The sequence below is a fragment of the Anastrepha ludens genome, chromosome X (genome assembly GCF_028408465.1).
Source record: "Anastrepha ludens isolate Willacy chromosome X, idAnaLude1.1, whole genome shotgun sequence".
NCBI classification, from domain to species: Eukaryota; Metazoa; Arthropoda; class Insecta; order Diptera; family Tephritidae; genus Anastrepha; species Anastrepha ludens.
In genome coordinates, this window is record NC_071503.1 from 61,174,873 (window position 1) to 61,319,051 (window position 144,179).

The window sequence follows — 144,179 nt, forward strand, 5'->3', positions numbered from 1 at the left end:
AGACTGCGCTTCCCGTTCAGTATCAGATGATGCAATTTGCGTGATTGCGGGAAAAGCTCCACTGGATATCCGAGCACGTGAACGAAACCGTATCTATCCAAGGCAAGGTGAAAAACCTATATGGAGTTTTTATTATATCCAATTAAATACACAAGTAAATGGAACTTAAATAAGTTGAATCAAATTATGGCAAAAGTTGTCACAGCGAATGGCGTCACTTGATGAATGGCAGCGAAGATGGGATCATTCTTCTAAAGGCCGCTGGACGCACGAACTTATCCCTAACCTTGGCATGTGGTTACGGCGAAGACACGGAGAAGTGGATTACTTCCTCTCACAGATGATGAGCGGACACGGCTGCTTTAAGTATCATCTGCATAGGTTTGGTCTTTCCGCATCGCCACTATGCTCTCCTGCCCAGAGAAGGTTGAAGACGCGCGACACGTACTCTTTAACTGTCCAAGATTTCCAAGAGAACGTAAGGAGTTAGCCACTATTCTTAGAAGACAGCCAAGTGAGACTAATTTAACTGGCAGTATGTGCATTTCAAAACATTGCTGCATGCAAGTTTGCTAAGCAATTATTGCGTACGCTACAAAAGCAGGATGAAGAAAGGCGAACAATAGAGCTGTTTCAATACCGGCAGCTAGAGCAAAATAATATTAATGCCCTGGTCGTTAATTACCATGAAACAGTGTTCCAGAGAAGGTCTACTCAGACATACCGACAACAGATACGAAAGCTTGAGTTAACTACTCTCGACCATATCATACGTAGACAAGGCAGTAATGCACATGACATTACCGCACATACGTCATAGGTAGAGAGCCTAAACGCAGGTTTCTTTTGTGGTTGTTATCCACAATCACGGCTCTACCCTCGATGTAGTGCAAATGCGGTCCCAAGGGTGGAAGTCAGCCGAAGAGGGGAGGTCTGTTTTAGTGGGAGCGTGCCCCGCATATTATTGACATTCTATTGAATGTTTCTGACATTTTTAACCTCCCCTCCAAAAAAAAAAACATATTAATATGACTTATTAGTATGAAAGTATTAGGACGCAATGCGGCTGAATGCCAATCGTGCCAATTTGAGTATTATTATTACTTACCATACATCATTCGAAAGCGAAATAAGGCGTCTAGGCTTGACAGAATTTTTTTTAAATAGTGAACCAGTGAGTTATTGAACCAGATTGTGGAAATTTACAATAAGTTATACGCAACTCGTACTTAAATTTGCTTACAAAAGCAAATGAACTGCAGTGCAAAATTCCTAATGCTTAATAGCCTTTACAATAAAAACTGCTCTTTGTGTAACTTGAATGAGAAGAAAACAGTCCAACATTTTCTTGGAGGAACCCAATATTAAAACAATAACGCTGTACTTTCTTTGGAAAGACCGTCCTTAGAAATATCGAAATAATATAGTTCATGTTCTAAATTATTATCAATGGACAAAATTAATCAATTTGATTACAGGTGCTTAAAAGTGAAGGCAATTTTTTATAGATTAACAAATGATTAAATGAAGTAAAAAATATTATAAATAGTATTGTAAGATTTTTGTGAAAAATAAATCAATACATCTATATGCTACTATTTTGTATCTACATATGTACAATATATAAATGCTATATGTATGTATGTATATCCAGTGAAAGCCATACAAATCTCTTTTCAAAATCAAATTGAACCAAGTTTTTAACAAAATATTTCCAAGTGGTTTTAAGTACGCTATGAAATTAGAAAAAATCAGCAACAGCAAACTATTTATTATAAAATTGAGTACCGCCGAATAGCAGTTTTTTAGTAGTTTTTGAAATGATTGTACAAAATATTCACCTACATACGAGGTTTGTTAAAAAAACAAGGCGAATTTTCAAATTTAAAGTAAAAGCAATCATAGAGTAATTCAAGGAAGCAATAAAACATCGCTGCCACAGGGGCGTTAGAAAAATTGCAACAAACTTACATATTAAACTCACACAGAAACTGACTTCTAAAACATGCTGTACTTGCACCACAGTATGCTAAATTTTTCAATATCCTGCTCATTCCACATGATACCGAATTATTGTCATATTGTCAACATTGCGCCCATTTTTCGGTAGACGAGGTGGCTCTTCCAATTTCTTATGGCCCATATTGAACCATATGGACCTAGACGACATGTGGTTCCAGCAGGACGGCGCTACGTGCCACACAGCAAACGCCATTTTATTCCATTTCAACATCTACCCGCCCTTATTGAAAAACCATTTATATAAATATTGCGAAATTTTCATGCGTGCGTTACACATATCGATGGTTTTCGAGAAAAGTGACATAATTCAAAAATACAAAATACTGAGTTGGGTCAGTTTTCTAGATAAGTGACGCGCCAATTCGATCACCTGACAAAACGACACTAACGCCATCTCTCAGAATTGCTTCAAGATTCGCTTTTGACGCTTTTCCAGATAAAAATATATAAACTCTGTAGTTGATTTTTGCTTTTAACGGCAAAGCTCCGAATTTGAGTTAATATTGAGTTGTGTCGCTTTTCTCGAAAACCATCGATATGTGTATCCAAATTATTTTTGCTGGTATGTTGGTACAAAGTTTGAGCGTAATCTGTCAATTAGCATGTTTTTGGCATTTAATTGTATCAGTCAACCGCAGGTGTGCTCTGAGATTTTCACTATGGATGAAAGTATCGAAGTAAGAATTTGTCTTAAATTTTGTGTTCTGAACGGGATTTCGTATGCCGAATTGTTGAAAATGTTGTAGGAAACCTATGGAGAGTGTACTTTATCAAAAGCACGGGCCTACCAGTGGCAAAAGGCTTTTGCAGAGGCCCGAGAAGTCGTGGAAGATTTGTCCCGATTTGGACGCCCATCAACGTCTTCAACGGATGAAAACGTCGACAAAGTCAAGAAAATGATGCGAGAAAACCATCATTTAAGTTTGAGAGAGGTAGCTCGTGACCTAAGCGTATCTCACGAATCAATTCGCAACAGTTTACACCATTACTTGTGCATGAGGCAAGAGAGTTGAATTTCTTTCAAAAAATTCATCGGAAGAAGGTGGCTGAAGACATGCTTGAAGAAGTGAATTTGGACCCAACGTTTATCCAGCGCATCATAACAGGTGATGGGACGAGGGTGTATGAGTTTGACATGAAAACCAGTCAACAGGCAGCTGAATAGCCCTATTCACATGAGCCGAAACCCAAAAAAACACGTCAAAGTCGGTCATAGTGAAAGTCATGATACTCGTTTTCTTTGATTATCCTGGTGTTGTGCACTCGGGAATCGTTCCAAATGGATATATGGAATATTATTTGCAAGTCATGTGTCGTTTGAGAGAGAATGTGCGTAGGAGACGGCCCAATTTGTTGAAAGAAAACTCATGGATCTTGCCCCATGAAAACGCACCGTTTCACAAGACTCATATTGTGAACACTTTTTTGACCAAAAACTCAACAAATATCATCGAACATCCACCGTATTCATCGGATTTATCCCCCTATAACTTTTTAGTTTTTTTAAAACTTAAATTGCCACTCCGCGTACGCCGGTTTGAGTCGATAGAGGTCATTAAGGAGAATTCGCTGAAGGAGCTGAAGAAGATCTCTTCAAACGTGTTTAAAAGGTGCTTTGATGACTAGACTAATCGTTGGCATATGTGTATGGCTTCGAATGGAGCCTATTTTGAAGGCGACAAAATATATGTTGATAATAAAACAATTATTTTGTGTTTTATTAAGCAATTCCCTTTACTTTTTTTACAGAATGTATAAGTCGGCGGGCATATGCATATATGCACCGGCACACACTCACCAAAGCAAAAATATCACCATTTGGCGAATTCGAAACAATTCTACATATATTGCGAAGTTCGCAATGTATATGTACATTAGACTGGCCGTAACTTTTGTTTTGTTTAAATCCATCAATTTTCGGGTCTTAAAACATGAGGTTAGGAGTAGTGAAAAACGGTGTAATTTTTTAACCCGATCCGATGATGCCTAACCGTGCCCATTTGGTCCCAAAGTATGGACAATTTCAAAAAATCACAATTTTTACAAACTTTTTTTTTGTTTCCAATTATAATTTAATTTAATTTAATATGAACATATATACTTAATATATATATAATTTAACTTTATTTATATAATTTATTTTAATTTAATAAAATGTTAATTAAAGAATTGATTGTCTATTTAATGAGAGATGTTTTGGTGTAAAACGGATACAATTGCCTGTAGTGCTCAACAACTTGCAGTAAGTACTGTTTATCTTCTTCATTATAAGTAAGCGATCTGTTGTAGTCTGTGATCAATTTCAATGCTCTCTCTACAGCGTCATTAACTACAGACAAATGCTAACAAATTCGTTTTCCCGCTATATAGTCTCCTTGTTTTTGCCATGTTGAAGGATCTGATTCCAAAAAACTTGTTTCAATTCCAAAGCGGGTAAAGAATGTTTTAGTTCTTGATGAAATAAAATCATTTATATTCTTGCTGCCGTAAAGCGTTATTTCTGGCATTGTTGCAACAACTCTCTTTGGAACAGCATCTTCCTTCTGGTTATCGCTAGTAATTGCTTCCACCATTTTTCGCTTAATATGTGAAGGAATTTGATCATCAAAAAATGAAAGGCCAACCGCCTTTTCCGACAAATACCATAAATGATTTTTAATTTTATGTAACAAGGCATTGGATACATTCTTATCGAAATATACAATCACATCTTGATTGAGCTTAAGGTCATTTTGTAGAGCAGCTATTGGATCCACACAACGAAACCAATATGGAACGCAGATGCAGGTTAAAAAAATACAAACGCTTCTTAGACTCTTTATCTCTGAAGTCGTTAACACGAATTGCTCGCGAAATAGGCACTTCGACATAAACCTTGCGTGTGATGTTGCACCAGGTGACCGTACTTGTGAAAAATTTGGTACGTCTTCCCCAACAAAGAGCAACGATAGTTGTAGTAATTCTTTATAATCGGCACGAGTATGGTGACTATTTAATGCAGTTAGACAAAAATTATTAAATATTTCCACTTCAGCTATTGTAAAGACTTTCCGAACTTCATTTTCCGATATTCCACTTTTGAATAACTTAGAATTAATGTTTTTCCAGCTGTTAGAGAAACTATTGAACAAGGGAATTTCCGGTGCTGATGATTTGCCAAAATTTAGTTCGAACACTGCTTTGACTAGCAACTCACTAGCATGGTGACGACAGGGAAAGAAAAGTAGATTTCGGCCCAACCTTTTTTCAAGCAAAGTAAAGCTTAACCTTAATAAACTTACTATGAACTAAATGCTTTTCAACGCGCTTTCTTTCTTCTTCCATTCGTTGCTCTTTGCGTTTTTCTTTTCTTGTGAGTACAGTATCGGCACCATACTATACATACTACCTGGACGTCCTCTATTTCTTTGGAGCAAAAGAAAGTCTTTATCTTCGTGCATTTTCATTATACCTAAGGCATCCATGGCTGCAATGTCAAATATGAAGTTTTCAATTTTATCCTTAAACTCTGCTTCATTTTTACGACACTTCTCGTTAGGAGTCTTGGAATGTTTTTGTAAATTTCTCCATTCCTCGTAAAGATTTTTAAGTTTTTTAATACAATTTTTTCCTTGCGCAGGGGGAATTTCAGCTTTTTTCCAAAATTCAATCGTGGCACCAATCGTGTATTTCATACTGCTTTCCAAAATGAAGTTTTCGTGCCTCATTTTGTAAAACAATAATTGGAGCACCTGTTTCATTGATGGCAACTTGCCCCCGAAATAACACTTTCACATTCACCCACAAGAAATATTTTTTGCTTAGAACGTAATCTTTTTTTCGGAATGCCAGATAATGGTTTTGAACTCATTTTTTCACTAACTAATTACTTTACGCATAAGACAACTGAAACTGAATAAAAATGCAATATCAAAGCCTACTAATTCAAATGTCGAGTAAAAATTCAAAACTTTTAGCGTATTCAGCGAACACAACAGTTGATGAATTGTTTAGTGATCACCAAAGTGTTGATTATGAATCAAATTTTTATTTTTATTATTATAGTGCATAAAATTTAAAAATAATTATTTCATTTAGCAGCTGGCTCAACACACCGTTCATAAAACACAATTTCTATTACTCAACTGACGGTGACATATTTTCCACGTATCACTAATCAGTTATGTGTGCTGAAAGCGCCTTTTGTCAGGTGGCTTTCGCGATATAAATTGGGTCATACCGCCATAAAGTAAACAAGATCATTAATTAAAATCGCATCACATCAATAAATATAAGATTCGAACAAAAAAATTAGAAACGAAAAAAAAATTATTAAAAATTGTGATTTTTTCAAATTTTCCATACTTTGGGATCAAATGGGCACGGTTAGACATCATCGGATCGGGCTGAAAAAATATACCGTTCTTTATTGCATCTAACCTCATGTTTTACGACCCGAAAACTTTTGGATTTTCAATTTTTATTTTTCTCCATACAAGCTGCGGCCAGTCTAATGTACATATATATGTATATGTAGGTGATCTACATAAATGCTATATTTTAATAAATAATTTAAAAGCATAATGAAAAGTAACGTTTATAATTTTTTTGAAGATGTTTGAAAAAATAATTGTCAAACAAGTAAAATTAAAACAATATTTGAATGTACGGGATGCCGGTCCCAGGATTTGAACCTGGTGCCAAGCATCTGCAATCATTAAGTAATTCAATGAAACAATAAAACATTTGTAGCCACACATATCGAACTCACATATCAACTGACCTCTAAAACATACATATGCATACCACAGCATGTCATATTTTTCAATTTTGTTCCCGCGCCTTCCATTTGATACTAAATTTTTGTCATACTTTGCAAAACGAATTATTGTCATACTCACGCAACGTGTTTGAGTGGGAATGGAGTACCAGTACTGAATCATGGAAGCGATAGACCCTGGAGCCAGACCATCTAATACTGAAATAACGAAGGAAAGTCCTGTGGTTATAGCGTATTGAGTACAGTGAAATAGTCTTAAAATAACTGATGGAGTTCTGCGTTGTGTATGAGAATGCGAAGTTGGAAATCACTCCCGCAATCTGATTATAGTTCTTAAATCAAAAATTACGTCCGCGTTAGAGGAATTCCATCTGGATATCACTAAAAAGCTTTTATTTTACTGGGTAAATTGCATATATATACGCGTAGTATTTGGCAGCGAAAGTCCAAAAGAGAGAAGTCGTAGAAGATTGCAGCAATAAAACGCATGTTCACCATTCGTTTCCTTCAAGTGACTTCGGCAACAAATATGTGCTCGTTGTTATGGGATACTTCAGTAAGTGGCCAAAAGTGTACGCTCTACCAAACGATTATACCAAAACCATTGCCGAGGTTTTTGTGCAGAATTGGGTAGCCAGATTTGGAGCATCTATTAAATTACATTCGGACCAAATAAGAGACTCCGACTTCGCAGTATCTAAAAATATGAGTTGCTTTTTAGAAATTAAAAAAAAAACACGTACAACTGCCTTGCACCCGAATTCGGATGGAATGGTCGAACGATTCAACCGCACTCTGGAAATTCGGACACAAATATCCGAATGTTCCTGTTGGCCTATCGCTCAGTTCTACATAAAACAACTGGATAATTGCTTGGAAGGACCATCTTTGAAAGCGATTTAAGGCTTCTGGGTTATTTAGCTTTCGGAAGAAGTGTAGCTCCTGCAATGGACGAAGCTAGTCATTGGGAAACACTAAGGGGTGACGTGGACAAATTACACCGTCATGTGATGCAACAAACTCAACTAATGAGTAACAAGATGAAGGATCAACTTGAAAGTGCTGTGCTGTCCGAAGGATTCACAGAAGGTATTTTTTGGTGGGATTACAAAGGAATTGTCTGCTTTGAACTCTTACCACCCAACCGAACGATCATTGAACAACTAACGAAGTTGAACAATGCAATTGAAGAAAAGCGACCCGAATTGACAAATCGGAAAAGCATTGTATTCCATCATGACAATGCAAGGCCACACACATCCTTGGCCCCTCGGCAAACATTATTAGGGCTTGGTTAGGATGTTTTCCCACATCCTCCATATAGTCCTGACCTTGCACCATCTGATTACTTTTTGTTTTATGGACTACAATCTGAACATAAAAATTAAAAGCTTATTACCAAAAAAATAGTACATTATGCTTGTTTTATTGTTTGAGAGTATCACGAGACGTAGCAGTACAATTCCATTAGCGGTCCGCTACCCAACAATACTTTAAAGGAGAATACTAATTTGCTGTTAGTTAAACCGTTTAACTTAGTTCCCCTACATATTTCTTTAAATCATGTGATTATTGATTTAACATTAACATTGTACAATAACTTACATCACCATCCCACTTGCTTTAATATTGCCATGGTTGTTTTATGTATGCACTTATACCAGAGAATGTTAATGGAATGACAAGGTGCAAATGTTACTGTAAACTTTTTTAGAACAATTGAGATTTGAAAGATTTGTAGTAAGGGATTTTAGAACACCGAGTTTATAGACACCACACTGAGTTTTGCCCACACAAAAATTGAAAACACCACACATCTTTCACCTCAACACACAGCACATCTCTCACCAAGCCATTAGACCCCTTAAATTTTTACTATAGTATTTTCTTATTTTTGAATAATAAGCGAATACGTAAAATTTATTACACAACATTTTTTTTCAATAACATTAAAAAAAAAAAATTATTAAAAAAAAAATCAATAAAAAACAAGTTTGCGCCGGGAATTGATATCGAGTCTAACATGTGGCGAGGAAAAATAGGCGGTGCGTTTATTTCTTCGACTGCTTATTTTTTTACCATTTTGTTACTTTTGAAATGATAAGCGGATATATTAAATTTATTACAAATTTTTTTACGATTACATTAAAAAAAAAATTTGCGCCGAGAATTGTTGGCGAGTCACGTGGGGAGGATAAATACGCAGAGCATTTATTTCTGCGCCTGCGTTGTGAACAAAAGGTTTGTGATGTCTACGTAGATATGTATGCGCACGACGCGAATAAGTTTTAATAAATTCTGAAAGTAATTCATGAAGTTTTTCATTACATACATCCATAAAGGAACGTATACTCTATAAATGATGGTATATGACAATATACCTAATATGTATGTACATGTCAATAGGAGGTATTTGCATCCAGAAAAAAAGAACGGTTTAAGATAAATTAACACTTATTTTATATTGTATGTCAATTTATATTTTACGTATTCGACAGCATTTACATACATTTGTATGTATGTACATTTGTATATGAAAAACAATAATGCACAAGCGCAAGAACATCATCTTCTTTTCATACATATATACATATGTATGTATGCCCAATAACCTTGACTTATGTATATACATACATATGTCACAGCAAATCATATTCCTACAAGAAATCAAATACACATACGCACTAGTGAACGAGTTTCTTCCTAACAAGTGCAAAAACAATTATGCTCTATGTATGTATATATACCCTGTGGCAACCAGACTGAACGGACGACCCGATGGCAACCCTGACAATAACAGGACAATATAAAAACGCATTTGAACACGAAGAGTTTTGATCGAATCGCCGGCGAGTACAGACGTGTTGTATTAATTCGCATTACAGACAATTAATTTAATCCTAATTTTAACCTAAGTACTATTGTAATTAAAAACTAAAAATAAAGATAAGTTTTACTGAACCGAAAACAATTAATTGCCACTATACCCACAAGAGGTGACCCCGTAAAAAAGGTGATAGTGAGCAATAAGTGACAAAAAATTCAGTTAAATCGGTGCACAGCGTAGCTGCACGTAAAACAAAAAAAGTGACGAAAAATTCGGCTAAAGCGCTGCAGCACATAACTGCACATAAAACGGAAAAAAGTGACGCTAGTTTTAGGTAACCTAAAAGTGCATGTGCGGTGTAAGAGTGACGCCAGTGAAAATTCCTCGACCGTTACAAAAGCCAACTACCATAGCGGCACACGAAGTAACGGTTCCTTTACAGCTACGTGACCTAACAACATGAACGTTAATACAGAAGAAAACGATGATAGCAAGGCAGCAGGTAACGAGGGTGCAGACGCCGACGCAGACATTGACAGCGGCAGACCGCAAATCAACGCAGTGTTTGGAAAATTACCGTTTCCAAAACTGAACTCGAAGTATAACATCGAATCATGGTTTATCAAGGTAGATGCATGGTTCGAACTACATGGCTTTGGCGTACGTAAGGAAAAGGATAAATATACCGCCATCATTGCGCATGCTGATGATTATATCCTCGACCAAGTTTTTGAGCTTGTACGCAAGCCACCAACAATGTCACCTTATTCCACGCTAAAAAAGGTCATCATCGAAAAATTTAGCGACTCAGCTATGGCCCGACTCGACAAACTAACCGGAATTCAGTTGGGTGACGGTAAACCCAGCCATTTGCTGAGCCAAATGCAGCGAACAAACGCGACGAACGATGAATCCGTCATACAACAATATTGGCTGAAACAATTGCCTGAAGCTGCACGCGCTGTTATTGCCGGGATGCTGCAGGCCCAGCCAAGCACACCGTTACACCAACTCGCCATTACCGCCGATGCAGTACTCGACGCACTAAGTCGTGACTCCAACTCAGCCCCACCGGTTCGAGCAGCAGCCGTCAACGCTATCGAAACTCCTACAACTCCTACAAATCAATTCAACGTACTCCGAAGGCAAACCGAAATGCAAGACATTTCCATCGCAAAATTAAGCAACAAATTAAGTATGCTTATGTCCCAAAACCGCAGCCGACAACGTGAACGTTCACGGAGCAAGGCCAAACGGCCGAATACACCACATCGCAGTACCAACGTTGAGCAATTACCGACCTGTTGGTACCATCGTGAGTATGGAACTCAGGCCCGTAAATGCCGAAATCCATGAGATTTCCCTACTAAAATCCAAACTTCAATAAAAAACTTAAATCTGCGGTAAGGATCAAGCTCGACAGTCCTGGCAGGGTAACATCGTCGAGCAACAAATCACAATGCGAACTAGAGGTAAAATTTTCCGAATTCACAAAATCTAAACGTTTTTTCATTCCTGACAGAAAATCAACTCAATTATTTTTGATCGATACCGGCGCAGAAGTATCGGTCATCCCAGCAACTCGTGCGTGTCGCTTGTCAAAATCTAACGGTTCCACGCTTTACGCAGCAAACGGTACAGCCATCAAAACGTATGGCATGATACGTCGCACACTTGACTTCGGCCTTCAGCACAAACTTACTTGGGATTTCGTCATTGCAGAAACGAAGTATGCAGTCATCGGTGCAGATTTCGTCCGCCATTTCAATTTAATCGTCGACATCAAAAATTCTACATTAACTGTCAGCACTACAGCACCAAGGCGCGCGAACATATGCGTCTTCGGAAAAACAACAAGCTTCGAAACACAAGGGTACAACACTGAAATCGCAAACCTACTTCTCGAGTTCAGTGATATCTGTAATCCAAACGCATTAGCTCCATCAGCATCACAGACCGGAGTAACGCATTGCATCGAAACGAAAGGCCCGCCTGTTTTCGCACGACCAAGACGCCTCCCTGCAGATAAACTAAACGCAGTTAAGGAAGAACTCGAGTTTTTAAGCAGACTCGATATTTGCCGCCCTTCGAAAAGCTCTTACGCCTCCCCATTGCACCTGGTCAAGAAAGCAAATGGTGAGTGGCGTCCTTGTGGCGACTATCGAGCCCTAAATGCGCAGACCATTCCAGATCGTTACCCTTTACCGCACATACAAGACTTCACACACTTTTTGTACCGAAAAAACGTCTTCAGTAAAATCGACCTGAATCGAGCCTACCATCAAATTCCGATCGAGCCCAATGACATTCCAAAGACGGCAATAGCAACGCCGTTCGGATTATTTGAATTCACGCATATGACATTCGGCTTGTGCAATGCTGCACAAACCTTCCAGCGGTTTATGCACGAAGTTTTCCGTGGACTCGAATATGTGTTCGTGTACATTGACGATGTGTGTGTCGCCTCAGAAGGTATCGAGCAACATAAAGCGCACTTAAGACAAGTTTTCGAACGACTACAACAATTTCATCTGACGATCAACCTTAATAAATGCAAATTCGCTCAAAAACAAATTTCATTTCTTGGTCATATCGTCACAGCAGAAGGTATTAAGCCATTGCCGGAAAAAGGTTAAGCAATTTCCAATTTCCCTCTGCCAAAGAATTGCGAAGATTTTTGGCGATGATTAATTTTTACCGCCGCTTCCTACCTAACGCAGTAGATCACCAAATACCACTGGTCAAATTAATCCCCGGAAATCGAAAGAACGACAAGACCATAATCAAGTGGACCGACGACTCAGTCATTCATTTCAACGAGTGTAAGAAACAACAAGTAAATGCTACACTCCTAGTTCATCCAGCACCAAACGCCCAAATATCGTTGAGCACCGACGCCAGCGATACCGCTATTGGCGCTGCACTTCACCAAATCGTCCACAACGAATTTCAACCGTTAGCATTTTTTAGCCAAAAACTCACTGAAGCACAAAAAAGGTACAGTACCTACGACAGAGAGTTACTCGCAGTATATCTGGCAATAAAACATTTTCGCTGCATGTTAGAAGGAAGACCGTTCGAGGTAAGAACTGACCATAAACCACTTACTTACGCATTTCATCAAAAGCTTGATAAAGCATCACCGCGACAGCTGCGCCAGCTGGACTTCATCGTTTAATTCACCACGGATATTGTACACGTTGCCGGCACTGCAAATACGGCAGCCGACACACTTTCACGCATAGAGGCAATTGAATCAAATTTTGTCGACTACAAGCACATCGCCGAAGATCAAAAACAATGCCCAGAGCTGAAAAAACTCATCGATGGCAATACATCCTTGCAACTGAAGTGGATAAGCATACCCAACTCCGATTTTAAAATATGCTGTGATGTAGCTACATCAGAAGTACGACCGTTCATTCCACAATCGCACCGTAGGAAGATCATCGAGAAAATGCATAGAATTTCGCATGGGGGTGTGCGCGCAACAACGAAACTTATCAAAACACGTTTCGTTTGGCCGAACATGGGAAAACAAATAGCTAATGTAGTCCAACGCTGTCTAAGCTGCCAACGTACCAAGATCAGTAGACACATGCGATCCCCACTACAACCAATTTCGTTACCATCGAGTAGATTCGAACACATTAATATCGACGTTATCGGACCGCTACCGCCATCAGACGAATACCAATACTGTCTTACGATCATAGACAGATACACGCGTTGGCTTGAAGCAATCCCAATTAGAAATATTACTGCAGAAACAATCGCTAAAAAACTAGTCAGCGTTTGGTTCTCACGATTTGGTATACCCGCACGTAACACTACCGATCAAGGTAGACAATTCGAATCACAGTTATTCAACGAGTTGTCACGAATGCTAGGCATATCACACTTACGCACAACGGCATACCATCCGCAAGCGAATGGAATCATCGAACGTTGGCACCGCTCGTTGAAAACAGCAATTACCTGTGATGAACGAGATGATTGGATTAATCGCCTACCTATAATCCTACTTGGTCTTCGTACAGCATTCAAGCCTGACATCGGAGCAACAGCTGCACAACTTGTATATGGTGCTAATCTCCGGTTGCCAGGACAATTTTTTCACGATCGCTATATAAATCAGCCACAATCAGATTTTGCCAAACAGCTCATTGACGTGATGATAAAAATACGACCAACCCAAACCGCAAATCACGACGCAACGAAAACCTTAGTATTCAGCAAACTGGCAGAAGCAACGCATGTATTCGTGCGCAACGACAAAGCACGACCTGCGTTCGTACCAACATACGACGGACCATATCTGGTTATCTCCAGACACCCGCAATATTTCACCATCCAACTCAACAACAACAACAGAAGTAACATTTCCATAGACCGACTGAAACCAGCCTTTATCGAAACACTGCAATCGGATATCCAACCACCAAAAATGTCAACTCAACAAAATCCAGACAAATCGCAAATAACACCATCACCATCAAATCAGATATCTACAAGCATTCCGTCAACAAACCGTATCGGACGAGAAATAAGACTTCCCGTACGTTTCAGAACGTGAAGTCTGGGGGGACCTATGTGGCAACCAGACTAAACGGACGACCCGATGGCAACCCTGACAATAACAGGACAATATAAAAACGCATTTGAACACGAAGAGTTTTGATCGAATCGCCGGCGAGTACAGACGTGTTGTATTAATTCGCATCACAGACAATTAATTTAATCCTAATTTTAACCTAAGTACTATTGTAATTAAAAACTAAAAATAAAGATAAGTTTTACTGAACCGAAAACAATTAATTGCCACTATACCCACATACCCACTTTATGTCCTAACATATATACATATAATACATATATACCTACTTGCCTTCTAAACTTTCTACAAAATAATTGTATTCATATGTTACTACATCCATTCACGTTCATAGATCCATGCACATATACCCGCGAGCACAGCGCTCCCTTCTTGCTTCCGTGTACTTTTGTCTTTCACCAGTCGATATTCCTTATATTGTACTTACAAAAACACAATACTTTGATAGACGCAAAAGCAACAGTAAGCGCAACACGATGGCCGCTTTGCCACCACATATTCTAAAATGTTCTGGAACACAACAAAAACACATACCTCACATGCGCATGTCGCCCAAAGCTAAAATCTAAGCCTAGCGACTACAAAAACAAAATACATTCGTAGACTGATTCTATTAGCGACGGCGCTGAACAATTTAGAACAAAATCAAAAAGTTCATTCATAAGTTCGAACTCATATTTCAATTTCATTCATAAAACGATCCGCCCATATGCCAATTTTCGCGACCATTCGAAAATAGTCAATATTGGAATATTTCGCGTGGAATTATTTGCCAATATTTGATAAATCTTGAATTTTTGTCATGTCGAGTGGCCGCGGCTCCGTATGTATATATGCACCCTTATATGTATGTAAATATGTCTTCTAACTGTTCGACAGTCGCGAGTAAATGCGACTTAGATTCCTTGAACAATTCGAGCGAATCACACATTTCTGTCCGCAAAGCCGCATATATGTACCCTATGATCAAAAAGTACCGGGAATGTTTATATATATTAAAACATAACAGAGTTAAATTTAAGGCAAATTTATATTATCTCCTTCAAAATATGACCCGTCTGAAGTAACACACATGTGCCAACGATTAGCCCAGTCCTCCAAACACCCCCGGCAGGCCGACATGGCCTTAAGCTCCTTTGTCGTATTCTCTTTGATCTCTTTGATCGGTGCGATGGCGCGTTATCATCATGCAAAATCTAAGAATTGTTTGCTCACATTTTCGACCGTTTGTAACATACAGCATCTCTCAAACGCTACAAAACGGATAAATAATATTCTTAATTGAGTGTCTGGCCCGATGGAAGGTACTCATGGTGCACTTCGCCTTGGCAATCGAAGAAAACAGTCAACATCATCTTCCCGGTACTTTTTGATCGTAGGGTATACATATCCCAACTTTTCACTGAAAAACCTGAATACACTATTTTAAATCAATTGTAATTAAACCAAATACAAAAAATTTAATTAAAATAACGAACAAATAAGAGTGTTGTACAGAACTTGAACCTGAGTGAAATCCGGAACGATGTAGCACGCGTATGACCTCTTTCATGCTTGCGCTAAGCTATATTTATTAAGGGGTTATATACCTTGTGGTCCGGTGAAATTAGCGAAAGTTGGGTTTTTTTTAAAGATATGTAGCAATAATTTTATTGTATAAAAGTTTTTATTAATGGATATTACAATGTTTAAAGAAAAAAAAAGGCTTTGTTTGTGTAAAAATATTTAAAAATGGCGGAGTTATGGCGTTTTCCCCCAAGACCCTTTTTTTGGAAGAGGCTTGCGGTGGACGCGATTCAAGTCCACCAAGTCAACTGAAATCAAAAAATCGAAAAGATTTCATTAGTATAGGGTTATATCTTCTTAGTGAACGATCAATATATTAAATATTTTGATTTTTGTGAAAATAGGAACATGTTTTTAAAAAACTCCACTTCTACAGTCCTAAAATTGGCATTAAAAAATTCATATCTGCAAAATAAAAATTTATTCATAAAAAGTTGATCGTTCACTAAGAGGCGACATCAATTACGAACAATTTAAAAAAAAAATTATAAAAATCGGTTGAATACTTTTTTTGCAATCGCGTCCACCGCAAAAGCATTTTTGGAAAAACACGTTTTTGAGATAATCGCGTTTAAAGTTTCAAGCGCCGCATGAGGCCGTACGCTCAGGACGTGACGACGCACAATTTAAAACGCTGTAACTTTCGATCTATTGCTCAGATCTCTATGAAATTTTTGGAAAATGTTCTCAAGGGATTGTACTTTACGATAAAGAAATAAAATTTATTTTGATTTTTTTGAAAAACGCAAGGTATATAACCCCTTAATTTGCTTTCCTAAATCGGTCATTTCTTCGATTCGCTGTTTTATATGCATACATTTTGCGTCCGTTGAAAACTTGTATGCATATTTATATACATCATTAATGTGTGTATGCGCGTTTGGCTTTCTGGACGGATATTAGAATGATATTTTCTCATCAATTAAGCTTAGATTTGATTAAAGAGATTAAATATCGTCCCCTTGGTATAACAATAGCGTATGTGCTCATAGGCTATTATTTTTTTATTGAATTTTTGGATTCTCCACCGTCGATTTTATATGTGGTCAAAATTTTGTCAAATTCTAGTTCCACAAAGTGGGTCAAAACGTCAGTCAAAAAATAATAAATATTTACAGACATAACGAGATTTGAGTGAGAGCTACTTTCGACAAAAAGTTTGAAATTCATTTTCTCAAAACATCAAAAAATTTATAGGCTATTTTATTACTAAGGGGACGATATATGCATATTTATATCTACATATTTCCTTTTTGATGTATATAAAATCAGTTCATATCCAGTATGAACTATTTTTTACAGAAAAGAAATTTTCTAAATATCAAATTCAAAAAAACCTGAAACAGTATTATAAAGCAATTATAATTAAATTAAACTCAACAATTTTACTAAACTGAATTGTAAAAAAGAAATTGTACAAAGGAAAAAATATGACTCTCCAGGATTTGAACCTGAATTAAATACCACAATAATGCCATAAAAACCAAACGAATAATTCCGTCGACTTTAGCTTCTGCGCAACAAATTAGTTGGCTGCGCGCGTTTCTCAATTGCAAATTGATTCGCTTCGCTGTGGGCATGAAATAAGTCGAATCCCTTACTAGTCTGGTGAAAAATCTAATGAAATCCCTTACTAGTGTGGTAAACGTAGAAAAAATTTGAATTCCTCTACTAGCGTGGTAAGTAAATATAGAAACCCTCCAATAGCGTGGTAAATATCTGCAATCACCCACTAGTGTGGTAAGTTGAATTTGAAAATCCCTTAGTATCAATCTACAAATTAGTACTCGAAAAAAGCTCATTTAACATTTGCTTCTTCTCATTCCATTAACATTCTCTGGTATAATAGCAGATGAGAAGATGCAAATGTTACTGTTAAGAATTTTTAGTACAATTGAGATTTGAAAGATTTGTAGTAGGGGAATTTAGCACACCGAGTTTATAGACACCTCACTAACTTTTCCCACACAAAAATTGGAAACACTACACATCTTTCACCTCAACACACAACACATTTCTCACCTCGACATTAAACCAATTAAATTTTTACTATTTAATATATTTAAATAATAAGCGAATACGTAAAACGACTTAAAAAAAAAAATTTATAAAAAAAAAGGTTGCGCCGGGAATTGAAATCGAGTCTAACATGTGGCGAGGAAAAATAGGCGGTGCGTTTATTGCTTCGACTGCTTATTTTTTTACCATTTTGTTACTTTTGAAATGATAAGCGGATACATAAAATTTATTACAAATTTTTTTACGATTACATTAAAAAAAAAAAATTAACAACGAAAAAAAAAAACTGCGGCGAGAATTGATAGCGAGTCACATGGGGAGGATAAATACGCAGAGCGTTTATTTCTGGGCCTACGTTGTGAACAAAAGGTTTGCGATGTCTACGTAGATATGTATGCGCGCGACGCGAATAAATTTTAATAAATTCTGAAAGTAATTCATGACGTTTTTCATTACATACATCCATAAAGGAACGTATACTCTATATGTATATTACATAAATGATGGTATATGACAATATACCTAATATGTATGTACATGTCAATAGGAGGTATTTGTATTCAGAAAAAAAGAACGGTTTAAGATAAATCAACACTTATTTTATATTGTATGCCAATTTATATTTTATGTATTCGACAGCATTTACATACATATGTATGTATGTACATTTGTATATGAAAAACAATAATGCACAAGCGCAAGAACATCATCTTCTTTTCATACATATGTACATATGTAAGTATGCCCAATAACCTTGACTTATGTATATACATATGTCACAGCAAATCACATTCTTACAAGAAATCAAATACACATACGCACTAGTGAACGAGTTTCTTCCTAACAAGTGCAAAAACAATTATGCTCTATGAATGTATATATACCACTTTATGTCCTAGCATATAAACATATATATATACCTACTTGCCTTCTAAACTTCCTACAAAATAATTTTATTTGTTGCAGCATCACTTATATTGTTGTTGGTTGACATTGTTTTAGCGCAGCGAGTTTCGTTTGCATACAGATCCCGAATACAACTGAACTGCCTGTGTTCATCTTATTATCTTGTGCTTACCGAACCACGCTCGGCGACAGCTAAAACGCCTCGCCTCGCTAAAACGGGACTTTACCAAGCTACAAAACAAGGCGACCAATCACGATGCATAAATTGGCTGATGCAATATCAGGCCATACTACAGTTGCGATTCTGATGAAATACCCAAAGACACACAAATACACATTTAATGCGTTTCTCTTACACGCATTTCTAGCACGCGCCGCCACGTCGCCAACACATTCAAACTACTTATGCTTCGACACGGCCATCCTGACCATAACACGACCTCGTGAAATTCCACAAAAATGTTTTACTGCATAAATGATTTTATTCATAAATCAAATCATTATCGAATAGAACTTAATATTACCATTTTAATTTTCCATACAACTTTATTAATTACAACTACCAGATTTTAGTTTCAACTTTTAATCTCTTACAAATTTAAAATTCAACTCTTTGTTTCATTCTTAAACAATTCATCTTTAAATTAATTTACTTTATTAATAATTCTTTTCATTATCATAAACCCAACTGGTTTCGATTTCCATCATGTTATGCGCCCCACGCCATGATCAAAACATTTGTTTTGTACTTGTGCTTGCATTATGACAAATTCTTTCAAGTTTTATAATCAGCCTTTCAGGCATCCATACTGCCTCTTTCAACAGTTTCAATTATATCAATACTGTCTCTTTCAACAGTTTCTCTTTCAACCATTTCATGACTGTCTCTTTCAACAGTTTCTTTCTCAATCTTTTCATTACTGTCTCTTTCAACAGTTTCTTTCTCAATCTTTTCATTACTGTCTCTTTCAACAGTTTCTTTCTCAATCATTTCATTACTGTCTCTTTCAACAGTTTCCTTTTCACTATCATTTAAAGCCTCTTCACTACTTTCTAGTTCAACTGGTACATACTCCTCTGGCAATATTCTTATATTCTCGTGAGCATACTTATATTTTCTATTATTTGTCAATGATCTAAGGATATATCTATCTCCGTCTAACAATTCAGCTATTTGTAAAGGACCTCTAAGCTTTGGACTTAATTTTGTTTGATGCCTTTCTTCATTTTTTAACAACACAAAATCTCCTACATTGTATCCAACAACCTTAGCCTTTGTTTTACCAAAGTGGTCTTTACTATATGCTGCAGCTACTGATATATTTTGCACCGCTCGCCATCTTTGGGCCCTGGGAGATAGTTCACGTTTGGTTCTTGATGCTTTAAGTGAATTACAATCGGTAAAAACAACAAAATCTCTACCGGTTAAATAATGTCGGAAATGCTTTATAGCCATGACAACCGCAAGAGTCTCCAATTCATAAGAATGGTATCGTGACTCAGCAAGTGAAGCAGCTTTGCTGGAAAACTCAACGACATGAGGCCTATTATTGATTTTATGTAATAAGATAGCACCGTATCCCCGAGAACTTGCATCAGTATGCAATTCGATTGGATATTGCGGGTCAAAAATAACTAAAACTGGCTTCCTTGTAAGGATAGAAATAACTTTCTGTCTTATTTGTTCATGTTCTGGCTTCCAAACAAAATCGTTCTTTCCCGATGTTAAAAGATACAAAGGCTTCATGAAACAGGAAAATCCTTTCATGAATTGCCGAAAATATGACGCCAATCCAATAAATTTTCTTAAAGCAGAGGCCGACTGAGGAGGCGGTAAAGCCGTTAACGCTGAAATTTTAAGTGAATTCGGACGAATTTGACCTGCGCTCACCTCATATCCCAAGTATTGAACTGTCGACTTTGCAAACGAACAGTTTTTAATATTAAACAAAAATCCAGCTTTCGTTAGAATGTCAAGAGTAACCTGTAATCTTTCTAAAGCCTCACTTTTTGTTGCAGCCACCACCAACACATCATCCATATAGACAACCACAAATGTATTTGCAAGTTCTCCAAGTGTATGCATCACTGTACGTGGGAATACTGAAGGTGCATTTTTGAGTCCAAACGGCATTGATAAAAACTCATACTGGCCATCGGGGGTGACAAAAGCCGCACACTCTATCGATTCTTCATGCATGGGGATTTGGTAATATCCACTTGCCATATCTAAACATGTGAAATATTTAGCTCCATGAAGTCTAGCTATTTGATCTACTATAAGAGGTAGAGGATATCTGTCTGAAACTGAATTAGCATTCAATTCACGGTAATCAACGCATAAACGGTGAGAACCATCCTTTTTGTTCACTAACATCATAGGGCTTGCATAGGGTGAACAACTTGCCCTTATGACATTGCATTCTAACAACTCTTTAATCTTGTCGCGCACCAACTCCCTTTCATTTGGGCCAAGTCTGTATGGTCTTCTCTGAACAATTTTTCTGGGGTCTGCTAATTTAATTTTCATTTCACCTGTACTGACTGTAGAAGAAGGAATTCCCTTTGTAAAATACTTCGAGTAGGTTTCCAATAAATTGTTTAATTTATCTTTATCTTCTCCGACGAGATCAGTATTCACTTTAGAAAATGTATCGTTATTTGAACAATAGTTTAGAATTTTTGATCTGACAATTTCAAATTTCCCGGGTGACATAATGACATGAAAACCCTGCGATAATATTTCTCGGACAATAACAATTTCGTTCTTCAAATATTCATCGCCCAACACATGGAATAACATTTCAATACAATGGTTGTTAATTTCTACATTGCTAAGTATTTGCAATGTACTACAAATGCTGTCATTGCCAATACCCTTTAGTAATACTACATTGTTAATTCTTTTACCAACTAACTTAGCACTTATCTTTTGTTTAATTAAAGAACATTCCGATCCAGAGTCAAATGTTGTCTTGAAAACGCCGTGATGAAGCATCTCTCCTTTGGGCTCGACAACTTCACAAATCTGCACTCTCTTCACCAGACACGTATCCTTGACCTTGTCCATTTTGGGCTTACTGCAATGAGTTGTAATGTGTCTAACTTCGCCACACTTGAAACAGGTTACATTTGATTGCTGTTGTCGACCAAACACGCTCTTGCCACTATGCTCTGCAACACGGGGAGAAAGACTACGTTGCTGTCTAGCTCTACATTCAGCCATCTTGTGACCCAATTTTCCACAAAAATGACAATTTATCGTTGAAAATTTCTGCCGTTTTATGTCGGTTGAAGCTGTTTCTCCTTGTAAAGATTTCTTCCGTTTGTTGAATGTGAAAGCTTTAAGCTCGGTCTGTAGTTCACTCCTGGTGCGCACGTTTGAAGTAAAGATTAGACGTTGTAATCTGGTATCAATATGAGCCAACTGAGCAAGCGTCACAGAAACAGCAGTCTCCTCCACATCCATATTATGCCATTTATTGATGAGTGCCCACCCTATGCGACTTGCATAATTGGAGAGACAATTTCCGCCGGTCGGGCTAGTTGATAACATAGTCCAAAACAGACCAGCTGGTGTTTCCACACCGGTAAAACGCTGAACGAAAAGTTCCTTGAACTCAGCCCAATTTATTTCGGGATAACATATTTGTGAAAGCCACTGCGACGCACTGCCTTCCAACGCTGCACTCAAAGCCATCACCAACGCACTGCCTTGTATGGTATTTTCAGCTAAAATTATATTTACTGTACGTTACGGACGCGTCGGCGCCAACAAGATCTGCGTTAAATTTCCGCAACACTACTGTCTTATTATTTGTTATTTCAGATGGCGCCGATTTTAATGCTTTAACAATGTTGCAGCATCACTTATATTGTTGTTGGTTGACATTGTTTTAGCGCGGCGAGTTTCGTTTGCATACAGATCTCGAATACAACTGAACTGCCTGTGTTCATCTAATTATATTGTGCTTACCGAACCACGCTCGGCGACAGCTGCCGACGCTGTCGCCTCGCTAAGATGGCTGATGCAATATCAGGCCATACTACAGTTGCGATTCTGATGAAATACCCAAAGAAACACAAATACACATTTAATGCGTTTCTCTTACACGCATTTCTAGCACGCGCCGTCACGTCGCCAACACATTCAAACTACTTATGCTTCGACATATTCATATGTTACTACATCCATGCACGTTCATACATTCATGCATATATGCGCGAGCACAGCGCTCCCTTCTTGCTTCCGTGTACTTTTGTCTTTCACCAGTCGATATTCCTTATATTGTACTTACAAAAACACAATACTTTGATAGACGCAAAAGCAACTGTAAGCGCAACACGATGGCCGCTTTGCCACTACATATTCTAAAATGCTCTAGAACACAACAAAAACACATACCTCACATGCGCATGTCGCCCAAAGCTAAAATCTAAGCCTAGCGACTACAAAAACAAAATACATTCGTAGACTGATTCTATTAGCGACGGCGCTGAACAATTTAGAACAAAATCAAAAAGTTCATTCATAAGTTCGAACTCATATTTCAATTTCATTCATAAAACGATCCGCCCATATGCCAATTTTCGCGACCATTCGAAAATAGTCAATATTGGAATATTTCGCGTGGAATTATTTGCCAATATTTGATAAATCTTGAATTTTTGTCATGTCGAGTGGCCGCGGCTCCGTATGTATATATGCACCCTTATATGTATGTAAATATGTCTTCTAACTGTTCGACAGTCGCGAGTAAATGCGACTTAGATTCCTTGAACAATTCGAGCGAATCACACATTTCTGTCCGCAAAGCCGCATATATGTACCCTATGATCAAAAAGTACCGGGAATGTTTATATATATTAAAACATAACAGAGTTAAATTTAAGGCAAATTTATATTATCTCCTTCAAAATATGACCCGTCTGAAGTAACACACATGTGCCAACGATTAGCCCAGTCCTCCAAACACCCCCGGCAGGCCGTCATGGCCCTAAGCTCCTTCGTCGTATTCTCTTTGATCTCTTTGATCGGTGCTATGGTGCGTTATCATCATGCAAAATCCAAGAATTGTTTGCTCACATTTTCGGCCGTTTGTAACATACAGCATCTCTCAAAGGCTTCAAAACGGATAAATAATATTCTTTATTGGCTGTCTGGCCCGATGGAAGGTACTCATGGTGCACTTCGCCTTGGCAATCGAAGAAAACAGTCAACATCACCTTCCCGGTACTTTTTGATCGTAGGGTATACATATCCCAACTCTTCACTGACGGACAAGTTTCGTTGTAAGTTTGTATGCATATTTATATACATCATATATATGTGTATGCGCGTTTGGCGTTCTGGATGGATATTAGAATATTTTTTCATCAATATGTATATGTAAGTAGTTCAGATTTAACTGAAGAGATTAAATATATGGATGCATATTCATATGCACTGCCTTTATGGATGTTTTACATATAAATCAGTTCAAAAGCAGTATGAATAATTTTATATAGAAAATAAATTTTTAAATAACAGGTATTAGAAAAACCTGAATACACTATTTTAAATCAATTGTAATTAAACCAAATACAAAAAATGTAATTAAAGTAACGAACAAATAAGAGTGTTGTACAGAACTTGAACCTGAGTGAAATCCGGAACGATGTAGCACGCGTATGATCTCTTTCATGCTTGCGCTAAGCTATATTTAGTAATTTGCTTTCCTAATCGGTCATTTATTCGATTCGCTGTTTTATATGCATACATTTTGCGTCCGTTGAAAACTTGTATGCATATTTATATACATCATTAATGTGTGTATGCGCGTTTGGCTTTCTGGACGGATATTAGAATGATATTTTCTCATCAATTAAGCTTAGATTTGATTAAAGAGATTAAATATATGCATATTTATATCTACATATTTCCTTTTTGATGTATATAAAATCAGTTCATATCCAGTATGAACTATTTTTTACAGAAAAGAAATTTTCTAAATATCAAATTCAAAAAAACCTGAAACAGTATTATAAAGCAATTATAATTAAATTAAACTCAACAATTTTACTAAACTGAATTGTAAAAAAGAAATTGTACAAAGGAAAAAATATGACTCTCCAGGATTTGAACCTGAATTAAATACCACAATAATGCCATAAAAACCAAACGAATAATTCCGTCGACTTTAGCTTCTGCGCAACAAATTAGTTGGCTGCGCGCGTTTCTCAATTGCAAATTGATTCGCTTCGCTGTGGGCATGAAATAAGTCGAATCCCTTACTAGTCTGGTGAAAAATCTAATGAAATCCCTTACTAGTGTGGTAAACGTAGAAAAAATTTGAATTCCTCTACTAGCGTGGTAAGTAAATATAGAAACCCTCCAATAGCGTGGTAAATATCTGCAATCCCCCACTAGTGTGGTAAGTTGAATTTGAAAATCCCTTAGTATCAATCTACAAATTAGTACTCGAAAAAAGCTCATTTAACATTTGCTTCTTCTCATTCCATTAACATTCTCTGGTATAATAGCAGATGAGAAGATGGAAATGTTACTGTTAAGAATTTTTAGTACAATTGAGATTTGAAAGATTTGTATTAGGGGAATTTAGCACACCGAGTTTATAGACACCTCACTAACTTTTCCCACACAAAAATTGGAAACACCACACATCTTTCACCTCAACACACAACACATTTCTCACCTCGACATTAAACCAATTAAATTTTTACTATTTTCGTATTTTTGAAATAATAAGCGAATACGTAAAACGAATTAAAAAAAAAAAATTATAAAAAAAAAGGTTGCGCCGGGAATTGAAATCGAGTCTAACATGTGGCGAGGAAAAATAGGCGGTGCGTTTATTGCTTCGACTGCTTATTTTTTTACCATTTTGTTACTTTTGAAATGATAAGCGGATACATAAAATTTATATTATTACACATTTTTTTACGATTACTTTAAAAAAAAAAAATTTAACAACGAAAAAAAAAAATTTAACAACGAAAAAAAAAAATTGCGGCGAGAATTGATGGCGAGTCACGTGGGGAGGATAAATACGCAGAGCGTTTTTTTCTTCGCCTGCGTTGTGAACAAAAGGTTTGCGATGTCTACGTAGATATGTATGCGCGCGACGCGAATAAATTTTAATAAATTCTGAAAGTAATTCATGACGTTTTTCATTACATACATCCATAAAGGAACGTATACTCTACATGTACATAAATGATGGTATATGACAATATACATAATATGTATGTACATGTCAATAGGAGGTATTTGCATTCAGAAAAAAAGAACGGTTTAAGATAAATCAACACTTATTTTATATTGTATGTCAATTTATATTTTATGTATTCGACAGCATTTACATACATATGTATGTATGTACATTTTTATATGAAAAACAATAATGCACAAGCGCAAGAACATCATCTTCCATTCATACATATGTACATGTATGCCCAATAACCTTGACTTATGTATGTGCACATGTCACAGCACATCACATTCTTACAAGAAATCAAATACACATACGCACTAGTGAACGAGTTTCTTCCTAACAAGTGCAAAAGCAATTATGCTCTATGTATGTATATATACCACTTTATGTCTTAGCATATATACATACATATGTATATACCTACTTGCCTTCTAAACTTCCTACAAAATAATTGTATTCATATGTTACTACATCCATGCACGTTCATAGATCCATGCATATATGCGCGAGCACAGCGCTCCCTTCTTGCTTCCGTGTACTTTTGTCTTTCACCAGTCGATATTCCTTATATTGTACTTACAAAAACACAATACTTTGATAGACGCAAAAGCAACAGTAAGCGCAACACGATGGCCGCTTTGCCACCACATATTCTAAAATGTTCTAGAACACAACAAAAACACATACCTCACAAGCGCATGTCGCCCAAAGCTAAAATCTAAGCCTAGCGAATACAAAAACAAAATACATTCGTAGACGCAGTCGCAGCGGCCATGATTCTATCAGCGACGGCGCTGAACAATTTAGAACAAAATCAAAAAGTTCATTCATAAGTTCGAACCCATATTTCAATTTCATTCATAAAACGAGCTGCCCATATGCCAATTTTCGCGACCATTCGAAAATAGTCAATATTGGAATATTTCGCGAGGAATTATTTGCCAATATTTGATAAATCTTGAACTTTTGTCATGTCGAGTGGCCGCGGCTCCGTATGTATGTATGCACCCTTATATGTATGTAAATATGTCTTCTAACTGTTCGACAGTCGCGAGTTAATGCGACTTAGATTCCTTGAACAATTCCAGCGAATCACACATTTCTGTCCGCAAAGCCGCTTATATGTACCCTATGATCAAAAAGTACCGGGAATGTTTAAATTAAACAAAACAGAGTTAAATTTAAGGCAAATTTATATTATCTCCTTCAAAATATGACCCGTCTGAAGCAACACACATGTGCCAACGGTTAACCCAGTCCTCCAAACAGCCCCTGTAGGCCGACATGGCCTTCAGCTCCTTCCTCGTATTCTCTTTGATCAGTGCGATGGCGCGTTACCATCATGCAAAATCCAAGAATTGTTTGCTCACATTTCCGGCGGTTTGCAACATACAGCATCTCTCAAAGGATTCAAAACGGATAAATAATATTCTTTATTGACTGTCTGGCCCGATGGAAGGTACTCATGGTGGACTACGCCTTGGCAATCGAAGAAAACAGTCAACATCACCTTCCCGGTTCTTTTTGCTCATAGGGTATACATATCCCATCTTTTCACTGACGGACAAGAAGACGGTCGCAGTTGTTGTTTTTTATATGCATATATTTTGCGTTCGTTGAAGGTTTGTATATATTTATATTATATATATTTATATACATATGCGTGTATGCGCGTTTGGCTTTCTGGATGCATCCATGGGTATTAGAATATTTTCTCATCAATATGCGTATGTAAGTAAATAGTTCAGATTTGACTGAAGAGATTTAATATAAGAATGCATATTCAAATGATTGCCTTTATGGCTGTTTTACATATAAATCAATTCAAAAGAAGTATGAATAATGTTATATAGAAAATAAATTTCTAAATAACAGGTATTAGAAAAACCTGAATACACTATTTTAAATCAATTCTAATTAAACCAAATACAAAAAATTAAATTAAAATATCGAACAAAGAAAAGTGTGTACAGGACTTGAACCTGAGTCAAATATGGGACGATGTACTGCATACACAACACGTCTTTCACGATTGCGCTAAGCTATAATTAATAATGAACTTTTCTAAATCAGTCATTTATTCGATTCGCAGTTTTTATGCACATATTCTGCGTTAGTTGAAAGTTTGTATGCGTAATTATAGGCATATGTATGTGTGTATGCGCGTTTGGCTTTCTGGACGGATATTAGAATGATACTCACATAGAGTTATACAAAAAACCAAATTTGTTTCCTTTTATTTTGTTTATTTATTAAACTCAGCCACTACTTCGACGAACGGGAGGAACAAGACTGACTTAAAACTATTTACATTTGTGTTTTTATACGGTAATTCCATATTGCATTTTCGTAATGGGAACGGAATTGCAAAAAATGCGAATTTGACAATATTTATCAAAATTTATTATTTTCTTTATTCTTCTTAAAGTTAATTATTGAAACGGTTGCAATTCTCAGAATTGCGACCGAAAAATAATAAATTAATTTTTTAATATTATTTAGTATTGCATTTACAGTATGGGAGCGGAAGTGCAATTTACACAGATTTTATTATTGCACTTAAGGTTCAATCAAAGCTTACCTATGTGTACATATTTGCTTACTCGGTATATAATATTTTGCAATTCTGTTTTTCTTACTTGCCAAATTACATTGGTTTAATAAAATTGATGATTCTGTTTTAATAAAAAATTAGTTTATTCTCTTGAAATTTTATGGATTGCGACATGTGCCGGAAATTGATATTTGGTTACTGCTATTGTAGATGGAAAGACCAAACGAAATGCAAAATCAGCAGAACGTTATGGCCCACCTACAACCTCAAGCAATCGTTGACATTAATAAACATGAAACGACGGGACACCTGCAGACTTACGGCAGTCATAACTGGCTTCTGGTCCATCGGAGAACAAGCCGCCAAAATGGGCATCCCTCACAACACATACTGTCATAGTTGTAAACAACCGCAGAAAAAGGAAACAATCTTCCATTTCCTCTGTGAATGCCCTGCCCTATGGAAGGACAGAATGTTAACCCTGGGCAAACCGCTGTTCGAGAGTCTCGAGCAACTGTCTGGCGTAGACGTCAACAACCTAATAAGGTTCCTAAACCGCACAGACTGGATATAGTCCTGCTGCAAATAACTGTTAAACAATTTGGTAACGAGGATGTGGCAACAAAATGGTGCGGAAGCGCTAGTTGGATTCTGGATGAATCACCACTCTAACCAACCAACCAACTGCTATTGTCAATTTCATTAAAAAATTCTTCGAATTTATTAACTGTAACTGTAACAATGTAACTGTTTGTATATGTAACTCGCGCATTCAAAGGCACAGCATTGTGCCGAAAATTATGAATTATGAAGCGTAAACAAAACTGCCACATAATATACTTTGATATCTTTTTAGACCTTTTGTATGAAGTGTACGCGAGAACGAAAAATAATGGTTTAGAAATTTTCCCCAGTATCGAAATGTCTGGGCCAGAACTTTTTCATATATTTTTTTTTTTTGTGCCTCTTACTGTAGCTTTTGCGAACTCTTGACTCACACAGGCTTGCGGCTGTCAAGCAGTTGGAAGACATGTTTACATGCATATAATGGTGCATATATATATACGGAGCCGCGGCCACTCAACATCACAAAAATTCAAGATTTACAAAATATTGGCAAATAATTTCAATTCGACGCGAAATATTCCAATATTGACTATTTTCGGATGGTCGAGAAAATTTGCATATGGCCGGCTCGTTTTATGAATGAAGGTACTTTGCTCTTAGAAAGTTATGAATGAATTTACATTTGTTGTGATATGCAATGTTTGAGACTGTTCAGCGCGTCGCGACTAAATGAATCATGGCCGCCGCGACTGCGTATACGAATTTATTTTGTTTTTGTAGTCGCTAGGCTTAGATTTTCTCTTTGCACAGTAACATTTGCTCCTTCTCATTCCATTAACATTCTTTGATGTAATTGTAGCTATGAAGCTGATATATAATATTTGTCCTATTTCAACCACGCAATGACCGCTGAAAGCATTATCGAACATGTACACAATCATACTACCAGAGAATGTTAATGGAATGAGAAGGAGCAAATCTTACTGTTCACTTTTTTTAGTACGATTGAGATTTGAAAGATTTGTAGTAAGGATTTTAAAACATCGACCTTATAGACACCACACTGAGTTTTGCCAACACAAAAATTGAAAACACCACACATCTTCACCTCAACACACAACACATTTCTCACCTCGACATTAAACCAATTAATTAAATTTTTACTATTTTCGTATTTTTGAAATAATCAGCGAATACGTAAAATTTACTACAGAAATTTTTTTTCGCTTACATAAAAAAAAAAATATTTAAAAAAAAAAATTTTAAGATTTGTAGTAAGGGATTTTAGAACATCGACTTTATAGACACGACACTGAGTTTTGCCCACACAAAAATTGAAAACACCACACATCTTTCACCTCAACACACAACACACTTCTCACCTCGGCATTAAACCAATTAAGTTTTTACTATTTTTTTTTATTTTTGAAATAATAAGCGAATACGTAAAATGTATTACATAAATTTTTTTCAATAAAAAAAAACTAATTAAAAAAAAGTTAAGATTAAAAAAAGTTGGCGCCGGGAACTGATATCGAGTCTAACATGTGGCGAGAAAAAATAGGCGGTGCGTTTATTTCTTCGACTGATTATTTTTATTTTTTTACTATTTTTTTACTATTTCGTTACTTTTGAAATTATTAAGAAAAAACAAATTTAAAAAAGAAAAAAACAAATTGGCGCCGAGAATTGATGCCGAGTCACTTGGGGAGGATAAATACACAGTGCGTTTATTTCTGCGCCTGCGTTGTGAATCAAGGATTTGTGATGTGTACGTACTGTGAGCGTCAAAATAAAGTGTACAAAGCATTTTGTTATAATATGGATTTTATTTCAGTCTTTTATAACAAAACAATATATTTTAATTTCATGTTTTTAAATTAGTATTTGATTCTCTACTAATTACTAGAACACAACAAAAAAATAAATTGCAACTAAGACAAAAACAAAATTTAGAGCATATTTTACGCGTCAAAATAAAGTCTAAAAATACTCCTAAAGCGTATTCCCTGTACCCTAGAGATTTCTTTATAACGAACATTAGTGAGTGTAACGCAGTGTAGATCTGGCTTTAGTATAAAATAATAAAATACTTGTTTATTTTATTTATTTTAAAAAGAGTGGACTATGTCCTCTATATCTTTTATTAATAAATTATTGAATTATTTGCCGGAAGACTACGTCTTCTTAATCGGACTTTTTCATTAATACTAATTTTTTATAATTTTGCCGGAAGACTATGTCTTCTTAGTCGGACTGTTAATTTATTAATAATTTGTTTTCTTACTAGCCACTTAATATTAACTATCGAACAGCAATCATCACGTTGAATGCAACGTGAGCTTATTTGAGGTCGTCAGCACTTTGAGTTAATAAAATAATTAAATTTGGAGCCAGCGGAACTGTGTCAGCAATTGTTGTGTCAGCAATTGAATTGCGACAAGAAGTATTGAACTTTATTAAAATGAAAAACTTGTGTCAGCAATTGAATTGCGACCAATCATTTAAAAAAAACGGAATATTGTTCAATCTTGGTGGTTTGATAGGAGCTTCTAATGCTATTGGTTTATGGGATTCAGCACAATGTTGCACACTCATTGTCACATGAGGCTCGTTATTAGTGTGTGGAATTTGAGATTGCCAAACAATTATTTTTTTAACACACTTTTATTAGGACGGGTTGTATGTATGTATGTAACGGAATCTTTGAGCTTAATTTTCACTGGCCTCTAAAAATCTGATCGACTTGAAATTTTGCACACCTATCAAGGACCGATGACAATGCAATAATTTGATAAAAGTTTTCCATTATCCTTACTAGGATTGCCAGGATTAATATTTTCTTTTTTTTACTGTGGGTAAAAAGTAAGGTGAATTTGGTTGTAAAATGAAAAATCTTTATTTATTCTTGTAAATCAGTTTCTCAGGCTCCCTCCACGAAATAAGTTCTTTATCCCGATTACTTCTTTATCACGGCCGATAACTGCATAGCTTTAGACTCACAGTCGATAAGAAAGGAATTAAATATAGCACGAATATATCGAATGATTTATTCACTGACTGCAATGATAACAATAATTTTCAATCATAATAAAAAAAAATTGTTTAAAGAAACTAAAAAACACGTTTTTTTCCTAATCGAACTAAAAAGTAGAAAATAAAAAATAGTTTAAAAAAACTAAAAAACACGCTTTTTTGCTAATCGAACTAAAAAGTAGAAAATAAATTTTAATGATAAAGAGACCTATAATGAAGTAATAGCAAATCGAACGATCAGTCATAGTCAATTACCTCAGAACAAAATTATAACAAAAATTAAGATACAAATAGAATAATTAACACACTTTTATTAGCTCGGGTTGTATGTATGTAACGCAATCTTTGAGCTTAATTTTCACTGGCTTCTAAAATGCTGATCGACTCGGAACACACAACATAGATGACTAGATGGGAAACTCTTTTTCTCGTGAGAGCGCTGAAAAATGTGCATTTTTTATAACATTTGGCAATATTCCCACACCGGTAGAAACATGAATTGGGTATTTTTTTAAACAAAAATTGGGAATTTTTAGTTTCCACACCACCATTGAGGTTAGTATCCTTAGTGTGCGGTTGTGTAATGGTATATTACTCGTAAACACCTACATATACTAAAAATTAAAAATAGTTAAAAAAAAAACTAAAAAACACGCTTTTTTGCTAATCGAACTAAAAAGTAGAAAATAAAAAATAGTTTAAAAAAACTAAAAAACACGCTTTTATTGCTAATCGAACTAAAAAGTAGAAAATAAATTTTAATGACAAAGGGACCTATAATGAAGTAATAGCAAATCGAACGATCAGTCATAGTCAACTACCTCAGAACAGAATTATAACAAAAATTAAGATACAAATAGAGCAATTCAAATTAGAGTTAAAAGCGTGGGATGCATTTTGCTTCACTTTCATAACCCTCTGTACACAGGTAGTTGCCAAGAGAATGATTGTAATATTTACTATATCAAGCATCCCACGCTGTTCTGAGGTAGTTGACTATGACTAATCGTTTGATTTGCTATTACTTCATTATAGGTCCCTTTGTCATTAAAATTTATTTTCTACTTTTTAGTTCGATTAGCAATAAAAGCGTGTTTTTTAGTTTTTTTAAACTATTTTTTATTTGTATTTTTAAAGACAAATCGTAAGCATGCTATGGAAATGATAATTAGACTGAAAATAACAGTGATTGACCATCCTCCAATTTTCAAATGTTTCCGAATAGTTGAAATTACTTCCGTATTATTAATCTGTGATTCATTAAGAGCTTCAAGTGATAGGGAATTAATATGGTCGCTTTCAAAAGGAGTGGGCTGCATTAATTCGGGGATGGTTTGTAAAGGTGAGGCTTCTATATTACTAAAAGTCCTATTGTTAATTTTAATAGTGCTATTATGAAATTTAATAAGAAGGGTTCCAGATATATTTCTCCGCGTTTTATCGACATAAATAGCCATGTTGCAATCATTTACTAGGATAACCCCTGACTCGATCTCTTCGATTAATGGAATACGATGATTGTTGCTCGTTACACATGTAGAATTTTGACTTCTTATAAGATTAGGAATACATTTAATATTTGAAATATTCGTTATTTGGTTCTCTTTACAAATTATTATTTTATATATTTTTCACAATCATTTATTATACCATATATAGTGTAATCATTTTTTAAAATCTGCTTAAATTCTAAATTAATTACAGAGTTTTTTCTTTTTACTGGTCTTAAGACTACGTTTTCATAGGTTTCCTTTTTTGTTAAGGGAATTTTAACCAAATAAAATATTTTTTTATAAGTACTGTATAAGACAGATATTTTGGCAAATTGAAGTGCCTCTTCGGGGCTCACAAAAACAATACTTTCTTCTCTAATTTTACTTGTAGCAATTTCAATTTCTTTTTTATCTAATATTAATGGGTTGACGATTCCAAGCTTCGCCCATTCGATTCCATTTTGCATATTTATTAACTCTTCCTTAACTAGTCTTACTCTATTTTGTAGATTTATAACTATTTCGTTTTCTAATAATACATCTTTTCTTATTACATTAGAAATTTGATTTACTATATCTGTTAGATTTTTTAATCTTTTAATAAAAACTTCATTTACGTACACTTGTTTATTATTATTTTTGTTAAGATCATTTATATTACTAGCTATTATTTCAAAGTCGTCGTGATCTGGAGATCCTGCGACATATTTCCAAATAGTACCTATGGCATTTATTGCTCTCTTATTTTTTATAGTGGGTGTTATATTTTCTAAAATATTTTCTTCTCTTCTTCTTAATTGGCGCGATAGCCACTTACGCGATTTTGGCCGAGCTTAACAAAGCGCGCCAGTCGTTTCTTTCTCGTGCTAACCGGCGGCTATTGGACACACCAAGTGAAGCCAAGTCCTTCTCCACCTGATCTTTCCAACGCAGAGGAGGCCTTCCTCTTCCTCTGCTACCACCAGCTGGTGCCGCATCGAATACTTTCAAAGCCGGAGCGTTTGTATCCATTCGGACGACATGACCCAGCCAACGAAGCCGCTGGATCTTTATTCGCTGCGCTATGTCTATGTCGTCGTAAAGCTCATACAGCTCATCGTTCCATCGTCTGCGATATTCGCCGTTGCCAACGTGCAAAGGTCCAAAAATCTTACGCAGAATCTTTCTCTCGAACACTCCAAGCGTCGCTTCATCGGATGTTGTCATCGTACAAGCTTCTGCGCCATACGTCAGGGCGGACATGATGAGAGTCTTGTAGAGTGTTAGTCTTGTTCGTCGAGAGAGGACTATACTGCTCAGTTGCCTACTTAGTCCTAAGTAGCACTTGTTGGCAAGAGAGATTCTACGTTGGATTTCAAGACTGACATTGTTATCGGTGTCAATGCTGGTTCCTAAATAAACAAAGTCTTTTACAACCTCGAAATTATAGCTGTCAACAGTGACGTGGGTGCCGATACGCGAGTGCGCCGACTGTTTGTTTGAAGACAGGAGGTACTTCGTTTTGTCCTCGTTCACCACCAGACCCATTCGCTTTGCCTCCTTATCCAGTTTGGAGAAGGCAGAACTAACAGCGCGGTTGTTAAGGCCGATGATTTCAATATCATCGGCATACGCCAGCAATTGTACGCTCTTATAAAATATTGTGCCTGAGCTATTAAGTTCTGCGGCTCCTACGATGCTCTCCAACATCAGGTTAAAGAATTCACACGACAGCGAGCCATCCTGTCTGAAACCTCGTTTGGTATCAAACGGCTCGGAGAGGTCCTTCCCAATTCTGATGGCGCTGCTGGTGTTGAGCAACGTCATCTTGCAAAGCCGTATTAGTTTTGTGGGGATACCAAATTCAGACATCGCGGCATGCAGATCACTCCTCTTGGTACTATCGAATGCAGCTTTGAAATCGATGAAAAGATGGTGTGTGCCGATTCTCCTTTCGTGGGTCTTTCCCAAGATTTGGCGTATTATAAATATTTGGTCGATGGTAGACTTTCCGGGTCTAAAACCGCACTGATAAGGTCCAATCAGTTGGTTGACGGTGGGCTTAGGCCTTTTAGGCGGTAATTGGCACAGATTTCAGGATCGCCCTTCTTATGGATTGGGCAGAGCACACTTAAATTCCAATCGGTAGGCATGCTTTCATCTGACCATATTTTGCATAGGAGCTAATGCTTGCACCTTACCACCTCCTCGACGCCATGTTTGAATAGCTCAGCCGGTAGTCCGCCGGCGCCCGCGGCTTTGTTGTTCTTTAGCCGTGATATTGCTATTCTCACCTCGTCATGGTCGGGTAACGGAATTACAATTCCGTCGTCATCGATTGGGGTATCGGGATCTTCACATTCTCTATGGCATGCGCAGCTGTCACTGTTTAACAGGTTCGAGAAGTGTTCCCTCCATAATTTAAGATTGCTGTGTACGTCAGTCACCAGATCGCCAGCATCTCAAGCTCCTCGCACTTACGTATTTCGGCCTCTCGTTTCTTCTGTCGGATAATACGTCTCTCTTCCTTTTTCAGCTCTCTGTAGCGCTCCCACATGGCTCGCGTTGCGCCCGATCGCAGCGTGGCTCTATAGGCGGCATCTTTTCTTTCTGCGGCAGCATGACATTCCTCGTCGTACCAATTGTTTTTTCGGGCTCGCCGGAATCCGATTTCTTCTTCGGCGGCGGTACGTAGGGAACGAGAAATGTTGCTCCATTGCTCGAGCATGCCGATTTGTTGGGCAGTGCTTTCGGAGAGCAGGAGTGAGAGTCGAGTGGCGAATCTTCTGGCTGTCTGTTGTGATTGCAGCTTTTCGATGTCGAACATTCTTTGCGTAGGTAGATGTACGATTTTTGCTTCGCAGAGGCGTGTGCGCAGTTTGGATGCAACTAGGTAATGATCCGTGTCGATGTCGGGCCCTCGGATCGTACGTACATCTAATACACTAGAAGCGTGTATTCCATCTATCACAACATGATCGATCTGGTTTCGCGTTTGTCGATCAGGAGACAGCCAGGTAGCTTGGTGTATCTTCTTATGCTGGAATCTGGTGCTGCAGACTACCATGTTTCGGGCCCCGGCGAACTCGATCAGCCTCTGTCCATTACCGGATGTTTCGTTGTGCAGGCTGAATTTTCCGACTGTGGGACCAGGGTGGGCAACCTGGCGTTGAAGTCGCCAAGCACGATTTTTATGTCGTGGCGGGGGCAGCGCTCATAGGAACGTTTCAAGAGCTCATAGAAGGAATCTTTGGTCGCATCGTCCTTCTCTTCCGTCGGGGCGTGGGCGCAAATTAGCGAGATGTTAAAAAATCGCGCTTTGATGCGGATTATTGCGAGACGCTCGTCCACCGGAGTGAACGACAGTACTTGGCGACGAAGTCTCTCTCCCACAAAAAATCCGACACCGAATTTGCGCTCCTTTACATGGCAGCTGTAGTAGACGTCGCAAGGTCCTATGTTTTTCTTACCTTGCCCCGTCCATCGCATCTCTTGGATGGCAGTGATGTCAGCCTTTACTCTCACGAGGAGCAGCGCACAACCAGCTATCCTGGGATGCTTCGCCTTCTCACGTTAGCTCACTCTCGAACGGGTGTTCGGAAGTTACCCAGAGGATACGTGGGCTAATCCCGGACGTTGTGAGCTGCTTCAACCATATGTAGAAGAATCGTCCTGGCCACTCCCAAGTGAATGGCGATCAGTAACTTCCCCCACTTGCGCGGACTTCTACACATGGAACCATCCATCCTAAAATATTTTCGGTAAGGCTTAATTCGTGGATAAGGATGGGATACAGGTTATGGTGATTCGGGATGTTTTGTTGGATACATTTGTGGGTATTGGATATGGATATTGCGTACTGTGCCATATCTATTGAATGTAAAATAGTAAAAGTTCCTTGCTGGATTTTCGCTGTACCTCTATTAATTGTCACGACATACGAAGAAATGTAATCCAAAATTTGAACTTCAGTTTTTACAAAGGTTAAATACAATACAGTAATTAGAACTGCCGATGGCATTATTGATGTGCTGCTGCTGGTTGTTGGTTGGAATTGTGGTTTATTAAGCACAGAGGGTCGGATAAGGTTGTTTGACATTATTAAAAACTTTGTTAATTCAATAATTATTTATTTTATCTATATATTGTTTTTTTATTCTCTGGAGGGTCCCTTGGGTGGTGAATCGCAGAGAATGTTCTTTTTTATAAGCTGGAGGGTCCACCGAAGGTGGTGAATCGCAGCTTCGAATTATATTATTTTATTGGCTGTACAAGCCAGATTTTATTATAATATTAATTAATATATTTTTTCTTTATAACTCTCTTTATATTTTTGGGTTTTTTTTAATTATTCAATGAATTTGTAGTTTGTATTTTTGTTTTAGTTAGACTTTTATAATAATATTCGACTTTGCATTTTCTCAATAATAGTAATATTCAACTTTGTATTTTTTCAATAATTTTTTTTTTAATAATTCTTATTTAACAGTAATATTCAACTTTGTACTTTCTCTATAATTTATTAATTAATTCTAATTTAATAGTAATATTCAACTTTGTATTCTCTTGTTACACTCAAAAGTTTTCGGAATTTTTTTTTTTAAATTCTTAATATTAATTAATATTAATATTCTTACTCTAACACTTCCCGGCGGTGGGGTGTGACTCCTCTTTGCTGATTTCCGCTACTGGGGCACCTCCAAGTTGCACTATTGGAAGCGAGCGTTCCTTTCCTATCGGATTCCAACGCTGCACCGGCTCACGATTCGCGTCCTTGTGATTGCACTCTTTTTTGCACAACACTTCACTCGCGAACTTTAAAACCGGTCCCTTCCTCGGGCGCCAATTAATAAAATACTTGTTTATTTTAAAAAGAGAGGACTATGTCCTCTATATCTTTATTTATTTAAAAAGAGTGGACTATGTCCTCTATATCTTTTATTAATAAATTATTGAATTATTTGCCGGAAGACTATGTACGTCTTCTTAATCGGACTTCTTCATTAATACTAATTTTTTATCATTTTGCCGGACGACTATGTCTTCTTAGTCGGACTATTGATTTACTAATAATTTGTTTTCTTACTAGCTACTTAATATTAACTATCGAACAGCAATCATCACGTTGAATGCAACGTGAGCTTCTTTGAGGTCGTCAGCACTTTGAGTTAATAAAATAATTAAATTTGGAGCCAGCGGAACTGTGTCAGCAATTGTTGTGTCAGCAATTGAATTGCGACAAGAAGTATTGAACTTTATTAAAATGAAAAACTTGTGTCAGCAATTGAATTGCGACCAGGGGACATATTTACATACATATAAGGGTGCATACATATATACGGAGCCGCGGCCACTCGACATCACAAAAATTCAAGATTTACAAAATATTGGCAAATAATTTCAATTCAACACGAAATATTCCAATATTGACTATTTTCGTATGGTCGAGAAAATTGGCATATGGGCGGCTCGTTTTATGAATGAAAGTACTTTGCTCTTAGAAATATGAGCTCGAACTATGAATGAATTTTTGGTTTTTATACCATATAATATTCTAAATTGTGCCGTCGCGACTAAAAGAATCATGACCGCTGCGACTGCGTATACGAATGTATTTTGTTTTTGTAATTGCAATATTCGGAATATCGACTGGTGGTAGACAAAAGTACAGGGAAGCAAAGAGGAAACGCTGTGCTCGCGCATATGTATATGCATGTATGTTTGAACGTGTATGGATGTAGTTACATTTATATGAATACAATTGTTTTGTAGGGAATTTAGAAGGGAAATAGGTATGTATATATGTAGTTATGCATGCTAGGACTTAAAGTGGGCATATATATATACACACCTACATAGACTTCAGAGCAGAATTGTTTTTGCACTTGTTAGGAAGAAACTCGTTCACTAGTGCGTATGTGTATTTGATTTCTTGTAGGGATGTGATGTGCTGTGACTTGTGAATAAATAAGTCAAGGTTATTTGGGCATGCATGCATATGTACATATGAAAGGAAGATGATGTTTTTGCGCTTGTGCATTATTGTTTCTCATATACACATGTACATGCATATGATATGTAATATGCCTTCGAATTCATAAACTATAAATAGAAATACAATATAAAATTAGTATTGGTTTATCTTTACCATTATTTTTTGTTTTGTGAATGCAAATACGCAGGCGCAGAAATAAACGCACTGCGTATTTATCCTCCCCACGTGACTCGCCATCAATTCTCGGCGCCATTTTTTTTTCTTTTTTAAATTTGTTTTTTTTTTTAAATCATTTCAAAAGTAACAAATTAGTAAAAAAATAAGCAGTCGAAGAAATAAACGCACCGCCTAGTTTTTCTCGCCACATGTTAGATTCGATATCAATTCCCGGCGCCAACTTTTTTTTTTATTAATTTTTTTTTAAATTAGTTTTTTCTTATTGAAAAAATTTATGTAATACATTTTACGTATTCACTTATTATTTCAAAAATAAAAAAATAGTAAACATTTAGTTGGTTTAATGTCGAGGTGAGAAGTATGTTGTGTGTTGAGGTGAAAGATGTGTGGTGTTTTCAATTTTTGTGTGGGCAAAACTCAGTGTAGTGTCTATAGAGTCGATGTTCTAAAATCCCTTACTACAAATCTTTCAAATCTCAATCTCTGCTTTAAGAATTCCCCTAAATTCTTGTACAACTCTCCTTTTTTAACATTTCGTGTTTTTTTTTTTTGTTGTTTTTAACATTTAGGTGTACATGACAGTCTTTAAGTTCTCTCAAGCTCGCAGACATATTAATATTAAGAATGTTGTTTTTTTTTTTTAGCAACAGTCTTCCTAATATTGTATAAACTTATATTTTGAGAAAATAAAATATTGTTTCTCTTTAACTCCAATTTTATGTTTATGCTGTTCATGAAAGTACATATATTTTGACTTTATATACATATATATTTTTTTTCGGCTTTCTTCTATTTCATTTCATTTATTTTATGTTTTGCTAATATCACTAGCTATTCCTATAATACTTAAGTTGTCATCAATATCCACATTCTCGTTGTTGTGTTTGTTATTCAAAATATTGATTTTATCTGCTAGCTTAAAAGGTCGTTTGATATTGGATAAATGAACTTTTAGTCCGGGAGCCAGGCGTCATTTTGACCTCACCATTTCATGCCGACTGATTTTAATACTGAAGGCAGACGCCATCCAATGGATGACGAAACCAACCGTCAGCTGGTTCAGAAGCGGTGGGTACGAGCGTGGTATGCTGCGAAACGTGTCGAAAAAATTTTTTAGCAACTCATTTAATACCGGCTGAAAATTTTTGTGTATTGTTGACATTTAGTAGAATAAAAAAAATAGTCAGCTGCGCCGTAGAGGGGGGAAAATACGTCAGGTGAACAGGAAAACTTGTAAAATAAATTAAAAAGTAAAACTTCTTTATGCCGATTGAAATTTTTTTACAAAACTTTGAACATATATCTATATATATAAAAATTAAGCCGAAAAAAAGTGTGCAGTTGTCCGGGGTAATCTCAGCAACGCGTGTAAGGAAAACAATGAAAGTTTCACACATTGTTGGTGTTTCTTTGGCAAAGGTTTCGGTGAAGTTAAGCGAGTGTCTTTTTGCTATTTGCCGCACGTATTTTTTGTACCGCACATAGCATTCATTAGAATGGAATACATTTTGGTCGTGTGTGTCTGGGCCGATTATTATGAAATTTGGTATATATATATATTTTTCCACGGTGAAGGTTAGTATAATATGCATATTGATTCCACTCGCCACCAGGTGGCGCTGCCGAAGGCCAAAACGAGGACCCGGGTAACCCTAGGATGTGTTTTTACATTGTGGGTATCAAATCAAAGCTACTGATGAGTGCTTTAATACAGAGTATTTTTGGATGTGTTTGTACAATATGGGTATCAGATGGAAGCTGTTGATGAAAGCTTTTAAGTGAAGTAATTTTTACTGCCCGTTTCCGGGATAAAGAAAGGAGATGGAGCTGGAAATGGAAGAGGAAAAGGAATAGCTACAGGAAGAGGAAGGGGAAGACCACTTATTATTAAAAATAAAAAAAAAAATTCTAAAAAATTTTAAAGTGTTACATATACGCTTATTATATAAACGTTAATCTGAAGTCAGTTATAGTGAAAAATTCATTGTATCATTGCCGGCGTGATTGGTGATCGTTTCCTTAATTTTTTGCAGAAAGGTTATGCTAATATGAGATATTACCTATATCATTCATATATTTACGTATTACCTGTGTACTCACAAATATACGGTTGAAGCAAATATATGTCAGTTTTTTTACTTCGCCTGGAAAAGTTTATATAAATTTAAGAAGAGTAAATATAACTTATTTTATATTAGACTTCACGCAAAAAAGTCATTTGCACGTGAACACATAGCTGGGGTAAAGCGGGGGGGAATAGAACAGTTCTCTTCTCCTTCTCCGCTTTTTCGTCACTGGAAGCGCTTGATAGGACATTACGAGATTTACGTAGTAAAAATGAAATGTTTGGTCGTGCCTTAGTGCTGCTGGCAGGTGATTTTAGACAAACACTGCCTGTTATTCCTCGAGTAACTGTAGCAGATGAATTGGTTGCATGTTTGAAATCATCATATTTGTGGAGACATGTTCAAACACTCAAACTAACTACAAATGTACGTGTTCTTATGCAAAATGATCCATCAGCTGCTGACTTTTCACAGCAATTATTGGATATTGGAAATGGCAAAGTTCCTGTCGATAATTTAACTGGCTTAATAACTTTACAACCAAACTTTTGTCAAATAAGTCAAACGAAAGAACAGTTAATTCAAAGTATTTTCCCAAATTTGCCTCAAAATTACAAAAATTATGATTGGCTTAGTGAACGAGCCATCATGGCTGGCAAAAATAAAGATGTGAATGAAATTAATTCGGCTATTTTGGCTAATATACCAAGTCCAGAACAAACATATCGATCCATTGACACTGTTACAAATCAAGATGATATTGTAAATTATCCCACTGAATTTTTGAATTCCTTTGATTTACCTGGATTACCGACACACATGCTAAACTTGAAAATAGGAGCACCGATTATTATGTTGAGAAACATAAATCAACCACGGCTATGTAATGGCACGCGATTAACAGTTAAGAGTTTGATGAATAACGTCATTGAAGCAACAATTTTGAATGGAAAATACTCTGGTGAAGACGTTTTAATACCGCGAATACCAATGATACCATTCGAACGTCTTCAATTTCCTGTTCGCCTTGCATTCGCGATTACTATTAATAAGTCACAAGGCCAAGCTTTATCAATTTGTGGTATTGATTTAGAATACCCATGTTTTTCTCATGGCAAACTTTATGTTTCATGCTCAAGAGTTGGTAAGCCATCGGTATTGTTCATTTATTCAACAACGCATGGAAAAACGAAGAATATTGTATACCAAAGAGCATTACAATAAAAAAAGTAATAAAGGAAATCACATCAAAATACACACTGTATTTTTCGGCTTAATTTAATTAATTAATCTAGATTTTTTTAAAGACGACCAGCGGAACGGGCGGGTTTTCGTTAGTGAAAATATAATAATGATGGTCAGCTGCGTTTATAGCGGTGGAAAGACCGTCAGCCGAAGCATTGAAAATTCCGCGAACCGCTACTATGCATGGACCCGTTATTATGATACAATGAAATTTGTTTAGAGATCCTCTTCTGTTTTTATCTCCATGGCTCTTTTAGTACATTTTAGAAATTTTGTTTTATTATCATGAGAAAACATTGAAATTATTGTATTTTATGATAATTAGTATCAGGTACTTCCGAAAATATTCCTCTATAACCCCTTTTGATATCGTCTTTTAAAATATTTTTTATGATACCTTCATCCTCTAATGGATTTATGTAAATTATATTTCTACTAGCAACCCGCCCAGCTTCGCACGGGTATAAAATATATACCCTATGTCACTCACTGAAAAAATGATTAAAATCGATCCAGTAGTTTTGGCTTATTCATTATTGCCCGTGGCCCGCACGCGTTAAATTTGGAGTAAAACAATTCTCCTTTCTTTATAGCATGAAGATTTCCTGCTATCTTTGGGATATCTAAATTCATACCCTACATTTTTGCATATTAACTTTTTGCATTTGTACATATGTATTTATTTTATTTTTACAACAATTACTATATGGGTAAGACTCCGTCAGAAAATATGAGATTTGCAAGTGGTCTTTCGATTTCTTTGAAACTTTGGGAAATATTAGTTCTAGGTAAGATACATTCGAGCCTAAAAGGATTTTGAAAAATTTTCAAAATTGAGTCATCTACGCCATGTTGAAAATCGGGACCGTTTTTTTTTTTCAAAAATCAATATTTCTTGAACCGTTGGATGGATTTCAATGCAATTTACAGACAATATAGAAACAAATAAGTAGTTCAAATTAGTATTATGTTAAAAAAAAATTTCGAAATTTTGACCAAAAAAAAGTCAAAAAAATTTTTTGAATCAATTTTTAGTTGATTTGCCCAGTTTTTTAGATTTTCTGTTATACACGTAACGATTCCTTATGATTTAACCTTTATTTTGAAAAAAAAAATTTTATGGTGTCTATAATAGTTCTCGAGATATTGCGATTTTAGTGGAAGCGCGCACGCACGGTTTAGGTAACAGGTGTGCAATGCGCGCTGCGTTATGTGTTCCTGTATGAAGTGACTGGAGCAGACTGCTGCAGGTCTGTGCGCGTTTTTCTACTCCCGCGCTGCGTAACCGCGAACTTCACGGTGCGCGCTTCCACTAAAATCGCAATATCTCGAGAACTATTATAGACACCATAAAATTTTTTTTTTTCAAAATTCATTACGCAATAGGCGCCGTATTATCCCAACAAGGTCATCCTGTTTGCTACATATCAAGAACACTAAATAATTACGAGCAAAATTATAATACAACGGATAAAGAGTTCTTAGCAATTATTTATGCTGTCACCTATCTTAGGCCGTATGTTTGATTAGGTATTTAAATTCTAAGTACAAAGGTTAAGAATGCTCGGCATCAAAGGTGGTTGCTGAAACTTTAGGGGTTCTACTATCAAATAGATTACCTTAGTGGAAAAGAAAGTAAAGTTGCAGATTTTTTAAGCCGTTTAGAAAACTCGTCAAAAATTATTGAAAAAAAAACGATAACCAGTAAAATTTAAAAATATCAGATACCATACATTCAGCGGAGGAGGAATTATTAGATCACATATTTATAAAGCAGGAAATAGTTATCACTACATATTATAAAACAAAGTCGCTTTTTCTGTCCCTATGTCCCCTTATACGCTTAAATCTTTAAAACTACGCAACGGATTTTGATGCGGTTTTTTTTTAAAGATAGATTGATTGAAGAGGAAGGTTTATATCTATATAATGTGAAGAAATATATAAAGGGGGCGTGGCAATCGGTCAAAATGTGGCAAAAAAACATAATTTTTTTGTTTTCACGGCCATAAATCATAAACGAATCAACCAATTAAAATGAAACTTTCTTGAAGTTTAACTTTGAAATATTTACTTTCGTTCTGCATCAAAAAAAAAATTGATTTATTTGTTATTTAACCAAAATTGTTTAAACAAAAGCAGCTCTTTTTCCAAAAAAAGCTGTTTGTGTGTGTGTTCGCTGTCAACCGAATGAAGCAACAGGCGTTAAGCGATAATCTCACCACACCTCATTAATGTTGAATTACATCGTATGGTGACGTATGTATGTATGTATTTACGAATCGCTCGCATTATTTCATTTCGGACATATGTACATATGTATTTATGTATGTACTGAATTCCATGTAATTATATGTACATACAATTTTACAGCGAAATAAAACGCTATTTTCAGGTTCTATATTAGTAAATCGCACATAATTAAAATACAGTTTTTGAATAGTTTTTATTGATTCGGAGCGCGTTTAGTTTTCTATCAATTCCATACAATAACATTTTTTGTCATTTACTTTTTACGACAACTAATAGCTTATTTTCGAAGCGATTTCAACAAATGGGTACAACATTAATCCTTATCCAATTAAATACCTTAAATACATTGTTGTTTTCATATAGATCTATGTATATGGCTCTTTACGGCATATAATTAAAAACAATATTTTTCAAGATATTACAACAGTAATTAGTAATTGAGATCTACCGGAAAAATTGCGTTAGCTGTTGCGTCATCCAGCATTGCCGCTACTCTTTTGGAAAGAGTATTTTGGAAAGAAGCCGAACCACACACTCTACAATGAAGCACCCGCTGAAAATCGCCACCGATGATGATAACAGCGTCTGTAGTGTTTCTAGACAGAGCAATACAGGAAAATTGATGCGTGACTGCTCATTAATAGTCTGGGACGAAGCTACCATGTCAAACAAGACGTCTGTGGAAGCACTGGATAGGACAATGCGCGATTTGCGCAACAAAAATGCACCTATGGGTGGATGTACAATTCTGTTCTCAGGAGATTTCCGTCAAATCCTACCAGTTGTGACTCGAGGAACACGTGCTGACGAAATAAATGCTTCGCTAAAAAGATCCCACCTTTAGTCGTATGTCAATAAATTAGAGCTTAAAACTAATATGAGGATTTCGTCATCTTCACGTGAGAACAGGCTATTTCCAGAGATGCTGCTAAAAGTTGGCAATGGAGAATTAACACAAAGTGAGGGAAGGATTAACCTAGAAAACCTTTGTGTTTTGATAGACAACATCCAAGAGTTAGTCAACAATGTCTATCCAGACATTGATAACATAAGTTATAAGACAATATCTTGGTTTAAAGAAAGAGCTATTCTGTCACCAACTAACGAACAAGTAGATAAAGTAAATAACTTGATTATTTCAAAGATTGATGCGCCGACGAAAATATACTACTCGGTCGATACTGTTCTCGATTTGGAAGAAGCTGTTCAATTTCCTACAGAATTTCTAAATTCTTTGAAACCGTCTGGACTCCCTCCTCACCAAATGGAGCTGAAAATAGGTTGTCCTGTTATTTTATTAAGAAACCTAAGTCCACCTAAACTTTGCAATGGCACGCGTTTGATGGTAAAATCACTGAAAACTTTCATAATAGAGTGCACAATACTCACAGGATGTGGTACCGGAGAAGATGTATTGATTCCCCGAATCCCTCTGATACCATCGGATCTACCATTCCAATTTAAACGCTTACAATTTCCGGTAAAGACATCTTTTGCAATGACCATTAATAAATCTCAGGGTCAAACCTTCAACGTTGCAGGCTTAGATTTGAGTGTTGACTGTTTTTCACATGGCCAACTGTATGTCGCTCTTTCAAGAGTAACCTCTAGAGAAAACATGTTTGTATTGTCTAATGACAAGAAGGCTATGAACGTTGTATATAAAGACATTCTGTAATATGGGTAAGACTCCGTCAGAAAATATGAGATTTGCAAGTGGTCTTTCGATTTCTTTGAAACTTTGGGAAATATTAGTTCTAGGTAAGATACATTCGAGCCTAAAAGGATTTTGAAAAATTTTCAAAATTGAGTCATCTACGCCATGTTGAAAATCGGGACCGTGTTTTTTTCGAAAATCAATATTTCTTGAACCGTTGGATGGATTTCAATGCAATTTACAGACAATATAGAAACAAATAAGTAGTTCAAATTAGTATTATGTTAAAAAAAAAATTTCGAAATTTTGACCAAAAAAAAGTCAAAAAAATTTTTTGAATCAATTTTTAGTTGATTTGCCCAGTTTTTTAGATTTTCTGTTATACACGTAACGATTCCTTATGATTTAACCTTTATTTTGAAAAAAAAAATTTTATGGTGTCTATAATAGTTCTCGAGATATTGCGATTTTAGTGGAAGCGCGCACGCACGGTTTAGGTAACAGGTGTGCAATGCGCGCTGCGTTATGTGTTCCTGTATGAAGTGACTGGAGCAGACTGCTGCAGGTCTGTGCGCGTTTTTCTACTCCCGCGCTGCGTAACCGCGAACTTCACGGTGCGCGCTTCCACTAAAATCGCAATATCTCGAGAACTATTATAGACACCATAAAATTTTTTCTTTTCAAAATAAAGGTTAAATCATAAGGAATCGTTACGTGTATAACAGAAAATCTAAAAAACTGGGCAAATCAACTAAAAATTGATTCAAAAAATTTTTTTGACTTTTTTTTGGTCAAAATTTCGAAATTTTTTTTTTAACATAATACTAATTTGAACTACTTATTTGTTTCTATATTGTCTGTAAATTGCATTGAAATCCATCCAACGGTTCAAGAAATATTGATTTTTGAAAAAAACACGGTCCCGATTTTCAACATGGCGTAGATGACTCAATTTTGAAAATTTTTCAAAATCCTTTTAGGCTCGAATGTATCTTACCTAGAACTAATATTTCCCAAAGTTTCAAAGAAATCGAAAGACCACTTGCAAATCTCATATTTTCTGACGGAGTCTTACCCATATTACAGAATGTCTTTATATACAACGTTCATAGCCTTCTTGTCATTAGACAATACAAACATGTTTTCTCTAGAGGTTACTCTTGAAAGAGCGACATACAGTTGGCCATGTGAAAAACAGTCAACACTCAAATCTAAGCCTGCAACGTTGAAGGTTTGACCCTGAGATTTATTAATGGTCATTGCAAAAGATGTCTTTACCGGAAATTGTAAGCGTTTAAATTGGAATGGTAGATCCGATGGTATCAGAGGGATTCGGGGAATCAATACATCTTCTCCGGTACCACATCCTGTGAGTATTGTGCACTCTATTATGAAAGTTTTCAGTGATTTTACCATCAAACGCGTGCCATTGCAAAGTTTAGGTGGACTTAGGTTTCTTAATAAAATAACAGGACAACCTATTTTCAGCTCCATTTGGTGAGGAGGGAGTCCAGACGGTTTCAAAGAATTTAGAAATTCTGTAGGAAATTGAACAGCTTCTTCCAAATCGAGAACAGTATCGACCGAGTAGTATATTTTCGTCGGCGCATCAATCTTTGAAATAATCAAGTTATTTACTTTATCTACTTGTTCGTTAGTTGGTGACAGAATAGCTCTTTCTTTAAACCAAGATATTGTCTTATAACTTATGTTATCAATGTCTGGATAGACATTGTTGACTAACTCTTGGATGTTGTCTATCAAAACACAAAGGTTTTCTAGGTTAATCCTTCCCTCACTTTGTGTTAATTCTCCATTGCCAACTTTTAGCAGCATCTCTGGAAATAGCCTGTTCTCACGTGAAGATGACGAAATCCTCATATTAGTTTTAAGCTCTAATTTATTGACATACGACTAAAGGTGGGATCTTTTTAGCGAAGCATTTATTTCGTCAGCACGTGTTCCTCGAGTCACAACTGGTAGGATTTGACGGAAATCTCCTGAGAACAGAATTGTACATCCACCCATAGGTGCATTTTTGTTGCGCAAATCGCGCATTGTCCTATCCAGTGCTTCCACAGACGTCTTGTTTGACATGGTAGCTTCGTCCCAGACTATTAATGAGCAGTCACGCATCAATTTTCCTGTATTGCTCTGTCTAGAAACACTACAGACGCTGTTATCATCATCGGTGGCGATTTTCAGCGGGTGCTTCATTGTAGAGTGTGTGGTTCGGCTTCTTTCCAAAATACTCTTTCCAAAAGAGTAGCGGCAATGCTGGATGACGCAACAGCTAACGCAATTTTTCCGGTAGATCTCAATTACTAATTACTGTTGTAATATCTTGAAAAATATTGTTTTTAATTATATGCCGTAAAGAGCCATATACATAGATCTATATGAAAACAACAATGTATTTAAGGTATTTAATTGGATAAGGATTAATGTTGTACCCATTTGTTGAAATCGCTTCGAAAATAAGCTATTAGTTGTCGTAAAAAGTAAATGACAAAAAATGTTATTGTATGGAATTGATAGAAAACTAAACGCGCTCCGAATCAATAAAAACTATTCAAAAACTGTATTTTAATTATGTGCGATTTACTAATATAGAACCTGAAAATAGCGTTTTATTTCGCTGTAAAATTGTATGTACATATAATTACATGGAATTCAGTACATACATAAATACATATGTACATATGTCCGAAATGAAATAATGCGAGCGATTCGTAAATACATACATACATACGTCACCATACGATGTAATTCAACATTAATGAGGTGTGGTGAGATTATCGCTTAACGCCTGTTGCTTCATTCGGTTGACAGCGAACACACACACAAACAGCTTTTTTTGGAAAAAGAGCTGCTTTTGTTTAAACAATTTTGGTTAAATAACAAATAAATCAATTTTTTTTTTTGATGCAGAACGAAAGTAAATATTTCAAAGTTAAACTTCAAGAAAGTTTCATTTTAATTGGTTGATTCGTTTATGATTTATGGCCGTGAAAACAAAAAAATTATGTTTTTTTGCCACATTTTGACCGATTGCCACGCCCCCTTTATATATTTCTTCACATTATATAGATATAAACCTTCCTCTTCAATCAATCTATCTTTAAAAAAAAACCGCATCAAAATCCGTTGCGTAGTTTTAAAGATTTAAGCGTATAAGGGGACATAGGGACAGAAAAAGCGACTTTGTTTTATAATATGTAGTGATAACTATTTCCTGCTTTATAAATATGTGATCTAATAATTCCTCCTCCGCTGAATGTATGGTATCTGATATTTTTAAATTTTACTGGTTATCGTTTTTTTTTCAATAATTTTTGACGAGTTTTCTAAACGGCTTAAAAAATCTGCAACTTTACTTTCTTTTCCACTAAGGTAATCTATTTGATAGTAGAACCCCTAAAGTTTCAGCAACCACCTTTGATGCCGAGCATTCTTAACCTTTGTACTTAGAATTTAAATACCTAATCAAACATACGGCCTAAGATAGGTGACAGCATAAATAATTGCTAAGAACTCTTTATCCGTTGTATTATAATTTTGCTCGAAATTATTTAGTGTTCTTGATATGTAGCAAACAGGATGACCTTGTTGGGATAATACGGCGCCTATTGCGTAATGACTTGCATCGGAGGTTACTGTAAACTCTTTGTCGTATTCTGGATATTTAAGAATTGGGTAGGAAGAAATTAAGGCTTTTAAATTTTCAAAACTCCCTATGTATTCTGGGTCATTGGTATTTATTTTATAATCCTTTTTCAGATAGTTAATCATAGGATAAGCTATTTTACAAAAGTTTTTAATAAATTTTCTGTAATATCCAGTTATACCGAGGAAACCTTTTATCCTTTTATCTCCTAGATCTCTAATTACATCAATATTGTGAGGATTTGGCTTGATACCATCCTTTGTCAAAATGAGACCTAAAAATGAGGTTTCTTCCAATGAATTTCTATGTTCTTCCAAGGATGTTGAAAATATGAGAATATCTTCAAAATATACCAAGCAAATTTTATTTATAAGTATATTCTCTTAATACGTCATTGATTAGCCTTTGGAAAGTGGCACGAGCATATTTAAGTCCAAAGGGCATTCGAACATACTCATATAAACCTGCCGGAGTTACGAATGTGGTCTCTTCAATGTATTTTTTGCCATCAAAATTTGGTGATAACCCCTTGTCAAATCTAATGAGCTAAAATATTGAGCTTTACTCAATTTGTCTAAAATTCCATCTATGTTGGGTAATGGATATTTATCATCAACGGTAAGTTGGTTAAGCCTTTTATAGTGTACAATAATCATGTATTTTTGAACGCCAGATTTATCCTTTTTTTAGGTACTACTATAATGGGTGAGCTATATTTACTTTTACTCTGTCTTATGATACCCTGTCCTTCCATTTCATTTACTTGCTTTCTAACTTCTTCCTCATGCTTCGGGGGTAACCTGTATATTCTAGAGTTAATTTGCTGGTCTGTTACGGTTTTGATTTTGTGAACAACTGAATTTGTATTTGTCAGTATATCACCCTCTTTACATATAAGTTTCTCAAATTCTTTTAAGAGCTTGCTTATTATTTCTTTTTCCTTTCTATTTAAATTATTTAATGATATATTTTGAACATCTCTTACTTTTAAGATATCTACTTGCTCCTGCGAAATTTTTGTAAAGAATGGAAGGATCAACGCATCATTTATATCTAATTTCAAGTTTTTAATATCTATTATTTTAACATTTTTGCTTATCCAATCCATAGCTAGTATCAAATCGAATGGTTTGTTGAAATCTAGCATTAGCCATTTCATTCTCGCATTTGGTGGAGCATTAAATTCATTTAAAACAAAAAAACTCGCTCGAATCAGATTTGAGGTCTTTGGCACTAATGTGTTAAGAAGCGACTTTGGCTCCTTGGCACCACAAGATCTACTCAGATTTCTTCGGAGATCGGGTAGATTTAAAGAAAATTAAAAGGGAACCCATGTGTCGTACAATGGACTTAATTAATGTCTGAGTGCTGCACTTGCTAGTTGTCCCGACAAAAAAACAAAAAATCATTCATAACGGTGCGGCCAGCATTAATGGAAAGCGAATGCACGGCGATGGCTTGAATCTGTTCCCTTAATATACTCCCCTATGTACACAATTTTGGTATACGCAACAAAGAATAATTAGATCATGTGCCCGTAGTTGTTACTCTAAAAGCTTTATTTTTTTACCTGAGAAATATCAGGAGTGAATCAGTAAGAAATATCATGGTGAATATGTGCACTCGACGATATCTGTCGATAAAAAAGTTTCCATTTTGTTTAACAAAATCAAACGAGCTGCAGATGTAAAACGAATATCTATCTAAAAAATGTTTGGTTTGATAGCCAATGTCAAAATCTACGCGAAAAAATATTGGGTTTCGTGGATTCTTTAAGAGAATCTAACATCCATGAGATGTTGTAACAGAAACAGATTTCTTGCGGGAAAAAAACACCTAAATCTTTTTTTTAGGTGGTAGATTGGTTTCAGAAAAAACCGTGCAAAAAACACAAACGTGTAAAAAAAGACATTGACCGTATGCAAAAATAGGTGAAAAACGAGGATTTTTTATTTAATTAAATCACATATACATTGTTTATTTTTACAAGCATAGTTAATAAAGAAAAAAAAATATGCACTCTAATCTTAAAAATAATATGAATTAAATGTATGGCCTGTTCAGGAACTAAAAATAATTATGTTAAACAGCTATGTTGTTAACGAAAAGAATAGGTTATTTAATTTTTAAGGTAAAAAATTAAAAAAAAAATAAGTGATAATCGTAAATACATGAACATACATTTAATTGCGGTCATCATAAGTTACTCGCATTCGATTGCTTCGAACGCGTATACAATCACTATCATCGCTGGAATAATTTTGAACTGGACTTTCTCTTGCTCATTCAGCAGGCAAAATTTAATATTTCCTCTTCGCTAAAAACTTTATCAATCATATTCGTCAATGTCATCGAATACCAAATCATCAAAACCCTCCCCACCACCTGCGTGTGCCAAATCAATTATATTGGGATATTCTTTTGTATTTGAATCCATAGGATTTTTACTTTTTACACATTCTGTCCAAATTACTCTCCAACATCCGCTTAAGGTTGATGGACCTAAATCTGATAATGCTAAGATAGCAAGTTTAACGCAATCTTTAATAGAAAACTTTTTCCAAACATCAATTACTGTAAGAGTGTTATCCTTATCCAAAGTGTCCAAAATGTACTGGAATGTTCTTTCGGATAGATTAGGGATGTGGTATTCGGTGGCAGGATGCCCGGGTGCATTGTCAACCAACAGAAGAACTTTAAATTCATATATATATTTTCTAGTTTCTGGTACAAAATATTTAATGAACCATTTTGTGAAAGCTGTAGTTCTCACCCATGCTTTTTTATTGGCCATCCAATTAATAGGCAATGTACCAAAATCGACACCTTTCATTGCTCAAGGCTTAAGTGTACGATTGATAAGCAGCCGCTTTAACATCTGATCTCCGGAAGCGTTACTGCAAAATAAAAATGTGACTCGATCTTTTTCAACTTTAAAGCTGGTGGTTGTTTGCGATTTGGCCACATATGTTCTTCTCGGCATTTTTTTCCAAAAAAGACCAGTTTCGTCGGCATTAAAAAGCTGATCTGGACTGTATGCACCATCGGGTATAATTTTTTTAAGTTTTAGTGGAAATTCTTTGGCGGCTTTCTGATCTCCAGAAACAATCTCGCCCTTGATTTTTATGTTATAAAGCGCATGCCTTTGGAGAAATCCCGTTAACCATCCTCTGCTTGCAGAAAATACGTAGCTTTTTAAAACTTTAATGCTTGCTAGTTGATATTGTTTCCGTCTACGGGAATTTGTTTTTGTGCATTGTCCTCAAGCCATATTATGAGTGCTTTTTCCATTTTTTCTTTCTCTATTGTATCATGAGGACTTAACAGATAGTTTCGTTCCAGAAATCACCGATTGCCTAATTGAAATTTCATTTTTTTCATAGTTCTTATTCTGGCTTCATTTAAACCGGACATTTTGCCAAGAAATTTTGAGCCTTCTCCATTTCGAAGGCGATTTAAAATTTCAATTTCGGTTTCCAAAGAAATTGCTTTACGCTTTAGCTTTGTATTTGACATTTTCTTTTAGAGATACATAAATAAAATATTTAACAAAATTAAAAAATATAAATAACTCAATAAATATAAAATATTTTTGGCTTACCTTTTATCTTAATGCGTTCAATTTAATGTAGCGTTGGGAAAGCAAGTTTGCCAATAAACAATTTATTTACCAAACACGTCTGATTGCATAGAAAATTCATAAAACATTAACACATTTCAATTGCTCTGACCAGTACATTTGCTTGTATGCACAAGGAAAGAATTCGCAAAAATTAAATTTGACAAAAAAAATGTTAGCACAAAAAATTGTAAACCGTGATAAATGGAATAAAATCGTGTAATAAGCACAAACATGAGAACGCAACATTTTTACAACTATTTCAAACTTTTTCTTTATCATTCAAGTTTGAAAAATACCATTCCTTTGATTTGTGCGAATTGCGCTTGCACTCAAAAACTCTAAAATTATAAATGCTCATGCGAAGGACAGGATCAGTTATGAGTTCTACAATTTTGCGCCCGAATGTTTTCTGTATGAAGTTGTTATTCCTCTCTCCAAAAAAGAAAATTCCGATTTAGTATCAAATTTCAGGGGCCTTTCTTTACTTGACATAGTGTACAAAATATTTACCTGTTTTATGCTACACCGAATAAATGCATGGATCGATTGTAAGTGTTGTACAAATTAAACAATTCAATTTATTTGATAATTTTATTTTTATGAACCGATCACTTTCAATTCGCTCTTACTACTTATCTGTCGCTTAGCGTGCCGTGTGCAAAACCTTTTCCATTCCTGCAATTTGTCCTTTGCAATCAATGAAGATCATTCATATAGTTGTAGTTGCAGCTTCGTTCTCATTCGCTCTTACTATTCTCTGAATGAATTAATAATTAATTAACTATCCCCCCTTTCAATATCGGAACGTCCGCGGTTCGATAGCGAGATTGTGTGCGTAGTGAAATCTTTCGGTAAAAGCTGTTATTGGCATGTATGTAATGCAGGTACACGTAAATTTTGGTTGTCACAATGCATACTTCCTTTTATCAACAAGTTTGCGTGAGCGGTCACACGTAGGCATTTAATATTGGCTTTTAACACTTACAGAATTTGATTTAAAAATATTAAATTAGCTTAAACAACATTTAAATTTTTTATACATTTTTTCATACATAGGTATTAAATCATAATGGTAAATATTCAAGTTTAAATGCTTGTTGGTTTTGCTTCGAAATCAATCACTTGCTTAGCCTTTCTCAGATACTCCCCTTTCATCGAGGCAACAATACATTTCTGTATAATTTTTTAACGTAAATTGCTTTTGTGAATTCTAGTGCCATCTATCAAAACAGTAGATTCTAAATCTTTTTCAATTACCTTTTCCACAAACACTTTGTCAAATTTATTTCCCAATCTTCTATTTCGTCTAAGAAACACCTTTTCACCAGGCTGATAGGTTTTAGTGCTTTTCTTCTTGTTAAATTTTTCTAAAGTTTTTTCTTGGGCTAACATTAATTCGTTTTTAATAATTTCTAGTGTATCTATCGATGGGCTGTGAAAAACATCAACGGGTTTAGATTTAATAGTTGAATGGATACTATTATTGTACTTATGTGTAGCTATTAAGATTAGGTCTTTAGTCTCAGATATTTGTTGTTGTTCCTTGATACAACGAGCTATCTCTAGCAGTGTGGACTGGAACCTTTCGACCTGTCCATTACTCTCGCTATGAAGTGTAGGGATGAAAAATTGTTCCTTAGAATTGTTTTTATTAAGTTAGAATGGAAGGCTTTTTCATTATCAGACACTATGATTTTTCTATTTTTAAATGTTAAAAGTATTTCTAGCATAGCATCCTTAATGTCGATGGTAGAACGTGAAGCTATTGGCTTGACAATGGCAAACTTAGAAAATTTGTCAATACAACTTAAAAAATATTGTTTTCCTGTAATAAATATGTCGATGTGGAGTATTTCCCCAGGGTAATTTGGTATCGGAGTTTTCCCTATCTCCGGGTTAGGTGGCTTCCTCTGGTATTTGTTTTCCATACAAATTTTGCAGTTGGAAATTAAAGACTTTAACATTTTTCTCATATTTGGAAAAAAATATTCATTCGAAATCTGTTGAAAATTTTCATGGAGACACCTATGAACCCTGTTATGCTCTGTGGCTATCGTTTCTAATTGATCGTTTTTATTGACTAAATCGATCACAAACTTTTCGGTGTGAAAGAATTTTGTCCCTGCAAAATGCTTTGTTAGGTCATTCTGGATTTCGGCTAGGACTTCAAGTTCACAGTGCAGGCCGTTTGTAACTGTTGGATTTATAACATCTTTCAGACATTCGATTAGCCTTTCGATGGTGTCAAAACAAATGATATGTCGTCGTAATCTTTGGAAAAGGATTTTTGTTATTTTGATGAAGTGGTCAGACTTAGATATCACTAACTGGTTTTTGAATTGGTTGACAGGGTATTTGATTGTTTTAATTACTTTACTAGAAGGCTTCTCACTATGAACGGTTTCAACTTCATTTGATTGACTCAGGCTGTGGATGTATTGCCTGGACAATGCATCGGCTACTTTATTGTCCCTGCCTGGCATATAGTGTAGGTTCGGTGAGAATTCTTCGATGAAAGCGCGCCATCTTTTCATTTTTGTGTTTGGATTTTTATCCGACATAGCAAAAATTAGTGGCTGATGATCAGTAAAAATGTTAATTTTAGTAACACCGTACAAATAATGGCGCAAACTTTTTAATGCCCACACAATCGCAAGGAGTTTTCGTTCGTTGGTAGCGTAGTTTTGTTCTGTACTAGATAACGTACGAGAAATCATAGTAATAGGTCTATCATTTTGTGATAAAACTGCTCCTAAGGCGCTCGAAGATGCATCTGTGGTAAGTTCAAATGGTTTACTGTAGTCTGGGTGTTGGAGGAGAACATCCTCCGATGCCAATATTTTTTTTATTTTTTGAAATGCATTTATAGCCTCGGAGTCAAAAGTTATAGAAACACTTTTGGACTTATTCGCGCCAACATTCCCATTTTCACCCCTAAGAAATTTCGTAATCGGTTTTACAATGCCGGCGTAGTCCTTCACAAATCTCCGATAGTACCCCGCTAACCCGAGGAATGAACGTAATGCTCGGAGAGTATTTGATGTTTTATAATTGAGGATGTCATTTACTTTACTTGGGCATGTCCGAATGCCATTTCGTGAAATTAAGAATCCCAGAAATTCAACCTCAGTTTTAAAAAATCTGGATTTTTCCGATGACACCCTCATTCCTGCCTTTTCTAAACCTTGCAAAATCGTATTTATGTGTTCTAAATGTGTTTGTTCATTCGGTGAAAAAATGATAATGTCATCCATGTAAACATGACAACATTTTCCTATGTATTCACGAAGAACATCATCGATGGCTCGTTGAAAAATGCTAGGGCCATTTTTTAGGCCAAACGGGAGGAGGCAGAACTCATACTTTCCATTGTTGACACTGAAAGCTGTTTTTGGTCGATCCTCTTCACACAAAAGAATCTGGTGAAATCCAGATTTAAGGTCAAGAGTAGTGTAATATTTCGACTTTCCTAAGTTCGCCAAAATTACTGATGTGTCTGGGATAGGATACCTATCCGAAGTTGTGTATTCATTTATTTTTCTAAAGTCTATCACCATTCGTAATTTTCCTCTACCATTTTCATCTAGTCCTTTTTTGGAAACTACATGAACGGGAGAGTTGTAAGCGGAAAACGATTTGTGGATTATTCCATCTTTTAGGAGGGTCGATATTTCAGAATTTATGAATTCTGCAGCGGAAACAGGGTAGGGATAACTTTTGGTATAAATTTGCTCATTTGTGGTCATACGAATTCTGCCCTGTACTTTGGTGTTATAGGGCAATGCCCTATTTACCTCGGCAAACGCATTAATGTTGATATTAATCATATCATTGAACTCGTTTTCGATACTAACTGGAACAGAGTCTTCTATTGTTATCAAATTCACTTGACTGCAAGGAAGATGCTCAAGTCTTGTCTGCCCGTTGTGGTACAACAAATACCCTTTTTCTATGTCAATGCTTGCGTTGATTGTTTTTAAAAAGTCATATCCAACGATACCATCGAATGTTTTTAAATTCTCGAGCAAATAAAAAGTTGTCGTATTATCTAAAATATTTACTAGACACTTTTTATTAATAACGTTAACCCCATTAATAGATTTTAGGTTAAATGGCTTATCCATATTTTTTACGCCTTTCAGAAATTCAAAGTTTTTGATATAAATTTTGGAGGTACCGGTATCTATTAAAATGCGTAGCTCCGGTCCGTTTGTTGCTTTCTTCTTAACAAATGGCAGAAGCGAATTTAGTTTAAAAGGTTAATTTCATCTGTAAAATTACCATCAATATCTCCCAGACTTTCATAAGCATTCCCATCTGTTTCAGGATAATCGCAGCCATATTCATCCTGATAAGAATTAGGGATGAGATTGCCTCCTATTTCATGTGACATATAATTGACTTTTTGCACTTTGGGAAAAGGTGATCGATTGGAATATGTTTGCTCGCGATTACGTTTAAAAGCCACAGGCTGAAAAGAGTTTGAATTGTGTTGGGGGCGTGAAACATTTGTGAAATTGTTTGAGTTAAATTGTTTTTGGAAACCGTTATTGATTGGCAGATTAGCTTGTTGTCGAGAAGAAGGTAAACTACGATCAACTTCCATTGACGTTGGCTTATTATTAGAATAAGCGCGAAAATTTTGCTGATTCGAATGGCTGCCGATATTGAGGAGTAACTGAGATATTCGGCTTTACCGACGTTCCCACAGCAAATGTGCTGGCAAAGTCGTACCTCTTATGGCTGGTTTCAAGCTCTTGGGCAACTGCAAGGGCAGTGGGGAGATCCTTTGGCCTAGTGGAAAAAAGTATGTCACATAGTGGCCTACGAAGACCCGAAATAAATACACGAAGTGCATTTTCTCTTGCCCTATCGTTAAGTGCATTGATAACCTGGGAATTTCCGCTATGTGACATGATTTGCTTATTAATAATAAGCGTCAATTGCTTGTCAACTTTATCGAAATACTCCGTTATCTGTAAATTACCCTGTCTCAAAATACTCATTTCATTTTCTAACACGTAAAGCGGTCTTTTGTCGGCATAGGTTTGATCTAATCTTGCGATTATAGCTTTAAAATTAAGCACTGTGTTGAAAGATGAAAGAGATGTGTTAGCAGATTCTGTTATTTTGTTTCTGAATATTCCCATAGCTACATAATATTATTCAGAATTTGGCTTATAGTAATTCATAGCGAAATAAGCCGCAGATCGCCAAGCAGGGTATGCAAAAGTATCGCCCTTGAATTCCGGAAGAGACTTTATTAAATCTAAGCTCGTATTATCTGAACTAACACTAGGATCAATGGCGACCGGCAAATAAGTTTCTACGCTGGGTGCTAAACGATTGAGAGCTTCGGAGAGGCGATTAATTTCCTCTGAAAATCCGTTCCTAGCCTCCTCATAACAATTCCTTACTATTTCTAACACTTGTTCACGTGTAACACTCATTTTAGCTTACTTCCTTTATACTTACTATTAATTCTTTTTAAAGCACCAAAACCTTATCGCTTTAAACGATATATGTGCGTCAATGAAAAAAAAATTTTTAGAAAAGTTACGCGATTTTACAAAATTCTGAGCACATAAACGAAAACGAAAAATAATATAACCAAAAATGTTACTTAGGTATTTTTTAAGTATTCAAATTACAACTTAAACAAAAGTTTTTCGAAAATTACAAAAGTATTAGTATTCAAAAAGCGTATCTAGTTATTTGTTTCTTCCAAAATTTATTGGTAAAATCACTTTGTAGTTCAAACTTATATTTAATATCAAAAATTTATTTTCAAATTCAAATCCAAATCACATCACAAAAAAATCACAACAAGAAATAATCTTGAATATTTACTTACAAAAATTCTTTTTGATAATTCTTGGAGTTGATCTCTTGCAAAGTTCTGGTCCGTTTAATTTTTATATCCTTCAGCAAGTGAGGTCCTTATCCTGCCGGCTGTTTCTCGATTTGGAACTGTACTTTTATGTAGTCCTCTTACGGTTGAAATTTTTTTGCGACAGGCCCCACGTTGGGCGCCAATTAAACAATTCAATTTATTTGATAATTTTATTTTTATGAACCGATCACTTTCAAAGCCGATCTTCTTCTGTCCTTCTTTTACAATATTTTACTTAAGCTAAGCCTATCCAATTTTGCTAACCGTTAATCGAAAATATGTTTTTGCTAATTCCATTAAATAACATTTTCCAGGAATTTATCTACCGCTTTAGCGTGCCGTGTGCAAAACCTTTTCCATTCCCGCAATTTGTCCTTTCAATCAATGAAGATCATTCATATAGTTGTAGTTGCAGCTTCGTTCTCATTCGCTCTTACTACTTATCTGTCGCTTAGCGTGCCGTGTGCAAAACCTTTTCCATTCCCGCAATTTGTCCTTTGCAATCAATGAAGATCATTCATATAGTTGTAGTTGCAGCTTCGTTCTCATTCGCTCTTACTATTCTCTGAATGAATTAATAAGTAGGGGAAGTTAGCACGTTCCACTAACTTAATATACATAAATCTGTTAGGAGACCTCTTTTAATTTGCTTATACTTACAATGCGTACATATATTTACACAAATTATTAAAAGTATATTGTGTTAAATAAATTTAATTTAAAAGTTAATTTAAAGTATACAACTAATATGTACTCGTATATATACTATATTAGGTGAGCAACTAAGTTCCCGCTGTTTGTCAATAGATGCCCCCAGCAGTGTGTGCTAGTCGATTCTAACATAACCTAAACGTCATAAACTAAGCTTTGACATATGGTTAACTAACTGCTTCGACACATTAATGATTTTGTTTTGGTATCATATACTTTTGGTTTTGGGAACATGTCTGATTTTGTGCCGAATAACCGTCATTTGCGGGATCGAGAGCTACAAAAAGTTTAAGGAGATGCAGCGTGCCGAGATCGGTTCCATCGCTTCAAAGAGAGTGATTTTAACGTTGACGACCATCCGAGTGAAGGAAGGCCGAAAATCTTCGAAGACGCTAAATTGGAGGCATTGCTCATTGAGGATCCGTTCCAAACGCAAGAAGAGCTTGCTTGCTATAGGAGATACCCACCTATCCATTTCCAAGCGACTGCATGCTTTGGGAATGATTCAGAAACAGGCGACTTGGGTTCCTTATGAGTTAAAACCAAGGAATGTTGATTGTCGTTTTTTCGCCTGTCGTCGTTTTTCTGCATCGCATCGTGACGGGTGATGAAAAATGGATTCATTACAGCAATCCAAAGAAAAGAAAGTCATGGGGACTGCCCGGCCATGCTTCAAACATCGCCGCCTCGGCCGAATATTCACGCAGCGAAGGTTATGCTATGTATTTGGTAGGTCCAAGTTGGTGTTATTTACTATGAACTGTAAAAACCAAGCAAAACCATCACTGGGTATCGACTTCAATTGATGCGATTGAGCCAAAAACTGCACGAGAAGCGGCCGCAATACGCGGAGAGGCATACAAAAGTGATTCTACAGCATGACAACGCTCGGCCCCACGTTAACAAACCCGATATCTTCATAGACCGACGCTGCAATTCGGGTATGGTGATGCCACAGTGCTCGTAACTATCAGTTGCAGGTCTATAAGCTCGCTGACAGTCGACCTCGATTCCGTTGTCTTGAGAATCGGTTCTACTTGAGTAGTCATCGTCGAGTTTAGGACAGATGCCACACCAGGGCTTAAGTTTGCTATATTCGTAAATAGAAGAAAAATTACGCCATTTTAAAGGCACTCCCGGTATATGTTCCATTAGATACTGATCGTTGTTTAAAAGCTTTGTGATACGATACGGACCACGATACTTTGGCTTTAATTTTTGCGACCAGCAGCGGTTTCTTCTTTCTCGATAACGACAAAATCATCTTCATGATATAAAAGAGGAAGTCAATGTTTTTTGTCAAAAAGCTTCTTCAATTTCTTTGGCTCGCGCTCGATATTGTTAGAAGCTAGATTACGTTTTTCGTTTATCGGAATTTTTTCAGCGGTTTCGCTTAAGCCATTTTTAGGTCTGTAGCCGGTTATTTTATTCTTTTGCGAGTTAATGCTAAATTGCAAATCCCGTAATATGTACTAAGTCCCAATCTTTCGAATTATCAACGGAAGTACGTAAATAGTTTATGATTGTTCGGTTAGAGCGCTCGACTCGCCCGTTAGACAGTGGAGTTCGTACGGCCATTTTAACGCGCTTATACCATTTTTCTGGCAATATGAAATAAATTATTTTGAAGTATAGGCGGTCTCACGGTCGGTGATTACTTTAACCGGCAACCCGAAGTAACCGGTAATGTCATTTAATGCACTTAAACCATTAATTGTTCGCGTATCGCGAACCGGCTTAACTAGAAGATATTTGGAGAATGCGTCAGAAATTGCTAATACGTAACAATTTCCCATCTTTCTACGAACAAACGGACCGAGGGAATCAATGTGAATCACGCGGTAAGGTATAGGTTCTACCGGATCGAAGTGCATTGCACCTTCTACTTTACAAGATTTTGCTTTCCGATAACAGCATTCTACACACGCCGCGATATTATTTTTAATATGTTTACGCATTTGCGGGAACCAAAACATTTTGCGAATACGAATTATTTTCTTCTTCTTAGTTTACGCGATTTTGGCTGAGCTTAACAAAGCGCGCCAGTTGTTTCTTTCTCGTTGCGCTATGTCGTCGTAAAGCTCACACAGCTCCTCGTTCCACCGCCTGCGATATTCGCCGTTGCCAGCATACAAAGGCCCAAAAATTTTGCACAGAATCTTTCTCTCAAACACTCCAAGCGTCGCTTCATCGGATGTTGTCATCGTCCACTCTTCTGCGCCATACGTTAGGACGGGCATTATGAGAACCTTGTAGAGTGTTAGTTTTATTCGTCGAGAGTGGACTTTACTACTCAATTGCCTACTAGTCCAAGTCCTTGGATATACAGGCTGACATTGTTATCGCTGTTAATGCTGGAAACTAAATAAACGAAGTATTTTACAACCTTCAAATCATCACTGTCAACAGTGACGTGGGCGCCGATATGCGAGTGCGCCGACTGTTTGTTTGATGACAGAAGGTACATCGTTTCGTCCTCGTTCCATACCAGACCCATTCACTTTGCCTCTTTATCCAGTTTGGAGAAGGCAGAACTAACAGCGCGGTTGTTAAGGCCGATGATGTCAATATCATCGGCATACGCTAATAATTGTACGCTCATATAAGAAATTGTGACTGAACGATTAAGTTCTGCCGCTCACACGATCTTTTCCAACATTAAGTTAAAGAAGTCACATGACAGCGAGTCACCCTGTCTGAAATCTCATTTGGTATCAAACGGCTCGGACAGGTCCTTCCCAATTGTGAAAGCGCTGCTGGTATTGAGCAACATCATCGTGCATAGCCGTATTAGTTTTGCGGTGATACGAAATTCAGACATCGCGGCATACAGGAAACTCCTTTTCGTACTGTCCAATGTAGCTTTGAAGTCGACGAAAAGATGCTGTGTGTCGATTCTCCTTCATGAGAAGAGAGAAAGATCTGCGCAAAATTTTTGGACCTTGTAGGTATGTTGGCAGCGGCGAATAGCGCAGGCGATAGAACGATGAGCTGTATGAGCTTTACGACGACATAGCGCAGCGAATAAAGATCCAGCGGCTACGTTGGCTTAGTCATGTCGTCCGAATGGATACAAACCATCCGGCTGTCAAAGTATTCGATGTGGTACCAGCTGGTGGTAGCAGAGAGTAAAAAGGGCTCCTCTGCGCTGGAAAGATCAGGTGGATAAGGACTTGGCTTCACTTGGTGTGTCCAACTGGTGAGTAAGTGGTTATCTCGCTAATTAAGAGAGAAGTGATGTGTCAAGGAATCAGTCAGTGTTTGGGCTGAAGCTCGGCGAAGTACCGATTAAAATAGTTCATAAGACATGCGCAAAAACTAAAATAAATGTGAAACCGTTTGCTCAATCGTCAGAAAAGCATTACTGTTGTGCATAGTGATGTTTGTGGTCCAATAAACATCACATCAAATGGTGTTTCACGATATTTTGCCACTTTTATTGACGATAAGTCGCGATATACCTCACAGAAATAAGTATATGTGCAAGGTTATTTTCAAAAAAAAAAAACTATAAAGAAGCAGGAGAGAGGTGCAACCAATAATTCTAATACATATATAGGAAAAATAGGAACAAAAAATGATACAACAAAAGTTCAACTTAATTAAAATTAAAATAACTTCATATAAAATAAGTACCTATATGTGCATTGGCCTTTCTTTACACTTTTTTTCAAAGTTTCTAAAACTTTCGATTTGCTAATAATTAATATTTTTTTCATTTTGAGGAAAAACATAGGCTTAGAGTCTGTCAAGTTTTGAAGAGTGAATTCACCTATCTTATCCCACTCTTCCACTAAAGCACCTTTCAGGTCTGTGATTGTCTCAAACTACCGACAATTTTTATAAATAAGGGGCTTAGTGCTGGCCAATCCTGAACAGAAATTTTTCTTCACGATAGGAAGGCCTTAGTTAAACGAGCCGTATGGATTGGGGCGTTGTCTTGCTGGAAAGTTCAATCGTCTCCGTATATAAAGGGTTTTTCAATTGGCGCGGGTCGATTTTGGCGCCCTGTGGCAGCCATTTTGTTTTGGTGACATCTGTCAAATCTTTTGTTTACTATTCAATTGTTTATACCAAATCATCATGGCAAGTTACACGATTGAACAGCACGTTCAAATGATAAAACTTTATTATTAAAATGAGTGTTCATTAACGCAAGCGTTTTTGAATTGGCGCGGGTCGATTTTGGCGCCCTGTGGCAGCCATTTTGTTTTGGTGACATCCGTCAAATCTTTTGTTTATTATTCAGTTGTCTATGCCAAATCATCATGGCAAGTTACACGATTGAACAGCACGTTCAAATGATAAAACTTTATTATCAAAATGAGTGTTCATTAACGCAAACGTTGCGCGCATTGCGCCCATTTTTCGGTAGACGTGGTGACCCTTCCAATTTCTTATGGCCCATATTGAACCATATGGACCTAGACGACATGTGCTTCCAGCAGGACGGCGCTACGTGCCACACAGCAAACACCACGACATTCCATTTCAACATCTACCCGCCCTTATTGAAAAAACCCTTTATTTCCGCAAACTCAATGAGAACATTTTTAAGAAAGTTGCTGATGGTATTCCTATGCCGATTTACTCTAGCAGCAATTTCCTAAATACTTTTGCCATTTCTTAGTCCTTTAATCAGACCACGCTCTTCAACGGATAAGTGTCATCCACGAGGCATTCTACAGATTAACTCATCATTAATTCAATTATTCTTTATTCAAAAGAAGTAATCTATTTCACTTACATTTTCCTTATGATACCAATGCAAATAACACAAAATTGTTTGATAACTTGCTTTCTGGGCTTGCCAAATCAATCTTGATCTCTGATTGCACATATACTTATTTCATATGAAAACCAAATCTCGCAACACAAATTTGTAGTAACGGTACTAAGAATAATGACTAAAGAAGAATTTTGCAACCGAATAGGTTAGTTGGACTGTAAATGCAGACTTTGACATACCAAACAAAAATGTACCGTTACTATCAACAAAGATATCGGTATAAAAAACTTTGCACATGTATAATTATTTGTGTGAGGTATGTGTGTATATTTTTTAAAAAGAAAATGCCGTTTTTGACGCATTTAAAGAATACAAAGACAATGGCGGAGAAGCAAAGCGGGTGTAAAATTAAAAGCTTAAGAAGTGATAACGGCCGCGAATGCATTTCAAATGAGTTTGATTCGTATATAAGGCGAAACGGTATAATGAGGCAGCTGATTATAACCTACACTCCGCAGCAGAATGAGTTAGCAGAACATGCAAATAAATGGTGATTTTTTAAGAGCTATAGGAAAGTTTTTCAAAAAAACAAACGTAACATTCAGAAAAATGCATGCAATTTTTATTTAAATCGGTAGTACAGACCATATAACTTAATGCTTGAAGATTATTTCATGCAAATGTTGACCGCGACTGCGCTTCAAATGGTCCATCCGCTTAGTCCAAATTTGGCATACTCTTTCCAATGTTTCGGCCGGTATCTCACATATAAATGCTTTAATGTTGTCTTCCGATGCGTTAATTGAAGCAGGCTTGTCTGAATAGACCTGAGCTTTAACATAGTCGCACCGTCTTGCTGAAACCACATGTCATGCAAGTCAAGCTCTTACATTTTGGGCAAAAAAAAGTTGGATATCATTTCACGGTAGCGCTCACCAAGTACGGTCCAATGATACCTCCAGCCCATAAACCGCACCAAACTGTGACCTTTTCTAGATACATTGGTAGCTCTTTCAATTCCTCTAGCTGATCTTCACTCCAAAATCGACAATTCTGCTTATTTACGTACCCATTGATCCAAAAATGATCTTCGTCGCTGAACACAATTTTTCGATAAAAAAGTGGATCTTCGGCCAGCTTCCCAAGAGCCCATTCACCAAAAATTCTGCGTTGCGGTAGGTCGTTCGGCTTCAATTCTTGCACCAGCTGTATTTTGAAAGGCTTCACACCTAAATGCTTTCGCAAAATTTTCCACGTTGTTGAGTAACAGAGGCCCAATTGCTGCGAACGGCGACGAATCGATAATTGATGGTCATCATTGCCGATACAGCTGCGATATTTTCTTCGGTTCGCGCACTCTACGTAAGCGTGTTGGTGGTTTGATGTCCAATAATGTAAATTTGGTTCTAAATTTAGTCACAATAGCTCGAATACCCGCTTTAGTGGGTCAATTAAACTGACGATAAAATGGAAGAAGCGCGCGATAAACTTTCTTAACAGAACACGCATTTTTATAATAAAATTCAATGATTTGCAAGCGTTGTTCGTTTGTTAGACGATTCATGGTTAAATTATAGACCAAACTGAAGATGTTTGACAGTGAAACGAAACACGAAACGTGCGTCAGCTGTTTAAACTAACTAAAAAGATAATAGCTAAAAAATCCCCCGTTAGAACATTGGTAGAAATGACTAGGACCATGTTGAATTATGCTAAACTTAGCGAGAATTTTTGGGTAGAGGCAGTAAAAACAGCTGCATACGAGTATATATGTAATCGCACAGTGACGAAAATCCTAATGAACAAATCACCATATGAGCCGTTTTTTGTCATTGAAAATTTTCGTAATTAATGAAGTTTCGAATATAATTGCGTTGAAAATGGTGTAGGTTCACTTTCCTCCACGACATACTACTATTTAGTTCAAAAGTACATGCTAACAGGTCATAATCTATTGGCTGTACATGCGTACAAGATAAAGATTGCTAGAACGACAAATGCAGGAGGTGCAGAGAGAATATAGAGGAAAATTTAGAGCATCTTTTGTGTTTTTGTCCGGAATTATCCAAAAAAGCCCTCGAAATTCCTGGGAGCCCCACAGTTTGAGGGTCTGGATGATATCTCAAAAATAGATACTCCTGCGCTGTTTAGGTATGTTAAAAGCGTTGACATCCTACGTGATGTCTACTTTAAATCTTAATAACGAGTATCGCTAGGGACCCAAAGGGCTATGCGTAGCTTAATGCATTTCATATAATATTATATAATTATTAAAACGAAACATGGCAATTTAGAATCGAACAGTGACTCAAATGAGTATTTACAAAAAAAAAATTGTCTTGATATATGTCATTCTACATTTTAATTAATTTTAAATACCTAATGAATATAAACAAAAGAAGAATCTTAAAATCAGAGCAATTCTGATAAAAATATTTTTAATTGAAATAAATATTTTAAAAGAAAGAGAATTATGATATACAACCCCTGTTGAGTTCAGATGATAATGCTTCTTCAGATCACCACGCGTCAGATTCTACGAAAGAGAACAATAATAATATATAAATACGCCAAAGAACTGAAAAATGAAGCGCAACAGCGGACAAAAATATTACACACATACAGGTCAAATAGTTCCATCCAAAATATTTTTAGATGTAGAGTGCGGTTGTTCAAAAACTTGGAAGCTGGCAGCTTTTAATAAGGAAAATGTATTTATATTAAAAGCTGTTCAATGGTGTAATATAAAAAGAAGACGTCAAAGAAATTATGAAGGATCACGAAGGAAATGTGAATATAAATATAATATAATGTATCTGTTCCGTTGAACTTTCGAAATATAGTATAAGACGTTTATATCATCATTTCAGACGCATCACAATCGAAAAATTTATAGATATGATTGATTTATTACCTTACGAGGTTTGTTAAAAAAATAAGGTGAATTTTCAATTTTTCTCCTGGACTCTTCCATTGGGACGATTGGGATTTGGTTTCGATGTCATGATCATATACCCATAATTCGTCACCAGTTATGCATAACATGTTAGCTCATGCTCACGATATGCCGACGTCCTCAGAAGCTTCTCCAGTTGTGATTCGACGGTTCTCCATAACAATTTCCCTCACTTTTTCAACATAGTCATTGGTTGTTGATATGCTGAGGCGTCCAGAGCGAGCGTCGTCATTCACATCCTTTCAGCCTTTTGTGGAAAGCTTGTACCACTTGTAAACATTTGTTTGACACGGAGTACTCTCATGGTATCCCACTACCAATATTTCGAGTGTTTTTGAGCACAAACTAGACATGAAAAATTGGTAAAACCGTTAACACATCTTCGAGATGAGTTGGTTGGTTAAAATGGTGAATCATCCAGAATCCAAATAGCGCTTCCGCACCATTTTGTTACCACATCCTCGTTACCACCTTGTTAACCAGTTTATTCATGCCGTAAGAATATATCCAGTCTGTACGGTTTAAGAACCTTATTAGGTTGTTGACATCTAAGGCAAACGTTGTAGGTCTGCATTAACATCCTGCTAATTTTGCATATAGTCTGGTCTCTCCATCTACAATCCGCGATTCGAAGGTATTTTAGGGAAATTGTATTCTTGACTGGACTTAATGGAGTGAATACCGATTCTGCAAGAGCGTTATTCATGGCAGTTCATCTGCCTTTTCACTACCTTCAATGTTCCGATGTCCCGGGGCCTAGATTAAGGAAACTTAATGGTGGATAGACCACCTCACTCAAGGTGGATAGACTGCTCTTACTTTGTTCCACCAACATAGAGGTTGTTGTAGCTGAATCCAGTGCCTGCATTGCAGCTTTGCTATCCGAAGGAATAACGATATTGCCGCTAAAAGTGAAATCTGCGATCAGTAGCCTACAAGCTTCCCCAATTGCAAGTACTTCCGCCTGGAAGATACTGCAGGCAGTAGGGAGACGCACAGATTTTTCAATTTTAAGTCTATGAGAATATATACCTGCTCCAACATTACAATCCATTTAGAGCCATCTGTATAGACTGTAGATGGAAAGAGAGTGGCAAAATTCCTGTTGAATGTTAGCGTCCAGACGATGTAGCCTGTTCTCTCCGAGGTTAACTGAGTTTGTCGCAAAAATAGACTTGAATGACCATAAGTTTTTCTTTTCCTACGACTTGCTTCATTTAACCTAAATGCACTCATGGTTGCCGTCTTCTTAATATGTAGGTCTATTGGAATAACGTGTGTCAGTAGGTTGAGAGCTTCCCTAGTACATGATCTGATTGCACCGAACGTTATTGCACAGGTTGATTTTTGTATTCTGCTTAGTAGATTGGTGTTGTAATCTCTCCCTAGAGCTTTCCACCAGAGTACCACACCATACGATAAAATGGGTTGTATAACCGCCTTGTAAAACCATAATGTATGCTTAGGTTGAAGACCCCATCTTCTTCCTAGCATACACTTACAAACATATAAATCGATTTGTGTTTTCCTTACCCGTTCTCTAATATTTAATTTCCAGCCACAGCCAGTCACCTAATGCCATTTGAATGATCCCACTGATCACATTGGAATACAGTCCTGACGCTATTAGCACCACATCATCAGCGTACGCCACCGCTTTTACCCCACCTCTATCAAGTTTTATTAAAATGTTGCTAATCACACATAATCCAAAAAGTGGAGATAGTATTCACCCCTGTGGAGTACCCCTATGGACCCTCTTAGTTATTTTGATATTACCCATGTTACCTTTGATGATCTTGGTTTCTAGCATAGAGATAATGCAATTGCTGAAACAATTTTCCACCCCTAAGTCTATTAACCAATTTTTAATAGCGTCAGTGGTAACGTTATTAAATTCGCCTTCTATGTCTTGAAATGCTGCCATGGTATACTGTTTGTTTACTAGGGACCCCTCTATTGTTCGGTTTACCTTGTGAAGCGCTTTCCCTGTAGATTTGCTTTTGAGGTAAGCATGTTGTGCAAATGAGCTATCCTAATGCGCATATCTAACCGCCGTTCAAACGTTTTTAAAAGGAAGGACGAAAGACTGATTGGCCTAAAGACCTTCGCTGATTCATGTCCTCTTCTACCCACTTTTGGTATGAATACGATTCCAACAAGTTACCAGCTATCAGGTCAGTCCATGAGTTCGTGCGAATTTTACCCATAATTTCACTTTTGTACGATTTTTGCATACAAAAAATTATTCGCGGAATATAACGGAACTATTTATATTCTCTTTTATATATTGTGCATTCAACAAGTGATTTTAATCGCGGATAGAAGCTCGTGTTGGTAAAAAATAAAATCGAATCTTGGAACGCGTATAAGAGGCATATTTTGTATTTTTTTAATATTGAAGCGGTAAAAATGCAACAACTGCTGCTGCAGAAATAAACACTGTTCACGGAGAGGATACCGTGAGTGTAAGGACTACACAAAAGTGGTTTTCAAAATTCCGAAGTGGTACTTGCGATGTGGAGGATGCTCCACGCGCTGATCGTTCTGAAGTCTTTAACTCCGACGCCTTGCTCGAACTCGTGGAAACTGAGCCAAATTTGACAGTCGGTACGATAGTTCAGAGGTTAAATTCATCGCATGGAACAGTTCACAGCCACCAGATGGGAAAGGTTTCAAAGCTTGGAAATTTCTTCTGCCGTAGAAGTCCATGTTCCAAGGCTTCCTGACCCAAGACAATTAGACACGACGGTTTTTAGGCCCTAGTAAATGTCTTCTCTAATGTTGTGACCCTACTCTCAATGTTTTTTGTGAGAGTGATTTGATGGATCGGAATCCTTCCTATTCCATACTACATTTTTTGAACCGTTTCCAATTTCTCCTTACTGGGGTACGATATGGGACGGGTGGATAAACCCCAAGATCCAGGTGATAGAGAATTCAACTATGGTCCGAAAAAGACTTTTTGCTTGAGACCCTCTAACTTTTTACCCTCACTGAAGTATTTTCAGACGGTAATGTTAAATCTATTACTTCCGCCTGTCCTCTAAAGCGTTCCGTGCCTGGAAAGCTGAAAGTCGGGGTACTACCCCTGTTACATACTGTTAGGTTAGTATTAATGATAAATTCTTATAAGGACTCACTTCGATCACTTGTTTCGGTACTCACCCATAAGGTATGCCTCGCATTGGCGTCACATCCTTGTAGCAGGATGTTATTTTTGTTGTCAAACACAAGCCTACGAGCCTCGTCATGCGGTGCTGGTTGGTCGGATTTGCAGAATGGAATATCTTCAGATGCGGTTTCCTCACGCCAAACCGAAGTTTGTTGTCCATTTTTTCCAGTGGCTCAATATCTCCTCCGAGATTTGGGGAAGGAAGGACACACTGTGCTTTTGCGTATCCTACGCTTTGATGTTGCTCTAGTCATCCATCGGAACAGTGCGGTTGTGTGTTTGCAAGTATGGGATTAGCTACTTAGCTTCGAACTACAACCATCGCTGGCTGGGATTAGTTTGAGCCTCAAATCTTCCCAGTCGCTCTGGATTTTTTCTAACAGCGTTTTGCAGGAAATCAAAAGAACCACCTAGAATAAATCAAATCCTAGCAATTGACCCTCCGGGTTTGCCATGACATGATCAGCGACAATACGAGACAGCCGTACCTCGATTAGGGACCATTATTCCACAGCCGGCTTACCGCGGTTCCACCAACGACGTTTGCAGGTGATCCCGTCCCACCATATAAATCGCGAGTTTGGGTGGCTTGGACGTGAAAACAGTGTGACATCTTGCGCTTTTTCACAGTTTTAGCGCCCTCGTCCTGCGAACGATTGCGTTTTACGGCTTCTGCCTTCTGGGTGGCCTGAAACGGCAAGCACTCATTTACCATCTTTTGGAACCTTGCCTTATCGGCCGCGTCATTGGATGAGTTTTACCTTCGGTCTCGTGTTTGATTATTCTGCCCAGAATAGCGAGAGACCTCTGGTATAACTTATACCTAGGTGGGCCTTTTTTAATGTATTGACGCTTTTGTCCCTTGGCATCAGCAGATAGGGAAGGTTGACTTAGCGTTCGCGTGCTGTGGGCCACAGCTTTGCCATTAACTGTCTCTTGACTCGTGACCAAGAGCGCATCCTCAAAGGGAGTTCCGAACTTCCTCGGCTTCTTCGTGTCTGTCCGTTTGTCCATCCGTTTTATCATTGGGTCCGTCCGCTTGTCCGCCTGTTTGTTCGTCCCACTGTTTGTCTTAATGCTAGTTCGTTTGTCCGCCTGCTTGTCAGTACGGTTGCTTACTTTATCAGAATTTGTTTGCTTCTGCCTGTCCAGTTTCCTGGTTCTTACGGTCACCTACCCCTCCGGAGGTAGGTCGGCAATGTCGGCATGTGCGGTAGCCAATGAGGGTAAAAGGGAATTAAACGGTCCGCCGTGGCAGCGCCCCATACCAAGGCCACTATTACAACCTGAGGCGCCCTGATATCAGGAGGGCTCCGTTAAGAGACAGAATAATTTTATCCCCCGGCTACCAAACCCACTCAATAAGCACGGGTCGCGTTCCACCTTGGGTTGAGGGAATTTTTTTAACGAAGGTTACGTCTTCGACCTCTGTGGTTCGCGGGAGATAGTTATTCTCCTATCCGGCATTTGTGGAAGGTATTCATCTATCCACCACCTGGGGACGTCCCCTTTAGAAATAACAGGTTTCCACAAGGGTCGAGATGAGTGAATCAATATAAAAATAATAATAATCGAAAGTCAAAACCTTAAATATCGCCATATTACACATACACCACTTTCAAATAAAATGGTTCATATGAGTGGTGGGTAGGCATGAAGTCCACAGTGTCGCATTTTAAAATGTTCGGTTTGATGGCAGTGGCCTTCTATAAAAGACAGTCAAAGAAATTTCGCGCTAAAAGTAAATACTAATATTACATATATTACATATATTACATATTACAATACAGATATTACATTATGATCAAGTATTCAGAGACTAGTAAGGGTTATTTTCTATATGATAAAGAAATCATTGCTGATGGTAATATTCTTCGAAAAGGCTAAGACTCATCGATGTAGATGAGCGTGTACCGGGGAGCGTGGTAGTACCCACCAGCACACTTTCTAATGACGATAGTTGTGAAGAACTAGATACCCAAGCCATGGACAGCGAAAGTGTAGAACCAGAACAAAGTCTCGGTAGCAGCAATAATGTGCGATATTTAGTGGTAACTGGTCGAGGTCGGTCAAGATTATTGCGTACTGGAATGAGAGAATTAATGTGTGAAGATACGGTCGAAACACCGAACAGTGTTCAGCAATGCTGGCGGTGCTCCTAGACGTGATGATCGGGAAAATCAAGATGGAGGCGGCAGCAGGTGAGGAGTACCCTGTATTGAACGCAGTCGTCAAAATCGACATCGATAAGGCAGAGGCAGATCGCGCACAACGTGATCGTGACCGTAGCATTGGTGGTGGCGGTAAGGATTCTGAAAATTGGAGAACAGAACGGGAAGATAAAATATAAGCACACTAACGCGCGAGCAACAGAAGGAAGACAAAAAGAAAATAGTAGAGGTAAAAAGAGATATGTGGCAACACTTCTCATCACTGTTTTATCGTTATCCTCATCTCTTTTAGGTTCTTGGTTCGTCATTATATTCCTTTTGTTATAAGCACTACAAATGTTCAAGATATTGCAGTATGCTTGAATAAAACAACCAAACAGTAATAGTATCCTTAATGAATTTCAAGCTTGTATGGTAAAATATTTTTAGATCTTTCCGGAAAAAGAGTCGTAATAACTTTGCACACCTTACCGGGCAAATAATTTGGGGCGTTTGTACGCTTTTTGCTTTGGATAATGCCACCCGGTAAGCAGTGCATCGGGAGTTAATATCAGCTTCTTCGCAAAGTTTCTTGCATACTAGTTTTAATCGCTGCCTTGCTGATCTGAAATTATGAATATTTTCAGCAAAATCGGATCTCTCTCTCTATTGCTCTGCTTATTACGTCTGCTTATTACGCGCGTAGACATTTGGATCTCAGTGACACGGCATTTGCGTTCCACTAGTAGCACGAAGATGTTTGTTTACGTATTACTCGCCTGGCCATGGAAGCACTACAAGCTTTTTATAGTGTTTCAACTACACATAGTTTTAAACTGATCACTGTGGGTGTAGCACTCACTCACTCTCCATTTAATATATCAAGCAGGGGAATCATTTGCCAGGGTAACAACTATGACTGACCGCATTCCCATCTTCCAGTAGGTATAAGTTGACCGGCTTTTTACAATCGTAATATGACGCGGAGGGAATGCTTCCAGAAGTATTTCTCTCCTTTTATTTGTACGCCGATTGCCCCATTCTTTTACCTAGGCTTTGAAGTTACCCGCTATGATTAAAGACGATTCTAGTAAAATGTTTGGAAGTAGCTGCTATTATGCTGCTACTATTCTCAGACTGGGTGTTGCGGAACAACCGACGAAGTTGATTCTATATATTTTGGATCGCACAAATCCTTCATCCATTTTATGTTCCTCTTGGAGAGGAACACAAGGCCAGGTAGCCTCGTATTTATTGGTGTCGGGGCCCCATATCAATGCATTCGGGTTTGATGTTGCCAAAATGCACGTAAAACTTTTTAGCTGCCAGTTCGCTGACACACGTTACTAACAAGACTACGAAAAACTTTCTAAAAGTTTTTGCACGTTATTATTCAGACCGCTTGAAATATAAGGACAGGCTTTTTTATGATAACGAGACACCTGATCGATATATAATTTCTCATGCACACAACGCGATTGCGCGTTATACAAAAAAGGAATGCACCTTTTTATGGAATATAAATACAAGAAGGTTGTTAGTGCCAATTTTATAGTAGGTTGGGGAATAAGTTCGTAGTATTTTTACCGAAGAGAAGTGCGGCTTTGACGACTTGTGCAACATGCTGCATTTGCGATCATTCTCAGAGTTTTCGATTGAAATCTTTGGATATTTGAGTTAGCTGCAGTGCCCCAGAGTTGTATGCCATATGTTCATACAGGCCTTAGGTTAGCTGATTACACTGAGAGCTTATTTTCGTGGGATACATGGAAACTGCGATTTAACAGTCAATAAAGACTTCGAAGTTTGATTCCTAGTGCCTTGCGTTTAGCAAAAATATTGGTTTTACATGAGAGCTTGCATTTCCCTTGAGTGTAAAGATAACTTGAACAGATTTTGTCTCATTTGGTTATATTTTCCAGTCTTTGAGACATTTTGTTATTTCATCAAGTCCTTTTTGGAGTTTAGGAAACCACATCAGGTAGGGAGTTAATTGCGAGGAAAACCGTGTCATCTGCCAAAGCTAAAACGATTACCTCTTCAGTAACTGGAAGATCGTGAGTGTTAAGCAAGTATAAGATGAGACCCATAATACTGTCTTGGGGTACACCAGCTAAACTTTAGTAGAGCTGAGATAGTCCTTCATTTTGTTTTACAAATAATACCGGTCTTTAGGAAGGATTTTATAAAGATATAATAATTTGTGGGTAGAGTAACTTTTATTTTTCAAAGTAAACCGTCATGCCAGGCACGGTCGAAGACTTCAGAAATGTCGAGAAATGCAGCTGTACAATACTTCTTCTGTTCAAATGCTTTGTGAATATTATTTACGCGTCTATGTACATGTTCGATGGTACCATGTGTTCTTCTGAAGCCGAATTGGTGATTTGGGATTAATTTTCGGTCTTGAATTATGGGCATAATTCTTTTGAAAAATAGTGACTCCAAAACTTTTGAGGTAATAGGCAACAAGCTAATGGAGCGATGAGATTACACTTTTTCGGCGGTTTAAGGATCATTCTTATGAGTGCGACTTTCCATTGGGGAGGAACAAAACCAGTTAATATTGAGGCATTGTATATATGCGTGAGGAAAGATATTCCCTCTGTTGGGAGTTGCTTAATAGGACTATGAATAAGTTCGTGCGGTTTTTTTTCGAAATTTGAAACTTTATTGACGTAAAATGGTTACAAATTTAATATTCAAAATATTGTCCATCGCTTACTACTACTTTTTCCCATCTTTCTGGCAATTCACGGATTCCCTTTGTGAAAAATTCGGTCGGTTTTGCCGTAATCCACGAATCGATCCATTTTTTGACTTCATCGTAATTACGGAAGTGCTGGTCAGCCAGGCCATGTTGCATCGATCGGAAGAGATAGTAATCGGATGGCGCAAGGTCTGGACTATACGGCGGGTGGGGTAGGACATCCCATTTGAGCGTTTCTAAGTATGTTTTGACCACTTGTGCAACATGTGGCCGAGCATTGTCATGTTGCAAAATAACTTTGTCGTGTCTATCGGCGTATTGCGGCCGTTTTTCTCGCAGTGCTCGGCTCAAACGCATCAATTGTCGTCGGTAGACATCCCCCGTAATCGTGTCATTCGGTTTCAGTAGCTCATAATACACAACACCCAGCTGGTCCCACCAGATACACAGCATAACCTTCAGGCCATGAATATTCTGCGCCGACGTCGATGTTGAAGCATGGCCAGGGTATCCATACGTTGCCCGACGTTTTGGATTGTCGTAATGGACCCACTTTTCATCGCCAGTCACAATTCGATGCAAAAAACCCTTTCTTTTGTGCCTTTGAAGCAGTTGTTCGCATGCCATAAAACGGCGTTCAACGTCTCTTGGCTTCAATTCATACGGCACCCAATGGCCTACCTTTCGGATCATTCCCATGGCTTTTAAACGTTTGGAAATGGTTGATTGATCAACTCCCAAAGTTTTTGCAACCTCTTCTTGCGTTTGAGCCGGATCTTGATCGAGCAATTCCTCCAATTCGGTATCCATGAACTTTGGCGGCGCACCCTCGCGTTCTTCGTCTTCCAAGCCAAAATCACCACTTTTAAAGCGTGCAAACCACTTCTGGCACGTTCGCTCAGATAGAGCATGCTCACCATAAACTTCCACCAAGATACGATGACTTTCGGCTGCTTTTTTCTTCATATTAAAATAATGAAGAAGAATTCCCCGCAAAAACACATTATTTGGCACGAAATTCGACATTTTCAAGTGTGGTAAAAATATTGTTGTTTACGCTTCAAATAAAAAACTTATACTGACGTTTGTGCCTTACGACAGTAGCTCTCCAATGAATGTTTGGAAATGTGGATCGATGGAATAATAATCAAGTTACGCCATCTGTTGTAAAACCGCACGAACTTATAAATAGACCTATTACTTCTCCAGTCCAGGGGCTTTCTTGGTTTTAAACTTTTTCATCGCTTTTTTCACTTTGTTTTTTGTAACTTTTCTATGGGTGGGTCCACTTGGTGGATGAACTCCAGGTTGTCTTTAACATTTTGAGAAGTACTTAGCGAGTGTTCGATATAATGAGGGGTAAAAACTCGAGCATACAAGCGTCCGGAAGTAATTCCAACCAAGTTTACTGTTGTAAAGACAGTCAATCCGATGTGGTTTCTTTGGAGGGCCGAGGGTGCATTTATATTTTCTGGGATATTTTTAACAACTTGGGAATATGAAAATGAGTTAGGACTGTGTCTGAACGCTTGTGTAGCAGGGACAAACTTTAATGAATTTTGAGCGACGGGTGTTGTGTTCTCATGCTTTCATCTCAAGGGTGGGTATGTGAGCTTCTGTAGATTTTTATAAATCATGCAGCCTTTATAATTTGCTGGGTTATCTCCTTTGTATAAAATAAGGCACATTTGACGTCATCTGGTCAAACGGGTTTTCTGTGGCAGTAGATTTTTGTGTGGCCGTACTGCTGGCAGTTGCCGCTTTGGGCGTGGGGGTTCAAACATAATTTTCGAGTTAAATAGATACTTGATCTCATATTTTATTTAATTTTTTTTTACCTCATATACTATATCTTTATTAATCGGCCTCGGTTTCAACTCGACAATGAACATCGGGAGTGGGCTTTTTGTAATTCTGTTTTTGATGTTTTGTATATTTGTCGCTGTGTGGCCAAGGTCTTTAAGCTCTTGAGAAGTTTTTTCAGTGTCAACAGATGCGTGCATATTTTTCAGAATTACCTAGAAGTTTCGTTCTTGTTTTGGCTTATATGTATACAATTTGGTGGCTTTTTTCTCCAGAAGGGTAACTATTTTTTTGTAGGCTTCAGGGGTAGATATGTATATATTTATATTTACTTGGTCATTATTAATGAGTTTCAAATCGTAAGAGCCAAAGCATTTTGAGTTAAGAGCTTCATCAAAGGGGTAATATTGTTGACTTTGTCAAGGGGTAATATTGCTGATTTTGGGGGCTTCGCGACTTTTTTTTCTTGCGGCTTTTGATTTTTTTAATTTTGTTTTTGAATTTCAAAAGAAGAGAAACGATTTTCAGAGGACTCGGAGCCACCTAACCAATACTGATCGAGTTTAGCTTGTTCTTTGGAATATTTTCGGCTTACCTGGGCTATCGCGTGGCCTTTTTTTGGGGTCAACAGTTTGTCAATTATTACCTGGAGTAGATTTACGGGTTAAAGCTTTTGGAGATAAACTCTGCTGTTAATTTTGGGGAGGTTCACTTAGAGCGCATTGGGGAGTACTTTTTTCGATTTTCTGGTGTTGTAGCAGCGTCAGCAGTTCTTGCAGTAAATAAATGTTCTACTGTTGCGGAATTTGTTGTGGATTTTCAAGAGGTTTTGACGAGTCAATATTTGGGGAAAGACATTGGGTCTTCCAGGGAGAAGAAGGGGTTATAAGCAATGGTTGTTGTTTTTGGAGTTGTTGGGCTTGATGCTGCAGCTATTGTTAGAGTTGTTGTTGATGCTGCTGCTATTCCTGTTGTATTTGTTGTTGCTCTTTCAAAAGACCTCGATATAGTGGGGAGTGACCAACGCCCATTGTTAATTTTATAAATTTTTTTTTTGTGTCTTATTTGCAGGAAATGCAGGAAAAAGCTTGCATATTTTTAGGCCGCGGTTATTGCAGATGGCCGTGTTTAATTTATGTTTTATTGGTTTGACGTTTTTGTTATTGTTTTATTTTCACTTTGCTCAAGCTCTAAGCGCCAAATTTTTAATTAGCAGGATAAAATTTTATTATACACTATTTTTATTTTATTTTATATACTACCGATTAAGAAAATTCTCTTTAATCGCATTTGCCCAAATTTATATTTTTGCCACTTATTCACAGTTACTTTTCCACATTATAAATCCACTTATGTTGCAGTACAATTATTTATTGTTGTAATATCCGTTTATGTTCCACTGCATAGTAAAAAACGAAATTGTCAGTTTTTATCTACATATGTATATAAAACGTTCACAATATTTCCTCTGAATTCGATAACTGGGTTGCCAAATACAAGTCACAAATTATTGGTAGCGTAAATTCCTTTATTTAATTTGAACACTTAATCGCTTTACTTTATGATTTATGCTCACACGTTTAAATTAGGACTGACCTGGGGGCGTGCACCTCTATATATATTACATGTGATTAATAACTACCGTAATTTCTAGAATTGGAAGCCCGGAGCTTCTTGTGACTTCTGTCTCACCTTGTTCTGTCTTGTCATCTGGTGTCAAAACAATTCATGTTTTTGTTTTAGTATGTCCTTAGTATCTCCCTCCACTTACAATAGGTACCAATCTGTTTGTACTGGTGAGCTACTTTGATTTTCCCCTGTATAGTTTTGCATTGCTGTATACGATGCACCACATCATTCAATATCTTAATCACCCTTCATGGATCTTCCCAGGACAGCTACAGTTTCAGAGAAAATCCTTTACCAGTACCAAATTACATTTGCTAAATCGCTTCCTAAGATGGTCCTTGCAGGTGATTGGCTAGTAGTTTCATACACAGCTGAGCGATAGACCAAAGCAGCAAAGCTCTTAGTTTTTTATTGTAAACTCCCCCGTCGATTTTCCTTACATTTCTGAACTTACTAACTTGAGAAGATCTAATGTCGATTCCAAATTCAATATACCGATGGTCTGAGAACGAATTTCCGTTTGAAAATCGCCATCTCTGAACGTGCCGGAAGCCAGGCTGATATCCGAAACTCCCCCCTATTCATTCTTTAATAAAGTCAAGTAGTGACTCACCTCTAGCATTAGTGTTGCTGCTCCCCCATAGGGTGTTGTGAGCATATGCGTCGCAGGATACAAGCAGATGTTTGTTCTTCCGAGCTGCCTCTCTCACAAGCGTTCGAGCTCAATGTTTGCCACCACCAAGTCTGCTACTGTGGATGTAGGATGCGGCTATGAATATTACCTTTGAGTTGTACGGCGATAAGTTTGAAGCTCTTCACTCCGACTCCGCAGATTATATGGCTGCATATCCACAGCTCTTGGATGAGGGCCAAGTCAAGTCCACCGGCAGCTAAGCGGACAGAAAGTTGCGCGGATGCATGTTTAGAGTTGTGGAGATTAATTTGGATCAGCTTAATGTGGATCTATCCGTTTCATCGTCGCCATCGTGACATCAATGTCTTCCTTCGAGATCTTTCCACCCTCAGTGTCACAGAGCAGATTCTTTTTGTTGAAGAGCGGCCCAGCACCAGTCAGCCTCTCAGAGTCAGTTAAGCATAGGCTGCTCCAACGCTTCGTCAGTATCGCTACACAAGCTGGCTTTGTCACTTTCCTCACCAAAACTGGCTCGTCGTTGCGGTGGATCCGAACGGTTGCGTCAACAAACCCGAACCTAACAACGTTGTTATTCTGCGCCAGTAGGGCGAGCGATTCCGCATTGAGAATGAGCACCGCCTACCTTCTACTACCTCTCCTATTTTTCGTACCTTCCAGTTATGGGTTGGCAGGTCTTTATTGCAGGACTTGAAAATCTCTTCAATTTTAATCAGCTGTGCCAGCTTGGCCAGAATCCAAACTCGAGCTCAAGGTCTCTTCGGAATTTCTTCCTTACTGACCGCTTCAAGTTTGCCTCCCGGCCATACCTCTCCTAACTTACCTACGGCCAACCTCTAAAGCGTGTCTGATCTAATATCTTCGTAGGCGATGAGCTAGATCTACCCTGATACCAGCTTGCGTCATGATATACCTCTATTTGCATACTTATTGCCATGGCTGCAAAGCTTAACTTACGAATACGACAAAGGGCATTCCTGAATAGTAAACTTCAACATTTAAATGAAACAGCCAGATGGATATGATGATGGAAGGAAACGCGTAATAACTTGCGCTGAGTGAAGACGTGTTTTCCCACATTCTGTTTCCTCGTTTGATTTATTTTGCCGTGTCCGATGACCTTTTACGCTAATTGTAGCTCGCAGTGTACCGCAAGTGACTCTGTGTCTGGTGGAATTTGCCCTCTTAGATTTCATCTAAAGTGTACTAAATTAAGCTCTACCTATCTAAAACTCATCAATTCTTGTAAGAATGTGATGTATAGATGTGATGTGTGCAGTGTTATACCAATTCCATCTGGAAAATGCGTTGTAATTCTTCAAGGAAATACATTCCACTTTTAAGAGTAATATAAATTCAAAAAATCAAAAAAGATCCATTGCATATAACAACAATGTTGCTAGGAACAATGCGACCAATAATGCTAATATAGTATTCTTTTTTTTGATTGGCGCGATAACGCTAACTTGAGTGGACGACATGACTCAGCCAACGAAGCCTGTGATTCTTTATTCGCCGTCGCAAAACTCGTGCAGCTCATCTTCTACCGCCTATGATACTTCCATCGCTAACGTGCAAAAGTTAAAAAATCTTCCGCAGAGTTTTCCTCTCAAACACTCCAAGGGACGCCTCATCGTCCAAGCTTCTACGCCGTACGATAAGACGGGCGTGATGAGAGCCTTATAAGGTGTTAGTTTTGTTCGTCGAGAGAAGGCTTTACTGCTTAATTGCCCTCTTAAACTAAAGTAGCACTTGTTCGCAAGAAAGATGTTGATATTATTATCGGTGTTAATGCTGGCTCCTATATAGAAGTACGATGTTAACGCTGGTTACTGCATAACATACGAAGTATCTTAAAACCTCGAAATCATACTGTCAATAGTGACGTGATACGCGAGTGTGCTGACTATTTGTTTGACGACAGAAAGTACTTCGTGTCGTCCTCCTTCACCACCAACCCCATTCACTTTTCCTCTTTATCCAATTTAGAAAAGGCAGAACTAATTGCGCGGTTGTTAAGGCCGATGAAATCAATATCATCAGAATACTTCAACAATTGTACGTCTCATAACATATTGTGTCTTAGCGATTACGTTTTGCGGCTCGCATGATCCTTTTCAGCATCAGGTTCAAGAAGTCACACTGTAGATAGTAACCCCGTCTGAAACTTCGCTTGGCATCAGTTGGCTCGGAGAGGTTTTTCCCAATTCTGACGGCGCTACTTGTATTGATCAACCTTATTTTACATTGCGGCATTAGTTTAGACAAATTAGACATCGCCGTTCATAGGTAACTGAAATTGAAATAGGTCGAGCCAAGGAGCACCAGGAGATTTGGTGGCTCCTAAAACACTCAGTCTAAAAAGCCCATTGTATTTTAAGCTCTGGAAAGGGGGTAGATAGTCAAGGAGGGAATGAGAAAAGTACCAGAGAAAGAGATAGGGAAGAATAGAGACAGAGATATAGATCGTTAGTCCTGTGAGAATTTTCGAGACTCTTTGGCAAGTCTGTAAATATCCTCCAGTTTTAGAGAACGAATATTACTCATTCTCACGACATCGGAACCAAAAACTCGTAGATGTGCTCTAGCAGAGGCAGGACACTCACAGAGAAAGTGCTCAGTGCTATTCGCCTCCTCCTTCAATGTAGTCATATTCTGACCCCATGGGTTGTGTCTTGTAATGATACCGACCATCAACCGAACGCCTTTCCTTCCAAGTTTTAGTAGAAAGTTTGACAGTTTTCTGTTCGGACTTGTCACAAAACACTTTGCAGTTCTGCAGCGTTCTAGACCGGGCCATCGCTCTTTATGTGGATTGCCTACATAATCGCTGATCCAATATTTGATTCCTGTGGGACTGATTCCTATTATTGGCTCTGGCCTTTGTGGGGGCACCGCTAATCCATGGTTGTCCAATTCATCGGCAATTTGGTTTCCTTGACCACCGTATTGTCCCATATATGTAAGTACAAGCCTATTTTGTCTCGCGACAAAATTAAGCTTCTTCTTACATTATTGAACAATCTTTGAGGTTTGCCTGCGGTTCTCCAGGGCCTTCAGTGCAGCTTGACTGTCACTAAAAACTTCAATCTGTTTCCCGCTCCATCTCCTCTCGATTATCCATTCAGCTACTTTCAGGATGGCAAAAACTTTCGTTTGCGCCTATAGGTAACTTTTTTTCGTAATGCCGAAGGCGGCTTTATAATCGACAAAAAGAGATGTGTGTCGATTTTCCTTTCATTTCTCCAAACTTTGCATATTGTCAATACTTTGTTGATTCCAGGTCTATACCCACACTGATAAAGTCCAATCAGTTGTTTACCAGCTTACTAGCTCGTCGCCGTCATGTTTGAGTAGCTCAGCCGGCAGTCCGTCGGCGCCCGCGGCTTTGTTGTTCTTTAGCCGCGCCATCGCTATTCTCACCTCGGCCTGGTCGGGTAGCGGAACAACAGTTCCGTCGTCAACGCGCGTTTGTCACTATTTGGCAAGTTTGAGAAGTGTTTCCTCCATAATTCAAGCACGTTCTGGATGTCAGTTACATCTACAACACTAGAAGAGTGTCTTCCATTTCTTGAAACATGATCTATCTGGTTTTACGTTTTTCGATCAGGAGACAGCCACGTAGCTTGGTGTATTTTTTATGCTGGAATCTGGTGCTACATATTACCATGTTTCTAGCCCTGCGAAGTCGATCAGCATCTGTCCGTTTCCGGATGTTTCTTTGTGCAAGCTGGATTTTCCGACAGTGGGACCAAAAAATCGCTGCCATTTCAATCACTAGCTCGATTCTTATATCGTAACAGGGGCAGCGCTCATAGAAACGTTCCAGGCACTCATAGGAGGAATCTTTGTTCGCACAGTCTCTCTCTTCCGTCGGGGCGCGCGCTCAAATTTCGTTTTGATGGGGATTATTACGAGACGCTCCTCCAGCGGATTGAACGAAAGTATTTGGCGGCAAAGTCTCTCTCTCAGTTTAAGTACAGTACCGAATTTGAGCTCCTTTACATGGCAGCTGTAGTACTCGTTGTAAAGTCTAATGCTCTTCTTGCCTTGCCCCGTCCATCGCTTCTCTTGAATGGCAATGATGTCAGCCTTTGCTCTTACGAGGAAAATAACTAACCGTGCAGAGCGAAATATCCTAGATGTTACATGTTTATCCAAATAAAACGTCTTACAATGATTGCTGAGAGTTCGACCATTTGATTGCCAAGTAAGAGTCACAAATTATTGGCAGGTCATCTTGTTTTAAGTAGTTTCAACATTTAGTCGTGTTACTTTACGATTACACGTTTAACTTACTACTGAATACCCAACTCGTGTCTTCTTGACACTGAGGTCCTGGCTAATTGCAAAAACCCCTTTAAGTTGGTTGGATTATAAAGAAGTTTAGATGTTCTTTTTGTGTTTGCTAGTTTTCAATACAAAAGTTATGTAAAATAAATCCATTATTTTTGGGTAAAATTTTTGCGCAAATGGTTTAAAACTGTTTTATGGTTGATTTTTAGCTCTTAGACGATGGTACGTCTATGAACACGCCCATTATTTCTATGATTTTATCGACATTATCGGCACATCTTACAACATCAAAAATGCCTGAGTTTAATCCACGAAACCAAAACTGGACGTAATTCGATGTGTCTCGTTACAAAAATACTATAGTTGCTTTCAGTATGGCCACATGTCGCGAATTGTTCTAGCGAAAAATATAGATCAAAGCTTTGCAGAACATGTGGTGCTGACATGGGCTACTTTGCGAAAAAATGCTAAAACAGCCTGAAGTACGTTCTCTGCGAAGCGGAAAGAAAGGAATACATGAAACGTATCGCTGGGAGCTACAGGTGTCCAGCGTTTAGGAGAGCTCTGAAAAATAAAATGCAATGAGAATTATTCAAATAAACCTAAAGCACTGTGAAACTGCTCAAATTAACAGGTACAAAGTGGAAGAACAAGCAGCTTCATAGCGAATTAGTTCAATATACGATGGAACAATATTTCAACCCATAATTGGTTCCGCCTCCCTTCCTCGTACTTGGACCTTCCGGTGGTGGTTGGGCTTGCGTGCATCTGTGAAAGGCTGGGCTGAGCCAACGGAGTGCTTCAGTACTCCAGAAGGGTCACTCATATTGCAGAGGCTAGCCTGGAGATGCCAAAAAAGACAGGTACAAGTCCGTCCATGTTTCCAAACTGGAAGCTGAGAAACTTCCCGGTAGGTCGTCACGTCCATAATTCCAGAAGCGTCTGTCTCATAATGAGCGCTGATCTGCTTCAGATCCCAGTGGGGCGGCAGTATTATCCAAACCTGACTGTAGGTGCAACCTGTTACTTTGCAACCTGCAGCTTTGGCAAGGAAAACGGCAGCCACATTGTCGAAAAGACAGAGATCTAAACCGTCTCCAAGTTTAAACTCACCGCCGGAGCTACAAGTAGACATTATCGACCAAGTTCAGCTGGAAGGTAAAATCGAGAGGGGTAGAAGCGAAAATAATGAGCCGTGTTTGATGATGTTAAATGGCACAACAGAGTCAAGGTGATGGTGTGCAGCAACAAAGAGTCCTTGGAGCTTCTTAGAGCTTACATTTTAAGTCTTGGAGAACTATGGCAAATAAGATGTGGTAACCATTAAAGGATGTACCCTTTTGAGCGACGGCGAGGGTGTGGGTTCTACCTCCACTAATGAGGCGCGGAACCACCCTCTCTCTGATAAAAGGTGAAAACGAAGAGGTGCATCCCAGCGATTGGACCATAGTGAGAGGCCGAGCAAGAGATAAGAGAAACGGCAAAGATATATTAGCTGAGCATCAGTCAGCGATCGGAGCAAATCGTTAAAGACTTGCACGGAAATTTCTGATACGGGATAGGGCACCTAAAGCTTGTCTTACGAAGGCTTAGCGATGCAGCAGAGAACAGTGGCTGTCTGTCTGACAGGCAGCATGGTTTTAGAAGTGGCAGATCTACCTTAGGAGCCATTCAAGATGTAATAGTTAGTGTAGAACATGCTCAGGCAGGTAATCGATTCTCCAAATGATTGGTATTACTAGTCACACTGGATACTAGAAATTCTTTCAACCGTTTAAGATGTGGCGATGTAATTGAAGCCTTAAAGGCAAAATTCAAGAACCGAATGATCTATTGACGATTATTTGCAGCAATCGCGTACTCTTATACGAAGCCTGTGAACGATGCAAGACAAAACAAATAACAGCAGGTGTGACCCAAGAATCAATACTTGGACTTGTACTTTGGAATATAAACTAATAAACTACGATGAAATCCTTCGAATAGCGATGCCTGAGGATGTGCATTTAGTGGGACACGCAGATGACATTGCAGCTATAATAATCGTTCGAAACACTGACGAGGCCAAAAGGAGAGTACATCAGGTGATGATCCGAGCTGAGACATGGCTAGAGGACGACGGACTAAAACCGGCCACACAAAAACAGAGCTAATCCTTCTAACCAACAGGCGCATCCCATTAGAAGTAAATATCGAAGTACTCGATGCCACTTTATAGGTGAAATACCTAGGAGTGCAATTAGACACAATGCTAACTTACTGGGCGCTCATAAATCATGCTGTCATTCTAGTCATGTTTTGTGTGAATTATGGCCGAAAGGGCTTTTAAACTGTCGTTTCCTAAAATTCCATGGAAAGATTTTAATGAAGGCAGAATAAAAAATTGTATCTTTAGATCTGGTACTCTGAAAAGATTTACGTTTGTATGATGGGTTGTTTTTACATTACCACTAATAGAGTTCGCCAAGAATATATTCTATAGAATGTTGAATGTAATTTTTGTTAGAACCTGTGTCTATTAGAATTTTAAGAATTTTTCCACTCCTCGGCTTACACTCAAAATAAGGAGTTCGCTAGTCCAAAGAATGTGTATCGGAAAGATCCTCAATAAGAGTTTCACTTTCTTGGTGGTCAAAATTATCTGTTTCATAAGTATCGTTACATCCCGGATTTGGTTGGTCAGTATAACTGTTGTGTGTTTCCTCAAATTGACCGTAGTTTTCTGCGTTTGGGTGTATTTGTTGGGCTTATGTAGTTGTTGGGTTGGATAAAGGGGACGTTTTCCTAAGAAGGGATTCCGTGCTTGTCGATTTATGTAATTAACTCTTCGTGTTTGGATACTTTGGTCAATATCCATTAGTTCAGGTTTTGGTAATGGTTTAGATGCAAAAGGTCGAGGAGGAACTTGTTGTCATTGTTGGTTAAATATTTGTGGTCGTGTATTGAAATTTTGTTGTCCTTACCATTGTGGGTTAGAAGCTTGTGGGTTGAAATTTTGTTGTCGTTGCCATTGTTGGTTAGGTGAGGGTTGATAATGCCTATGTCCTTGCATTGGTTGATTCCAATGAATTAAATGTGGATAAAATGTTTGAGGTTGAGAGTTCCTATGTAGAGGAGGAGGGAGAGGCGTTGCATTATGAGTTTTACGGGAGTTATAGTGAGCAACGTTTGCTCTGAATGTTTGACTTTCCAACTTTAAGCACAATTGGTGTGCCTCAGGAAGATTGGAAGGTTCCCTAATTCCTAGCAATCTAGGTAAGTCTTCGCTGAGACCTCTTATGAATGTATCAAGAGCTTTATTCCTGTATGTGGATACCAGCAAGGTGCGAGATTCCATTCCTGCATCCAAACATGAAATTTTGTTTAGGATCAGAGAAAGATTGGTATAAACTTTTTGATACAATAGAATTCCTGTATGGACAGTTTTCCTTGGATTAAGGATGACATTTGATACTCGAGAGTACCTAAATCTCGTTTGTCACCGTAATGCGTGGTAAGGCAGCGGGAAATAGCGGCCCAGTTTAAGGGTGTATTGTAGGATTCCAAAACAATGCCCGCATGTCCTATAATTTTATTCCTGGTAACTCTAATAACTCCAAAATATTTGTGGGAGCTTCGTACATCTGAAGTATTCTTTCCACACTTTTTTTCCAAGATCCAAATTCACTTGGATCACCGGAACATTCACGAAGCAACGTACGACGTCAGGTATTTTGTCTAATTCTCCTTTGCCGTTTGCTGCTGCTACATTGACTTTTTTGTCTACCTCAATAACATTTCTTGCAATTGCACGTTCGTTTAAAATCTTATTCACTATTTCCGTCCCTTGTCTTTTTATGCCCCTATTTTCTTCGTTTGGTTGAAGGTTTGGGGGATTAAGGACTGCGAGTCTCAAAATATTATACGGATTACTTATTTTAAATGTCAGAAGAAAATTTGAATTTGGTTCAAACTTATTATATAAATATATAAATAATTGGCGCGTACACACTTTTTGGGTGTTTGCCGCGGTCCTCTTCCTATTTGTGACGTGCGTCTTGATGTTGTTCTACAAAAGGAACAAAATTATTAATTTTATTAAATTTAATTTAGCTAAAGTTTCCTCGTTTCAAATTTATATTTGCACTTTACAAAACATTTAACTCTTATTCACTATTATTATTTTTTTCTTCAATTTTAATTATTCTCTCATGGATTTTCTTTCTTTTAGGCTAATAAAACTATTTTCCACCAGTTTTTCGCAACTAAATCTAAAAATCGAGCCTTAAAATTTAACTAAATTTTTTTTCAATTATTTTCACATAATTTCCACGATTGAGCCTTAAAGTTTTTCGCAATTTATTTTGGACAAAAACAATTTCTTCAATTATTTTTATAAAATGTCTTAATTATTGTTTGCTTAACTAAAACATAAGAACTTAAGTAAGGCTAGCATTCTATTTCTCCGCCGGCTGCTAGGATGTCTCCTTTTTGGTTGCCCTATTAAGGATCCTGACGAAAGCACTTTCGTTGCTCTGCGGACGGGCACTACAGAGTCTTATTTGATGACACCAGTCGCTTAGTGGTTACACCGGCTACTGCTTCTGCTGCAGGAGTCCTCTGGAATGATGGTGTGAATGTTAAGTCCAGGGAAGTCCTTCTTCCTTTAATTTTTGTTCACTCACGAACGCGGCTGACTATGTCAGACTTACACTTTTTGTGTTTTAAATGTCAGAGCTTCTAGCTCTTCTTTATTATACTTCCAACTTCAGACTGATTTCTAATTACAACTCATTTGCCTAATTAAGGGGGTAGTATGGTTAATTCGGTGTAAAACAAGCATATTTTTCGAAATTTTTTTTGTCGACACAGTTGATTTATTCAAAATTTTAAAATTACTTCATTATAAAGTCATATTTAAAGAATATTGTGTGAAATTTTCATTGATTTTTATGAAGAAATGAGTTGGTGGCAGCGAATCTTCACGGACGTCTCATAAAAAAGTTTTATTGCGGTGTTCCTCAGAACTCATTACTGGATCAACTAAAATCAAAAAGCCAAATTGATTTCATCAGCTAATAAAGTTTCGCAGGTAACAACGTCGAATTTTTTTTTTTTTTTTTTAATTTTTTAAAGCGCTTTGAAGTCAAAACACCGATTTTTCATAAAAAAAACTTGAAAACTTTGTTGTTTTAAAATATGACAAAATTTAAAAAAAAAAAACTCGACGTCATTACCTCGTGAATAAAGTAAAGAAACAAAAAAACCAAATTTGAAAAGAATCGGGGCAGTAGATATGAATCTACAGTGGACACCGACCGTAAAAAAGGCAAGTGTGAGAAAAACGCGTTTAAAGATTTGTGAAGATTTTTACAGCGTGAAATCCGGTTGGAGAGGTAGATACTTAATTCTTTGTGTCTTTGTCAATTTTACTCTAATGCACTTCAAACTTTCACACAATAATCTTAAGATATTATAGAATAATTTAAAAAAAAAAAAAAAAAAAATTAAAAAAAAAAAAATACCATACTACCCCCTTAAACTTTTTAGTAAATATGATAAATGCTATGTTGTATTGTTAATTACATAAATGCTATGTTTGCATTTCCGGCACGCTTTATTATTTTATGATGTCGTCCGAATGGATACAAACGCTCCGGCTCTGAAAGTATTTGATGAGGTATCAGCTGGTGGTAGCAGAGGAAGAGGAAGGCCTCCTCTGCGTTGGAAAGATCAGGTGGAGAAGGACTTGGCTTCACTTGATGTGTCCAATTGGCGCCGGTTAGCACGAGAAAGAAAGGATTGGAGCGATTTGTTAAACTCGGTCAACTTCGCGTAAGCGATTATAGCGTCAATTAAGAAGAAGAAAAATGTCTGCTAACAATTTTGTTAGTATCGAGTTCACTCGAATTGAATGGGAAAGAATAAATTAAATTTGAATTTTACAGGTGTTAACTTAAATACATAACTGCAAAGTTAGAAACCTACTCTGAAACAAGAGTGCGTCTTATTATTTCAGTCTTTGGATGACGCATTGAGAAAGAAATAACATAGAGTCACAATCTCGAACAAAAACTATTTTGTATGTGGGTGCCAGTACTGCCACTAAACATGTTGTGTGACTAATTTTTGCGAGGTATAACAATAATTTGGTATCATGTGGAATGAGCAGAAAATTGAAAAATTATGCTACAAAGTTGTTAAAAAAGATACGGAATTAAATACACTTAGAAAAATTAATTTTAAATTGGGTGTATCAGAATGTTCCTTCGTTATATTGCTCAACGCGGACATATGGCCAGATCGACCTTTTAATTAAAACAAAAAAAAAACGATTCACCAATGCATCAGGAATAAAAAATTGTGCTCTTAATAATGGTCAAAAAACTTTAAAAATGTACTTTGAAAATGATTCTGGATTGATATCTAAGTCTAATTAACTTTTAGCGTTTAGTTCGCACTTGGATTATGATATTTTTGTTCTCATCGAGACATGGTTAAATTAAAACTTTTTCGACAATGAATGTTTTAATCCAAATTTATACCATGTATATCGTAAGGACCATGATGTCGAGAACTGGTCTCTGCAGAGGAGGAGGGGTTTTAATAGCTGTTCAACGGAAGTACCGTTCATCACTAGTATCTCTGAAAAACAATGATCCACTCCTGGATCAGCTGTGCGTCTCATTGAATAATGCTTCAAATATCTGGATTTGTGCGTCATATATTCCTCCGTCAAGTATTGATACACTGTATAAAGCACATGTGGATAACGTTTTAGCTATAGCCTCAAATAATGGCAACTTTTGTGTTCTTGGGGGCTTCAATTTGAGCAATATTGAATGGTCTAATATAGATGATATTGATGTTCAAGCAATGTTAGTGGTATATCTGAAATTTATTTGATTGATAATTTTTTAAGTTTTGGACTGGTTCAGATAAATAATTTCTCAAATAATCTTTCCCGAATTCTCGATCTCATTTTCATTAATGATAATATCAATTTTTCTTTATTAGAATGTGTAGACCCTCTACTCCTGGTCTGCATCATGTACCACTTAGCCTTCATATACAATTCTAATAGTTTAATGACTTGTATCCTGAAAAAGTGACTACTATTTTTTGTCTTAGAAACTTTGATTTTAATATAATTAATTTACCAGTTGATATTTTAAATTGGGGTTCTTTCTTTACTGTGGTTGAAGTTGCCAATTGTTATGAAATAAATATTTCAAAAAGCTTATGTTTTCTCATTCTATCGCAGATAAAGATAAATATCTATATTTCTTTAGAGAACTTAAAACTTTGGATAAAAAAATTTAAGCGAAATTAAATTCTTTAGTTTGAATCGGACATTAAATTAAATCCTTGTTCCTTCTGGCGATGTTTTAAAACCAGGAAATCATGCTTAAGTATTCCTTCGGTTGTATTCTATAACGAAACTCAAGCACATACTTCTATAGATGCAGCCAATCTTTTTGCAGAGTTTTTTGTTCAAATTTTCAAGTAGACTCTGATTTAATTCATGAGTGTCACTCGAACATGAATTCCACAATCAATATTGGCTCGTTAACTTTTACGCTTTCTGATGTTGAAGATGGAATTCGACAACTCAAAACATCAACAAAATCTGATGTAGATGGGCTATCTCCGTATCTTCTTTAAAAACTGCCCTGCAATCGCCTACCCACTTTTGTTAATGTTTAACAAATCCCTTGAGCGAGGAGAATTCATAGATGCCTGGAAAGTAACAACCATTAATCCAGTATTAAAAAGTGGAAATAGAAACAATATTGCTAATTATAGACCAATTGCCAAATTATCCACGGTTTTAAAATTATTTGAATTAATAGTGAAAGAAAACATTTATTTCATATCTTGCAGTGATCTCCGAATATTGTATGTATATCACCTTTAAAAGAAAAACTCAAGTTGATACTATTTACACAGACTTTTCATTTGGTAAGGTTAATCACAGGGTTTTAGTTTCCAAAAAGAGTGCTATAGGATTCCATTCGACTCTTTTAAAATGGATTAAATCCTACCTCTCCTCTCGGAAATGTGTTGCTAATCTTGATGGAGCGTCATCTATTTCTTTTATTGCGTCCTCTGGTGTACCTCAGGGAAGTATGTTGGGTCCCCTACTTTTTATACTTTTTGTTAATGAAATTTCTGGTTGTTTTAATAACGCAAATTTTCTCTTGTATCCTGATGATTTAAAGATATATTCGGGGATTGCAAGTACCTTTAACCTTTAAAGCTTCAATCTGATTTAGATAACGTTGTTGCTTGGTGTAAAAGAAATAGGTTAGATTTAAATATGATATAAGCAAGTTTTTTTATATTTCTTATTCTAAATCTTGTTCTCTTATACCCTCTTCCTACCACATTTGTGGTTCTATGTACAGGGTGGGTCATATAGCGTTTGCTTTTTGAATCACCTATTTTTTTGAGAATGGTAACACAAATGACATGTCAAATGTGTTCATAATTTACTTAAAGGTTTGACATTTACGAAATGGGACGCTATACGCTTGAACAAAATTGGGAAATATTGAAAACCTATTTCCAAATTGGTGAGTCTTCTTCTTCTTTTCTGATTTTCACATCGGTGACTACGTCAATAAGCTAAATTGTCGGATTTGGGGCTCAAAAAATCCACACGTTACTGTAGAGAAGCAAATTCATCCACACGAGTCACTGTTTGGTGCGGTTTTTGGTCTTTGCCTACTGTAAAGCCAGTCGTGGCAGTCATTTGAACGATATTATTTTTTATTGATAAATGACAATGTTCAATCTTCAAAATAAAAAAAAAATTTGAAAAAATATTTATTAGTTTTTTTTTATAGCCTATTCAAAAAGCAAATATTACATGGCCCACCCTATAGGTCGAAGTAAAATTACTGATCTTGGTGTGGTATTTGGTTCTGAATTCTCTTTTCAAAAACATTTAAATCACACCTTTCCAAAGTCTTATTCTGTACTTGCGTTTATTCGACGTTTTAGTTCGGACTTTGCTGATCCATATACTCCAAAGATGTTATATACGTCTCTGGTGCGTTCGAAGTTGAAATACGCCGTCTTTATTTGGAGACCATATTATGCTTGTCATATTAGTAGGCTTAAACGTGTCCAGAAAGCTTTTGTGCGTTATGCTTTGCGTTCTTTAAATTTCACTGATCCAACTCCATCCTATAAAAGTCGGTGCTTGCTCATATATCTAAAATCACTAGATATTAGAAGGACTATTCTCTCCATTACTTTCCTTTTCGATTTGGTAAATCCCCATCGCTACTCGAGAAAATCATTTTCAATATTCTTCAGCGAAGTCTACGGAATCATGATTTTTTCTGGTTAGGGATGGTAAGAACTAATTATGCTTCCAATGCTCCGATTTCTAGAACTCTGGGTGATTTTAATTCGCTTTCAAATCATACTGGCCTGGATTTTTCTTCACTTCAAATCAATCAAATCAATCACTTCAAATTAGTTCTAAATGAATTGTTGAACTAAATTCTTAGTATTATCTAATTATCTTCCTCTCTAAATTATAAGAAATGTTATCTTTTTCTTTCACTGATTACAATTGAAACTAGTTAATTATAAGTTTAATTTTACTTTGATTAATATATTTCGCATTAAACTGTTTTCATAGTCTGTAAGAAATACTGTATTTTTTAGACTATTAATTAATTAAATAAATTAATTAATTAAGTGTATAAAGAATTTATTAATTATTAATATCTCCAACTACAATTGATGTAAAATAAAAATTGCTTTAATTTTGTGATATTAAAACAGTTTTGTGAATAAACTACTTTATGCAAAAAAAAAAAAAAAAAAAAACAAACGACAGCATGTTGTAGAAGTCAGTTGCTGTGTAAGTTCGATATGTGACTTTAAAATGTAAGTTCGTTACAATTTTACTAATGCGTCTGTGGCTGCGATGCTTTTTTGCTTCATTGAATTACTCTATGATTGCTTTTACTGGAACCGGCATCTCCGTACATTCACATTTTTTTTTTTATTTTAATTTATGACTAATGGTTATATTTTTGCTGTGGCGAGTGCGTGCCGGTGCATATATGTACTACTGTGGGCAAAAAGTAAGGTGAATTTGGTTGTAAAATGAAAAATCTTTATTTATTCTTGTAAATCAATTTCATCCCCTTCAAAATAATCCCCTCTCGATGAAATACACTTATGCCAACGATTTTTCCAATCCCCGAAACATGCCAAATAGTCCATTTCCGGTATAGCCATCAGCACCTTCTTCGATTCAGCTTTTATCTCCTCAATCGACTCGAAACGCGTTCCCCGGAGTGGTCTCTTGAGTTTTGGGAATAGCCAGAAGTCACACGGAGCCAAATCAGGCGAATACGGTGGTTGCGGAACGATATGAGTGGAATTTTTGGCGAAATGGTCACGAAGAACGAGTGAAGTGTACGACGGTGCATTATCGTGATGCAAAACCCAAGAGTTGTTGGCCCATAATTCTGATCTTTTTAAACGCATTGCTTCACGTAAACGACGCATAACGCTCAAATAATATTCCTTACTCGTATTAACAGTTTGGCCAGGTGGAAGGAATTCATAGAGCACCACACAACGAAAATCGAAAAAAACTGTCATCATGACCTTTATTTTTGAAAGACTTTGACGTGCTCTTTTCGGTCTGGCCTCGTCTTTAGCACGATATTCGCTTGATTGGTCGGTTGTTTCAGGGTCGTAAGCATAAATCCAAGTCTCATCTCCTGTAATGATGCATTTGAGATTGTCCTGATAGTCTAAGCATGGTTTCACCCACATCAACGCGACGACTTTTTTCCAATAAATTGAGAGTTTTCGGTACCAAACGAGATTTGACTTTTCGTAGGCCCAAATGGTCTTTCAAAATGGTTTTCACAGATCCTTCTGATATTCCGATCATATCAGTAAGGTCTTTAACAGTCAACCGACGATTTTTGAGCACTAACTCCTTCACTTTATTGACGTGTTGGTCATCTGTTGACGTCGATGGTCGTCCGGAGCGCTCCAAGTCATCAACACGTTCTCGACCCTCTTTGAAGTCTTTGTACCACTTATAAACATTTTTCTGCGACATGGTCGAATCACCATATGCCTTCTGCAACATGCTAAACGTTTCCGCAGCCAAAATTTCATTCCGCAAACAAAATTTAATGGCACTTCTCTGCTCAATCAAATCAGACATTGTAAAAATCGAAAAATGCACTCTTGGTCGTTTGGTAAACACAAGCGTAAATATATTACTGATAATGACATTCACATGAAAGTTGGCCCACATGTTATTAACAGTGCTGCCAACTCATGAAAAAAATAACTAGGGCGAAATTTTAATCCCGCGAAGTTTGACAAATAAATTCACCTTACTTTTTGCCCACAGTAGTATATACATTTATGTCGGCTTATGCGAGTATGTACGTACATGTGTACGGATTATTTTTTGTATTGGTACTCGTACAGGGCAAGGAAAGTATTGTCGCAGTGAATAGAGCGTACTTTTTCAATCCACTACCTGCTTGTTATACAAAATTTATCATCCAGCACCCCCACATTTTTTTTAGCGAATTATTGCCAATCCTTGAAAATTTGAGCTTCAAGCGTACTCTTTTGCCATTAAATATATTGGCCATAATGGCGTCTTTTGATACCGTGCGAAACGCGCAGCACACTCTGAGGACACTCAATCGGTACTTTGATTTCATACACTTAACATATAAGTTGTAATTTGTTCCTTCAAGCGCCAACAGGATCTGGTTCCAGTTCGCGGTATTGAAGACATTCTTGAGGTCTAGCGTTGCCATTAGACAGTACTCCTTGCTACCGTATAACCACTGAGTTCCTTAGACTGCCTTCTGCGCAATAGTTTTAACCACAGCTACAGCATCTGTGGTTGATCGAGCCTTGCGGAGTCCGAATTACGACGATGATAGACCGCCTGCATCATCAATAGCGGCCTCAAGACGATTAGCGATCAACCGTTCTAGAATTTTGCCTGCGGGGTCTATCATGCAAAGGGGGCGGTAGCCTGTAGGGTCTTCCGCAGGCTTAGATCCCCTTGGTATCAGCACCAGTTTCTGTATCTTCCACTGAGTTGGAAATGTGCCTTCTTTTAGGCATGTATTGTAGAGATCTGCAAAAATGTCGGTATGACTTCGAATTGCCACTTTTAGTGCCTCCTTGGGGTTTGGGCCAGGAGCTTTATTGTTTGTGATCCGTTTAATGATCATCAGGAGCTCGTCTTTGTCTCTCAATAGCGGCCGGGCACGTTGTTGGAACTGGCTTGAAAACTTTCAGTTTTCATGGCTAGCTGTTACCGAGTCCCCAAAAGCTACTATAAACTTCGTCGCATAGTTGAAGGAAGCATTGTCGTTCACTCCCTTTAATTACCTTTTTAAGAGCCATTTTTTTTTTGCTTACAATAAAGCTGGTTTTCTTGGAAACTGTGGTTGCCCTTAGAACTTTGGTAAGCTCGTCTTGCTCTTTTGCACACGTTACGCAATTCTGCAATGTCTGCTGTCCACCAGTAGACGGGTTCACTGATATGCCTCTTGGGGCTTATTTTAGACATGGCTGCCTCGCATGCTTTTTTCAGGTGCTTCATAGCTTAAGTATCCATCTCAGTAGCATCGCCAGTGAGTACTACATCTGCCAGCATGACCTCGATAACCTCAGCTTCCATTGAATCAAGCCCGTATCTTGCGTCGTATGTATTTGGCAGCTTTGGTTAGCCGTGTTTCCTTATTTCGCAAATTATCGCGTGATGTTTACTCCGGGTATAGTGCTGGCTAATGAACCATTTCTTGGAGCGAACAAGGTTCCCGCTGTGTTCATAAGGACTATGTCTAACATGGCGAAGCTTTCCAGAAGGGCTTAACCTCTTGGATTTGTTCGCGGGCATCCCCAGTTCACAGCCCAAGCGTTAAAATCACCAGTTACGACCACAGGTCTATGGTCTTTAATGTCTTGGGCGAGGTTCACGGCCTAAGCGTCAAAATCACCAGTTACGACCACAGGTCTATGGTCTTTAATGTCTTGGGCGAGGTTCTCTAGGATGCTGGTAGCTTCAGACAGAGTTAAGCTGGGTCGTAGGTAGCAGCTTTAGACGTATGTATCTTCAACACCCGCCCGTACAAATCCGCGAGCTGCAGTCACGCTCATAAGTCGTGAGCTATTTGCCCCACAGTTCCAGATTGACGACTTGTCAGCAATATCAGAGACCCAGCTTTTGCCTTCTTGGTGTTTATAAGGTTCACTGAGTATAGCAACAACCAGAAAAAAACCAAACGCAATAAAATAAAATACAATTTCAGTCGTGTTTTGTTGAATAAAATTCCAAATTGTAAACATGGGTAGACGGCTGGGACAAAGCTCAATTCAAGTCAGAAATTTAATTATTAATCATCATGAATAGGTTAAAAGCTTTCGGCAAATCACAAAAATAGTGGATAGACCCCGTTCGACTGTATAGGACGTAATAAAACATTTCATAAAAAGAAAATCCGTAGAAGATAAGAAGAAATCCAGAGGACCAAGATTGTTTTCGGGTGCAGATGAACGGTGGATAGTGCAACAAATTAAGAGAAAACCAAATTTGTGCACTCCTAAGCTCACAACAGAAGTCGCGCAAAACCTTAATATTAACTGCGACCCCGAAAGTGTACGTATAGTAGCGAAAGATGACAAAGCTGTGGGCCACAGCAGCCCATCAACTTTAAATCAACCATCCACATCCGCTGATGCCAAGGGGTAAAAGTGTCAAAACGTAAAAACGGCCCGTCCAGGTTTAAGCTTTACCAGAGGCCTCTGGCTATTCTAGGCAGAATAAGCAAAAATGAGGCCGAAGGGAAAACTCATCCAAAGGATGCGGCCGATAAGGCAGGGTGCAAAAAGGTGATCGATGAGATCGGCAGGTAGGTAGAAGCCGTGAAACCAATCGTTCGCAGGACGAAAGAGACAAACCTGCGAAGAAGCACAAAGTGTCAGTTCACACCTCTTCAATACCAAAACCAGCCAAAAGCACATTCAATGAGGATCACCTGCAAACAGCGTTGGGTGACGAAATAACTAACCGTGGTAAACCTGCATTGGAGAAGTGGTCTGCAATTGAGGCACGGCTGTCTCGCCTTGTCGTGGATCACGTCATGGCAAACCCGGATGGTCAAGTGCCAGGATTCGACGAAATGGAGGTTGTCCGCGGATACAGGGAGATCAAGTGCAATGATCAACTCTCTCTTAATTTCCTGCAAACAGTTGTGGGCAAGATCCAGAACGACTGGGAAGGTTTGAGGCTCCAAATAATCCCAGCCAACTAGATCCTTCGATGTCCGAGGGCTTGCACCTTGACACCGAATATGGAGCGCGAAGATAAGTAGCTAGTCCCTTGCAAACACACAACCGCACTGTTCCGATGGATGATCATCAAAGCGGAGGCTCCGCAAAAGCACAGTGTGTCCTCTCTTCTCCAAATATCGGAGGAGAGCATCGAGCCACTGGGAAAAGTGGACAACAAACTTCGGTTCGGCGTGAGGAAAGCGCAACTGAAGATATTCCGCTCTGCAAATCCGGAGGATGAGCAGGACGAGGTTGGCGGCGCCAATGAGTTGCTCACAGGCATGCAATTTGACGACACCACTTCTACCAAAAACGATTGTGGTAACAAGCAGCACCCGGGAGAACAGCTTGATGACGCCGCCGAATTGTAAAATTACCAGCTGCCTGGGTCTCAAGGTTGTCCAAATAAACCTGCAGCACTCACGGATTGCAACGGACAACCTAACCGTTCTCCTGGTGGAAGAGGACGTCGACATCGCATTAATTCAGGAACCCTGGGTGCGGAGTTTACTGGAAACAACCACAAACTCTTCTACAAATGGACTGAAGCTAACTCCAGATCTTGTATTGTAGCTAAGAAACATTTGAACATATTTTTAATCCCATCACATTGTTCACAGGACGTGACGGCTGCGGATGTAGAAGCCGTTGACGGTGTTGGCATAATACTGGCTTCCATCCACATGGCACATGATCGGTCAGCACCACCAAAGGAGGCTCGTCGGCTTGTGCTTGAAGTTAGAAACAAAAACTTGCTCCTTGGATGCGATGCCAACGCAAGGAATGAACGAGGTGAGTCCTTTTACGATTTTATTATCAATACTAACCTGACGGTATGTAATAAAGGTAATACCGAACTTTCACTTTTTCTTGTACTGAGTATTTTAGGGTATGGGCGGAAGTGATTGATGTTACTTTACTGTCCGAAAACTGTTCAGTAAGGGTAGACAAATGGAGGGTCTCCAACAAAACTTCTTTCTCGGATCGCAGCTTGACCCTCTAACTGGATCTGAGGGTGGATACACCCTTACCGTATCGAAACCCGTTAAGAACTAATTGGAAAAGGTTGAAAAATGTAGTGAATAGTAGGTTGGGGAGAATTCCGATCAGCCAAATGACTCTCACGGAAAACCTTGAGAGTAAGGTTACAACATTGGAGAAGACATTCAGTAGGTCCCACAAAAAATCGTGTCTAATTAAATATAGCAAAAAATCTTATTCTCCCTGGTGGAACAATGATCTTTCGAAATTAAGGGAAGAAGCCAGATCAAATTTTAATCTCAGCTACTCAACAGGTAATTGCCAACTGTACAGAGAAAGTCGAAGACAGTACAAGAAAGCAACTCGGGCCGCCAAGAAAGAGAGCTGGAGAGATTTCTGTTCTTTTATCGAATCTACCAGAGATTCTGCGTGGCTTCTGTTGGGAGAATCCTGCGGAGCCGCTATGACCCACAACCTCTTGCCGATGTAATAGTCACAAAGGAGAAGCTTGTATGGGCAATCAAATCATTTGACCCTTTCAAATCTCCAGGCTCTGATGGGATTTTTCCCAAGATGTTACAGGAAACTCCTGATTATATTCTACCATGCCTAGTGGAAATTTTCAAAGCGTGTCTAAACCTAGGTTATATTCCAAATAGCGGGAAACCTGTTAGAGTCGTCTTCATACCAAAGGTAGGCAGAAGGGGACATGAATCAGCGAAGGGCCTTAGGCCAATCAGTCTGTCGTCCTTCCTTGTAAAAACATTTGAACGGCTTTTAGACATTAGAAGCTCGGTGGAGAGCTCTAGTATGCCAATTGCACAACATGCTTACCTCAAAGGCCAATCGACGGAGACAGCACTTTACGAGGTAATCCGAACAATAGCGGGGTCTCTAGCAAGCAAACAGTTCACCATGGCAGCTTCTCTTGACATAGAAGGCGCACTTAATAACGTTAGCACTTATGCTATCCAAATGGTGTTAGTAGTCTCAGGGGTGGACAATTGGATCATCTCTATGCTAGAAACCAGGATCATTAGAGCTAATATGGGTAATATCAACATGACTAAGAGAGGCCACAGGGGCACTCCACACGGGGTAGTATTATCTCCACTTCTCTGGTTATGTGTTATTAGTAAAATCTTAATATGGGTGCCAGCTGGTAATAAGTAGCACAGTTTTCCTATTTTCAGGAGGTACTTAGCTAAGTTAAGGGTACTATGGGTAGGGTTCGATACTCCTCAATAGTACAGCACTACTCAAAGTACTTTTAACGTGGTCGGGGGTGAAGGGCTGGATGAAGGTGTGATGCGACCCGTGCTGAGAATCTGTCAGGCTGGGGGCCCTTCTAGTAAATAACCAAGTCTCGAACGGAGCTTACGGATAACTGGCGCCCTCCGTAATAACGAGCCTTACGCGTGTAGTTCGGAGCTATGCACGTGTGGACATCCTTTCTCCGACACTCGTGGATCCAAAAATGCAAAGTGACTATCCAAAAACAAACAAAAAAAAGAAGATCGGTCCTCCTTCTAATAGACCGACAGGAACAAACAGTTCCGCAATAAGAGCAACGATCGCACCGAGCTCGAAGAAAACCCAATCCATCGGCTTAATAAGTCGAGGAGAAGCGACAGCCTCAGCGAAAGCGAGGCCAGTTGCCACACAATCAGTACTGGACACAGGTCCAAGTAAGGCGTTTTTCAATAGGTGCGCTTCAACTCTTTTCCGATAGGGAGGGCGAACGACGCAATATTTTTTATTTTTTGCTTGTCATTTGTAAACTTCATTAGTATACATTTCATCATGGAACGCTACACACTTGAGTAACGATTGAAAATCGTGCAAATTTTTTATGAAAATAATCGTTCTGTTGCTCCTACTTTAAGAGCATTTTTTCCAAAAAATCATCTTCAGTGATGAAGCTCACTTTTGGCTCAATGGCTTTATCAACAAGCAAAATATGCGTTACTGGGCAGAAAGCAATCCACACGTGATTCATGAGGCACCGTTACATCCCGAAAAAATCACTGTTTGGTGCGGTTTACAAGCCGGCGGCGTAATTGCCCCATATTTTTTCGTTGACGAGAACGGTCGCCACGTTACTGTAAATGGAAATCGATACCGCGACATGATAAACGATTATTTTTGGCCGCAATTGAATGGTATGGACTTAGACGACATGTGGTTTCAACAGGACGGGGCCACAAGCCACACAGCACACGCTACAATTGATTTGTTGAAGAGTAAGTTCGATGAGCGCATTATTTCCAGAAATGGACAGGTCGAATGGCCGCCGCGCTCGTGTGATTTGACGCCTCTAGACTATTTTCTTTGAGGTTATGTGAAGTCATTGGTCTACAGTAACAAGCCGGCGACGATTTGTGAGCTCAGAGCCAATATTGAACGCGAAATTGCTGGAATTTCGGCCGATTTATGCAAAAGAGTGGTCAAAAATTGGGTTCAACGATTGGACTTCGTAAAACGTGCACGCGGTGGTCATGCAAAAGAAATCGAATTTCATACTTAAATGTATGTGTTCAAACTCAATAATAAAAAAAGTTAGTTAAAAAAGTCAAACCGTTTGGTTTTATTCAAAAAAACAGTTGAAGCGCTCTTACTGAAAAACGCTTTACAAGTAGAGGTGCACTAGCCCGGTAGTCAACTGCGATTCAGCCGCCAAAAACGGTCCCGACCGGAAGCACAGCTACTGCTAGCTCCGGTACCGAAGGATGGACGCCTGTGAGGGTGGTAGACCCAGCGAAAGCGAGCTACCAGGGTCGCAGAAACGCAGCTAGGCTCCTAAGGAGGGTCTACGAAACTCACCCAAAGGAAGGTGAAATGTCACAGGAGTTGAAAGAGGCGATTGAAAGAGCGAAAGCGATCATTCCTGATTTCAACCCCGACTTCAAACCAATACAATCGGCTCCAAAACGACAGCGGTCCTTGGAAGATAATAAGCCAAGCGCAAAAAGGCACAAATCAACGGGCGTGACGCCCAGAAGATCATTTGCGGAGGTTGCAAACGACCGCATTATCATAGGAGTCCTGGACGAGAACCATCCTGAAGGGATGATCCCCAAGGCCCAATGGAAATGGATCGAGGCCGAGTTAACGAAAGTGGCACTGAAGGTTATTCTGGAGAACCCCGGCCCCCCGCCTGCGTGCGAAGACTTAAGCTGGCACCAAGGCCAGATAAAAATAATAGCATGCGACGATGAGAGATCGGTTCAGCTGTATAAAGGGGCCATCTCCAAAGTCTGCGAAGTGTACCCAAATGCCAAGCTAGGGGTCGTGGACAGGAAGGATATTCCGTCCAGGCCGCGAGCAAGGGTTTGGTTACCTTCAACTGTCGAAGACCCGGTAGAGATTATGAAGCTCATTCGGGTCTGCAATCCGGATATCCCAACGCAGGAGTGGAGGTATGTCGAAACACTTACCAACAAAAGCAGCGTGGAAGAATTGAAAGAACAGAAGCGCGCCACCATGCAGGCTCTCCTGCTCCTCACAGAAAACTCAATTGAACCGTTAGCGAAATGCGATGGGCAATTGAGATACGGTTTTGTAAAGGTGAAGCTTCACATTTATAAAACCGACACGGATGCAATAGAGTTCCTCACCACGAAGGAAAGTGCAAAGCCCATGAGCGAACTAGAACCCATGAGCGAAACCGAGCCAATGAGCGAAGACGACCATCCCACCGAAGAAGAATACGCCTCTTCAGGCTCGGAAATGGGCTTAGGGAGGTTGTACTTCGAACGGGAGGGTAAATATTCCGTACAATCATGCGAAATGCGAAAATAAAGAAGATTCAGATATAACGCTAACAGCTGATGCATCTTCTACAGATAAGTCTACACCACTGTAAGGAAGCCTGCCTTGCCCTACTGGATCGTCTGGCAGAAGATCAGCCGGATGTAGTCCGCATCCAGGAACCCTGGGTACGGAATGGCGAAATCTGCGGTCTGAGGACATCAGGTTACAAAGTATACAAGACCAATTGTGAAGGTACTAAAAGAGCATGCATAATTGCAAAAGCACATCTTAACATATTTATGATTCAAAATTTCAGTAACGCAGATACTACGACGGTTAGCTGGGAAGTGAGCGGAAGCAACATCTGGCTAATCTCGTTCTATTTTGCCGGAGGAGACACAGGTCCACTGCCGTCGCCGCTAATAAGAAGCCTTGTGGAAGACTGCAAAGCACACAATCGCAAACTAGTCCAAGGAGGTGACGCCAATGCCCACCATACCGTATGGGGGAGCTCGGATACAAACGAACGTGGTGAGTCTCTCTTTAACTATATTATATGTAGTAAGCTCTTAGTGTGTAACAAAGGCAACGAACCCACATTTATTACGCGCAATAGACAAGAAGTTCTTGATATTACGCTAGCATGTCACACCCTCTACGGAAAGATGACGCAGTGGAGGGTTCTGAATGAACACTCTTACTCCGATCATCGCTACATAGAAATAAAATTTGGGGGAAACAGCTCACGGGCCCCGCCCGCCAACAGGAACTTGAAAAAGACCAACTGGCATATATATAAACGGGAATTTAAGGAAAGACTTCCAAATTCCCAAAATATTGCTATTGAAGACAGAGAATCATTGAACGAACACGTGAAAAATCCTTACGGAGGTCTGTAGACCTGCGCTAAACAAGGCTTGCCCTTTAATTAAGTATAACGGGAAGAAAAAGCCGCCCTGGTGGTCAGAAGACCTGACTACATTAAGAAACGATAGCAGAAGATAGTTTAATAGAGCGAAAGCGACACGAGAGAGTAAAGACTGGGACTGCTATTACAGTAAGCTAAAAATTTACAAAAAAGAAGTTAGGAAAGCGAAAAGGTCTGGTTGGAGAACGTTTGTGGAGAAATCGAAGGAACCACAGAGGCTTCCAGACTGCGTAAAATCCTTTCAAAAAAACAGTATTCCACCGGATACCTCCAAAAACGGGACAGGAGTTGGACTACTTCGAGTGACGAAACTCTGAAGTTGCTAGTGGACACACACTTTCCCAGCAACGAATCATCTAACGTATTAATCAACAATAGTACAGAAAGACCAAACTCTGACATTGAAGAAATAATCGCTGATACTAGGATAACCTGGGCAGTGAACACGTTCAAACCATTTAAATCACCGGGTCCAGATGGATTATTCCCGTCCCAAATACAACATTCACTCAACTACATCATGGAGTGGTTGACGGCCATATTTAAGGCTGCTCTGAAACGTTAAAGTGTCCCATCAGTATGGAAAGAGGTAAAAGTGGTCTTTATCCTTAAAGCGGGAAAAAGTTCACACACAACACCTAAGGATTTCAGGCCAATCAGCCTAGCCTCCTTTCTGCTAAAAACATTAGAAAGAATTTTAGAAGAGCATATTAGGGCTAACATCAGCCCTAATAAGCTTAGTATCTCACAACATGCGTATTGTAAAGGGAAATATACTGAAACAGCACTTAACTCACTTGTTACAGAAATCGAGAAGTCAATATATAATAAAGAATTCACACTGGTAGCCTTTCTAGATATCGAGGGCGCGTTCAACAACATCCTACCGGATACCATAATAAAGGCACTGACGGATTTCGGGATCTCTGGCGCTCTGGTTGAGTTCATCAAAAACATGATCTTGAGCAGATTTGTGATCGCAACCCTAGGGGCCTCAGAGATCAAGAAAAAAGTTAGCAGAGGAACACCTCAAGGCGGTGGCTGTCGCCTCTCCAATGGGTGCTGGCACTAAACTCCTTGCTAAAGAGCCTAGAGGAGAGAGGACAACACGTCATAGCATATGCGGACGATGTTGCAATGGTAGTAAGAGGGTAATTCCCCAATACACTTAGAGAAGTCATGCAAGATTTACTAAACATGGTTGAAAACTGGTCAAAAGCAAATGGGCTAAGCGTCAACCCCAATAAAACTGAACTCATCCTATTTACCAGGAAACACAAAATACCGAATATAACTCCTCCGACTCTAGGAGGAACGGCACTGTCATTTAGTGATGAGGCCCGCTACTTAGGTCTAATACTAGACCGAAAGCTAACTTGGAAGGCAAATGTCGAAGATAGAGTAAAAAAGGCGACAATAGCACTATACTCTTGTAAACAGCTGATAGGACTAAGTTGGAGTCTCTCCCCATCTATCGTATACTGGCTTTACACGGCAATTGTCAGACCAATCCTAACATACGGCATATTAGTATAGTGGCCAGCTCTAGATAAATTGTACATTAAAAGAACCATGGCACACATACAAAGAATGGCCAGTCTTTGCATCTGCGGGGCCCTCAGAACCACACCCACAGATGCACTAAATATCATGCTTAACATTTTACCAATAGAGCAGTACGGTAAGCAAACAGCTGCCAAAGCAACTCTCAGACTAAGAGAAATCGGCCTACTCAGAACGAACCGAAGAGGACACTCCTCAATTTTAGAACAATTCCTCTGCATTCCCAACACAACGGATTTCTGTAGAACCAAGGACATCAATTTGTATAAATCCTTCGTCACAGTATTTCCTTCCAAAGAGGAATGGGATAACGGGCACATTGTTAAGATAAATGACTTAAACATCTACACAGATGGCTCAAAACTGGATAATAAAGTAGGTGGAGGGGTCTACTCCGACAAACTCGGAGTACGCCAATCATTTCGCTTACCTGATCATTGCAGTGTATTTCAGGCGGAAGTCACTGCCATAAAAGAAGGGCTTAAAGAAATAAAAACGAGAGTATTATCCACAAATGAAATCTTCATTTACTCGGACAGTCAAGCAGCAATAAAAGCGCTGGAATCAAAAACGCACTCGTCAAAAACAGTTCTAGAATGTTTTAAACTACTAGATGACGTATCTAAGTGCTACAAGGTGCACCTTATCTGGGTACCAGGCCACAGGGACATTCCAGGAAATTGTAAGGCGGATGAACTTGCAAGAGCCGGTACAACGCTCGATCTCGAACCGGATAAGGCGCTGATACCCATGCCTATAGCCACTTGTAAATTACTTATAGACAGGGAAACCATCAAAAAGGTAAATACAATCTGGCAAAACCTCACAACATGCGAACTAAGCAGACAGACATGGCCGAACTGGAACAGCGGTCGATCGAAGATCTTGCTAAGATTCAACAGGGAATCTATAAGAAAAATGATAGGTGTATTAACAGGTCATTGTTTAATAGGCAGCCACGCTAGAAGTTTAGGACTACCTTACTTCGATTTCTGTAGAAGCTGTCTAAATACAGAAGAAGAGGAAACAGTCAGCCACCTTTTATGTGAGTGCGAAAGCCTAGCTAGGAGAAGGCTGCGCACCCTCGATACAGCATTTCTAACCGATGTAGCGGATATAGCGCATCTAAAACTAACGAAGCTCTGCTCGTTTATTAAAGCAACCGGATGGTTTGAAAGGAACACGTACAGTAAGAATAAGATCCAGTGGTATTACAATGGACCTGCGGAAGGTCTAAGTGTGTCTTATGACAACCACCCTACCTACCTACCTACCTAATGGAAACGGGGTAAAAGTTATCGCGTACGCTGATGATGTGATGTTAGTGGCATCAGGACTGTGTCCCAATACGATCAGTGGGATCATTCAAAGTTCGCTAGGCGAGCTTAATTCTTGGGTTGCAGGCTGCGCTCATGCTATTTACGACCAGATATAAGATACCAGTTTTCACTCTACCAAATATTAACGGATACACCCTCTCACTTTCAACCAGTGCAAAGTACTTAGAGTTATTTCTAGACTCCAAATTTAGCTCGAAATTAAACATAGAAGAACGAGTAAAGAAAGCAGAAATCGCTTTATGTGCCTGTAAACGTATGCTAGGAAGAATATGGGGTCTTCAACGCAAGTATACAGAATACAAAGATCAGCCTATGCAATAACAGTTGGTGCAATCAGATCATGTCCTAGGTAGGCCCTGAACGCACTGACACACGTTATTCCGGTAGATCTACATATCAAGAGGATAGCAACAATGAGTGCATTTAGGTTAAATGAAGCGGGTCGCTCGAAGGAAAAAACTCATGGCCATGCCAGTCTATTACTGCGACAGACCCAGTTTACCTCGAAGGGGGCTAACTCCATCATCCCGACGGTAACATTCAGTAGAAATTTTGCCATTCTCTTTCCCTCTAGAAAAGAATGGAATAAGGGATGTTCACTAAACAACTTTGACACTTATGATACACTGATATATATTCTCATAAGCTTAAAATTGAAAAATCTGTGGGTCTCCCTAACACTTGCAGTGTCTTTCAGACGGATGTACTGGCGATTGGGTAAGCTTGTAGGCTACTAATCGCAGATTTCTCTTTTAAGGGCAATATCGCTATTCTTTCGGTTAGCCAATCTGCAATCGAAGCACTGGGTTCGACTATAAAAACCTCTAAACTGGTGGAACAAATCAGGACTAGCCTTACCACCTTGAGCGAAAACCATAAAGTTACCTTAATCTGGGTCCCGGGACATCGGAGCATTGAAGGTAATGAAAAAGCAGGTGAACTGGTAAGCAGGGGATCTGCCATGAATAACGCTCTTGGAGAATCGGTATTCACACCACTAGAGGCAGTCAAGAGCGCAGTTTTCCTAAAATACCTCCGAATCGCGGATTATAGATTGAGAGATCAGACGAAATGCTACATTAACAGAACGTTATGGCCCATCTGCAACCTTAAGCAATAGTCAACATTGATAAACATGAAGCGACAGGACACCTAGAGACTAGCGGCAGTCATAACTGGCTTATGGTCTGTGGAAGAACCAGCCGCCAAAATGGGCATCCCTCTCAACACATACTGTCACAGTGACAAACAACCGGAGAAAAAGGAAACCATCTTCCATTTCCTGTGCGAATGCCCTGCCCTATGGAAGGACAGAATGTTAACTCTTGGCAAACCGCTGTTGGAGAGTCTTGAGTAACTGTCTGGCTTAGATTTCAACAACCTGATAAGGTTCCTGAACCGCTCAGACTGGATATAGTCATGCTGTTAATAACTGGTAAACAAGTTGGTAACGAGGCTGTGGCAACAAAATGGTGCGGAAACGCTAGTTGGATTCTGGAAGAATCACCACTTGAACCAACCAACCAACCAACCGAGCAATAAACGTATTGGACTCGAAATTTGTTTTGAATATCTTTGGATAAGAAGGGTAAGAGCTTCGTAAGGTTCTCGCCGGAATAAGAAAGTTAATGCGTTGCAAAAGAAACGTACAATCAAAGATAACGTGAATTAAATTATAATCAACAGAAAGAGATATAATCGGCCTTCTGCACCAAAACGCCTTCAATCTAATTAATAACAAGCGCAATGAGAAAGAAAAGAAAATTTTAAATATCTTAGGGCATATTTAAGAAACCTTATTGTACCCATTTTATTCTCCAAATAAATGAGTCATGTTTTAGTTCTTTCTTCCTGACATTTTTCTAGCCTTTTCTAATTAAAATGTGAAGTTTATGGTTATGTAAAATAATTTTTTTTTTAATTAGTTCAATAACACTGTGGAACAAATTCAGGTTAGCAAAAATTAGGTCTATTCTGAGAGTGGCGGGGGAAAATAGAGGCGAAATTAGAAGACCCGTATCGCGCCGTTTTTTTATGTTAGTTCGATTTTTTTTTTAATCAGCCTTCGAAGTTTGCAGTCAAATGCCGATTTTCAGTATATTGTTTATATGGGTTTTCGGCTATAACTCGTCGACTAATTGATATTTTTTCAATCTGTAAAAGCCAAATTATTGCTAGAGACCTGTGCAACAATTACAATTTTTGAAAAAATTGATTTCGAAAATTATAATTCACGTTTTATTTAATTTAAGTTCTTTTCAGTTTTACTTTTTTCATCATCTGGTTACACTATCGGCAATTGCTATTATTGTTGGTGTTGGTGATTATTTGTGCCTGTGTTAAGCAGGCCACAGACGGGTAACGTGGTATGGTATTTATTTGTGTGTGAAAAGAAGTGAGGAAACGAAAAGGGAAAAAGTGGCTCAATTTGGATGCAGGACTGGTCTAAACGGCGAGATGAATGTTCGCATATACAATTCTTTCACACTTTCTATATTAGCGTTTTCGCCTTCTTCTTTATATTTTCTAATAAAATTCGATATGATTTTAATTTCACATTTTTGGCCTTGTATATATCGCCCTTATTTTTTCACAAGGATGACTAGCTTTTGAACAAATCTATAAGCTCCTCAATAAATGTTTTGCTAATGTTACCATTTGTGCACTCATGTGCACACTTCGGAATTTCTTTTGCACCCAAATTGAACGAATTTTGATCTTCGTCCGTGACATTCGTCGTGTGGCATTTGTTCGCTTTATACAAATTTTTGTGTTTCTTGTTTTCCTTCGAGCAGGCAAATCTCTCTCTCTAGTTTTGGATACACAAAAACAATAAAATGCCCATTTAGAGAAAAGAAAATATCAATTTTTTGTTTTAATTACTTAAAAAACTTTGTATGCGTGACAAATGGACTGTGTGCGATTTTTAAAATAAATATCTTAAGGTTATTTACTATGAAGAAAACAGAGTTTTAAAAATCCATCCTTGCATTTAAAATTTATGTTAAGAGAGGGCCGAAAAACACTTTTTTGCCGTATTTGAGGTAGGTTACAAAATAAAATACTCCTATTTCAAGGAGGTCTTTATGATTTCTTCTTCATTATCTGTTTTCTTTTTTTGTGTTTTTTGTTTAATATAAGCACTATATGGCTTTAATTCATATTCAGTAAATTCAAAGGCTTTTTAAAATTTATAAAAGGGTTTTAAATGTTTAAAAGGCTTGAGTGAAGTAGATCCAATATTTTTGCATAACTTCAAAAGAACAACAAATTATGTTCGCACTTTAAAAACATCAAATTTTATAAGAATCAACAAATTTTCAATAGCACTGAAATCTTTTCAGCATAAGCTTTAAATGCAAGAGAGGTATTTTTTAAATTAAATAATTGTTTTTGACTTGCAATTTTGGTACCTTTAAATAAAAAACAGAAACAAAATTTTGAGAAATTTTTTTAACTTACAATATTGGTTGCTTCAAATTAAAACAAGAAATAAGCAGGACACTCAAAAACGTTGGGTATAAAAAGGCATTAAATTTATTGCGAAGAGCACAGGGTTGGCAACACCGCACAACTCAGCTAGTGCAACGGCACGCACTGTCTGGTGGGCGCAGTGTTGTTTCTATCATTCTTGGTGCCGAGTAATGTCAGCTGTTACGATCAAACTAATGAGAACCCCATGTAAATGAAAAATGCCTTCCTTCCGTATCGCAGTATCGTGGATTTTATTTCACGATTTTTGAAAATTCCCGTAGAACCCTCTCAGCTGATTGCTTTTTGAAAATTCCCGTAGAACCCTGTCAGCTGATTGCTCTCTCACCACACAGTGTCAAGCAGTACATTTCGAAATCCTTTACAAAATAAACTTTGAAAAATTATAATTTTTATTAAAATAACTTAAAAACACTGTTGAATAATGTTAATTATAGATAAATGAACTAATATATTTACATTTGTTGGTTTTTGACTTTGGTTCATTAAACAATGTGTAAGCAAAAATATCAATGGCAACATTGTGTAGATACAACCAAACACATATACACACAAACCGATGTACTGTGTAAATATGTAACTAAAAGAACGCAGTTGTTCTCCACGGGATGAGTTTTGCTCAGTTTTGTGGTCGTTAGGGGCTGCGGTAAGGGACTGCATACGTCGGTCACTGTTTTCAGCATAATAAAGGCGACCAATGATGGCTTTGCTCGTAAACACAAAGAGTAAACGCTCAATATAAACAGTGAGCATAAATGAATGAATTCTGATAATTTTTTTTACCTTAGTGAGCTAGACAACACTGATTTTCGCTTGATATTCGGTAGTGTTTTTTGGTTTTTCATTGCTTTTAAATTTTCGATTAAATTAAGTCTAAAATGAGGTTTAAAACTATTTTTTTCTGAAGCATTTCAACAATCCAAATATGTTTATATTTCGGACAATAAAATTTTTTATTTGTTCCCGTGAAGAAGCAAGTTCTGCACCGTAAACATAGATACACTACAGAAAAAAAAACAGCAATCTGGCTTCAAAGTATATTTCTAACTAAACGGTTATATTACTTATTTCGTACATTTTTTGCTATTTTGATAATCCCATGCGTAAAGATATACAGGGTGGGCCATATAGCGTTTGCTTTTTGAATCACCTATTTTTTTGAGAATGGTAACACAAATGGCATGTCAAATGTGTTCATAATTTACTTAAAGGTTTGACATTTACGAAATGGGGTGCTATACGCTTGAACAAAATTTGGAAATATTGAAAACCTATTTCCAAATTGGTGAGTCTTCTTCTTATTTTCTGATTTTCACATCGGTGGCTACGTCAATAAGCAAAATTGTCGGATTTGGGGCTCAGAAAATCCACACGTTACTGTAGAGAAGCAAATGCATCCACAACGAGCCACTGTTTGGTGCGGTTTTTGGTCTGGCGGCATCATCGGACTATTTTTTTTCGAAAATGAGCCGCGGTTACAGTAAATGGCGAGCGTTACCGTGACATGCTCAACGAGTTGTTTCCAAAAATTGAAGAGGATGACATGGACGACATTTGGTTTCAACAGGACGGTGCAACTTGTCACACTGCCAAAGTTACACTCGAACTTTTGGCTACCGTTTTTGAAAACCGAATAATCAGCCGAAATTCCGATATCAATTGGCCGCCTCAGAGCTGTCATTTAAGCTCGTTGGACTATATTTGGTGGGAAGCCGTTAAGGACAAATGTTATGCGAACCATCCAGAGACGATTGATGCTTTAAAACACGAAATCGAAGTTGCCATTCATGAAATTGGAGCCTAAACAATCGAAAATGTGCTTAAAAATTGGGTTGATCGAATGGCCTACTGTGAAGCCAGTCATCGCAGTCATTTGAACGATATTATTTTTCATTCATAAATGACAATGTTCAATCTTCAAAATAAAAAAAAGTTTCAAAAAATATTGATTAGTTTTTTTTATAGCCGATTCAAAAAGAAAATTTTACATGGCACACCCTATATTTTAATTAAGTATTTGTCTTCTTTAAGAGAACAAAAAGGAATGGATTTTAAATTTTCAATAGTACAAAATTTTGAAGGCGTCAACCTTTTTAAGTTAACGGTGGCTTTTGTTTACATTATTAGTGTATGATTCTGCGCTCACTTGACACACCACAGCTAAAACAATCACCATTCGCTACGACTGTCGGCAATCTTATGAATGATCCAGCCTTGTTTTGAGAAGTATGCGCTTGCGATTGTGAATGAAATAGTTTTTGTAGTATTAAAGAGCATTTTTGAATGCTGCTTCCGTGCCTATGAAGGTATTTTGTTTTTGTAAGTACAATATTTGGAATATTGACTGAAATAATAAATAAAGGTCATATATTTTATTGTCAACGCTCAAAAAGATATTAATAGCGTTATCTCAGCGAGTAGGTTGCAGCATAGGCGAGCCTTACGTAGTATATGCAAAGACCATCCTAGTAAAGAAGAGATTTTTGAACCTGTGCGATCACAAAAAAATGGAAAATCTGCCGGGATTGACTATATTCCAGCTGAGTGCTTAAAAGCTGACGCGAATGTCACAGCTGAAATATTATACCCCTGTTTCGAAATATCTGGAACTCGGAGATAATACCATCCGATTGGAAGGAAGCGATATTGGTAAAATTGCCCAAAAGGGGGAACTTGTCGGATTGTAACAACTGGAGGGGTATAGCACTGTTGCCGGCAGTTGGCAAAATATTTAATAAAATCATTTTAGACAGCATTGTTGAGCCAATAAATAGTAAGCAGCAAGCCGGATTCCGGCAAAACCGTTCCTGCATTGATAACATCAACACTATGCGAGTGATAATTGAGCAATGTATTGAATATAATACCACCCTATATATGACATTCGTGGATTATGAAAAGGCATTTGACTCTGTGAAAAGAGAATACATATGGGAAGCCTTAAATAGGTTAGGTATACCGAGGAAAATCACAAATCTAATTAGAAATAGCTACAATGGTGCGAATTGTACAGTTCTGCCCAATGGAAAGCTCAGTGAAGCTTTCAGTGTCACTACTGGAGAGCCACAAGGGTGTGTCTTGACCCCTTTGTTATTTATCGTTGTAGTGGACTGGATTTTTCATTTTACGAAAAGTGACATTTACAACCGAATAAATAAGGCACGTAACGCATTCGCTAGGCTTCGAAATATATGGCGCTCCAACAACATCAAAACTTGCACAAAGGTTAAAATTTTTAACGCGTGCGTTAAGTCCGTGCTGTTGTACGGATCGGTAACTTGGCTTGTGACATCGGCAACGAACGCAAAGCTGCAAGCGTTTATAAACAGGTGTCTGCGTAATATACTTAACATATGATGGCCAAGAGTTATAACAAACGGGGAGCTCTGGAGAAATACGCATCAAAATAGCATCAACAATGAAATAAAGAAAAGAAAATATGGATGGATAGGGCATACTCTGCGAAAGCCTTATGAGGAAATACCGCATGCCGCTTTGACTTGGAACCCGCAAGGAACGAGAAGAAGAGGCAGACCAGTGATGACTTGGCAAAGGACTATCCGCAATGAAACTGGAAAATCGCTTAATGAACTGAGATTTATGTCTAGAAATAGAAATGTGTGGAATACTTTTGTTGAATCCTTAAGCTCCTAAAGGAGTATGGAATAATAATAATATTATATTTTATTAACCTTTATAGGCAAATTCAAATATGTATGTACATGTATGTGTATACATAAGTCAATATTATGTGAAGTCTTTGATCTCTTGATATATAACATCCTCTAACTCCTAGTTGGAGCACAGAACGTTTAATGGTAATGCATGGTTGGTATACAATTATCTATTGTACTTTCATGCGACATCAATATTTAAACAAAATATGTTAAACGTGCAGCTCCCACACACCCAGCTACCTAGAGATGGTATCACTAAGGTGATCAAATTCGAAAAGAAACTCAGAATTGAACTGAAAAATAAGTTGAGCTGAAAATAATCTCCACTGAAATCTGCACTGGTGTACAGATGGCTCGAAAACCCCAGAAGTCATAGGCGCTGGAATTTACGGCCCGAGAACCAAACGGTCTGCCTATGGGTAGTTTTCAAAGCAGTGACAGTCCGGCAGCACTCTAGGCCCTATCGTCCTGTCTGATTAAATTCTCTCTGGTACTTGAGTGTATTGAGAAACTTAATATACTAGGAATGCACAATCGCATCCGACTAATTTGGCTCCCAGGACACAGGGCTATAACTGGGAACGAAGTAGCGGGCACATTGACGAGAGAGGCTCCGGCCTCGCCTTTAATAGGACCCGAGCCCTTCCTTGCCTTTGGACAACACACCATCAAGGAGATGCTAGGGCTTAGGGAGGCTTGCTGCCACCAAACTATGGGGCTACGCCTGGCGAAATCCTTACAGGGAGGGTACAACCAAAAGAGGTCTAAAAACTCATAACCCTCCCCAAGGATAATCTGAGAATGCTTACGGGCATCCTCACAGGCCATTGCAGACTGCGAAGTCATCTGCACATGATCAGGATTTGGCCTACGGACTCTTATCGTTTCTGCGACCAATCCCAGAAGACTACTTCTCCTGGAATGCAGCGTGAGGAAGGTTGAAACATATTGGTAAACTGCGAACTGGAACTGGGCTTGGATGAGGTACTGTGATGAGCAGAGGGTGTAAAAGACCATGAGATCGAAGTGAAGAGAGTTTTATATAAAAATCCTACAAAAATCAAAAATTTTGACCATGGCAAATAGTTACATTAATGCATACATACAAATGCATGCATGAATATACGTACATATGTACATACGTTTAACGTAAGCTTGCTCAGTGCTTAAGCAAAGACAAATTGACGCATTCGCGTGTACTTCGTGTCGATTTCTTTTTGTGTATGCGAGCAAAGACATCGTTTCTCGGCTCTAGAACTTGTTACAACGGTTCGCCCTTCCTCTTCTTTTCACCCGACCGACCGCATAAATATGCCCGCTTGCCAAAACTTGAGTGATTGTGACTCTATTTTATTACTTACTCATTGAAATTTTGAGGGGTACTCGTCCCACGAAGATTAATCACCATATTTTTACAAAAGTTAAAGGTAAGGGACTGAATTACATATGTAAATTTACCAGCAGTCGATTACTATTTGTTGGTGATTAGAAAGTAAGTTAACCCTGTGGGCGGATTTTTTTCCAAATCATCAAAATTATGCCTAATCTCATGTCGATGGGTCGTTCGTGTCCGGCCAATTCGGTAAAAGATTACGAATTTTTATAAAACTAGAGCACGGTGCATGTTTCATACCATTTGTTTATGATAAAACATTATTAAAATCAATTTTTTTGAAAAAGTCTCTACGGATATGTTTAGTTAAAGCTTCGAAGATACCTTATTACTTTTTTTGAATTTTCTATTGGCGTTATATAGTAGAAATAGGCGCCGGATGCGATCGACCCTTCGATATGGGATTAAGGTGCCAAATGGAACGACCTGGGATTAGAATTATATATGCATATATTATCAGCCCAATTATGTGCACTTGATAAATTCCCCATCTTTTTTATTTATCAAGATTTACTATTTATCAAGGTTTTGGTATTCTGTGTCAAAAATAAAAAGCTCTTTTCTTGATAAATTGTCAAAATTCGAAATGCTCTTGACAAATAAAACATCTATTTTACTTTTTGATTATTGTACTGCACAGTTTTGTTAAATATAAAAATTGATGATGTTTTACTCTTACTATTGTTGTTGTAGGAAGATGAAAATTATGAAAATAGGCATCGTACAACGTTACTTAAGAAGTTTGGGAGATGCCAGTGATCCATTTTTCTTAAGGGGTTATACGCAGTTATGACTTTCAAAAAAATCGATTTTTTTTTATTGCATTTTTGTAATGTACATATATTCAAAAGTAAATATGTAGAGATGCCTCGGCACGTTTTAAGGTAGGTATTGAAACTTTAAACGTGTTTTTTTTCAATTTTGAATAAAACGCGTGATTTCGTGAGAAAGAACAATTCGGTATTTTATTTGTAACGGCACAAGCAAGACTGATATGCAAAGCCTACTTGCATGCATAAGAGTGAGAAAAGACTTAAGGACAGAAGGTCTAAAGAGAATGAAATAAAGTTGCCATGTAACTAAAATATACAAATTATTTCAACATTCAAAACGGCATTTTTCAAGTCGGTGTACACGATATCTCGAAAACGGCTTGTTTGATCGGTCAACCGTTTTAACTCAATCTTTAAAGATACATTTTCTAGTAATTAATCGTTCCTTTTGTAAATCTGATACTTATTTTCCATTTTATAATCAATTTACGGCCAAATTTTAACGTAAAAATCGAAATCATTTCTTTTAAAAGCTGCCATTTTGTGAAAATTCACTATTTTGATTAGCCGAACGATTAATTACTAGATAATCTAATATTAACAAAATTTGTTTGGTTTTTTGATTTCAGATAATCCAATCCTGAGTTACGATGTACACCGTAAATCGTCTTTTTTTAAAGGAGGTTCCAGAAATCGCCTGCAGCGCGCTCTATAATTAACATTTTCATAAATAAAAAATTTTGTTACGTTCTTGAAGGATGCTTTTATAACCGTCAAAAATTTTCAAATTAAAATATTCTGAAGTTTCTTCAGGATAAATCCTTGACAACCCGTCTTTTATTTGCTTCATAACTGCGTATAACCCCTTAAGTGAAAATGCGTTTATGCAAAATTTTCGTCTGACACGTAAAATCTGTCGAGGCTCATGCATGACCTGGAGATATATGATGTTCAAGAAACTTCCTTGCCTTTTACTATAAGGTTTCTGGCAACATTCAACTTTTTTCGACATGGATCCTACCAAAAATGTGCGAGGTGAAGGGAGCGAAAATACAGTTCCCCAGTTCGGTTGAGGTAGATCATTATGTGAAAACTAGGTATGTATACTTATTTGTATATTTAGGGAAAAATATGTTTCACTTTAATAGTTTGCTGTTTAATTCAGATTTTTCAGGAAATTTGGCATAAGAGGCACAATAGGAGCAATTAACTGCACTCCTCCACCTTCAAATAATATTAAACGCCTCCTTAATATATATTTAAATACGAAAGCATTAACGTCGAAGCAGTAAGTTTTCTTTTGTCTATGATATCGCAAATTATAAGAGTTCTGTCAGAAGCCGCATAGAAAGCGCATTTAGTGTTTTGGAGTCGCGCTTGCTGAAACACGGAGTTTTACAATACTCGCATGAAACCTCAGCCCTTTTTATTAGCACTTGCGTTAATATGATGATAAAAGTGGGTATCACATTGAACGAAATATACGATGATGTTGTAGAAGACTTTAATTACGCAGGGAATCGTATTGATTTAACCCAGTACATGCGCGAAGGAGAAAGAACAAGGTCGATATATACTTTAAATCTCAAATTAAACCACACTTTTCTCTGAACTGATTGAAGTTATAAGTGTTTCACTCCACTCAGAATTTTAAGCATAGTCAGAGTCAGAGTGTCAATCACTTGCTTACCGCTGCGGAGCTCAAAAAAAAAAGACGAAATACATTTTCAATCATTTATATATTCCATAATTTTTTTTATTTTTTATGTTAAAATTTGGTTATTGAGTGAAGAATATTTTTCGGTACAGCTTTTTTGAAGCCTTTTTTTACACCCTTTTATTCTAATAATTTCATCTCGATTATTTAATAAAATTAAATAATAAAATAAATAATGTATATATTCTACTACATATGTATAATAAAATAAAATACTCTCTGGAACCCATCTCGTTTAATATCAATCCCCGAAACATGCCAAATAGTCCATTTCCGGTATAGCCATCAGCACCTTCTTCGATTCAGCTTTTATCTCCTTAATCGACTCGAAACGCGTTCCCCGGAGTGGTCTCTTGAGTTTTGGGAATAACCAGAAGTCACAGGGAGCCAAATCAGGCGAATACGGTGCACAGTGGTGCAAAACTGGAATTTACTATTCAAAACAGTCTACAGCACACATTTCTTGACCGATTTGCAATTTATTTTTTTTGAATTGCTCAGGATAAAATTGCTAACAACTCTGTCGTTGCGGATTTTTAAAATATTTTGCTAATATTGAAATATTTAAACAAATATATTTAAAAAACAAAACTTACAAAATCTTTTAAAAATTAATTATTTTTATGAAACTTGGTATCCGGGGGTTTTCTGGGTCGTTGATTACGAATATAATGTCAGATTTTTAAAATTCAAAATGGCGGATCCAATATGGCGGTCGAAATTTCTAAAACTTAATTATTTTTTATGAAACTTGACATACGGGGGTTTTCACGGTAGCTGATTACGAATCTGACATCATATTTGCAAAATTCAAAATGGCGGATCCAATATGGCGGAGAAATTTTTTAAAATTTATTCGAATTTACTTAAAACTTGTAACTCGGGGGTTTTTGGGATCGTTGATTACAAATCCGATGTTAATATTCCTAAACCTGAAATGGTAGATCTGATACGGTGAAAAGTTGCAAAACAGGGTAAAGGCGAGAAGAAAAGATCTCGAGTCAGTAAAGGTGAGAGGAAAAGTTCTCCAGCCAGTAAAGGCAAGAGGAAAAGATCTCCAGCCAGTAAAGGCAAGGGGAAAAGATCTCCAGCCAGCAAAGGCAAGAGGAACAAATCTCCAGCCAGTAGAGGCGAGAGGAAAAGATCTCCAGCCAGTAAAGGCGAGAGGAAAAGATCTCCAGCTAGTAAAGACAAGAGGAAGAGATCTCCAGCCAGTAAAGGCGAGAGACAAAGATCTCCAGCCAGTAAAGGCAAGAGGAAGAGATCTCCAGCCAATAAAGGCAAGGGGAAAAGATCTCCAGCCAGTAAAGGCGAGAGACAAAGATCTCCAGCCAATAAAGGCAAGAGGAAGAAATCTCCAGCCAGTAAAGGCAAGGGGAGAAGATCTCCAGCCAGTAAAGGCCAGAGGTCTAGTAATAGTCTAATAGTCTAGTAGATTTTAAAGACAAAGTTTTACATTCTCTTTGATTCAAATTGCTGTATAAGTTCTTCTATTTCGGGATCATTTGCTGCAGAATTGCTTCTCCATTCTTTTCTTAATGAGGCTATGTAAAGGTCTGAAGAAACTAAAAGTTTATGTATTAAGTCTTCATTTGTTATGGTTCGTGACATTTTACGAGTATTGAACTCCCTGAAACGTTTGAAATCCTTATTTCTGGCTTCAGCAGCCTCTTCTGAATATTTCCCTATAGGTAGTAAAAATTTCTCTATTACTTTACCACCATGTATCAACACTTTATGAATAGAAGATGGCATATAGTACCAGGGATAGAGCTTTATGAACAACTCAGCTGTTTTGTAAGTATAGTCGTTAAAAAAGTCTGTTGGTACTTTTCTACTTCCACTTAACATTTTTAAAATTATACTGAATCTATATATTAACTCTTTATCTACTTTTGTTATTTCTGATGTTAACTCAATATCCTGAAAAAATGTACGCGCAGTGTTGCCATCATTAGAAGATCCAGAACCATGTGCTGGCTGATCTATTATAAGCCCCATTTTTTCTCTAAACTCTTTACAAATTTTTTGTTTAGTATTTCGAAGAAGCACTTTATGATCATCAGATCTTACACTCCACCGGCAAAAATCTAATCGATATGCTATATGCAAAATGCATTCCATCATTCTTATCCACATGTGCAATACAGAAAGGCCAAATTCAAAAAAACATTGGTTTTCTTCTTTGTTTGCGAGTCTGACTAAATTGTTCATTTCGGATGTTTTTGCTCCACAAATATAGCAAGTTGCTGCTGAAGGTGTATCTGTTAAAGCTTGGCAAACTTTACCATCCACCATAGTTAGAGCCATGTCTGCTTTAACTATATAGGTGCCTTCAGATTTTTCAACTATTATTGGTTGCAATTCTCTAATTTGATTTTTAATGTCATCCACTTTCGACTGAGTCCTTTCCTTTGTTTCTTTCGCGAATTCAAAAGAAATTGGAACGCAACGTTTTGGTGACGATGGATGAGTATTTTGCCATACAATTTTTGAATTATCAGTTGTTTTTAAGCACAAAGGTACCATTGACACTGCAAATATTGATTCATCTGAGACATTTGATTCACTGAATTTTTGCTTATATATGCTTTGATCGGAAGAACCATCGCATCCATATTTTAAAATGAAATCTAAATTGCAAGTTTTATTTAATTCTTGAAAAGGTGGAAGGGATAAACTAGAATCCTTAAGAAGTCGAAGTACAGTATGATTTATTAGGGACTGTAATTCAATACTTGCACCTAATTCTGTAATGAGTATGTTCGAAGGGTAACAACTCTTTTTTGCTTCAAGAATTTGATGGTATGTTGGAAAAATATTTGCATTTCGTTTCTTAGCCTGAAATTGTATTGATTCGTATTGATATTTTGAAAGTTTTGTGTCTTCGATTAAAGCTAACGCTTCTTCTGCCGAGAATTTAATAAAATCTGTGTTATCATTTTGATCTTCAGTATTTTCTACCTTCATTAAAAAGACTATTTTTGTTGCTAATTTACTTCTTCCACTTTTTCTCAATATTCGCAAAAATGATTCTTGTATTTCTGATTCTGTATAAGACTCTTCAATCATTATTAATTTTCGTCTTTTTGTGGATGCAGAAGCTTTTTCAAAATTGTCAGTACATTGTCTACCTGTTTTTGTTTTTGCTTTTGTAAAATCCACAATAAAATCAGTTTCTAACCATTTTTTAAATTTTTTTTCAAAACTACTTTTAACGTACATATAATCTTTCCATTTCTTTTTAATGTGCTGAAAAAAGACCTAGTCAAATCATTTTTTACAATTTCTAATTGTTTCGAATCCAGAACAAATTTAACTTCCAAATGATCAAGTAAATCTTGTATATCATTACTTTTATTTTCTAATAAAAAGTTGCAAAGAACTGCCTTTGATACTTTGAAGTAGTCCATTGTAGCTGTTGGACAAATGCAACAGTGCGAAGCAATTTCGTCTACGAGTTTCTTGCGCCATCTATAAATCATTTTTGTAATTATTCAACATTATTAATCTGTCAAATACTTTTTCAACATACATTCAATATTTCGCATTTCCGTTTTCTTAATAATTGTTTCTGTTCATTGAATAAAGCGTACTCTGAGCAACAGGTTATGGGCCCAGGCACGAAATCGAAAAGAAAAATAAAAATTTTTTCAATTACGTTGGATAAAACTATCGGGACAGATAGTTTAGTTAAATAATAGCCCGACCGTTTAAAATAACTATGGCTGGCACATCTATAAGGATTGATCCGCTAAACGCGGATAATTATGATAGCTGGAAATTGCACATGCGTGCTATTCTGATAAAGGCTGACCTGTGGAGCTACGCATCGGGAGAGAAAGCCTGCCCAACCGGCGAAAATGCAACAAAGTGGAAAGAGTTCGATCAAAAGGCGTGTGCTGATATAACGCTTGCAATATCTTCCTCGGAATTAGGTTTGATCTCCGAATGTGAAACGTCGTATGATATGTGGAGGAAATTGGAGTCTACTTTTCAATCAAAAGGTCCTGCAAGAAAAGCAACACTCCTGAAACGCATAGCCCTCGCGCGAATGAAGGAAGGAGATAACATCCGTGAACATTTAAATGAGTTTTTCCACGCTGTGACTAAGCTAAAAGAAATAAATGTTACTGTGGGTGATGATCTTTTAACAATTTTGCTTCTTTATAGTTTGCCTGATTCCTTCGAGACTTTTCGGTGTGCCTTGGAAACACGTGATGAACTCCCCAAGCCGGATGTTCTTCGTGTAAAGATACTGGAGGAAGAACAATCGCGAAAAGCAAAGGAGGCAGCTGCGGAACAGAACGTATTCAATGTTCAACCAAAATTTAAAAATATTCACAAGCAAACCGGCAATGCTAGCAGCAACTATAAACGAAAAGGAAATTCAGTGCCAAAATTGGTTGATCACAGAACTTGCTATAAATGCGGCGAGGTTGGTCACATATCGCGAAATTGTCGATCAAAACAAAATAACAAAACTTCCAACTGGAATGCACGTCACGCTACTGAAGAAAAGATCGAAAAATCAATGTTGTTCGAATCGGCTCTCTTGCTAAAGAATTCAAGCGAATATTGGTGTATGGATAGTGGTTGTTCTTCTCACATGAGTTCCAACAAAAACAACTTCACTAACTTCAAAGAAATAAGCAAAACACTTAGTTTGGCAAATAGCGACACAGCGAATATCGCTGGCATAGGCAACGTCAGGGTTGTTATTAACGAAGAAGGGAAAGAAGCACCGATAAAATTCGAACAAGTTATGTACGTGCCAGATCTGAGAACAAATTTACTTTCAGTCTCGAAGATTACAGAAAAGGGATTTGAGGTAATATTTATTATAGAGAAAGGTAAGCCTGTACTTACTGCCACACGCATTGGTGGGTTATATTATCTTAAAAGTTCACAGCCGACAGCAAATATTTCTGAAGCGAAGCCTATCAACCTTAACACCTGGCATATTCGTATGGGTCACCTCAATGAAACCGATTTAAAACGTGCCGCAGGTATGGTACATGGTATGAATTTTGACAGCAATGAAAAATTAGCGACTTGTGAGATTTGTGTTAGCCAAAAACAAACACAAGAGAGCTTTCCTAAGCAAAGTGAGCAGCGTACCACAGAACTGCTTGAAATTGTGCACACTGATGTCTGTGGGCCTATGAGGGTTTGCTCACACTCAGGTGCGAAATATTTTGTGACATTCACGGACGATTTTTCTCGTTACAGTGAAGTTTATTTTATAAAACGAAAGTCCGACGTACTGCCAATGTTTAAAATTTTCAAAAATTCTGCCGAAACATTCACTGGAAAGAAAATAAAGTTTCTCCAATCAGACAACGGCTTAGAATATATTAACGGCAACTTTCAAAAATATCTGGACGATTGTGGAATTAGGAGGCGGTTGAGTGCGCCTTATACACCACAGCAAAACGGCGTCGCAGAACGAAAAAATAGAACGCTTTTGGAAATGTCTAGATGCATGTTGGCGCAGGCGAATCTACCAGGGACATTTTGGGCAGAAACAATTAACACAGCGAACTATATCAGAAATAGGTGTCCAACTAAAGTTCTTAAAAGTGAGGTACCGTTAAAACTCTGGTCGGGGAAAACCCCCACAGTTGTTCATTTCAGACCGTTCATTGCTAAATGTTACGTGTTGATGAAAGGCAACCAAAGCGGTAAATTTGACCCACGATCAGAAGAGTGTATTTTAGTGGGATATTCAAATGAGGCTAAAGCTTATCGACTCTGGTCTCCCAAAAAACGAAAAATTCTGGTGAGCCGCGATGTCAAGTTCTTCGAAGAAAGGTTTCACAAATCTGATCACGAGAAAAAAGATTTCGAAATAGAATTGGAGTTGAAAGCGGTTAGAAACGAAACTTGTTGCGAAGACATTGCTGAAAAATCAGTCAGTGAATGTGAAAGTGAAGATGCTTCTCCATCTTCGAAATCGAAATACGGCAGAGGTAGGCCAAGATTAATGAGAGTTGGCTTAAGGGGACGACCTCGAAAGATATATCAAAAGGCGGCCAGTAACACAAAAGAACAAGCAAATGACAGTGTGTCAGAATCGAGCTCTGATTTTGAAGATTGTGAATATGTTAATATGGCAACGTGTGAAGATCCAGTGACACTAAAAGAGGCATTTAGCAGCGACGAAGCAGCAGCATGGCAAGTAGCTGTTGAAAATGAGTACATCGCACAGATTTCGAATGAAACATGGGACATCGTGGAGCAACCTATCAAGCGAAAGATTATTGGCAATCGATTTGTTTTTCGAACAAAAGAGGACAATAAGAAGAAGGCACGTCTCGTAGCAAAAGGGTGCTCGCAACGTCCAGGGGAGGATTTCAACGTCACATATTCACCAGTCACGCGATTGACATCAATCAGAACAATGGCAGCTTTGGCAGCGGAAATGAATCTTCAGATACACCAAATGGATGTCATCACTGCTTATTTGAATGGTGATCTAGATGAAAGCGTTTATATGCAAATACCAGAATATATGGAAGAGATCCTCAAAAAGGTCATCTCAGGTAAGATTCCGGACACAGCTGATCCAAAAGCTAGTCAAATTCGAGCTATAGCAGACAAATGGTTGACAGCTTTATCCGAAAACAAGAACCCCGTATGCAAATTGCGAAAATCGCTTTATGGCTTAAGACAATCTGGTTTTCAGTGGTACCAGAAATTGAGAACTAAATTACGTGAAATGGGATTTCATTCATCGAAATGTGATCCATGCCTTTTTATTATGCATAAGAATTCGAGTCTTGCGCTGATTACCGTTTACGTGGACGATTTATTAATAGCTACAAATGATCAATCGCTCTTAATTGAAATCAAACAGTCTCTTGCCGCAAGCTTTGAGATGAAGGACATAGGTCCAGTAAAAACTTGTTTGGGCATAGAATTTCACCAAGATCTCAAAAAACACAGTGTGCTCCTAAATCAACGTGAATATGCAGAACAAATTTTAAAACGTTTTAATATGGAGGACTGCAAACCAGTCAAAACTCCACTAGAATTCAACACTAAGCTAGAAAAACCCGCTGTACGTGATGAAACTGAAATGAAAAAATATCCATATCAAAGTTTGATTGGTGCCTTATTATATTTGGCTGTTACAACGTGTCCTGACTTGGCTTTCAGCATTAATTTTTTGAGCCAATTCAACTCGAACTACACCGAAATTCATTGGAAGGCAGCTAAGCGTGTTTTAAGATACTTAAAAGGTACAACAAACTACGGCATTCTCTACAAAGAATCAAATAAAAAATTATATGCAATTGCTGATGCAGATTGGGGCGCGAACATGGTGGATAGGCGATCTTATTCCGGCTACGCCTTTATACTTGCTGGAGCTGCAATATCGTGGGAGGCACGCAAGCAGAGGACTGTTTCACTGTCGAGCACTGAATCCGAGTATATGGCTTTATGTGAAGCGACAAGAGAGGCCTTATACCTGCGTAATCTTATAAAGGAAATCGGATTAAAGGATAGCTCAATTATAATATATAACGACAGCCAAAGTGCACAAAAGTTAGTGCAGAGTAGCGCTTATCACTCGCGAACCAAGCACATAGATGTACGTCACCACTTCATACGAGAAAAACATCAAAACGGCGATATCATACTAAATTTTATGCCAACTGAAGATATGCCTGCAGATGTCCTCACAAAAGGATTACCTGCCGAAAAACACTACCGGTGCATCACAGATCTGGGTATGGTTGATGAGAATTGATTGTTGTCGCATCCGGAATTCTTCGAGGGGAGGTGTTGGACAAATGCAACAGTGCGAAGCAATTTCGTCTACGAGTTTCTTGCGCCATCTATAAATCATTTTTGTAATTATTCAACATTATTAATCTGTCAAATACTTTTTCAACATACATTCAATATTTCGCATTTCCGTTTTCTTAATAATTGTTTCTGTTCATTGAATAAAGCGTACTCTGAGCAACAGTAGCTTTTCAGACATTTACAAAATAATATAAATAATATGTCAAATAATTTTAAAACAAAAGCACAGTTTTCAAAAATCTAAGATAATATATAGATTACAATTTACAATAATCATAAAACAATCAGACCGACAACATTACTTACCAAATTTTAAAATCTTTGTAAAATGTCTCAACAGGTAAGCTATTGTACTTATAATATATAAGATTGAACTCGTATGTGAGAGAAGTTATGTTAAATGCTTAACACGCCATCTATGAGAAACTGACACTACTTTATTTTGTCGGTCGATAATACAGAAAATTTTTAAATTGACTTTTTTCGCTAGATAACTTTATTCTTGCTTTTTTAACACTAAACCAGTTTTTCTTTTATGTTCCTACGTAATAATATTTCCGATCTATTATTAGCAAGCTTATAGAGTAATAACGTGTAAACTAGTGAAAAATTATGTTCATTTCATGAACATAAAAACGTTATGGTGAAAATAAAAAATTGAAATGTTTCCAAAATCAAAACTATCAATGTGCAATATTTATTCTAATAGACCATTCACTGAAAACTTAAAATTTTTGAAGTCATAGTGAAAAAACGAAATTTTAAATGTTATAAAATATATAATATTGTCATTTTTTCTACAAGCTACTGGCAAAATATATACTTTCTTCTAGGTCAATTGATTTATCTCGATCCAAGGATACTTAGTTTTTCATTTATTAAGTCGCATTTCAATTACGAAACATAAAAAAAATTAATAAATATAAAAAATAATTAAGTTTTAGAAATTTCGACCGCCATATTGGATCCGCCATTTTGAATTTTAAAAATCTGACATTATATTCGTAATCAACGACCCCAAAAACCCTCAGGTAACAAGTTTCAAGCGAATTCGATTGGATTTAAAAAAGTTTGTCCGCCATATTGGATCCGCCATTTTGAATTTTGTAAATATGATATCAGATTCGTCATCAGCGACCCCGAAAACCCCCGGATACCAAGTTTCATAAACAATAATTAACTATAAGAAAATTTTGACCGCCATATTGGATCCGCCATTTTGAATTTTGACAATCTGACATCATATTTGCAATCAGCGACCCAGAAAACCCCCGGATACCAAGTTTCATAAAAATAATTAATTTTTAAAAGATTTTGTAAGTTTTGTAAGCAACTTGCTATATTTGTGGAGCAAAAACATCCGAAATGAACAATTTAGTCAGACTCGCAAACAAAGAAGAAAACCAATGTTTTTTTGAATTTGGCCTTTCTGTATTGCACATGTGGATAAGAATGATGGCATGCATTTTGCATATAGCATATCGATTAGATTTTTGCCGGTGGAGTGTAAGATCTGATGATCATAAAGTGCTTCTTCGAAATACTAAACAAAAAATTTGTAAAGAGTTTAGAGAAAAAATGGGGCTTATAATAGATCAGCCAGCACATGGTTCTGGATCTTCTAATGATGGCAACACTGCGCGTACATTTTTTCAGGATATTGAGTTAACATCAGAAATAACAAAAGTAGATAAAGAGTTAATATATAGATTCAGTATAATTTTAAAAATGTTAAGTGGAAGTAGAAAAGTACCAACAGACTTTTTTAACGACTATACTTACAAAACAGCTGAGTTGTTCATAAAGCTCTATCCCTGGTACTATATGCCATCTTCTATTCATAAAGTGTTGATACATGGTGGTAAAGTAATAGAGAAATTTTTACTACCTATAGGGAAATATTCAGAAGAGGCTGCTGAAGCCAGAAATAAGGATTTCAAATGTTTCAGGGAGTTCAATACTCCTAAAATGTCACGAACCATAACAAATGAAGACTTAATACATAAACTTTTAGTTTCTTCAGACCTTTACATAGCCTCATTAAGAAAAGAATGGAGAAGCAATTCTGCAGCAAATGATCCCGAAATAGAAGAACTTATACAGCAATTTGAATCAAAGAGAATGTAAAACTTTGTCTTTAAAATCTACTAGACTATTAGACTATTACTAGACCTCTTGCCTTTACTGGCTGGAGATCTTCTCCCCTTGCCTTTACTGGCTGGAGATTTCTTCCTCTTGCCTTTATTGGCTGGAGATCTCTTCCTCTTGCCTTTACTGGCTGGAGATCTTTGTCTCTCGCCTTTACTGGCTGGAGATCTTTTCCCCTTGCCTTTACTGGCTGGAGATTTTTTCCTCTTGCCTCTGCTGGCTGGAGATCTTTTCCCCTTGCCTTTACTGGCTGGAGATCTTCTCCCCTTGCCTTTATTGGCTGGAGATCTCTTCCTCTTGCCTTTACTGGCTGGAGATCTCTTCCTCTTGTCTTTACTAGCTGGAGATCTTTTCCTCTCGCCTTTACTGGCTGGAGATCTTTTCCTCTCGCCTTTACTGGCTGGAGATTTTTTCCTCTTGCCTCTGCTGGCTGGAGATCTTTTCCCCTTGCCTTTACTGGCTGGAGATCTTTTCCTCTTGCCTTTACTGGCTGGAGAACTTTTCCTCTCACCTTTACTGACTCGAGATCTTTTCTTCTCGCCTTTACCCTGTTTTGCAACTTTTCGCCGTATCAGATCTACCATTTCAAGTTTAGGAATATTAACATCGGATTTGTAATCAACGATCCCAAAAACCCCCGAGTTACAAGTTTTAAGTAAATTCGAAAAAATTTTAAAAAATTTCTCCGCCATATTGGATCCGCCATTTTGAATTTTGCAAATATGATATCAGATTCGTAATCAGCTACCCTGAAAACCCCCGTATGACAAGTTTCATAAAAAATAATTAAGTTTTAGAAATTTCGACCGCCATATTGGATCCGCCATTTTGAATTTTAAAAATCTGACATTATATTCGTAATCAACGACCCAGAAAACCCCCGGATACCAAGTTTCATAAAAATAATTAATTTTTAAAAGATTTTGTAAGTTTTGTTTTTTAAATATATTTGTTTAAATATTTCAATATTAGCAAAATATTTTAAAAATCCGCAATTTTATCCTGAGCAATTCAAAAAAAAATAAATTGCAAATCGGTCAAGAAATGTGTGCTGTAGACTGTTTTGAATAGTAAATTCCAGTTTTGCACCACTGTGCGGTGGTTGCGGAACGATATGCGTGGAATTTTTGGCGAAATGGTCACGAAAAACGAGTGCAGTGTGAGACGGTGCATTATCGTGATGCAAAAACCAGAGTTGTTGGCCCATAATTCTGGTCTTTTTAGAAGAATTGCTCACGTAAACGACGCATAACGCTCAAATAATATTCCTTATTAACAGTTTGGCCAGGTGGAAGGAATTCATAGAGCACCACACCACGAAAATCGGAAAAAACTGTCATCATGACCTTTATTTTTGAACGACTTTGACGTGCTCTTTTCGGTCTGGCCTCGCCTTTAGCACGATATTCGCTTGATTGGTCGGTTGTTTCAGGGTCGTAAGCATAAATCCAAGTCTCATCTCCCGTAATGATGCATTTGAGCTTTTCCTGATAGTCTGAAAGCATTGTTTCACACACATCAACGCGACGACTTTTTTCCAAGAAATTGAGAGTTTTCGGCACCAAACGAGACTTGACTTTTCGTAGGCCCAAATGGTCTTTCAAAATGGTTTTCACAGATCCTTCTGATATTCCGATCATATCAGTAAGGTTTTTAACAGTCAACCGACGATTTTTGAGCATTAACTCCTTCACTTTATTGACGTGTTGGTCATCTGTTGACGTCGATGGTCGTCCGCAGCGCTCCAAGTCATCAAGACGTTCTCGACCCTCTTTGAAGTCTTTGTACCACTTATTAACATTTTTCTGCGACATGGTCGAATCACCAAATGCCTTCTGCAACATGCTAAACGTTTCCGAAATTTCATTCCGCAAACAAAATTTAATGGCACTTCTCTGCTCAATCAAATCAAACATTGTAAAAATCGAAAAATGCACTCTTGGTCGTTTGGTAAACACAAGCGTAAATATATTACTGATAATGACATTCACAAGAAAGTTGACCCATATGTTATTAACAGTGCTGCCAACTCATGAAAAAAATAACGAGAGCGAAATTTTTATGCCGCGAAGTTTGACAAATAAATTTACCTGACTTTTTGCCCACATTAGTATATATATAATTGGCGCGTACACCCTTTTTGGGTGTTTGGCCGAGCTCCTCCTCCTATTTGTGGTGTGCGTCTTGATGTTGTTCCACAAATGGAGAAACCTACAGTTTTAAGCCGACTCCGAACGGCAGATATTTTTATGAGGAGCTTTTTCATGTCAGAAATAGAGGGGCGGCCGCTATTAGAAAAATATGTTTCTTAATTTTGTTGTTTCACCGAGGTTCGAACCGACGTTCTCTCTGTGAATTGCGAATGGTAGTCACGCACCAAACCATTCGGCTACGGCGGCCGCCTTCCTACAGTTTTACTTTAAAATATTAACGAGCTCAGCCAAATTAGTTGTCAGCCTTTGAATGGCCGGCATCAGCTCACGGTGCTCCTGACGCTGTTCCTCTTCACGTCGTTATGTTTGTTGCTCATTATCGTTTCGTTTTTTCATGTTATCAATAAAAACATGCATTAGATTGTTACGCTGCTGACGTGGTAGTCGGGATTTGCTAATATCCAAATTCATGTCATTATAAAAAAAATTATTATTTAAAAAGTCTATAATTATGATATATTGTAAAACTGTACATACTTGATTCTCCAGGCTAAACGGCGTTGAAGTACTCGTTAATGGCAAAGAAATTGGCAATGGTAGAAAAGAGCTTAGCAATTGAAAAGGAATTAACGATGGTACAGTGTTTGACGACGGTAGAGGACTTCATATAGTTGCCGGGTTAAGTGATATTGATATTGGCCACTCAATTGAGAGCGATCCTGCAGCTTCTTCATGTGGCGGCACAAGCTCGAATCTCTTAATACTTTCCACACTGTGAACAACAGCCGGTCAAAAAGTTGTCCAAGCCTTTTTCCCAAAATCACTTATAGGCTTGGCTTTTGGTCCATCACCAGTAAGTCTTTGGCTAATTTTCAAGCGCCTTGTCCGCATGCGCAGTTACACTTCCACACTCTCCATGTCTGCAAATGCAAATATGCTAACATATACTTATATAGAAATTATATAATAAATATAGCTGCATGCATTTAATTGCACAACTATCTGCTTCCACAAATCTTGGATTTGCTGGGGCGTCATTGGGTTATTTTTCCCCTTGCCAATTTCTGGATGGGCCCGGCAAAATGCAACATATGTCCCTAATTGCTCGTGCACGGTCATATTTTATTTTCTTGAAAAGGAATTTAAAATAATTTAATAATTTAATTTAAAATAAATTTTTTTTTTTTTTTTTTTTTTTTTTTGTTAAACTTTATTTTGTATTCTGTCTATACTTACAATTCTTAGAAGACATTTTACAAATATTTGGTTACATTTAAGAGTGGCTTTGATTTTAGTATTAAAGGAATATTTCCAGTGAAATATCCTTTCTAATAAATAAATTCAATATTTTATAGATGGCTCTTGGACGAGCTGAATTGGTGTTTTTCTTTTCAACCTTAAAAAGACACATGATGGTGACATGAGGGTAGAGGCCAGTTCATTTGGGTGCGATTGAAGTCGATTTCGGTATTTACTGGTTACATTTCGTATTTCCTCTTTTATTGAAGGGATGTCTAAGTCCCGATGAATTTGGGCATTTGTAACGTACCACGGAGCGTTGACTAGGGTGCGTAGAGTCTTGGACTGGAAACGCTGCAGGATTTCCAAGTTTGAATTTGACGCAGTACCCCACAGTTGGATTCCGTAAGTCCAGACTGGTTTTATCACGGATTTGTAGAGGATAAGTTTGTTGTCCATTGAGAGGGTGGATTTGCGGTTTAGCAGCCAGTACATATTACGAAATATTAAACCTAGAGCTTTCCTTTTTGTAAAGATATGCGTTTTCCACGTAAGCCTTTTATCCAAATGAATGCCTAGATATTTAGCACTATCACATTGCGGAATTGGAATACGGTTTAAGTTGATTTGTGGGCAGGTGGTTCTTTTTGTAGTAAAGGTTACGTGTTGAGATTTGTGTTCGCTTACTTTCAACCGCCAGCTCCGGAGCCATTTGGAGATTTTATTTATGCTTATTTGGAGCATATAAGAGGCTTCTACGGGATCCACTGCTGTCGCCATAATAGCGGTGTCATCGGCAAAAGTGCCAGTTAGTACACCTTTTGTGGTTGGCAGATCGTGTGTAAAAATAAATGTAAGGTAAAATATAAAACATACGTACGTTGAAGACTCCATTTCGCACTAAACAACTGATCTACCTATGTTTACATTATAGCGCTCTTCACGATGTGGGCAAAAACGCTGAGTAGCAAAGCTTCAAGTTTTATCAATATGTTCATAGAGTAAAGAGGTTTTTACTTGATAAAAATCTTGTTTAATTATCAATATTTTGTTAATTTGTCAAGTGCACATAATAGGGCTGTATGCCTGTCTAATTATGTCTCCCTTTCCTTTAACCAAATTAAAATCCTTTATAGAGAAACGTTTCATTACACAGGAAGATGGCATATGCAAATACAAATATAATATGTGAATTTATGAATATGTTCATATGCGGCTGCGTACACTTACCACTGCAAGAATATTACGATTCGCTAAAACTTCTTAAGAAATCCAGCGCATAGGTACAGCATTTTGCCAAAAATTATGAATTATGAAAAAAAATGTATCATCCAGCACCCGCACATTTTTTTTAGCGGATTATTGCCAATCCTTGAAAATTTGGGCTATTGTTCAGCGACGTCGACTGTCAAGTATCACTTGATAGGAAGGGGAGCGGCCTATTGCCTCGTCATGAAGATCTGCGCTGTTTTTCAGCGCGACGCAGTTTGGAGATTACTATTTTTGCCATATTACATACAGCGGACTAATGTTCTTCTGGCTCAATCATAACATCCACTAGGTTGACAACCGTAATTCGCTTCTGCACCCTAGTGTTTAACTCCTCCCTTTCGAACGCAAATCGCAGACAGACAAACAAAACATGTTCTGCGTCTTCTACAGCTAGTGCACAATAAGAACAGTACGGGTCGTCTTCGTGCTTAAACTTATGTAAATAGAATTTAAAGCACCCATGTCCCGTCAGTATTTGGGTCAGATAGTAGTCTAACTGTCCATGTTTACTGTTAACCCATTTAGCTGTTATGTGAATCAAACGGTACGTCCAGCATCTGTTCAGGGACGAACACCATTTTTCCTGCCATAAACGCAAGCTACGCTCTCTTGCTTCCTTCCGTACAGTCTGCCGTTCTGAAGTAGCTTTGTGTTTGTAAACTTCAGCGAACTCTTTTGCCATTAAATTGATTGGGAGTAGTCCTGCAATAACCATGATGACGTCTTTTGATACCGTGCGAAGCGCGCAGCACACTCTGAGGACACTCAATCGGTACATATAAGTTGTCATTTGTTCCTTCCGCCCATGCTGGAGCTGCAAACAGCAAAATCGATGAGACCACAGTGTTAAGTAGTCTCCAGCAGTTTTGCCTAGGACCTCGAGTGATCATTATGTGCGTTAGCTCTATTACGGTTTCTACCGCTTTGCTGCTCGCGTATGGTAGGTGCTCTTTGAAATTAAGTCTATGGTCAATTATTACGCCCAGGTATTTAATATACCGCGGTGACTCTACGGCATTATCGCCCACCATTCTATTGGCCGGCTCCACCTTCTTCCTGCTGCTAATGAGTACTGCTTCAGCCTTATGATCCGCAAGAGTAAGACCGTTATTGTGCAGCCATTCTTTTACCATGCCGACAGCCTGGTTGCAAGTTGCTTCAGCTTGGTGGAGTACTTTAGCAATATCGTCAGCAAACCCTACAATTTTTTACCTTGGAGGTAAACTGGGACGGAAGACTCCGTCATACATAATATTCCACAGCAAGGGACCTTGTACTGAGCCTTGTGGAACTCCGCCAGTTATTTCATATTCCCTAACACCCGCATCGGTATAATAGCAAAAGGTTCTGTCTGTGAAATAACTGGCGATAATCTAGCGTATATCCGTTGGAACCTGGAAGCAATCAAGCGCCAACAGGATCTGGTTCCAGTTCGCGGTATTGAAGGCATTCTTGAGGTTTAGCGTTGCCATTAGGCAGTACTCCTTGCTACCGTATAACCACTGAGCTCCTTAGATTGCCTTCTGCGCAATGGTTTTAACCACAGCTACAGCATCTGTGGTTAAGCGAGCCTTGCGGAGTCCGAATTGCGAGATTGATAGACCGCCTGCAGCATCAATAGCGGCCTCAAGACGATTAGCGATCAACCGTTCTAGAATTTTGCCTGTGGGGTCGAGCATGCAAAGGGGGCGGTAGCCTGTAGGATCTTCCGCAGGCTTAGATCCCCTTGGTATCAGCACCAGTTTCTGTATCTGTATGACTTCGAATTGCCACTTTTAGTGCCTCCTTGGGGTCTGGGCCAGGAGCTTTATTGTTTGTGATCCGTTTAGTGATCATCAGGACCTCGTATTTGTCTCTCAACTACATATTTTGGTTGTCTTCGCAACACCTTTCCAAATCGTGAGCTCGTAGGGCATCTTGTAGCGGGAACAATGTTTCAACTACAGTAGCGGCCGGGCACGTTGTTGGAAGTGGCTTGAAAACTTTCAGTTTTCATGGCTAGCTGTTACCGAGTCCCCAAAAGTTACTATAAACTTCGTTGCATAGTTGAAGGAAGCATTGTCATTCACTCCCTTTAAATACCTTTTTAAGAGCATTTTTCTGCTTATAATAAAGCTGGTTTTCTTGGAAACTGTGGTTGCCCCTAGAACTTTGGTAAGCTCGTCCTGCTCTTTTGCACACGTTACGCAATTCTGCAATGTCTGCTGTTCACCAGTAGACGGGTTCACTGATATGCCTGTTGGGCCTTATTTTAGACATCGCTGCCTCGCATGCTTTTTTTAGTAGCATCGCCAGTGAGTGTTACATCTGCCAGCATGACTTCGATAACCTCAGCTTCCATTGAATCAAGCCCGTATCTCGCGTCGTATGTATTATGTCTAACATTTCGAAGCTTTCCAGAAGGGCTGGATTTGTTCGCGGGCATGCCCAGTTCACAGCCCAAGCGTTAAAATCACCAGTTACGACCACAGGTGTATGGTCTTTAATGTCTTGGGCGAGGTTCACGGCCTAAGCGTCAAAATCACCAGTTACGACCACAGGTCTATGGTCTTTAATGTCTTGGGCGAGGTTTTCTAGAATGCTGGTAGCTTGAGATAGAGTTAAGCTGGGTCGTAGGTAGTAGCTATAGACGTATGTATCTTCAACACGCGCTCGTACAAATCCGCAAGCTTCATTCACGCTCATAAGTCGTGAGCTATTTGCCCCACAGCTCCAGATTGACGACTTGTCAGCAATATCAGAGGCCCAGGTTTTGCCTTCTTGGTGTTTATAAGGTTCTCTGAGTATAGCAACAACCAGGAAAAAACCAAACGCAATAAAATAAAATACAATTTCAGTCGTGTTTTGTTGAATAAAATTCCAAATTGTAAACATGGGTAGACGGCTGGGACAAAGCTCAATTCAAGTCAGAAATTTAATTATTAATCATCATGAATAGGTTAAAACCTTTCGGCAAATCACAAAAATAGAGGATAGAACCCGTTCGACTGTATAGGACGTAATAAAACGTTTCAAAGAAACAAAATCTGTAGAAAATAAAAAGAAATCGAGGGGACCATGATTGTTTTCGGATGCAGATGAACGGTGGATAGTGCAACAAATTAAGAAAAATCCAAATTTGTGCACTCCTAAGCTCGCAACATAAGTCGGCCAAAACCTTAATATTAACTGCAACCCCGAAAGTGTACGTATAGTAGCGAAAGATGACAAAGCTGTGGGCCAGAGGTCTCTGGCTATTCTCGGCAGAATAAGCAAAAATGAGGCCGAAGGGAAAACTCATCCAAAGGATGCGGCCGATAAGGCAGGGTGCAAAAAGGTGATCAATGAGTACTTGGCTTTCCAGACCACCCTGAAGGCAGAAGCCGTGAAACGCAATCGTTCGCAGGACGAAAGTGACAAACCTACGAAGAAGCACAAAGTGTCAGTTCACACCTCTTCAATACCAAAACCAGCCAAAAGCACATTCAATGAGGATCACCTGCGAACGGCGTTGGTTGACGAAATAACTAACTGCGGAGAAGTGGTCTGCAATTGAGGCATGGCTATCTCGCCTTGTCGTGGATCACGTCATGGCAAACCCGGATGGTCAAGTGCCAGGATTCGACGAAATGGAGGTTGTCCGCGGATACAGGGTGATCAAGTGCAATGATCAACTCTCTCTTAATTTCCTGCAAACAGTTGTGGACAAGATCCAGAAAGACTGGGAAGGTTTGAGGCTCCAAATAATGCCAGCCAACGAGATCCTTCGATGTCCGAGGGCTTGCACCTTGACACCGAATATGGAGTTCGAAGCTAAGTAGCTAGTCCCTTGCAAACACACAACCGCTCTGTTCCGATGGATGATCATCAAAGCGGAGGCTCCGCAAAAGCACACTGTATCCTTTCTTCTCCAAATATCGGAGCAGAGCATCGAGCCACTGGGAAAAGTGGACAACAAACTTCGGTTCGGCGTGAGGAAAGCGCAACTGAAGATATTCCGCTCTGCAAATCCGGCGGCGCCAATGAGTTGCTCACGCGCATGCAATTTGACGACACCGCTTCTACCAAAAACAGTTGCGGTAACAAGCAGCACCCGGGAGAACAGCTTGTTGACGCCGTCGAATTGTAAAATTACCAGCTGCCTGGGTCTCAAGGTTGTCCAAATAAATCTGCAGCACTCACGGATTGCAACGGACAACCTAACCGTTCTCCTGGTGGAAGAGGACATCGACATCGCATTAATTCAGGAACCCTTGGTGCGGAGTTTACTGGAAACAACCATAACCTCTTCTACAAATGGACTGAAGCTAACTCCAGATCTTGTATTGTAGCTAAGAAACATTTGAACATATTTTTAATCCCATCATATTGTTCACAGGATGTGACGGGTGCGGAGGTTGATGCCGTTGACGGTGTCGTCATAATACTGGCTTCCATCTACATGGCACATGATCAGTCAGCACCACCCAAGGAGGCTCGTCGGCTTGTGCTTGTAGTTAGAAACAAAAACCTGCTCCTTGGATGCGATGCCAACGCAAGGAATGAACGAGGTGAGTCCTTTTACGATTTTATTATCAATACTAACCTGACGGTATGTAATAGAGGTAATACCGAACTTTCACTTTTCCTTGTACTGAGTATTTTAGGGTATGGGCGGAAGTGATTGATGTTACTTTACTGTCCGAAAACTGTTCAGTAAGGGTAGACAAATGGAGGGTCTCCAACAAAACTTCTTTCTCGGATCGCAGCTTGACCCTCTGACCGGATCTGAGGGTGGATACACCCTTACCGTATCGAAACTCATTAAGAACTAATTGGAAAAAGTTGAAAAATGTAGTGAATAATAGGTTGGGGAGAATTCCGATCAGCCAAATGACTCTCCCGGAAAACCTTGAGAGTAGGGTTACAACATTCGAGAAGACATTCAGTAGGTCCCACAAAAAATCGTGTCTAATTAAATATATCAAAAAATCTTATTCTCCCTGGTGGAGCAATGATCTTTCGAAATTAAGGGAAGAAGCCAGATCAAATTTTAATCTCAGCTACTCAACAGGTAATTGCCAACTGTACAGAGAAAGTCGAAGACAGTACAAGAAAGCTACTCGGGCCGCCAAGAAAGAGAGCTGGAGAGATTTCTGTTCTTTTATCGAATCTACCAGAGATTCTGCGTGGCTTCTGTTGGGAGAATCCTGCGGAGCCGCTATGACCCACAACCTCTTGCCGATGTAATAGTCACAAAAGAGAAGCTTGTATGGGCAATCAAATCATTTTCACCTTTCAAATCTCCAGGCTCTGATGGGATTTTTCCCAAGATGTTACAGGAAACTCCTGATTATATTCTACCATGCCTAGTGGAAATTTTCAAAGCGTGTCTAAACCTAGGTTATATTCCAAATAGCGGGAAACCTGTTAGAGTCGTCTTCATACCAAAGGTAGGCGGAAAGGAAACCATCTTCCATTTCCTGTGCGAATGCCCTGCCCTATGGAAGGACAGAATGTTAACTCTTGGCAAACCGCTGTTGGAGAGTCTTGAGGAACTGTCTGGCTTAGATTTCAACAACCTGATAAGGTTCCTGAACCGCTCAGACTGGATATAGTCATGCTGTTAATAACTGGTAAACAAGTTGGTAACGAGGCTGTGGCAACAAAATGGTGCGGAAACGCTAGTTGGATTCTGGAAGAATCACCATTTGAACCAACCAACCAACCAACCGAGCAATAAACGTATTGGACTCGAAATTTGTTTTGAATATCTTTGGATAAGAAGGGTAAGAGCTTCGTAAGGTTCTCGCCGGAATAAGAAAGTTAATGCGTTGCAAAAGAAACGTACAATCAAAGATAACGTGAATTAAATTATAATCAACAGAAAGAGATATAATCGGCCTTCTGCACCAAAACGCCTTCAATCTAATTAATAACAAGCGCAATGAGAAAGAAAAGACAATTTTAAAGATCTTAGGGCATATTTAAGAAACCTTATTGTACCCATTTTATTCTCCAAATAAATGAGCCATGTTTTAGTTCTTTCTTCCTGACATTTCTTCTTACCAAATAAATATTATTATCTTAACAATAACTTAATAGTAACTTAATAAAAAGTTACTTGTCTTTCAACTTTGCCCCTATCATCCCGATTCAGAGGACACCTCAATGGATTTGTTGACTGGAAATGCTTTGCGTCGAGTTCATTAAAAAGATCATTCATTTCTTTAACAAATATCTGCGTGGGCTTGGCAACATTTATCAAGTTTTCGTCATTACCAAATAAATTTTGACTACACATCATGTCAATACCTGACGCTACCGAATTGCTCAATACTTGTGTTGCGCGTGAAACGCTCATTTTTTCGAAAATGCTTGGGTAAATATGAGCCTCCGTCAATTTTGGGCCAATTTTAAAATTGGAATTCTGTTGATCAATATCAAATAACTTCCGATTGACCTTAAAGCTTGCAATGCCGTGGGCGGTTGGAATATCATATTTCATAAATATAGGGCCCGCCATCTATCGTTACGGATTTGAACTAGATATTATTTGAAGAATGGTAACACTTAGCTGTCATCTGATTTGACAGAAAATTAGTTTTATTCTTCCGCTGAATGAAAATGGTTGTGTATACGCTCAAAGAACGCTGGAAAATATTGCGACATTACTTTGAAAATCATGGTCTTCATGGGCTTGGGATCGACTTGAAGAAGATGAAGACTTTTACCGAAAAATCATCTTTTCAGATGAAGCTCATTTCCATCTCGGCGGGTATGTTAACAAGCAAAATTGCCACATTTGCGGCTCAGAAAACCCGCACGCACTCGAAGAAAAGCCGATGCATTCACAACGAGTCACTGTTTGGTTTCAACAAGATGGCGCTACTTGCCACACAACGAATGCTACGATCAATCTTTTGCGCACTGTCTTCGAAAATCGCATTATCAGCCGAAATTCTGATATCGTTTGGCCGCCTCGGAGCTGCGATTTGACGCCGTTGGATTATTATCTTTGGGGTGCCGTCAAAGACCAGTGTTATGCCAACAAACCAGCAACAATTGCTGCACTGAAGACCAACATATGCGATGTCATAGCTGAAATACAGCCGCATACAATCGAAAATGTGTTAAAGAACTGGACCGATCGTATAGGGTGGTGCATGGCTAGCCGAGGCAGCCATATGAATGAAGTTGTGTTCCATAATTAACCGGAAGGATTGTACTTCAAAATAAAAAAAACTTTTTCGAAAAATATTGAGTAGTTTCTTTTTTATAGCATTTTTAATTCCGTAAAGTTATATGGCCATGACGAGGTGAGAATAGCAATATCACGGCTAAAAAACAACAAAGCCGCGGGCGCCGACGGACTGCCGGCTGAGCTATTCAAACATGGCGGCGAGGAGCTGGTAAGGTGCATGCATCAGCTCCTATGCAAAATATGGTCGGATGAAAGCATGCCTGCCGATTGGAATTTAAGTGTGCTCTGCCCAATCCATAAGAAGGGCGATCCTGCAATTTGTGCCAATTAGTCTTCTAAATATCGCCTATAAGGTTCTAGCGAGCGTATTTGGTGAAAGGCTGAAGCCCACCGTCAACCAACTGATTGGACCTTATCAGTGTGGCTTCAGACCTGGAAAGTCCACCATTGACCAAATATTCTCAATACGCCAAATCTTGGAAAAGACCCATGAAAGGAGAATCGACACACACCACCTTTTCGTCGACTTCAAAGCTGCATTCGACAGTACGGAAAGGAGTTACTTGTATGCCGCGATGTCTGAATTTGGTATCCCCGCAAAACTAATACGGCTATGTAAGATGACGTTGCTCAACACCAGCAGCGCCGTCAGAATTGGGAAGGACCTCTCCGAGCCGTTTGATACCAAACGAGGTTTCAGACAGGGTGACTCGCTGTCGTGTGACTTCTTTAACCTGATGTTGGAGAGCATCGTACGAGCCGCAGAACTTAATCGCTCAGGCACAATTTTTTATAAGAGCGTACAATTGCTGGCGTATGCCGATGATATTGACATCATCGGCCTTAACAACCGCGCTGTTAGTTCTGCCTTCTCCAAACTGGATAAAGAGGCAAAGCGAATGGGTTTGGTGGTGAACGAGGACAAAACGTCCTGTCTTCAAACAAACAGTCGGCGCACTCGCGTATCGGCACCCACGTCACTGTTGACAGTTATAATTTTGAGGTTGTAAAAGACTTCGTGTATTTAGGAACCAGCATTAACACCGATAACAATGTCAGCCTTGAAATCCAACGTATAATCTCTCTTGCCAACAAGTGCTACTTTGGACTAAGTAGGCAATTGAGCCGTAAAGTCCTCTCTCGACGAACAAAACTAACACTCTACAAGACTCTCATCATGCCCGTCCTAACGTATGGCGCAGAAGCTTGGACGATGACAACATCCGATGAAGCGACGCTTGGAGTGTTCGAGAGAAAGATTCTGCGTAAGATTTTTGGACCTTTGCACGTTGGCAATGGCGAATATCGTAGACGATGGAACGATGAGCTGTATGAGCTTTACGACGACATAGACATAGCGCAGCGAATAAAGATCCAGCGGCTTCGTTGGCTGGGTCATGTCGTCCGAATGGATACAAACGCTCCGGCTTTGAAAGTGTTCGATGCGGTACCAGCTGGTGGTAGCAGAGGCAGAGGAAGGCCTCCTCTGCGTTGGAAAGATCAGGTGGAGAAGGACTTGGCTTCACTTGGTGTGTCCAATTGGCGCCGGTTAGCACGAGAGAGAAACGACTGGCACGCTTTGTTAATCTCGGCCAAAATCGCGTAAGCGGTTATCGCGCCAATTAAGAAGAAGAAGAAGAAAGTTATATGGCGGACCCTGTACGTTACGGATGGACTTTATGAGATGGCAATAGTCAAACATGCAAAAAATTGTATTGTTTTCGTGCATGAAAAAAGTGTTAAGTTCAGAAATCTTCAATTGAGTTATATTCGCGGGCCCTTGATCGGTCCAATTTTCGTAATTGCGGAAATGTTACAGATCACAATTTGATGAAGTTCATTTCCATCTCGGCGGGTATGTTAACAAGCAAAATTGCTACTGTTTGATGCGGATTTTGGTCGAGAGGCATCATTGGTCCATTTATCTTCGAAAATGAGCGAGAAGTGGACGTAACCGTCAATGGAGAGCGTTACCGGACCATGTTGAACAAATAAAGTTATATTCGCGGGCCCTTGATCGGTCCAATTTTCGTAATTGCGGAAATGTTACTCGTCACAATTTGATGTAACTCTGCACCATTAAAACCATTTTTGGAAATATAGTAGGAAAATACATACTTCCGCTTAGAGCACAACCCCTTAACCATAAAAAACCACATTTGTTCCCTATTCTGCTTTGGCGCTGGCCTTCCCCATGGTCCACAAACCCATCAATTATATCCCTACTTTTATTATAAGTAAGATCCGGCTTGATGCTAATTTCATCAAATAATAAAATGCATATGCGTTCTGTGCCGGACATTTTGCTAGCAATTTTGCTTAAATTGTTAACGACATTGGCATCGTAACCTGGAACAACATACCTGATGGGGCGCCAAAAGAGATGATTTGTTTGGACATATTTTGTGTGTAAACAAAAACCTAGATCGTCACGCATAAAAGAATATGCTTTAGTGGACATATATGTAGTTCAAATTTTGTGCCAATGCCTTTTCGTCCTCATTATACCAACCTTTTTTGGTACTGACGATCATTTTTGGAAAAGTTAAAGCATCGCTGCTACAACTTTCTTCCGCAATTATTGCACGTTTCAACAACTCAGAACATTTATTTTTTAGGTCATTATTTTCTTTTTCAAGCTCCTCAATACGTTTATTTAATTTGACCGCGTTGCTCTGATAATAGCGAGCAGACTGAGCAAACCGTTCGCGAGTGGTTGTGGTTTTTAAGTCCACGCAGATTTGATTACTATAACTAGCCTGCCTGTTTTCCTCTAATATCGAACATTTCTCAAACTCTTCCAGAGTTAAATCTTCTTCTACTTGCTCAACTACCCTACTATAAGTTGCAGTGACGAGCGGGCAAACCCAATCAGAGCCAGCACTAGGTCAGCGACTTGTATTTACTGGCTCTAAATTGAAGCAAGGAAAAGCCCCTTTCAAAAGTTTATATTTTGTAACCAATGTGGGTTCAAAATGGCGTTGGCAAATAAAAAACCTGTCAGTGCATGACACTTGCACGTTGCAAGCCAAGGCCCAATTCTTACGGGTCTCTTCGTCCCTAGGAAACGCAAAAAGTATAGCTTTATCCTTAGGCAGGCAGCTCTGGATACAGCAGCTCCTTTTTTCTTTTTTTCGGTCCACTTGTTCGGTGGAACATCATCATAGCCTAATTAAAATTTTTATTTTTATTTTTACAAAATTTAAATTGAGGTATATTCAGTATAATAATATACATGTAGGAAATAACGGACACGACGAACAGACATAATAGGAGACAGAGCGCACAGTGTAAGACCGGATTAATAGGGACAACAATGTTACGCAACAAAAAGACCGAGATTACCATACCGCGAACATACCCAACGAAGACGTTGCCGATACGAACGACAGGACAAATAGAACATTGTGAACTAAACCGCTATCAAGCGAGGAACGCACAGGAACAAATTCTCTAAGTTGAAGTAATAAAAAAATTGTCTAAGATGCTTTCCATT

General features: G+C 38.0%; 1 protein-coding gene across 1 annotated transcript; it reads right to left on the reverse strand.

Moving 5' to 3' along the window:
* Positions 1-19,510: 19,510 nt before the first annotated feature.
* LOC128870127 (uncharacterized) lies at positions 19,511-72,418 on the reverse strand. Its single transcript, XM_054112732.1, has 3 exons — positions 72,227-72,418; positions 58,521-58,710; positions 19,511-22,461 (listed from the first exon to the last, which is right to left on the reverse strand). Exons 1-3 carry the CDS (start codon positions 72,416-72,418, stop codon positions 19,511-19,513), a joined length of 3,333 nt encoding a protein of 1,110 aa, XP_053968707.1.
* Positions 72,419-144,179: the final 71,761 nt, after the last annotated feature.

Coding starts and splice junctions, on each gene's coding strand:
- LOC128870127 (XM_054112732.1), bottom strand. CDS start 72,418: ATGGTAAATGAGTGCTTGCCGTTTCAGGCCACCCAGAAGGCAGAAGCC. Junction 58,711..72,226: donor ACGTCGTTGGTGGAACCGCG/GTAAGCCGGCTG, acceptor AACTCTTTTCAG/CCTGTGGCTTTTAAACGTAA. Junction 22,462..58,520: donor AAGTCTGGGAGATATTGATG/GTAATTTTACAG, acceptor CGTAACGTACAG/TAAATATAATTTTAGCTGAA.